We start from the raw sequence: 144,179 nt of genomic DNA on the forward strand, positions 1-144,179 counted from the left end.
ACACGCGATCAGGCACACAGAGAGAGAGACACACACACACACACACACACACACACACACACACACACACACACACACACACACACAGCCACATATAGGCTACAATTACCACAGTTTTCCCCACTCATCCTGTCTCTTTCTATCAGAGAGAGAGAGAGAGAGAGAGAGAGAGAGAGAGAAGTAAAAGTAGAAATACGCGTCCGGTATGAATGGCCAGGCGCTACGCGACACTTACGCGTGCGGTGTGTTCAAGCTGTTACAGTGCAGTGTAGCCAAAGCGTCAGTCTGGAACCTCTCAGTTCATGTTCAAGGAGTGTTATTACCGGCCGTAGACTAAAATTCCTCTGGACTTACAACTAGTGATGGCCAAATGAAGCTTCATGAATCTTTGTGAACCATTGTTCTTTATTTCTGAGCCCACTAGATGGCGCTCTCAGTTTAAAGAAAAACGTTCAAGGAATGGCATGTGCTTTCAACCCTTTGTTAAACAGAAAACGCCATCAATTGGGTTCAGAAAATAAAGAAAATTGTTCACAAAGCTTCATGAAGCTTCATTTGGCCATCACTACCCACAATCAATCAGAGCAATGCAACGTGGCGTAGCACTGAGCAACGGATACAGACTACAGTATGCAGAGATGAGCTGTGATGGTGTAGCATCATGTCTGTGAACAAGTGTTGCCGTTTTTTCCATCAGAATATGAAAATAATACTTCAACAGCAAGTTCCATATCAGCTGCAGCCATCTTGGTTTTTTTTATTTTTTCAAAAATCCCTCAAAGGCGCTCCTCTTTACTAAGCTAGGTTTATGCTTGCCTCGCAGTCATCATCTAAAATCAATCCCATATGAGATAAAGCGTTGTGATTGGCCATCCAGTGTCTGGTCGGCTGGAAACCTGTCTGAACGGTAGGGGGGCCAGACATATCTGCAAGAGCAAATAAAACCGGAGCTTGCAGATTTCACAGGTTCTCAGGCTACCACTATGACATATTAGAAAAATACATTTTAAAATATTTTCATTATTATATTCGCTAGACTGTGATTACCAACTGTATATAAATACAAGTGATTCCTCTGTGAATTGGCCATCATATCATGTTAATATATGAGTAGGATATAAAGGGGAAATTTTGTGAGTTAAGACATTCAGAAATAAAATGAGAAAACGGGGGGGTCACACACATTTTTAAGATTAGTTTTTGGGCATTAAAGCCTGTAAGTGACAGGACAGCTGAAGACGTCAAAGGGGAGAGAGAGGGGGGAATGACATGCAGCAAAGGGCCGCAGAACCCGGGCCCGCTGTGTTGAGGAGTAAACCCTCTATACTTGGGCGCCCACTCTACCAACTGAGCTATCTGGGCGCCCAGGTATTAATAAAGTTAATGGGTATGTTGGAACCAGTCAGGCTTTAGCTAAATAATAGCGTCTGAAACCATTTTGTCAAACTTACTGAGAGCACTGAATCAGCAAAATCACAAGTCTAAATTCCTTATATACTGCTTGGACTTAAAAGCAAACACTGACCTTTGTGGACAATACAACAGTAAATTCACAATGGTCTACCACCTGATATCATAGCTGTTATTTTAAAATTCTAGCAGTTCAGGATTATTTTCTAAGAGTTGAACAAACTCTCAGATGACAATAACAACATAAGAAAAAGAATTCTGGATGCTGGGCTTCTCCCCTGTGATACGCACTGCTCCACTACTTTTAACTGCCATGTTTTATGCATGAGAGTCTGGATAACAAACAAGAACTGGAGTGAAAATAAAGCAGAAAAAAGAAAGAATGGGAGAACGAGAGGGGATCGGAGAAACCTACCAGTTGGCAGAAATCAACACAGTGAGTCTCCCAGTCTGAGAGAGAGTGAGAACACTTATTTAAACATTTTCCCAGTAGTAGAAAGGATCCCTAGAAAGACAGCAGACTTGATTTAGTCTGCACTCCTCCGTCTCTCTTTCTCCTCCCATCTGTCTCTCACTCCTCCTTTCTGTCTCGTTTTGCCTCCTCCCTCCCTGTTAGGAGTAAACGTGTTGATGTACCAATAATACCTGATTGTAATTTGTAAACAAAGTATTCCTGTTGGAGGAATGAACTTAAATCACTAAGCCATATAATCTACCAAGCAAAAGCCGAAAGACGAGAATAATTAGTTTTGTTGGAGCGTTGAGGTAGAGGGATGGAACCAGACAACCACTTATTATGAGTTTTCTAATTTCTGGATTGCTTCACAAAAGTATATTGTTATATATTTCACATGCGCTGTAACATGGCATACCAGATGAAAATATCTGTACTCCTGTTAATCCATTCTGCCAAAAGCAATAGCCATATCTGCTACAATAAAGTTGAACTGAGATTTAATAACAAATTTCAAACAGTTTTTGCCAACACTCCCAGCACGTCAAAAGGCGACGCTTGGTCAGGTGACTTTGGCTTTTGTTACTGACGCAAAAAGTCTCCTTTAGCGTCTAGCCCTTTTGGTGTAATATTTAGACGCACTTGGTCGGGACTCTTGGCGTCACTTTTTGACGCTCTGGGTCGGGACGTACGTTTAACTGTACGTTAGGTTTAGGAAAAGATTGTGGGTGGGGTTAAAAAATTTACATTTCAGTGACACTTGGGACATGAACCCTGGTCTCCTGGGTGAAAGTCCTGTGTTGTTTGAACCATCCACTACCCCAACCTCCTTATGTGGATTTCGGTCTTTCATACTACTCAATACCGTTGTTGCTCTTAACACCACATAATCTTACAGCGCTGTGGTCGAGCTGCTGCTATGCCCGGTGCATTCCGTACAGACACTAAAGGGTGATTTTTGCGTCGGTATCTGGCGCTGAGAGCCACTGACCAAGCGTCAGTATTTGACGAGTTGAGAGTGAGAAAGGGTTGTTTCTGCAGCTTAGAATAAGTCTTAAATTTTCATTATGCAACTTGGCAACTTGATGTTCATCTCTGGTTCACATGCACTCAACAAGAGTCTTGTTCAGTCATAGCTGACCAGGTTTGTGGTAACTTGTAGCCCATTTCCAGTGTATGGACTTTTCTAGGAGCTCAGGAACCATTTTAGGAACTTAGGAGCTTTACATATACTTGCGATGGACAGGACAGGTTTGTATTTGACTAGCAATGTAATATAATATGTGGTGGATAAGCTTGCTAAAAGTGGCAAGTGTATTTGCTTATAGTAGCTAGTTAGTAGAGCTGATCTAATAGGTGATTATTCTTCTTCGTACTTTCTTTTAAATTTACAGAAGCCCTGGTAGGCAAGTGAGAAAAACAAAACAATTCTGGTGATCCATTTTCTAAGTCTGATCTTAATAGTTTTCTCTCCTGTGCAAGGATCATTTTTCTAAGTTACTTTTTGTCATCTGTGAAAAAAGGTAAAAGAGTTTTGGCAGGTGAAATTTTGTTGTTGTTGCAATACTCATTTCGACCACAAGAGGCTGAAGTGCACCACTACCCTAGGTTGTAGCGCCGATTGCTTTTAGTCCTATCAATAGTGATGGCAAAATGAAGCTTCGTGAACAATTGTCTTTATTTTCTGAGCCCACTAGATGGCACTCTCTGTTCCAGAAAATGATTAAAAGCACACTTGAGCCATTTTCTTTAAACCAAGAGCGTCATCTAGTGGGCTCAGAAAATAAAGAAAATGATTCATGAAGCTTCATGAAGCTTTATTTGGCCATCACTACATTACTGTGCAAATGATCGGACTAGCTCTCTCTAGTGATGATCTTAAAGCCCATCTTCACCCTATAGGGTTCACTTCAGTTTTTCAAAAATAATGGAATGACACTTATGATGACGGTGAGGATTCCCCCGAAGGCAAGTGCCGAGGGAAAGTGAACGAGGGCATGTAGAACGATAAATGAAACGCAGCAAGCGTTAACTTTTCTTTTTCAAACATCAGGAAAGCTAATTCCACTGCAAACGTTCTTCTCACCTCATTAAATGAATGAAACAACGTCGGCAATTACAGCAACTGCATGAAATAAAGTCTCATAGTCAAATGAATTAACCTTCTTGCCGTCACTCATAAATTAAAGAATGTAGCCTAAAACACAGTTACTGTGGGGAGTATGATGATAAACAATTGATAAGGAAAGCCGTGTGGTGCTGATATTAACCGAGGGAATCTGATGCTGAGCTATGAATCAAAACCTACGCCACAGGTGTCTACGGCGGGATTACTGTAAGTTGGTTCTGCAGGTTTTGGTGAAGCATCAGGGTAGCCATGAAGTGAAAATATGATGCATATGATACCTGACTGGATACCTGTGCGGATTTACATTTTATGTTAGATAATTATAATAATTCATTATTATTTATTTAATTTTTGCTTCACACTGCTTTATGCCAGTGTCACATCCTACACTAATGTATACTGTTCCATCACTTGGAAGCAACAGGATGCTTACAAGTCAAACATTCAAACTCAATTACATATTGCACACAAAATCAAGCACAAATATTTTACATATGCATCTTTTGAAACACATTTGAAAGAAAAAAAAATCTGCCCGACCAATTGGGTATCTTTGAAATGATAACATCTGCTTAGCTAAAGGCTAAAGCTACCCTTGGCTCATTGAACGGCAAAATACAGCTTCTAAAGGCTAACCTAGCTCGTAACATTCATTATTTTGTCTCCTCTACCTGCGTGTTGAGTTTAATGTAAGAATGAGACTACATCTGGCCTGGATGAGGGCATATCTTTCTTACTTCTAGAGGGGTTTGTGCTGTGTTAAACTGACTCAACCAGGCTCTGTTTCAGTTTGGGTTTCGGAGCCAGGCCTGCTAGCTTTTATTGTGTCTCACTCGTCGAGACGGGCAGCACCGTCTGAATGTTGCTGCTGTTGGGCCTCCACTTGCCTTCTCTTCTGTGTCGTAGTTCAGGTTTTAAAAAGGTGTATTTTACAAAAGTTGTGTTAAGGGAAACAAGAAAACAGTCTTTCTTTCCAATAGTGTTTTCCGTGTGGAGCGTGGCTTTCCAGCGTCAGCCTGCAGTGGGCTCGCTCCAATCTTCCTCCTTCCGGAATTAATCTCAATCTGAATTGCATCTTTCCCACCTGCCGGTTAGGCTGGGTTAAATCTGCGTCACACAAACACGCCCCCTCATGTGTCACATGTCAGTACTGACCCTATTGGCACTAACTACATTCACTGAAAGACCTGTCCTAACAAGGATGTGGCTAGGCAGAATTAAAGAGGTTATACTGTTGTGTGGTGAATCTAAAAGCAAGTAAGGAAACCACACGTGGCACTCACACATGAGGTCTGTAACGAGCATGATTACTGCGATTCATTTAGCTTAAACTCTACTGACATTACACAATTTTCCTTCTAAACTCCTGTGGTCAACAATTATAAGACAGACACACTTGACCTTTTTCATTTTCTCATTTCAAGCTGTATAGAGAATGTGTAGTTATTCTGGACTGATACACTTGGGGACTTCCACAATTGCTCTCTAGTCTGAACAGATTTTGTTATGGGAAAAGGTTTTCAGTTTTTTCTCCAATTTTATCAAAAATTAATTGAAAATCCTTAATATTTTTGGAAAGTTTGCCATATTTTCGATGCTTCTTTGTAGTGCCTGTTTTTGTAAAGCAACAAGTCACAGTAATTAATTTACCCTTCCTCAAGAGTTTGAGCTACTTCTTCCCTGGGTCATAAAAGAAACTAATGGTTCATGCACATGTAAGAGTGTAATAATTATATCCAAAGTACACTTAAGACCTTCGTCAATGGCTCTACAATTAGTGTCTGGCACACAGGTTACACATCCATGTGATATTAAAGTGATTTCATGCTTTAAGTGTGACAAATTGTAAGAAATTTCCCATTCGCACACGTGCACACACACACACACACACACACACACACACACACACACACACACACACACACACACTTATTTGGTTTAATTCCAAAGGCAGAATGAATGCATGTATGTGCATAATTTAAGAATTTTACATAAGAGCCTTATTCTCTAAGTGGATTGGCTTGTGTGTGTGTGTGTGTGTGTGTGTGTGTGTGTGTGTGTGTGTGTGTGTGTGTGTGTGTGTGTGTAATGTAAATGTGTATCGGTGTGTCTGGAGGTGGTACTTGGTTGGAATACATCTCTATCAGTGTTTAGCCCCATAACAAATGGGATTTGGCAAATCTGAAGGTCAAATCGAATAGCAAACAGTGCCTCTCAGCCCTGCTCCCATCTCCCATGAATCCTTAACAAGCCACTCCGGGTACAATAACCAAGCCCAGTTTTTGGAAGACAGCCTGTTTCTCATCTTGTGGCATCTCTCTAATAATGCAATCTATTCGCCATCATAAATAATGTAGGCGGAAGACTTATGATTCCATTGTAGTTTTGCAGCACCAACCTGATTTCAAAGCCATTCCTCAGCTGAATAAAGAGGAGATAATACTGAATTTTTTTTTTTTAGACAGATAACATTTCATATTTCTGCCATTGAGGGGCTTTTGTCTGAGAGCCACCTCTGCAGAGTTAGGGTAATAACAGCTCAACTTTGTTTTTGTCATGCCCATGTATTTTTGAAACTTTACAATGTTTTATCAAAGGATTGGGCTCTTTCCAGGATCATCAAACTTGTTTTGCATGTGGGCAACAAAGCCTGCATTCAGTGGACAGATGGTAGAACATAAAAGGGTAATGGTACCAGAAACAGGGCCAAAGTTTTCTATCAAATTATCAAATATATCATAGTGGTTGTTTAGCAACTTACTGTAGAAGATTCTGCTACTGATACTAAACCATGCTTTAGTATCATTTAGGGCTGTCAGCATTAACGCGTTAATTTTTTTTAATCGAATGCTGGCTATTATTAATTTATTTTACAATTCACTCTGCTTTGCGTCGTGCCTTACAGGCTACTATTTTGACCCTTTGCAGCACCTTTACTTATCATCAAGCTGCCATATTATTGCCTAATTTTGGCAATGTTACGAAGATGAAAAAAGTCTGTTCTTGAGGTTTGTTTTAAGTGGGCGTTGAAGGATATATCTTGATCAAAAATAATAATTAATAATTTCTGACAGTAGTGCTGGAGGCCAGGGCAATACCATCCAGAGTAACTATATCTTTGGATAATGAGGTTCGGATGTGTTTAGGGCCCAGCACGATAACTTCAGTTTTGTTTGAGTTTAACATCAGAAAATTGTAGGTCATCCAGGATTTTATATCTTTAATGCATGCGTGAAGTTTAGCTAACTGACTTGTTTTGTCCGGCTTGATTGATTAGTATAGTTGGGTGTCATCCGCATAACAGTGAAAGTTAATTGAGTGTTTCCTAATAATATTGCCTAGAGGAAGCATATATAAGGAGAATAGAATTGGTCCAAGCACTGAGCCTTGTGGAACGCCATGGCTAACTTTAGCGTACCTGGAGGAATTATCGTTAACATTAACAATTTGAGATCGATCAGAGAAATAGGACTTAAACCAGCTTAGTGCGATTCCTTTAATGGAAACTAAATATTCCAATCTCTGTAACAGGATGGTATGGTCGATAGTGTTGAATGCAGCACTAAGATCTAATAAGACAAGTAGTCTTTTTGTCTGAAGCAATTAGAAGGTCGTTAGTAATTTTCACCAGTGCCGTCTCTGTGCTATGATGCATTCTAAATCCTGACTGAAAGTCCTCAAATAGACTATTGCTGTGTAGAAAAGCACATAACTGATTAGTGACTACCTTCTCAAGGATCTTGGCGAGAAAGGGAAGGTTAGATATAGGTCTATAGTTGGCTAAGACCTCAGGATCGAGGGTGGATTTTTTCAGAAAAGGTTTTATCGCAGCTACTTTAAATGACTGCGGTACATAACCTGTTAATAAAGACATATTGATCATATCTAGTAATGAAGTGTTAACCATGGGTAACGCTTCTTTAAGTAGCCTCGTTGGGATGGGGTCTAAGAGACAGGTGGATGGCTTAGCGGAAGAGACCTTTAACATTAGTTGTTGAAGGTCTATAGGATAAAAGCAGTCTAAGTATGTCAGGTCTTGTCGTTCTTTCTAGCAGTCCTGCGTTTAAAGGTGAACCGTTAGAAGTTGAGGGCAAAAGGTGATGAATTTTATCTCTAATTGTTATAATCTTATCATTGAAGAAGCTCATGAAGTCATCACTACTCAGAGCTACAGGAATAGATGGCTCAATAGAGCTGTGACTATATGTCAGCCTGGCTACAGTGCTGAAAAGAAACCTTGGGTTGTTCTTTTCTTCTTTTAATGATGAGTAATAGTCTGATCTGGCATTTCTGTAATATAAGCTTACTTTACAAGAACACACAAACTCCTGTAGCACAGTTAATGTGGGAGGAGGGAATTTCCAATGCTACAGATAAAAGAACACATTGTAAATATCAAAAAGCTCAAACTCAATAAAATACACAGTTGCATGTATATTGTTTACCCATATTTTCCAGAGCTCAACAGCCACAGGATCTCATTGGTAGTCATGTCAGTGGTAAACTGAAACATACAAAGAAACTTCACTACTACAACTACAGGTTGAAGAACAGACTATAAAAGTAGCACACAGGCGTGCGGTCGCATAAGCGACACAGAAGGATAACATTTAGCCAAAACATTAATTTCTACCACATATGGCTGGAACAGCTGATAGGCATTACTGTCAGTTTGCTGGCTATCACCCTAGTGGGACCAAAATAATAAATCAACCTCAAGCTGTACTTGTGAATGCTGCCCAAATAACCGTAGCCAAACATGTTTGCGTACCTGCACGACAGGAGAATCCACACAACGCGGTGGGCTCACTGAGAGGTAAGAGACTAATGACTGAATCATTGACATATAAATAATGGATGGACCAACAGATCCCGTTGCTCTGGACGGAGACCAGTGAAGGATATTAGAAGCACTTTTCCGGTGATGGCTGAGTGTTACTGCGCAGTCTCCAACTGAGAGAGACGACGTAAATGTGCCGTGAGCAACCTGTCTGAAAGTTGTAAGTCTTCTGGTAGCTGTGCCAAGAGAAATCTCAATTATTCCCAATCTTGCAGAGACGGAGAGCGTAGGTATATGTAAGGAGATAACATAGGCACAGGCTAATTATTGCTAACTAAAATACTAGTTAACATAAGTTAGTAATTACACTTAAACAGCTAATGTGAGACAAAACTGTGTTTCTTTAGAAATAAACAATGGACAAAGAGAGTCTTTAAACGCTTCAGATGTAAAGTTATTCGCTGTCAAAGTGGCGCCAAAATGAATGGCAGTCAATGGAATGCTAACGGGAGGTGATGGCTTGGTAGCATCAAAATGGCGCCATAGAAACTACGCGGTCCGAGGAGAAGCTTACCTTCTTGGACTGAACCTGGTAAGCTTTTTATCACTTCCTGATTGGCAACAGTTCACATGACCATATGATGCGACTACGTGCACAAATCTATCTGGATTCCCATATATTGATGCGCATTGCATTCACAAAAGAAAAAAAAATAGACACCTTATAATAATAATAATAATAATAATAAATTGAATTTATATAGCGCTTTTCACGAACTCAAAGTCACTTTACAGGGTACAGATAATAGAGACAAACAAACAAAACAAAACAAAACAAGATTCAGGCACAGATGAAAAGGGGAGGGGCGTGGGGCTAGGGATAGGCAGTGGTGAAGAGATGGGTCTTAAGGCGAGACTGGAAGATGGTGAGGGACTCAGAGGTGCGGATCTCTTGGGGGAGGGAGTTCCAGAGCCTGGGAGCTGCCCTGGAGAATGCTCTGTCCCCAAAACTGTGGAGGTTGGACTTTTGGATGCAGAGGAGACCAGCTGAGGTGGATCTGAGGGACCGTGAGGGTTGGTACAGGGAGAGGAGGTCAGTGAGGTATGAGGGGGCCAGATGGTGGAGGGCTTTGTAGGTGAGGACCAGGATTTTGTAGGTGATCCGGTGGGAGATAGGAAGCCAGTGGAGTTGTTGTAGGACTGGAGTGATGTGGTGCCAGGATTTGGAACGGGTGATGAGTCGGGCGGCTGAGTTCTGGACCAGTTGGAGTCGGATGATGTTGGTGGAGCTGATGCCGAGTAGCAGTGAGTTGCAGTACTCCAGTCGGGAGGAGATGAAGGTGTGAATGAGTCTTTCAGCAGCGGGGGGTGTGAGAGAGGGTCTGATTTTGGCGATGTTGCAGAGGTGAAAGGAGGAGGTTTTAATGACATGACGGATGTGGGGCTCAAGGGAGAGGGTGGAGTCAAAGATCACACCAAGGTTACGGGCCTGGGGAGATGGGGAGACAATGGTGCCGTCGATGGTGAGAGTGGGGTTATTGATTTTGCTGAGTGTGGATTTGGAGCCTATGAGGAGGAATTCTGTTTTATCGCTGTTGAGTTTGAGGAAGTTGTGTTGCATCCAGGTTTTAATAGCTGACAGACAGGAGTTGATGTGGGACAGGGGAGGATTGTGAGGGGATTTGGTGCTGAGGTAGATCTGGGTGTCATCGGCGTACCAGTGGAAGTCCAGGTTGAAGTGGCGGAATATCTGACCAAGAGGGAGGATGTAGATGATGAAGAGGAGGGGGCAGAGTACGGAGCCTTGGGGAACACTTTGTGTGACTGTGGCTGTGGCAGAGGTGTGATTATGGAGAGAGATGAAGTGGGATCTGTTGATAAGGTAGGAGTGGAGCCAGCTGAGTACAGTACCTTCGATACCGAGGTCTTTTAGTCTGGTGAGCAGGATGTTATGGCTCACGGTATCGAAGGCTGCACTCAGGTCGAGGAGGATAAGGATGTTGAGGGAACCGGTGTCAGCAGAGGTGAGGAGGTCGTTGAGGACTTTGAGGAGAGCGGTTTCTGTGCTGTGGAGGGGGCGAAAACCAGATTGGAGAGGTTCAAATTGATTATTGGCATGAAGATGGGTTTGTAGTTGTGAGGTGACTATGCGTTTCAGGGTTTTAGACAGAAAGGGGAGGTTGGATATTGGGCGGTAGTTGTTGAGGGAGGAGGAATCCAGACCAGGTTTTTTAAGGATTGGGGTGACAGTGGCAGTTTTAAAGGGGACAGTTCCAAGGGACAATGAGGAGTTGAAAAGGTTAGTGAGGTAGGGGCATAGGACGGGGAGGCAGGACTTCAGGAGTGGAGTTGGGAGGGTGTCAAGGGAGCAGGTAGTGGGTTTGGAGGAGCTGATGAGTTTAGAGATTTCAGGAGGGGTGACCAGGTCAAACTGGGAGAGGAGGCAGTGTGGAGGAGGGGTCGGGAGGTCAGGAGGGATGGGGAGAAGAGGGGTCGTGGTAGGTGCTGGAGTAGATCCTGGGAGGTCAGATACAGGGGATAGAGATTTGTAAATGATGTTGATTTTGTCAGCGAAGAAGTGGAGGAATGAGTTGCAGAGATCCGGAGTAGAGGTAGGGAGGGTGTTGGTCCGAGGCTTGATGAGGTTGTTCATTGTAGAGAAGAGGGTTCTGGGGTTTTGACAGGGGTTGGTGAGGATGGTGGAGAGGTAGGCAGATTTAGCAGCAATGAGGGCGTCTTTGTAGGCAGTGAGGTGGAATTTGTAGGCTTCATGGTGGACTGTGAGAGATGATTTTATTGTCAGACGTTCAAGTTGGCGGCCAGTTTGTTTCATTTTCCGGAGTGCAGGTGTGTACCAGGGTGAAGAGGTGTTAAAATTGATGTTTTTTGTTTTGATGGGGGCCAGGGTGTTGAGGGAGGTAGACAGGGTGGAGTTGAGGTGGTTTGAGTCCAGGTGGAGTGTGGTGGAGAGCAGCTCAGAGAGATGGTGGGGATCGATAGATTTGAGGTTGCAGAAGAGTGATCAGAGAGGGGAAAGAGGCATGGATGGAGGTCAAGCACCGGTTGGTTTGTGGAGCAGACCAGGTCGAGGATGTGTCCTTTTTCATGGGTGGGGAATGTGACATGTTGGGTGAGAGAGAAGTTATCCAGTAAAATGGTGAATTCTGATGAGAGCTTGCAGGTGGGGGAGTCCATGTGGATGTTTAAATCACCGAGTAGCAGCAGACGTGGAGAGAGAGATGAGGCTAGTGTGAGGAGTTCAGTAAAATCAGAGAGGAAGGAGGGATTTGGTTTAGGTGGCCGATAAATGAGGATGACTGTGATGGAGGAAAGAGCTTTGAAGGCGAGATATTCAAACGATTCTGTTTCCGAAAGTTCTGATTGAAGATAACAGCGAAGCCACCTCCACGGCGGGAGGGGCGGGGTTTGCAGATGTAGTTGTAGCCAGGGGGGGATGCTTGGTTGAGGGAGAAGAAGTCGTTGGGTTGTTGCCAGGTTTCGGTGAGCAGGAGGAAGTCCATAGTGTTGTCGAGGATTAGTTCATGGAGGGCAGGGGCTTTATTGTTGAGCGATCGGGTGTTGAGGAGGGCAAAGTTGGCATGGTGAGAGGGTGGTGGGATGAGGGCAGACTGGAGAGATCTGAGGTTGTCCCGGTTAGCAGTGCGTGTGGTCGGTGGGGTGTGGGGGTATTGCAGTTGAGGGGAGACAGTGAGCGGATTTGCAAATGATTGGAGAGTATGATTAAATGTATGTGAAGTGCAGAAAGCACTGTAGTCCAGTCCAGGTTTTCTGTGCAGCCTGACGGTGCGTTGAGCCCTATGTGATCCAGTGGGTGAAGCATTCTGATGACGTGGGACAGGTGCGACAGAGCGTGCAGGTGACCAGATGGATGGAATGGATTGTCCGTGGTGGAAGAAAACAAACTTGTGGCGAGAGCTTCTGTGGATGTACCTAGGTTGACGTAAAAGTCCAAGCTGTTTGATGACTGGGATGCAGGATGGAATGGAGTAGTTGACGAGTTCGACCAGTTGCAGAGTTGAATATTTGAACATGATGCCGAGCGGAGGGACTGAGGGCTCCGTGATAACGGTTAGCTGTGGACTAGGGGCACAGAGGTGGATGACTGATGTGAGTGCCAAAATGATCCACGGCAGGAGGAGATGAAAGTCCAGTCTCGGTCACAGCTCGCATCTGGTCGAGGTTTCCTGTGAGAAGGAGGTCAGCAATCGGGTTAGCCACTGTTGCAGCTAGGATTAGCCGCCACGCGTTGGGTGAACGGGGGCAGCCAGCTAGCGGCTAACCGACGAGGCAACAGTCCGGTCGAGGAGCCCAGGCAGCTTCGAGAACCAGCTGAGAGGCTGTCCAGAAGTACAGAGGCTGTCCAGAGGTAGGGGTACAGCGAACACAAACAAACAGGAACACAAGAGAATAGCAGACGGAGAAGCGGCGAATAAACAGCGCCAGCGTCCTCTCACGTCGTTGCCATAGTGGTCTACATCCTCCTGTTAGGAATGCTGGCTGATGAATGAAAATGCTCGTGAAATGCCATCTGCTTTGCCCACTGTTTAATCCTGCAGCCTAGGTTAGCAATGATTGATAACTAGGCCTATACCTTAACTCATAATTACGAGGTCCTTTCTCATTATTACGAGATCCTGATCTAAAGTGCTCAGAAAAATTTAAAGTTTATAGACATCTACAAATCCAGCAGACCCCATCTGCTGATCCATCTGTTTTGTCAGCTGCCATCTCCAAAGGTCAAGAATAAACTGTCATGTTCAAATTTTCTCACATACCCCTAGTGCATGCCCAGCAGATGGTGGAAGTGGACTATCCGGCGGGACAGGTGGGTGTTGGAAAAATTGAGATTTATATTCTACTGTCTTTGTTAAATATATATATTCTACTGTTTTGGTAAATATATATAAATATATGTATAAATATTTGTTTGCATAAAATACCATATTATACCGATTACTCTAACAAGATACCATGGAGCCATTGAATGTCCTTGTCTGAGCACGGTGTGATGCTGAGGAAAGAACATGTCCTCCCCGAATGAGATAAACTGGCAACATCGACTTATGTTTGACTATAGACTTTGTATGACATTCCACGTTGTATTACAAAAGCTGTACAAAAGAGTGTTTCGTTAGACATTTCTGTACTATGCTGTAGTGCTGCAACTGTCTCCTTGTTGTTTGCAAGTAAAAATGAACGTTGATACAACTTCAGTGGTTCTGTCTATCCTTTGATAATGTAAATTTTCTTAACAGCAGGCCTCAGGGGGCCTGGCCCTGCCGGATAGTCCACTTCCGATATCGATTGTTTCATACACACACACATACACCAAATTAGTCAATCATTCAATCATTCAGTGATTGTACTTTGCATTTAAATAAGGTGCCAGGGTGCATGAAAAGCATCATTTCAGGTCGGCCCCAATGTTTATGTCATGTTTACGTGTATCGGTCTGCCACTCCGAAATCACGTCCACATAGTGTTCCATTTCAGAGGCTGCAGGTCAGGTGGGCTGCATTTCCACTGACTTTCTAAATAGATGTTAATGACTTACTTCACTGTTCAGTAAAAATTCAGCCTACCTAGGCTGCACATGGGGAAGTTAGCCTTCAGGGCTTTCTGCCAGAAAGGGTCTATCTTAACCCAAACCATGATCTTTTCCTTAACTTAGCCAAGTTTTTGTTGCCTTAACCTAAGAAGATTTCTGGTAGAAAACCCTGAAGGCTAACTTCTCCCAATTTCTCAATTTGGAGGACTTGTTAGCCAAGTGCTAGTATAACCTACACATAAACTGTAAGACTTGTATCCACAGGGACTCTTTTGTCATTGCACACAGTCAAGCCTGGGCAGCATCAATTGTTGTTCTGATGGACCTTAAAACAGGGATCTTCAACAGGGGGTCCGGGACTCCTAGGGGTTCATCAGAGTCAATTCAGTGGGGCCTCCAAATTGATGTTAATTTTTGAAAGTTTTTTCCAAAATTAAAAAGCCTTAACATGAATCTAACATATTATTAGCAAATATATATCCCCACTGATGATTGGCTTACTGGCCAATAGGTAAGGTAGTCACTAATGGCGCTTTTCCATTACATGGTACCTGCTCGACTCGCCTCAACTCTACTCGCCTTTTTTGGTTTCCATTACGAAGTACCTGGTACCTGCTAACAGGTACTTTTTTTAGAACCACCTCAGTCGAGGTTCCAAGCGAGCTGAGCCAATACCAAAAGGTGACGTGAAAGCGACAGACGGGTGTCCTGAACAAACCCGCTATTTTTAAACAGTTTAACCAGCTGTTGTTTTTTTTTGCTGCCTCCAGCTTCATTTGAAACTAAATGTGTCTTCTGGCTGTGGCAACAACAACAACACACCTTCCACGTTCTGTGTGTGTGTCGCGTTAGGTCACGGCAGTTTACTGTGGCACCGCTTGTTTTACAGTTCTGCGGAGGCTCCAGGCAGAGTTTTTGCCGTAGCCTACGCACACACACACATGCTGGCTCAACGCACACACCAGCGCACAAGTATAAACATCAGGCCACTTTTACATAGGCTACAGCGAAAGCTCTGCGTGGAGCCTCCACTGAACTGTAAAACAAGCTCAAGTGGCCTGATGTTTATACTTGTGCGCTGGTGTGTGCGTCAAGCCGGCATATAAGACGACCAGCCACGCTGAGGCGGTACTAAAATCTGCAATGGAAAACGGATGCACAGTGTGTCGAGTCGAGGCGAGTCAAGGCGAGTCGAGCAGGTACCATGTAATGGAAAAACGCCATAAGGTAGCCATCCACAGATGCAGTTCATCCTAAGGATTCACTGTGCCACATGTATGTTTACCATTAAAACATGATTTATAAAATCATGCCAACAATTATTAGACTATTTCAATAGCTTAGTATTACATGGAAAAAAGGTATGTATAAAGGCTTTAGGCCGCCCTACACGTTACTGTAGGCCCAGTTTAATATGCAAAGATTCAAAGATTCAAAAAGCTTTATTGTCTAATATGTTACCATGTTAGAAAATGTTCTTTTGATTGAAGGCAGAGTGTGTGTGATGTGTCAGTAGCATGAGTTTTGTATATGTATTGCATTGGGAATGAAGGATTTGTTGTATAATGACTAAAAAGTCATTATACAACACCCTGAGAAGGCACCCTGAACCTTCTTCCTGATAATAATAGCTCCTTTGTTGGAGGGGGTGGGAGGCATCCTGGACGATGAAGTTGGATTTTCTTTCCACTGCTTGTATATAAAGATCAGATGGCTGTTTTTGTGGAATGCCTATGATCTTAACGGCTTGCCTGGCTATCCTAGCCAGCTTTCTCTTGCATTTGTTTGGTAGGAAGCTGTACCAAGATGTGATGTTGAAAGCGATGACAGACTCTATCAGTGACTGGTATACTCTGGATAGAATGTCCTGTCTCACTTCAAATCCTTTAAGCCTTCTGATGAGACACATGCGCTGTTGGGCCTTTTTGTAAATTGTGTCAACATGCAGGGTGACGGTGGTCAATCAAAGTATCAAGGTACTTGAAACTTTCAACCTGTTCTACTACTTGCCCTTCCAGTCTCAATGGTGTGGCTAGTGGATGAGGAGTATCAAGCAGTCGGCCCCTATGGCAACACAGTTCCTTGGTCTTGGTGATGTTAAGCTCCAGTGAGCTTCTCTTTAACCAAAGTGCCATTGTGTTGACATACTGCTTGTATGTGGACAGGGAGTCGTCATCAGTGAGGTTGGCCATCAAGGCGATGTCATCCACATACTTAAATAGCTTGAGTCTGTTGCTGCTGTAGGTGATCTCATTTGTATAGATGGAGAATAGGACAGGTGACAACACACAGCCCTGAGGCACTCCAGTGTTTAAAATAGTGTTGGTGGACTTAAACCCATTTACCCTCACATGCTGTGGTCTGTCCTTTTAAAAACTCCTTAATCCAAGTGTCAGAGAGGCGGTGCAGAAGAGTGTTGATGTTCACTGTATTGAATGCAGATGAGAAATCCATAAATAAGATCCTGACAAAGGAGTTGGGAAGGTCAAGGTGTCTTGTTACCGTGTCCAGAAGAGTCAGGCTGGCATCCTCTACACCTCGCTTTGATTTATAAGCAAACTGTAGTGGGTCCAAGCTCTCTCCGACCATGGTGATGAGTTCATCTGCAATAACTCTCTCCATGCATTTGCAGAGGATGGAGGTAAGCGCCACAGGTCTGAAGTCATTCATCACTTTGACATTGGGTCGTTTGGGAACAGGTATGATTATAGTTTATTTCCACACCCTGGGTACAAAGCTGGCATCAAGGAACAGCTGGAAAAATTGTGTCATTACACCAGCTAGCTGAGGTGCACACTCCTTTAATATGCATCCCTTCATTCCATACAGGCCAGGAGCTTTGGTAGAATGGAGACGGGTAAAGATGGAGGCAACCCTCTTCTCCTCCACACACATGGATTCAGAGCAATGGCTCATGTTGTGTGGGATCCAACCCTCAGCAGGATCTGCACGTCCTCCGCCCCCCGTGCAGGACCACCACCCCGACCCTGTCTCCTGACAGCAGAGGGGCTGGAAAAACAAGCCAAAATATGTCGGTCAATGGCAGAAATTGTTCACTTGTGGCCATTAACGACACAGAGAAACGAAAACCTGAAGAATAATGTTTCCTGTATTGAGTAGGCTAGCATTGCATAACACTATACCTTTTAAAAGCGAGGAATAATATCCTGTCTCATTCATATAGCCCCAGTTGGGGCTGTGCTGGACACTGCTCTCTGGGCATCGGGTCATCTGGCTCCAGAACCCTACAGGCTAAAACAATGTTGCAGAATTTTTCTGCCGTGTATAGTAGGGTCCCCCCGCTGAGGCAAGATCATGAGCCATCTGCCCTTAATCAATCCGACGGAGCGCTCCACCGTGGCCCGTGCGCGTACATGTGCACTGTTGTACCGGCAAATAGAGGTCTTTTAAAAGAGCCAGATCTGCCATTGCTGATAAGTGATCAACTGATGACTTCTCCTTCTCCTGTTAAACTTGTTATATGCTGCACCGCAAGTCCACACTGACTCGAAAACTTATGTACACGAGTTCAGACCAGACATGAGATTTTATCGCAGCCTACGCTCATGTTCAAATTGACAATTCCCTTGCTTTGTGTAAGAATCGGCGTACGCCCGTCCTACGCCTGTTTTTGTTCCTACGCACGTTTCATAAATGAGAGCCATTAAGTGTGTTCAAGTCACCATTGCAGACCTCAAAGAACATTTCCCAGTCTGTGAGCTCAAAGCATCCCCTCAGCCTTTCTGCAGATTCAGTATTCCAGAATTGGATGGCTTTTGTCTGAATCTTCTGTGTTTTTAATTTCTGTCTGTATTTAGGCAGTAGTAATATCACATTATGATCTGACAGACCAAGGGCAGGACAGAGCTTGGATACATATGCACCTGAAATGTTTCCAAATCATAAATCCAGCGTCCTATCCAATCGCGTTGCTGATGTGATTGCTGCTCTAATTGGGGGAGTAATGGGGTGACATCACAGCTGTTGAAATCCCCAAGCAAAAACACGGGTTGATCAGATGCCCTGGAGACGGCATTGTTGTAGCATTCTGAAATGCGCTCTGATGCAAGTTCGTTGTCGGGGCCAGGTACATATACAAGGATCACAGTTATTTGTTGGAATTCACGGGGTAGATAGTGGGGACGAAACGACACCACCATAATTTCATAGTGGCGAGAGCAGTGCCTCTCACGAACAGTGTAGTTCGTTGCCCACCTGTCATTAACAGCCATGCAAAGACCGCCCCCAACTGATTTCTCTGTTCTCTCCGTGTCCCGATCATAGCGAATTAATGTGAACCCATTAAGGCTTAATGCAATGTCCACAGACAACTACGTTTCAGTGAAACAAAATAAACTTGTGTTTCGATAGTCTGAATCAAGCTTAACCAGTGCGGAAAGTTCATCAATGTTATCGCGCAGGGGTCGCACATTTGACAGAGTGAAAGCAGGTAATGGTAGCTTACTTCCTTGTCTTCTTAACCTGTTCCTAATTCCTCCTCTCAACCCTCGTTTCCTCCGTATCCTTTTCCTCAACAGGATTTTTGGTGTAAGATCCAGTTGGCCTGTTATTGACTGGCAAGCTTGTAGCTTCAGAAGGTCCGCTCTGGCATAGATGCGTCTCGGTGATTTTTCGATTGAGATGGTCCCATCAAAACTCTAATAACTTGATGCAGATTGGGTCTGCAAATGCAGATTAGCAATTGTCCATATCTCCTACACCCATTGCCACTGTTGGTAGTGTCAGTAAATGATGTATAATATAATTAAATATTTTCTATTTTTCTATTTTTGAAGGCTATTATCTATAGCCTTCAATCACGAGTCGCTCAAACAGAGGAGCACCCCGCGTCTCGTTGCCATGGTTAACTTAAATTTTATAATTTTATACAGTATACATAGTAGGGGGTCCCTACTCTGTCTCTCTCAATTAAGGGGTCCTTGGCTTAAAAAACGTTGAAGATCCCTGCCTTAAAGAGCAAAAGTTTTAAATTAAAGCAACACTATGTAACTTTTCCCGCTTCGGTCCCCCTACAGGTTGTCTCATTGGAACCACAGCTCGCGCTACCCGTCACTTCGGTCCCCCTACAGGTTGTCTCATTGGAACTACAGCTCGCGCTACCCGTCGCTTTGGTCCCCCTACAGGTTGTCTCATTGGAACTACAGCTTGCGCAAAAAATGACATAGTGTTGCTTTAACACTAGGATTAATATTTAGTTTTTATGTTCCAGCTAATTTAGATTTTAAGGACATGCTGATACAACAATACCCCTAAATATCTTTATTTTTGGTGGCATTTTTGCCTTCATTTTAAAGTATATTATAAAGAAGCACACAAACATATGGGGAGGAGGGTCACATGCAATAAATGTCCCCAGCCGGATTCAAACTGGGGGCATTGTGGTTTCAACCAAGGCCCAAGACTCTTCAGTTGCTAAATGTTCCACTGTGTTCACCAGCTAGTTGCTAACTCTATCTGTCTGCTCTTTGGTGCTCGTTGTTTTATCAGAGCAGAACACTGTGAAAATAGTGGAAGTGGAATAAAACAGTAAAATTGTGGGCTGGAAAACCAAAACAATGAGATTAAAGACGCTATAAATCTCTGTAGAGCAACTGCAAAACAGGGTGTTTAACTACTTATTCATTTTTGTTTGTTGGATTTTATCTGGTTGTTATTGTCACAATCAAAATAAATTCTCATAAATTCCAATATTTTAGGAGTTAGTGTAATTATTGAGAGCGTGGAGCCTTGAAAAAGTAGCAGAAGTTCCAAGAGGTTTCAATCTATCAACCTCTGGGTTATTGGCCTAGCAACCTTCTGCTGCACCACTCTGCTCTCAACTACACATATTAATCACTTGTAAAGATACTTGGACTAAAAGCTTAGTTGTGGAGATATACAGGTAAGGATCACATTGCCAACTCCTCATTTTAGCTAAAATGTGTGCGAACTAATGGGATGATGTGGAACATTATGTGGAGTTTATCATGAAGGGAGACTCCCTTATATATCGTTATGTATTCAAATCCAAACATTCACATTTTGGTCGATGAAAGCATGCTTTAGCGTCAAAATGCTGCCGTCAAACAACCTATTCTGACAGGAAACTGAAGCCACCAGAATCCCTTTTTTATGATTTGTTTTTGGCATTTTAGGCCTTTATTTCATAGGACAGCTTAGACATGAAAGGGGAGAGAGAGAGGGAATGACATGCAGCAAAGGGCCGCAGGATATGACCTTTGGCCATCATTGATATCCCGTCCTGGAAACATGTTGCTGCTCCATTTTTGGTCAGACAGCAGCATCAACAGTCAACCAACTCTAATAGGAAAGCCCTAAAAGGCTCAGTGCAATCACCTTTGCCTTTTATTAAGGTCACAGAGACACATCTGATTGGCAGCAGTGGGATTAGAACCCACTCCTCCTAAGAGACCGCCAGCACCTTGGACCACTCGGCCACACTGCCAGAGAGCAGCCAACCTTTATCTGCTGTGGTCACGGTTCTGTCAAATCTTTACCCATAAAAAATGTCACAGCTATGATGAAGACAGTCTTTAAATGAAGGAGAATAGGCAGAATAACAAAAGGAAATATGTGGGTTACACTATATTTGAAGAGGTGTGCATAACCTGTCAATGTCTTTTTTATGACAACTTCACATTAACCTGGACAACACAACCTGTCAGAAATATGTCAGAAATATGTCATGACGGGCTTAAATATGAAACCTAAATAAGCTTTATTATAGCTAAATTTGATAATTAGGCCTGCTAGGACATACTGTATGTATGACAGGTTCTATTGTGTTTGTGTGTGTCAAGTTGTCATAACAAAAACATCTTAAACTATGCTAACTTTGCATTAAATGACACTTTCACGTTCATGACAGGTGTCATGTCATTGTTGTGATAGTGTCATGTCAGTCTTATGCACACCCCTTCAAATGAAGTGTTACCCCAAAGTGTAGTCAAAGGCTGCTACAGCACAGCTACAGTGTCCACTACAGCAGCAACTTGGAAAAACGTCTCAGTTGAGACATTTAGGGCAATGGGTGCCTAATTGTCTGTAAACTTGGCAATGTGGATTTGGATGAATGAGAAGGAGAGCCTGTAGTTTGACAAAATGATTCATTAGCAGATGATGGTTTCAATCCATTGACCTCTCGGTTATGGGTCCATAATGCTTTCGCTGTGTCACTCCATTTCAAAAGCTTCTGCTTGGCATTGCAACCAGAATACATAGTTCACATAGTCAATTATGGCAATATAGCAGTAGTCTATGTCAGACATTTAATGACTTGCAGCTGAAGGAAGTAAAACTGTTTCAATATATTGTAACTTGAGATATGTTTTCATTACAAATAATTTCATGCCAGAGGTCACCACTTCTGGCCACTAGCTTCTGCACTTTTTTGCCAAGTGCCCAACTTGTGTGTCTCTCAACAATTGTAAACAGGTATGAATCAATGTATTTTACACCTTAGACATTTTTAAGCAAATCTCTGTCTGTGGATTACATACAATGAAAACATAATCACAGTTTCTGCAAAAAGAAATGTTCTCTCCATATAAAATTTAAGTTCTAGAGAGAGCAGAGAAGCCACATGCAGAAAGCAAGAGATAATTTACACGACATTCAAATAAAAAGCTTTACTCCTTTGGTGTTATTACCCAGTATGACTCTAAATATGGCAACGTCAGGTCCAACAGAGACATTATAATTTTTTCTCACTCCAAGAAAATCTAATAAAGTCAAATTATGCTTTATTTAAAAAAGGAAAACTGTGAGCTTAATTAATTCCTCTCCTCTTGTTTAATCTATGCACATATACACTAAACTGATGTATGTCCTTTTCCAAAAGTATCAGTAATAGGGAATACATTAAATATAATTAGCTTTATGGCTGTGGATGTTTTGGCATGAATGGTTGTCAAATCCCCTTTTACAGCATGTCATGAGCTTCTAAATGTCCATTGACACAGTGCACAGGGAACTAAATCAGTGTCCGAGTTTTCTTCACAAAGTGAGTTATTCGACCAGTGAGCCAATGTACCAAAACTCTCTTAACCATTCAGGCTGCTGCTGTGAGTCAGTGGCTCACTGATGTATTCCATATACCCGAGAACACACTCCTTGTACCTTACCCATGAATAAATGGAAGGAAGCCCAAAGAGACTGATAACTCTCTTCCTGTACCTATATATTTGTGTGTGTGTGTGTGTGTGTGTGTGTGTGTGTGTGTGTACATGTGCGAGTGAGTGAGTGAGAAATTGAATGGTTGGTGGGGCTGAACTAAAGATTTTGCTGGGTGCCACCCACACCCACACACACACACACACACACACACACACACACACACCCTGGAACCCCTTCAATGATCCCTGTGGGTCCCTGTACCCCACCACTGGTTTAGCTATTCCTTAAGATTGGAAGATAAAATAAACAAAGTCAGACAAATAAATACCTGTGCACTGATATGCTTATCAGTCCCTCCAGGATTTCGTGGCCTTTTTTTTAGATTGTTGCGGCCCAAAATGCCTGATTTCGCAGGAGCTTTTGTAAAAAATTGCGATAAAAGTTGCGATGTCTTTTGTATGTTTGTTGCAATGAAGTTGCGGGAGACAGTGAAAGTTGCAAAAAAGTTGCGATTTCTTTTTTGTATAGTTCTTTAAAAATAAAAAGGAAACTTGTTTTGGGGAGAATAAAACTACTCTGAGCTGAGATTTCCTAGTAACCTTACCAAAAAGGCTCAGGATGCTGCAAATGTTGTTATACTATGAAAATGGCTGGTGGATTTAAGACAAAAAATAATAATTTATTGAATGAATCAAACTTGAACATATGTGTCAGTGACTTGTTGATCTTGACATTGTTAGTTAATTTCCTATCCTGGCCTGGGACACACATTCATACGGTTTGATAAAGTACTGACTTTAACTTATCATTGCACTTACAATAGCAAGCGCAGCTGTCCTCAATTTAGGTCATCGTGTCATCTCATCTCTTTTTTTTCCTGCATCCACTGTGTGTGTTGTTTGTGTTTGTGTTTGTGTGTGTGTGTGTGTGTGTGTGTGTGTGTGTGTGTGTGTGTGTGTGCAAGCGTCAGTCGCGGGGGGAACAGAGCAGCAGCCCCGGATTGAAACGGCAGCAACTTCAGCGGCTTTTACATCGTTAGTCTACATTGATGTTAAAATGTATTCAGGTTGGCAGGACGGTCTTTTGCTGTACGTTTTGTTGGTAAATGTGAGATGTTCGAGTCACACACACGTCTCGTCTTTATATCACAAACAAGGAAATTATCAACCCGCTTGGTCATTGGCTCTCAGAGTGCACGTGGGACTGCGGTGATTGGTTGAAGTCGCGGGAAACTTCAGGTTATTGGTCAAATTTGCGGAAAAGTTGCGGTGATTGGTCAAAATTGCGAGTTGCACCAAATTTGCGGTGATTGGTTGAATTTGCGTGAATTGGCGCGATCGCGACATCGCTAAATCCTGGCGGGACTGGCTTATGGCTCAAATACAGTGGGTTAGGTTCTGTCATTTGGACTGTTGGATTGTCACAGGTAAGTAAGTAAGTAAGTAAACTTTATTTATATAGCACCTTTCGCAGACAAAAGGGGTCACAAAGTCCTTTACAGTAAAAACAAAAACACAACAACACATAAAATGCTATTATGCAATTAAATGCTTGTCTAAAAAGCTATGTCTTTAGGTGTTTTCTAAAAGTTTCTACAGAATCCAAGGCTCTCAAGGCTAAAGGGAGAGAGTTCCAGAGCCTTGGAGCCACCACAGAAAAGGCACGATCACCTCTTGTTTTAAAACTAGTTCTGGGAACAGTTAAAAGGTCTTGGCTTGAAGATCTCAGAGAGCGTCCAGAAGTGTGTGCGTGCAGTAGATCCTGGATGTAAGAGGGAGCTTGGCCATGTAAGGCTCTATAGATAATAATTTAAATTTTAAAATGCACTCTAAAACCAATTGGTAGTCAATGAAGTGCCTTAAGCACATGAGTAATATGCGATCTCCTGCTGTTCTTAGATAAAAGTCTTGCTGCTGCCTTCTGTACAACTTGCAATTTGTCCATGGATGATTTGTTTAAGCAAGTGTACAGTACATTGCAGTAGTCCAAACGTGAAGAAATAAAAGCATGAACAAGCATCTCCATCTCTTTTTTAGAAACCACAGATCTAATCTTAGCAATGTTCCTGAGATGGAAAAAACAGTAATGAACCACAGATTTTACATGACTGTTAAAAGACAGAATTGTCAAAAATGACCTCCAGATTTCGCACAACCGTACAGTCAGAGAATGTGAGAGCCCCAATGGCCTGCCTAATCTTAGGGGTAATGTTGTCTGGAGCAAAGATCATCACCTCAGTTTTGTCAGAATTTAGTTGCAAAAAAATTGGTGAACAAATTGTGATAAAACAAACAAGAAACTAAATTGTTTAGATTCTATTTCTGAGTGCATTATCAAAGTATTTTAGGGGTCATTGTATTTTCTTTAGTTTCCCTATTTCTTTTTCAAGTTGTATTTTGTAAGATGAAGATTACAGCCCTGCTTTCATTTATTATAAAAATGAAAATGTATTGTATCTATTACACACTGCTCAGAGAGGTCAGGATCAGTGACAGAACAGCAGCCCTCCAGCTGGTAGGGGTTAATGTTTAACTAGCTGAAACTCAGGTAGTGTATGTGCTTTTCATTTTGTCATGGTACTAAATTGTACTCTCCCTAGCCGAAACAATGTAACGCATCGTTTTCAGTCTCAGACTGAGTGTGCGTGTGTGTGTGTGTGTGTGTGTGTGTGTGTGTGTGTGTGTGGGGTTGTACATTAGTATACCAGTCATGGTTTTTGATGAATAGACAGATGACAGTTAGACGTGTACTGTGTGTGTCAGTCATGCTTTCACTTGAGAGCAATGATTGACAGCTCAGTTTAACTCAGGACGGCTCACAAGCTTTAAGCACATTACTGAATTAGGATGAAGAGGTTTTAATAAGATTGCCACTAAGCCAATCTACTCATTTTCAATACGACTTAAAGGGCCTGCCAGTGCACCATAAAATTAGACACTGAAAGAGAAGCTAGCCAGGAAGCTAGAATAATGCTTGTAAAAGGCAATAGCTTTATGTAATAGGCATACATATTGCAAAATAACTGCTGTATGATGTATTCATTGTTGATGGCTTAGTCATTGTGTTAATTTTTGGCTTTTCGAGATTAAATTCCATGGTGTTTGTTTTTGCCTGTAACTCAGAGACCATACAATATAATCATGATGGCCAAATGAATCTTTGGGAACCATTTTCTTTATTTTTTGAGCCCACCAAATGGCACTCTCTGTTCAACAAAGGGTTGAAAGCACACTGAATTGCCATTCATTGAGGCTTTTTCTTTAAACCAAGAGTGCCATATAGTGGGCTAAAAAAAAAGAAAATGGATCATGAAGCTTCATGAAGCTACAAGTTCTAGATATTCAAACCTACTAGCTGCCAGCTGTAACGAACCCACCTAAATAGCTAGCTTGCAAGCATATCATCTGGTTAGACTGAAGAGGTAATAATGGAACAGGTTGACTGAACAATTATATTTCTGTTTAATAATAATGTAAGTTAAACTGGGAAGACTTTAAAGGTATATATGTAGACTAATATGTAAACATGTGGGTCCATAAAAGTTGCTGAGGGGCAAAGCGGCGGTTGGAAATGAGAATGGGCTACACAACCTTCACATTGAAAAAAACACGATAGGGGTGTGGGTAGCTCACCCGGTATAGCGTGTGCCTCAAATACAATGGCTCAGTCCTTGTCGCAGCCACAGGTTGCTGTAGGTCGTTCCCCCTTTCTCTCCCGATTTCATATCTACAGCTGTCCTATCTAATAAAGGCCTAAAAAAATCTTTAAAAAAAAAGCATTACCCGCATAACATGTGAACGCCAAATAATTTAGTTATTTATTTAAATAAAAGTTATTTATTAGAATAAAATACTATAAATTTAAGAACAAACTCAGTTGTGGGATGTGTTAGTCAGTGACATCAGTAATGTTCATGTAGATGTGTGTAGATAATGTAAGGTGTTGTGAAGTAATATATAGTAACAAATAAACTAAACTGATTGCAGCTGCTGGCAGGAAGAGAGAGAAAGGGAGAGGCTGCACCCAGGTGCTCCAAATCAGGCTTCATGGACTACCTTGACAACAATCAAGTAAAAAGCAGTTAAGTGATGCAGCACATACATACAAGTAGACTAAGCGGTGGCCATCACATGGTGCTAGATGTTTACTAGCAAACAATTCACACTTTACTAAGGTTTTTACTTTGTAAAGGGGAAGTACTCAATATTTGGGGGGAAAATTGTCTGGGATTGCTTCCACACGGCTCTCACAGACCGTTCCCCAACACTTTGTCACGGCCCTCTGCATCAGATACCGAATAGTCCCACATTTCAAGACCTTAATCCACAGCACTGTGAAGGAGGGGGTTCACACAGCATTCCAAGATGGGAGAAAAACATGCTCTGATTTATTGCCATTTCTTTAAACCAATCACAATCATCATGGATGGCGCTAAGCACTGTACACAGTCACGTTGCCGCTGCAAAATAGCTTCAGGAAGGAACTTGTTTTGGTGGAACGTGTGTACGTTCAAAAGTTGTTTTAGGCGTAAAACAGAAAACTCAGATTGGACAGATAGTCTAGCTAGCTGACTGGATTTACTCTGCAGAGATCTGAGGAGCAGTTAACCATAGTCCTCATAAATTGACCTGAGTTTAAAATTCCAACACAAAGAAAGCAGAAGGTACCGGACATACTACAGAAAAGAGTGAAATCCCGCGGAATTTCTGTCAGCAATGGAACAATCCCAGAAGTGGAACGTCGTGGATGTAGACTAGATACCGACGCACAAGGCACGCACATGCACGTGCAGCCGGACTGGCTATGAAAACAATGAACGGCGAAGTTAAGATCACTTCGAAGGTAGAGTGGTTTCCCCATAACCACAAGGTTGGCAGTTCAATCCCAGGCTCCTCCGAGACACTGAACCATAAATTGCTCCACGGATGCTATTAGCTGTCCACTGCTCCTGATACTTGGATGGTTTAAAATGCAAAAATAGAATTTCACTACATTGTACTGTGTGTATGTGACGAGTAAGAATAAAGTTTGTTGTTTACTGCTATTATTACTGTTCTGAATATCGTGTACAGCCCATTTAAGAACAACACCATTAACAATCCAATCAGAGATTAAAGATTTAGAATATGTACTTCCATATTTCTTAGCAAAATTTATTTTATTAAAATTTTTTTGACTTTCACGCAAAACATATTTTTATCCTTCTGCTGCAATGAGTATTACTCAAGAGTTTTAAACATTTCCAAACACTTGTTTCTAAGCAACTAAACTTCAGACCCGTGGAACCTTGCAGATAAGAATTTAATGACAATGTTAGAACAAGACTCAGTAAGGAAACTTTCAGCCATCCAACTAGGACAAGCCGTCCCTCTGGGACATTAAAATCCCAGACTGGTTTGAATTCAGAACAGAAGAATCCTGTCTCTCTGATCACAGAGCGCTTCTCTGACCTCTGAGTTCACTCAGCTCTTTTTTCATGATGACAGAGAGGGTGGAAAAAATCCAGATAGAGAATATCTTTGTACAATTGCATTTTTATTTACGCTTAAGTGTACAACACGTAACCAGAGGAAGAAGGAACAGCTGCATATTAAAACAAAAACAGACAAATAACAATATTTTTGCTGCAATAAAAATGCTTTAACTAAAGCACCATACACGAGAGCCTAATTTAACCTGGGGATGGGGGGGGGGGCATTGGGGTTGAAATTTACTGTCCAGCCAACATAATAAGATAGCCAAAGATTAAGAGAAGATCTGATCAAAGAGCCAGGATACATTTTTGACTGACTATACTGAGTTTTTGAGGCACCCCTTAAAGGTCCAGGTTTTCTATTCATTAGTCTATCTCCACGACCTTCCACTTCCGGGATTGCTTCGTTGCCGCCTTAAATTCTGCCGGATGTCCTTCTTCTCAGCCGGATGTCCGTTACTTTACCATTTCTTTGTGTTGGAATTTTATACTCCAGTCGATTAATGAGGACTATGGTTAACTGCTCCTCAGATCTCTGCAGGGTAAATCCAGACAGCTAGCTAGACTATCTGTCCAATCTGAGTTTTCTGTTGCACGACTAAAACAACTTTTGAACGTACACGTTCCACCAAAACAACCTAGCGGTGGCAGGAAATTATACCTTATATCTAAACCAGAGAATGTAACAGTTGCATTTTGGTTAGGTTTAGGTACAAAAACTATTTGGTTATGTTTAGGCACCAACATTAATTAGTTTCGAAAAAGATCTTGGTTTGGGTTAAAATCAGACGCTACTTCACTTCAGGTTACGCATTTGACACAGAACGTGACGTAATTTCTTTTGTTGCATAAAGTTTTTTTTTTAAAAACTCGTCGTTTACTTTTATTTTAAACAGGACTTAAACCCTGGTCTCCTGGGTGGAAGTCCTGTGGCACTCCCTAGGCAGAAATTTGGCGCTTTTACACTTTGTTTCTGTACTTTCTGCTTAGCTCCCGTCGTAACTTCTACGGCCACTAGAGGGCGCCATCACTATAAACAACAACAACGTTTGAACAAATGACAATGTGGGCATTTTTCAGGGGAAGGCAGTATTCATCAACTGGTTTGTGCTAATTTATTAAAAAAATTCAGTGAAATATGAAAATCAAAACACAACATTGCATGATAGGGCCTTAAAAGTGCCCTGTTGAGAATTCTTGCAAACAAACATTTTTGCTTGCTTGCATTCTCTATTGTTTGTGTATCACATCATCCAAATCCTCACATGCATACAGTGTAGTACATGTGCGTCCTCGTGCACCATCAAAAACTCCACAAGGCACCTTTTAAGGTGAATCTCTTTATTTCCTAATCTTGAAGCTCGGTCTTGAATAGAGTCCTATTGACAAAATCTAATACTACTATTTTAAATGTGTGTCTAATCAAATTACCACACAGCCAGGTAGTATTACAGCATTAATAAACACTGTACACATTATGCAGAGAGGAACTGGGGGTTTAATAAGATGTCTGTGTTTTGTGACACAGTGGTAGTGTTGGTCTGAAAGCAGTCTAATGCAGGTTTATGTAGCAATGTGTATGCTCATTGAAGAGAAAACTCACTCCATCTGAAGAGGCAGGGTTTCTATTTCTATTGTTCCTATCTATTTGTAATAGAGTGTATATATTATCCCAGTCCACTCCAGAGAGTGGAATATATATTTTGGTGACTGAATGTAATATTCATATTAAAGACTAACAGCTTCTGTGGCCTCTCTAATAAACAGTGATCCTGATGTAGTTTTTAATATAGAAGTGATATTATTTCAATAGCCGGAAAAGAGACACTGCCACAGTGACAGCAGAACAAACACTTACATCATACTCGTAGTTCTCGAACTTTTTACCCCACATACCACTTCAGAAAATATTAGGCTCTCTGAGTACCTACTGTTATGACCTACGTTAAAACTGACTAACATAGGCCTACCTTATTCAGTTACGGACAGTTCACGCAGGAGGTAGATTTATTCCTAAAAACAATATTTACTGTTGACAGCCACAGTCACGCTGTACTTCCTCCATATTTGAGGCGACTCAAGTCATATCTCTTAATGTTTTGTGTTTAATGCAGCACACAGTTAGTGACGCTTTTTACGTCAGTCAGCAGGGGTTGGTCTCCCGTCTGCCCAGGTGGAGTTTGACAGTGCCGATTATGCTGCATTCCATTGTACTCTGAAGTTGGGAACTTCGGACAAGGAAAGATGCAAAGAAACGGTATGTTAATCGGGCACATACATTTAATTACTGCTGACTCACAATACCGGACCAACAAACAGTGAAAGCAATCGCTTTTCGGGACGAACATTCAGGAAATGATAGCCCTGCTGGAAGCCACCCGTACTGCTAGCTAGAATTACTCACGAGGGGGTCGGAAGGCACATGGCTTTCGATAAGCCACGTTAGCTAGCTGCTGCCTTCCCTGGCTCTCGTCTTCATGGATGTATTCGCTCTTAGCTCATCTTAGACTAAACTGCTATCAGTGTGGACTGGAGCACACTATACTATGACTGTTTTCAAAACAGTTTAGTCAGTGGTATGGTGGCTCAGTGGTTAGCACTGCTGTGACTTGCACCAGCAAGTAGGAACTGTAGACTTTGACCTTTGGATTGATTCCCAGCCAATGCAGGCTTTTTTTGTGTCGAGTTTAAATGTTCTTCCAGGCATTTTTTTTGGCATACTATACTATGACTTTTTATCACTTTTTTTCAACATAATATAATAATAACATACATTTGGCTTGTAGCACTAGCTAGAAAAACCTAAACTGAAAGCATTTGTCTCAAGTCTCATTTATATTTTGAAACTTCTGAAAGACAAATGGTCCTGGGAATACAGGGTACAGCAGAGGAATGTCTGAGCACAGTGTGTTTCAGAAAAAATGATTAAGTGAAGGACCAGAGAAAGATTAATGTCTTCTTATTGGTTATCTTGGCTGTGCTGTTAACACAGTTACAGATTCAGAGGCGTTCTTTAATCACACGGAGCAGAAGGCAGCAGCAGACCATGGTCCACTGTTAGATACAGCAGAATTAAACACACATATGCATGCATACTCATAGTGTTTGTTCACACTGACATACACATTCATCATATTCATACTCTCTTTGTGTGTGTGTGTTCCCCAGAATTCCACAGCATGTGTTTGTACAAGAACACAGAAGGACACAGATCAGTATGCTTAAACACACACGCTTTTGTGGTGTGTGACGTGTGTGTGTGTGTGTGTGTGTGTGTGTGTGTGTGTGTGTGTGTGTGTGTGTGTGTCAGAAGGGAGAGGGGCTTGAGAAGCTTATCCCCTCGACTTGGCTGCTTCAGTTATAGAAACTCTTTACAACAATAGGATGGCTGGCATCCGAAAGGCGAAAATCTGTTGCAGAATGACACAGTGTACCAGAATACCCTTGATTACCACAGCAAGTGAAATAAAAGAGCTGCTTAAGATATTAAATCTGAATCAATCATGTGAACGTAATCATATTAGCAATGAAAGGTTGGTCATAAATATTATACATATCATGAATATTTTATAATTGTACACTCGGCTAGTTATGTTCTGAATTTCATAGATTTAGAAATTATCTCTTTTTAACCCAGTGCATGGGAGCTTCTTTTTTGGCTTGGGGGTCCAAAAAAAGACTCATATTCATATATGTATATTAATCTCCCCCTCAAAATAAATTTCAATCAGGGCGACCTCTATCTCATCCAGTAGAGTGCGCGCCCCATGTAGGCTGAGTCCTTGGCAGTGGCTCGGGTTTGAATCCGACCCGCGGCCCCTTGCAGCATGTCGCCCCCCCTTCCTGTCTTCAAAAGTATCCTATAAATTTATTGGGGCTTTTCCCTTTATTATACAGTGACAGTGGACAGGCTAGAAAGGGGGAGAGAGATGGGGGACAACACGCAGCAAAGGGCAGCAGGTCGGGTTCGAACCCGCTCGAACGCTCCTACTGGTTGAGCTAGATGCTGCCCCAACTAGCCTATCAATTAAAGGCCATAAAAGCCCAAAAACTAGCCTGTTTGCATGCTGACAGACTTGGTCCTGTTTAAAAGTGTACAATATGTTGGTATTTTGTAATAAAATGTACCATTGGGTTAGATTTTCTGCATTATTATTCATATTATGGATTTGGATCAACACCCGGCTGTATCGTTCCAGGTGAGGGATCAGCTCCTCTGTTTGTTTTGGCTCGCCCACAAAGCTTAAAGTGACACAGTCAGAGGATCAGCCCAAACACAAGTGCAAAACCTAAATTGAAGGATCTGGTTCTAAATTAAAAGATGCACACGTTAACAAGGTGAACCACGAGGTGAAATTAATTCTGATAAAAGCTTAATTGTTATGCGTCTTTAGCTGTGAAATTCTATTTGCATAATATCCAAAACAGTCAAAACACCAAAGAGAGGAGAGCTCTATTCAAGTAGAACAGCACTGTACAAACCAATCATTTATCTTGTTTATGTGTAGCTTTGATTTGCATTTATGGAAGTATGTACTGTAAGCGGAATAAAATATAAAGAAAGAAATACAGCCAAACTTAGTAGTGTGTGTGTGTGTGTGTGTGTGTGTGTGTGTGTGTGTGTGTGTGTGTGTGTGTGTGTGCGTGCGTGTACCAGATGCTTGTATGATTACATGTTATTTGTTTTATTTGTTATCTGTGTCCTCATCATATGTAAAACAGAGCTGTAATCATAGAAATAAAATGGATGGAAAGGCCATTTCCATTCAAATCACCGCAGAATGGCCAGAGTGGCAGCCATTTTTATGTGTGCTGTTGCCATGGCAATGGACTAACATAACAAAATAGGAGAGGAGAATGAGAGGATGGGGCTGGGAGTTGAGAGAGTTAGTTTTGATGTGATGCTTTTGTAATGCATGCATGAGAAGAGCTAACTCACAACAAACAGTCAAGGACATGATTCAAAGTAATGACAGAGCATTAGATTGCATCTGATAAATAAATAGATCCCTGTGGGGAAATTGGATTTCTGCAGGATCAAATATAAAAGATACATCAGTTACTAGGATGGAAACAAAAACAAAGCAATAAAGGTTATGGAACTATTCTCTAACTATTATTACACGGCTTGGGTGAATACTTAACGGCATTCCAACGCCCAAAATGTTTTTCAGAAAATGAAAAAAGGCAAATCTTTAAAGTGCTCATATTATGCTTTTTGGCTTTTTCCCCTTTCCTTTATTGTGTTATATATCTTTTTGTGCACGTTATAGGTTTACAAAGTGAAAAAGCCATGAACTGCGCATGTGCGACTCCCAACAAAGATGGACTAGAAGTGTGATGCCTCATTCTGTAGCTAAAACAGAGAGCTCAACACACAGGGTGAAAAGAGGAGCTGCAGCAATGTGCAGTACAACAAAAATATGGTGTTTTTTGAAAATTAAACCATGTAAACCTATTCTAACCTCTAAATATAATTATGAACCTGAAAATGAGCATAATATGAGCACTTTAATACATTTTATTGACCTATTATTCAAAGTCAGACGAAATTGCTTGTTTTAAATATTTGTAAAACCCACAGACATAAAGGGTGACCAATAGCATTGATTTATGAAAAAAAAAAAAAAACGAAATATGGAGATATAGAACAGGGACCTCCAAAGACAGAATGGGGAACTCTGTAAAAACATTGAGGGCCAGATGTACTAACGCTTTTGTGCCCACTTTAGGCGTATTTGTTTCGCAACGTGTGCGTAAAAGCATGGCTAGGTGTGTAAAAGCGCAGACTGCCTGTCGCGGGGACTTTTCCGTGTCATGCATATGCATTCATGGGAGGGTGAAGGGGAAAGTGGGAGTTTCCCATAAAGAGATGGGAGGAGAAGCGTAAAGTGCGCCTAATTACGTATTCCGCGGTATGTACAAAAACCACCCGTGAAAGTGCGCCACTATTTTGCGGTGAAAATTCCCCGCTTCTTAAAAGCAGGTGTAAACCACCCGCAAGCGGGTTTCCTCGTATATACCTCCTGGTGAAATGGCAGGTTGAGTGAACACAAAATTCCAGATTAAGCAGCCATGCAATATTACAGTTACTGGAAGAAATAAAAGATATCATTGAATCTCCGACTCAGCGTTCACATTCCATTCCAGCAGTTGTTAAACTCCTTGGTACATTACAAATATTAGCATCAGGATCATTTCAAACAGTCATAGCATCAGCAGTGGGAATATCACTCAGCTGTATCACAGCAGTAGTACTTAACGCTTTGCTACAGCGCACTAGTCAATACATAGATTTCCCCACCACTAATGCCGAAATAACACACATCAAGCTGATACCTCATGAACAAGAAAAATCAACTTTGTTATCGCTAAATCTTAGTTTTCGCTGTTTTGACTGACTTGGTGGCTGATCCATGATAGAAAGATGCGTGCAATTTACGGTAAACTGGGTGGAGAAAGACACTGATTACCTGATGAACTGCAGGTTTGCTAAATATGACGTGAGCTGAAGTATCCCGGCGTGCGCTTTCTGCGGATTGGTCATGGCGCTGGTAACGCTACATTCGCAAATGTACGTACATCTGGCCCTGAGGGCCTTCGAGAGAATTCCAGTACTCCAGAAACACGAATAAAAGGGCTCTCCTCAAATACAGAATGACGTGTTATGCAATGAAAATGCCACCCTCTGCAAAGACACTGACATCCTGCGCAGTGAAAAGAAGGCTCTGTGCAATGAAATTGAGGATGTTAGCAAACTGAACAAAACGTTGCAGACTAAGTTAAAGGACTTGGAAATTGAGAACAAAAATGAACTGACCCTGAACAACACTCTGCAAAAATAAGTTCAACGGATAAATAGAAGTCTGAAAGAACAGGAAGCCATTGAATACAAGTCTCATCTATTGGAGCAAGAAAACCAATCTTTTGGACAAAAAATTAATACCTTGCAACAGGACATTCAAGAGATAAACGGAAGGTTTCAACATGAAAAGGAAAACATGGCACAACAAAACCAGGCTTTGCAAAGAGACCTTCAGAAGGCCAAAGAATTTTAGCTCAATTGTGAAGAGGGACAATTTGTGTATTAACCAACAAAATCAAGCCCTGACACAGGGAGTCAGGAAGCTGAAAACAAAGTTGGGTAATGGAGAAGAGGCCATATTTAAAAAGAATAAGACCATTCAAGAACAAGCTCAGAAGCTCTAAATTGTTCAACAAGAACTCAAAGGCTTAGAACACAACTATAATGTGATTAGCCAAGAAAACAAGTCTATGTGACAAAAAACAAGACCCTGAAAGAAGAAATCCAGGAGCTTACCAACAAGTTGCATGACTGAGAAGAGGCCATGAAGCGTGATCATAAGACTCGTGAGTTAAAAAACAAATAGCAAGAACTAACGTTTTTGAGCACAAAATATTGCACATTGAAACAGGAAAATTGGTCCACAAGCAAACAAAAGCAGCCTGGAACAAGAACTTGAGGAGGCGAAGAACAAGCTCAGACTAGAGAAAGACTTTTGTGCTCAGGAGCAGCTCAAAGCTTGTCAGAGGGAGAAAGTGCTTTGTGATGTGCAGATGCTACAGACTCATATGAAGTTAAAGATGGAGGAAAAGGAGTACTTTCAGAGCGAAATCCAGTCCCTGACTAAGAGTCCCGAGGTGCAAGCCTTTAAAGTCAAGACTGCTGCTGATCAGTTAAATGCAGAGCATGTGGAAAAAAATGCCCCCTCAGAGCGTGATACCCTGCTCTTAAGAATATAACCTCTTTTGAACTCCTATATCTACTGTATTTTTGACTCAGTATAAGTGTATTATTGTGCATATTAATGTAGATTTTATGTAGGTTTATGGGAGTTTTACCTAGCCTTCTTATAGAGGTTGGGCTGGGTCGGGAGCTGTGGCTGAGATGGGCCTTAAAGTCTATCGACGTCTTACTCTTAAGTATAACAAAAACAGTTCAGAGTTTGTTAGGGCTAAACCCACCAGACTCCATTTAAATAATACCTTTTATAGGACCAGCATCTTTCTACATGTAAATTGGTAAAGTGTGTGTTAATTTTAACCAAACCAGAGGTGAATGTTGAAAAAATTAAAAGACGAACCAAGACAGCTTTTCATAGTTTTGTGTTGTCTGTCGATTTTGAATGTGTGTATTTTACGATACTAAAATTACTGTTTATTTACATGGAGTCTGGTGGGTTTAGCGCTAGCAATTTGAGAGACAACAATTTACACTAATCACAAGCTATAAAGAGTGTGAATTGTTTAATTTTTTCCCTTTCAGTTGGGGGCCCCTTGGAGGGCAGGGCGTGTTTCAATTGAAACAGTTGAAACATAGGTAAGGCCGCCTATGATGCTGGATTATTATCACAGTATTTATGATTGATGCAGTTATTGGCCCAATTTTTCAACAAAAAAAAATTAGCACAGCCAGAAATGCAACTTCCCCAATGATAGTGCATTTGGATGCAAATCTGCCTATGACTATTGGCAGGCACTGTGCCTTAATGTGGTGTGTTAATGTGTATAAAAGATATATATAAAGATGATATCTTTACAAGGTTCCTTGTTGCAGTCCAAGGATTATTATAGGTTCATGCAGTCAAGAAACCGATATTTATATAGTCCTTGGTTGCAGTGTATGTGAATACATCAGCTGACAGGAAGTAAACATGGACCCAATCTGTTGCCTAGCAATGCAATTCCACTGAATTGCATTTCTAGTGATGAATCGGCGAAAACACATTTTATTTCTCTGATTCACTGCTTTGTGACCCCACTGGGCGCTCCCTCTCTTCAGTCACTCTCTATCTTGCTTGACCATATAACGTTACCGTGCTTTCGGGGCGGTTGTTGAGGCTCCTTCTAAAACTCTGCCATTTCGACCAGCTGTTTGTAACATCAAAATAAAATGGATTATGAATCATTTTATAGCTGACTTTACCAGCGGACTTCTCTTTTGGCTGTTGAAACCGGTGAAGTTCCTTAGGTTCTAAAACCAGCCTCTGCGACTTGAACAGCTGAGTCACAGCGAAACCATCAGCTGGTTTGAGTCGAGCCACCATGGACTAAGTCAGACTTCTGCAACTTTTCCCTGCGACGTTCTAAAACGATTTTGTCTCATCACGAATCTTTGGTCTGAACTGGGCTTAAGTCTGTATTGTTACTGAGGTTATCATATATATTTTATTTACATTTATATTTACCAAATCTTTGATGACCTACTACCTACATTATGAGTGGTATAATTCTTTACATACATATTTAGGTTGTTTACTCCCCTGCTTATTTTTGTTGCCCCCCCTAGTTTAAATGGAAATAAATGGACTTTCAAAGGACAATTCCAGCACAAAATGAACCAAGGGGTTTAATAACAGATGTGTGTCAAAGAATTTCTAATAAGGGAAGAAGTTCCACTCTGGTTCCATATAGGGGGCGCACACAGGTGAGTGCAGAATGAATGGTGGACTATGGAGCTATACCCCTCAAAATCCACTTTTCTCAGGATATAATTTTTTGTCTAGTAATTTGAATGTACCGAGTCGACCATTCTCTGGGACATGTTTTCATGATAATCGAATGTGTCTGTAGCTTAAAACAAGCTACCGCAAACCGGTGATTACCTTGTAACGCTAGTAGTCGGGGCAGATGGTAAATCGCTATTTATACACCACTAACAAGGCTCAAAATAGCACCACACTTCAACGGTAGCATATTGAGGGTCCCTACATGTAAACCGAAGCACTGAGAACTTTGTAAGTGTACAGACAGTTTATTAAAAAGATAGATTATAAAGACTGTACCGTTCACTATACAGCCAGGCGCCATCTTGGGAAAAAAGTCACGACCAGTCGAACTATGAACGCCCTGCATGAGCTATGTTACTGGTTACTGTTTGCAGGGCGTCGGTTTACATGTAGGGACCCTCATTATGCTACGGTTGAAGTGTGGTGCTATTAGCCTTGTTAGTGGTGTATAAATAGCGATTTACCCTTTGCCCCGACTACTAGCGTTACAAGGTAATCACCAGTTTGCGGTAGCTTGTTTCAAACTACAGACACATTGGATTAGCTTGAAAACATGTCCCAGAGAACGGTTGACTCATACACATGTATGTTATAAACCCCTAGGTTCATTTTGCGCCGGAATTGTCTGTTAATGGATTTTCGTTTCGGACGTCTCTGTCTTTTTTCTGTTGAAATCATAGCCCTATGTTGGTAAGTGGCTCTGGAAGGACCTTAAGCCACTACATCACCCATGTCTTATACCTTAAGTATTTCTTTGAATATATACCTGTGATGTGAAAGCTGAATATTTCATGTGTTTAAAGGAAAAATTAGACTGACTGTTCTAAACATTCAAGGCAGCTCTTTCCAGAAAAAAGTATTTCATTATGATTTTTATCTGTAACCATTAGTCAGTCTTGACACACAAGGGAAGGAATCACTCAAGTCTCAAAAGACTGGTATCGTGCGGAAAGGGAGTCAGGGCCATAGTCAGGATCTTAGAAATTTTAGTTATCTTTTTATTTTACCTTTACTTAACCAGGAAGAGTGTCCTGGCTTATGTTGGCAGCAACATATGCTACAAATCAGGATTAAACAGAAGCGTGAAGTCATGAATAAAATGTTGAATGCAATCATATTTCATCCAAGGAACACCCTAAATAGCAACCTAAAACCATCCAAGAGCCGTATCATTTACTGAGACTAACACGTCAAGATCAATATTGAAGTAATGTCAAATTTGGGCCAAACATGAAAGAGTCTGTAAATATCATTTGGATTTGCTAAGGCAGCTAAGGCCTTGCACAAAACAAAGCCGCCGGCTAGACATGTAAAGTGGTTTATAGATAGGCGTGTTGGTAAGCAGTATGCTGAAGGGCACTTCAGCCTCACTAAAAACCATGACAACACTCTCTAGTCCCACAGGTGCACAAAGCACATCTGGATCCCACCGCACACACACCCTCACACACAGTAACATGGTGCCACTCAGTCATTTTGGCAATTTTATGTCGACCTATTTAAAAGCAAGGTTGGTGTTTTCCAATATCCACTTATTTATATATTGTTTGTGGGCATGTGATTACAGTATATTATAGTGTGTTTCTGCATGATTGTATGTGTATGCATGCTTCTTACGCACGCCAACATTTACACATATGCTTTGTGATTCTGTGTGTGGTGTGTGTGTGTGTGTGTGTGTGTGTGTGTGTGTGTGTGTGTGTGTGTGTGTCAGTATAGGTGTGAGGCAGCAGACTGAATCCATGGAGTCTCATTAATGGCTTCATTAAGGCCAGGAAGATCTCATTTGGACTGAGTGAATTATTCAACCCGTGAGCCAGTCAGACCCCTGTAGACACCGCCCAGGTAGAGACAGAGAGAGACAGAGAGAGAGACAGAGAGAGAGAGAGAGAGAGAGAGAGAGAGAGAGAGAGAGAGAGACAGAAGGTGGAATAGAGATAGAGAGGAGAAACTGACTGAAATATTTACTCCGTCAAAAACCAAGTGAGAGACTGGCACAGAGAGAAGTAAAGAGACAGAGGCTACTAAATATGCTCATTTGATATTTTTGTTTGACTGTGTGGTGCTGCAGGTTGATAACGGACACAGAGGGTAGAGAGAGATTCAGGATGTAGACATGTAGTACAAGAACAAAATGCCCTTTTCACAGTAGACTGGTGTTACTAATAACATAACGATGGCTCTGTTCTATTCAAGCGTCCCAGTAACCTGTTACAATGGGTGGATCCCAAGTCTCTTATTTGATAGTGTCTCGCTCCTCGCTTGAACAGGAATCCCCTCTGGTCCACCTTCTTGAAGGCTGTCTCTCATTTTAACAGGTCCATTTTCGGTTTTAACTTTGACCCTTTTACTGAACGCATGTCAAAACACTCGCTCAAGATCCGCTTACTAAATTATTAGGAACTCTAAACTGGATCTCACAGCCAGTGAAACTGGCTCAGGTGTCGTGATCTAATTGTGGAATATGAGGACAATGATTTCTCCCTTTTGAGGTCGGAACACTGTCTAATGTGAGGTACACAACACACAAGAACCAAGACGATTTTGAGCCTGATTCCCCCCTCCCAACAATGATCAGCAAAGCCATAGTCTATATCGACGTTGTTTCATTTCTGGGATTGCTTAGGTGCTGCTGGAAATTCCACCGGATGTTCCTGATTTCGGCCAGATTCACAGATTTTGGCATTCTTAACTCCAGTGGATTTATGAGGACTATGGTTAACTGCTCCTCCGATCTCTGAAGGGTAAATCCAGACAGCTAGCTAGACTATCAGTCCAATCTGAGATTTCTGTTGAACGACTAAAACAACCTTTTAACACGTTCCACCAAAACAATTTCCTTCCCGAGGCTACTTTGCATCGGCAACGTTGCTCCATCTGGTGCTTAGCACCGCCCCAAGACGATTGCGATTGGTTTGAAGAAATGCCAATAAACCAGAGCACATTTTTCTCCCATCCCGGAATGCTGTGTGGACTAGCCAGACCTTCCTCGCAGTGCAAGGTCTGGCAATGCAAGACTAGCAAAGCCCCGATTTTTGGATGCTTCTAAAGATTATCTTGCCATATTTTCCTTTTTGCAAGTGTATGTATTTGCCCGGAAGTCCATCCTGGCCGCAACGATTTTAAATCGCAAATATTTAACATTTTCCATATTTATGATCTGATATCCTGTTGTATGTGAGGACAGCCGAGGACGCAGTCTACTCTTGTTTACCTGCAGGGTTTCTGCAGGTTTCAACAAGTCAAATTTTAGACTTTTTAAAGACCTTTATGAATGACATTTAAGACCTATATCACGACATTAAAGTACAACAAAATGCAGAGCCACAAAAGTACTTGCAAAGTAAATAAATGTATTCAAATTGAATAAAAGCACCACAGCGTAATAATAATAATCTGTACAGCAAATTTTGGACTAGTGGAAGAAAGGACAAAAAATTCACAACTTCTCAGTCCGTCCCCCCTTTCTGCTAAAGCCCAAACGGTCTCCTAAGCCCCTCCCCCCCACAAGGGAGAGCTGTGCACGATAGAGCGCGTGTGAAAAGGGGGGAAGGGGAGGAAACCTATCTGCAGATCGTGCGCGGGAAAGGGGGAGGAGAGGACGCTATGAAATGCGCGTCCATGAGCAGTAATTGACACGCAGTTAGACACCCCCCCCTGGCCCTGATTGGAGCATCTGAACAGGGAGCTGTGGCTTTTTGCACATCGCACTACCGGCTGTAGGTGGTGACAGAGGAGCCAGATTTTTATTTATTTTTTAATTACCTGCTTCATGTAGTTCTACTGGAACATAGGGTCAGTTTCAGCAAATATGACAGAAGGTTAGTTTTATAAGTCTTACCTACTGCACCTTTAAGGTCTAAAAGTTTGATTTAGAATTTTTTGACTTTTTAAGACCGCGCGCAAACCCTGACCTGGGCCGGGCTTCTGTCGGAGAGCGGTGCTCATACGGAGCTCGTACCGCTGATCAGCGGATCACGAAGGGAGAGAGAGGGCGGAGGGAACGGGGAGTACACCACGGTTAGAGCTGTAACAATTCCAAATGTTGTTGTACAAGTAATTGTCTCAGATATCATGGCAACTGACAATATAATTGTCTCTTTCAGTCAAATTTAAAAAGTATTCATTTATTTGTTTTTCAAACAAATTAAAGTTTGGAATGAATCACATATTTTGGTTAAATCACCGTGTGTGACCTGGATAATGCAATAACAGATAGAACCTGTATCCTCATCAATAAAAAAACAAAGCATTAATCATTAAGAAAAAAAACTAAATTAAACTAGAAGAACAAAAAATAGCTATCACTATTGGCAAAAGTACGTGGCAATCACTACGCGGTCATCACTGCTTCTTTACAGCTTCACAACAATGTGAGGGAGGTGTTGGTTTGCAACCTAATCATGTGACCGCTCATTTCTTGCCATGTCAGACCTTGTTCTAGCTGTTTTCCCACATCTCAGCAATTACTATAGTGAGTACAATGTTATAATAACTGATATGAAATGATGAAATGACCACTAGCCAAATGACCCCCATGTAGGCTGAGTCCTTTGCAGCGGTGCAGGTTCGAATCCGACCTGCGGCCCTTTGCCGCAGGTAACCATCAGTAACCATCTCTCTCCCCCTTTACTGTCTATCCACTGTCACTATCACAATAAAGGGAAAAGCCCCAAAAAATTATCTGTGAAATGTGTGAAATTTGAGGCCATGACTTCACACACTAAAGTGGTGAAAATTGCCATTTTATATCTGATCTTTGTTGCTTGAACTCTCTTCCACTCGCTCCAATGATTGCCGTATGCTTCACGTACTTCATGCCAGAACTGATTTAGGAAAAAACACTTTTAGACAAAACATTTCTCTCTTCGCTGTGTTACTTTGACACCATTCTAAATGATCACCCTGTGCCTGCCTGCTTCAGCTGAAACTGCATTGTTTATCAGTTTGTCTGTTGTTACATTATTTTTATTTTTTTTATTTTAACTGTAAACAGGGTGTAATGCGCAGCCTGTCTACTCTGAATAATAAGTAAAGCTTTAAATACAATAAAAAAAACTATATGTATATTAATATGGTATTACTATTGAATCTCTTTTGCTATCATCCTAGAATGAAAATATAAAACATGGCCAACATTAACAGACACTGAGAAAATGTAACAGCCTACCCAATAACCTCAGTCCTTGAGATTTCAAAGATTTCTAATGTGTTACTGTGACATCCAGGATGCTGTTAAATTCTCATTTCATTTTTAAAAGTACATTGTCAAACAGATGGAAATATAAACAAACCCTTCTCATTATTTCTATCATTCTTTGTTCCCCCTCTCCTCCCTCCCTCCCTCCCTCTGTCTCATTTCTCTTCTTTCATCTCGCTGCCATCCGCTGTTCTCTCTCAGTATTATCTCAGGTGGCTGGGAGATGGTAACAATTTCTTTAAGTGTGTGTGTGTGTGTGTGTGTGTGTGTGTGCACTCTGTGACTTTGTGCACACCCTAAAGTCACAGAGTAGCACAAGTCATCATTCAAATGTGACATTGCAACTTTAACCGTAAAGTATTGTTTGAGTCCCAAAGAAGCACAAATGTGTTCTCATACACTCACACACACACATACACACACATACAATGCACATGCACGTTTGAAACACTTTTCAACCTTGTGCACAGTCCTAAAAATAAACATTCGACTTATTTAACAAACAAAATGCACACCTCCCTTTCTGCAGTAGCCATTAGAAAAAACCTGCATGGAACAAATGCACACAAACACGTATGCACACACACGCACACACACACACACACGCACACACACACACACACACACACACACACACACACACACACATGCTGCGCAATCAGTATGACTAAACAGACTGTGTGGAGCAGTGAAAGCTCTATCAATCATTTCTGAAGTTGAGAGCAGGTATGGACCCCTAATAGCTGTTGTGTGTGTGTGTGTGTGTGTGTGTGTGTGTGTGTGTGTGTGTGTGTGTGTGTGTGTGTGTGTGTGTGCGTAGCAGTGTAGCGTATGTGTGTGTGGGAGTAAGTGACTTATGTATGTTTGGGACAGAGTGCAGGAAGGTAGAGGGATTACTCATAGTCTGCAATTGTGTGTGTGTGTGTGTGTGTATGTGGGGTGACTGAGTGTATTGTGGTCACTTACAGCCTTCTTCACTCTGACTCTCTAGACCCTCCCATCTGGCCATTGGTCATATCACATAGGATGGCAAAATAGTCGCCAATACCTGATTTTGGCTGCCATAACTGTGTTCTCACTTTAAAACACAAACAGAAAAAATACTTTTGTGTTCAACTTTTCCTTATTTTAATGTAGTTTGATTATTTTCTGCTTTTGTATTGCATGATTCTTTTGTTTCTTCTGCACCTTTTTCTTGACTTAATTGGAAATAAGAAGAAGGAGATCACCAAGAGTCTGCAATTTGAGAAATATGGCCAACTAGAGTAGCAGTGCGATGGATCAACACTCAAAGAGATATTTTGCTTATTTGAATCCAGCTCTGTGTCAACTTTGTGTGGGCATTGTGTTTAATTGAAGTGTTTTACTTCCTTCCGAGGTCTGGGAAGCTAAACACTGTTCATCTAAACACACTGCCCACAAAAATATAACACAGAGCTGGATTCAAATCGGCAAAGTATCCCTTTAACAGCTGACTGGAACCAGAGCAACCTGAGGAGATCACCGACCAGCATGGTGCGCAACTTTTCCTGGTCCGCCAGGAGACATGTGGAGTCATCGCTAGCAATAACGTTAGCCATCCTAACTTTGGTAGCCGCCGTCATCTTTCCTGGTGGGGTGGTCGCTCGCTCTTCTTGCTTTGTCCACAAGTTATGGCTCATGGTTTCCCAGATTTACAGATAAATGTAGTCACTGTAGCTGTGCTTTTTTTTAATGGTGTATAAAATTTACAAAGCAGGGGGGCCTCCCTCAAACATGTCCAAGCATTGCCTGACCCAGGAGGGTCTGGCTAGTCCACACAACATTCCAGGATGGGAGAAAAACGTGCTCTGGTTTATTGGCATTTCTTTAAACCAATCACAATCGTCTTGGGCAGCGCTAAGCGGCGCACGGAGCAACAGCACCTCTGCAAAATATCCTCGGGAAGGAACTTGTTTGGGTAGGTTGTTTTTTGTCGTGCAACAGAAAACTCAGATACGATAGATAGCCTAGCTAGCTGTCTGGATTTACTCTGCAGAGATCCAAGAAGCAGTTAAAGGACAACTCTGGGCAATTTTTACATTAATCTTGATCGCTATAAGTATGTTAGTACTGTCGATAGCAAAAATAACCAGCCAAATCGGTGCTAGCAGTATGGAGCTGCTGCAGCTAATGCCGAGAGCTCCCACTTAGCTAAAACAGCAGTTTTGGGGGCATATCATAAAGAGTGCCTTTGTGCCTCTTTAACAGACACAAAATGCAATTAAAATGTCTGCGCAACATGAACAGGGCCCTTACATGACAACATGATGCGTTTTCAACTCAGACATTGTTTAAATTCACGTACCCTGCTGCTAGCTACCGTCTGGGATGAGTGAGTGTGTTCAGCCAGGCTTCGGTAATAATTCGCTCCGTGGATTGTTGTTAGCAGCGGGAGTCGGCAGCATGAGGCGATGAAGGTGTCGAAAGCAGAAGCGAGAGGTCGGGTCTGCTGTCTGAGTTGAAAATGCATCTTGTTGTCACGTAAGGGCCCTGTTCATGTTGCACAGACATTTTAATTGCATTTGTGTCTGTTAAGTGTCTGTGTCTGTTTGTGTCTGTTAAGAGGCACAAAGGCACTCTTTATAAGATGCCCCGACAACTGGCATTTTAGCTAACTGGGAGCTCTGGACGTAGCTACAGCAACTCCAGTTTGCTAGCACCGATTTTGCTCGTTTTTTTTTCCTATCGACAGTACTCTGAGATATACAGCGATCAAGATTCAGGTAAAAATCGGCCATTATTCTCCTTTAAAGAGTGCTAAAGGGAGAAATACCTGTGAAAACATCACTCACAATACATGCCTATCCACCAGCTCAACCTCCTAACTTTTCCTCTTTACTACTTCCTGCATTGGTGCCAGACATTGGCAGACGTTGGAAGAATCGTCCAATATAATTGTAGTTTCTTGGAATATTTGTCTAAGTATATTTGCAATATAAAAATCTAAGAATTGCTTCCATAACAACCTCCACACAAATGTGACACAAATACAATTATGGAACATACTTCTTAATTGTAGGTGTTTGTAATTGTAATTACAATCCTTCCGTCTGCAACAGCTTTTGCTGCATTTTGCGAAACTCCTCATCAACTGTATTGTTTCATTTTCACTCTTAAAGCCCACAATGTTCACTACAAATCCTCCTGCTCTCAGGCTGTATTTGAAATATAGAAAACATCTTGGCCTTTGAGGGAAATAACAAGAGAAGGGAACCTGAATATAAATGACAAGATGAGCTGAAGAAAATTTGATGTGCGCAGGTGGGGGGCATGATATCACGTCTTAATAACTGTTGGAACAAGTTTAAGGACAAAATGTCTTTCCAGAACTTCCCTGGGAGACATTTTTTTGAAGGCATATTTTCAATGAGCCAGTTGCTGTTTACCCAATGTCTGATGCATCGCCTTTTGCCTTTCAAAAACTCGTTCAGGCAACAAATATTGTGTGTGTGTGCGTTTGTGTGTCTAAGGCTTGGCAAAACATGCTTAAAAGCCGTACATATCTGGTTTGTATTCTGTCTGTTTTCCTAAAATTACACAGGAAACAGCCGTATTAGGAATGTGCATTTCATCGTGTTGTATACGTGTGTGTTTTTTCCCACCATTCAACACATTTTAACAGCATTAAGCATCATGCAATAAGAGCAATATACAGATAGACAGTTCTGCTTTAACGTTTTCTTGGTTAAAGCTGCATTAGGTTGAGAAGCTACTGTTCGTCTCATTTTTTAAAAAAAAATCTTCAAAATGTTGCTTATTAGCAACACGTCCAATGCACCAAGAATGAAGTCAGTCAGTCAGTTATTGAAAATCTGCACTAGCATTATTTCATACACAGTTACACATGCAGTAACAGCCATGGAAGCGTGACGAAAGACAATCATTTGATCATAGAAGCAGATACAAGCATTATAGGAGGCGAGAGCAGGAAATCAGAAAGGGTTAGTGAAAGATAAAGAAAAAGGAATTTGTAAATCATGGATTCACACAGTTGACACACATTGAATTGACAAATTATAGAAATGGAGACCAACAGAGAGAATGTAAAAATAATGTATTCATGCAGACATCTCAAAGAACGCATAGACACACACTTGAGAAAGAATGAGATGGATTGGAGGAAATTCCAGTTTCTCTCTTTTTCAAGACTAAGAGAAGCTTAATTAACTTGTCGGTAGTGATAAAACTTCATGAAGCTTTGTGAACCATTTTCTTTATTTTCTGAGCCCACTAGATGACGCTCTGGGTTTTAACGTAAAAGGCTCAAGGAATGGCAATTCAGTGTGCTGTCAACCCTTTATTGAACAGAGATAAAGAATATGGTTCAAGAAGCTTCATGAAGCTTCATTTGGACCTTTTTCACTAGAAGAAACCCTTAATTCACAGAGTTAGATGTGATATTTTTTCCCACTACCTCCCTCTGCCACTGCTGCTTGTAACCTGGGATACAGAGGATACAACACTGGGGCCAAGAGAGGGCATTTAATGACTGTAGGCACTGGCTATAAATACTAGCTAAAACACTGTTAGTAAAACTTTATTCTTCAAAATACATCTCTATTTAAATCCACAATAAACTTCTCCAGCTGGGTGGAAATTGTTGTTTTAAAGATTCCACTATATCAAAGAACCATCAAAAAGGTTATTTACAGTGAGGGAGCGCTAAATGAACTTTGAACTTTATTCAGTCATGATAGATTATATCACCAAGGAGATGGAAATTAAAACAGGGGGAAAACACATTGATCACAATTATACTAGCCAGGCGCCCGCTGACTGCTGCTCAGAATATCTCTGTGAGGTCAACGAGAGTCCGTGGGCTCAAAAAGGAAAAGATAATGATCGCCAAACATGATCCTGTGACGCAACAAAGATGCATATGAATGCATGTGAGCAAGTACACAGAGAGTGGGATCGAAATACAGACACTGTCTGAAATAATTATAAATCAAAGAGTGCATCATATCAAGTGGAACCACAGATTTGAAGGAATACAGAACAGCAGTCTCTAGTATAAAGACAACATTACAAAGGGTCAGTACAAAGAAGGGATGTTTTATCATTCGCTAATAGTTTTGGTACTGCAGGTCATATTATTATGATAATAGAGTGCCTGAAAAAGATGGTCACGAACATTGAACCACTCTTGGTTGCTAAGGCTGTGATGTCATGGCTGGTATGAATGGCATACCAGCGATTTCTACAAGCAAAAAGGTTAGTGTTTTGTATACTGACATGTCTAAACCTTGAAGTTGTACAGTAGTTAGTGTCAAGCTTGTCCTTGAGGGTATCACATACATCATCAGAAACTTACACCTTCAATTTATAGATAATCTTAGTCTTAATCTTAGGTCATGCTTTATAGCTGGGTGATTACTCTCTGAGGGTTCATAACTAGAAGCTTTTCACTATTGTGTATATTGGAAGACAGCTTTAAATGCTAACTTAGTTTTTTTTATGTTCCTAATTTTCTGTGTGTCTAGTGACTGATGGGAACAACAATCTTTGAAAGAGGTCGAATATTATGCAAGACCGCTGCAGTCGGCAGCGGCGAAACAAGCTACAATGTAACGTTAATAGGCAATTATTGCGCTCCTTCAATTTACGTTTACAAAAAGTGGTTATTTTGCCACGGACATGCTCAGATTATTATTCTAAGTCTCTGACAACATTAAGGAAAGCATCCTACATATTTCTGTAGGGATCCTTTCCATAATGTTGCCAGACACTTATAATAAAAACTTGAGCCTGTCAATGGCAAAATCAACACTTTTAGTGGATGAAATTGTGGATGCTGGTTACAACCAATGCAGCGTTCTTGCTCATTACTGGACCAATTTCAAAGATTTGTGTTCACATTAATCACTTAGACAACAATGCATGGGGAAATAGAGGTTGAAAAAAAGACCCTTTAAAGTAATAATCTCAAAACTACATCTAAAGCCATACCTTTGCACAATAGATCAATAGCTGCTTTCCTTTATAAAGTATAACTGACATTTAAACAGCTAGACCCTTTTCCCCATAGTCATGCAGACCTTAAACATTGAAATGTTACATTCCAGATTAAGATGCAAAGATATGTGCAGCATTTCCAAAGGCTCCACATGATATGTGACCTTCACCTTTTCTCTGGGGGTGCATCAAATTGACAAAAAGAGGAAGAAAAGTAGCTGTTAATGAGAAAGAAAATCTGTCTGGATCATATGGTGGCCATCATGGACTTAGAACATGGACAATTAGCACTGTGTGATTACATGGGAACAAAAAGTGTCAGCCCCCTTCATTTCTGAGCAACAGACTCCCGATGACGTAAATTCCATGTTGTTCCAAGAAGTTTCATCACACTCCTAGGAACCTTCAGCAGAGGTACCCATTTCTCGTCTGCCCAGGTTTTGGTCTGCAATATGCTACCTCAGTGCAAAGCTTAACAACATGACGTCTCGTAGTATTTACTTTGGGCATTGCAGTGATGTAATGTAAGTAGAAAAAGAGCAGAATGATATATAGGTCCATAATCTCTCTCTGTTGGTGAGGACATAGTTTTCTAAAACATATTAAAGGTCCTGAAGGCCTATTTTCTCAACTTCTCAGCTTCTTACATAGGTTAGGGCAGTGTTTCTCAAATAGGGGTACTGCAGGGGGTACGTGACATTTTTTTGCAAAATGTTTTTCAGTTGCAAGGTTGTAGTTACTTCTACTGTCTTTTTTCTCTCCAAGTTTCTCAGTTTTTTCAAAGTTTTTGTCACTTTTTTCGAAGTTTGTCGCTTATTTGAATTTTTTCACTTTTGTCGCCCTAGTGTTGCCTTCCTTCTTTCTACTGTGTTTTTAATACTATTTTCGACCTATTCTTGCCTTACTTCCTTCTTTCTACCGTTTTTTTTCAAGGTTTTATCGCTTTTAAAAAAAAAGTTTTGTCACCTTTTTTCATCAGCATTTCAATGTTTTCCAGGTACAAGGCTGTTGTTTAGAAAATCTATCGCTGACATCGCTGTATTGTTCCTCTTTATATAGACTTTTTTTTTCTACCAAAAATTATCGCGCTGGTTAGGGGGTACATGGCTTAAAAAATACTGTTCAAAGGGGGTACATTATTGAAAAAAGCTTGAGAACCACTGGGTTAGGGGATTCTATAATAAAAACAGTTTGTTATTATAGTATGTTATTTCACATGCTAAGTTTTTGTATGTGTTTTTGTTCACGCACCAATCTGGATTAGCAAAATTTGAATCAAAATCAGACAGCTGTGTGGTTGTATGCTTATGTTGCGAGGCCACTGTCAATAGAATCTGATCAAGCCACACACACACAGTCCTGATGAGGCAGATTAGCTTTAGTTTTTAGCCCTACTAGCAGCATGGCTCCATAGAGAGGCAAAGTCCGCCTCTTTCCAGTGGACCCCATGGGACCTTATACCTTAAAACACATATATGGTAGTGAACTTGGATTGACAAATAAAGACATTAGTGATTTGTGCCATGAATTACACATATGATGTTTGCAACCTGATCTCACAGAATTCCGTGAAATGAACATGGCCCCTTAACTCAAAATCTGTGGCAGTTTCACGGAATCGCCGAAGATTCCGTGATGGGCCCACGGAAGAATTCCGTGAAATGCACAAAGCCCCTTTTAAGGAAAAGGTCGTGGGTGGGCTTACGTTTCCATGACACGCGGGACAACAACGGGACGGTTGGGGTTAGGAAAAGAAGAACGGGATGGTTGGGTTTAGTAAAAGAAGAAAGCGACGGTTGGGTTTAGGAAAGATGACACGTGGGACACGATCCCTGGTCTACGTCATCTTCTCATTGACTTTACATTGGCATTGTTTTCCGTGGTGGCCACACGGAATTTTCACACATTCCGTGCCACCACCACGTAATACAGTTATACAGTAATACAGTTTGTGATCATTTCACGGAATTCTGTGAGACCAGGTTGGTTTGTGAAGTCAGAGTTTTTTTTGTTGGTTTGTCGTAGCACTTAGTTTTGTATGAAACTCAGTGAACTACTTATCTCTTCTCGAACAATATACTGTATGTCATCTTGCTTTGCTGGTTGGCTTGCTCGCTAGCTAGCTAATTTAGCTATGTTCCACAACACATGTAACGTTATCTTACCTGATGTGTTTTATCCAGTGTTTTTTTGACAGTTGGGAGGTGAAAGACTGAGCAAGACCCGCTGCTTGTGTGAGTAAGGTTACATCCCAGTACGAAAAAGACAGGCATCCTAGCTTCAGCGAGACGTCACTTACTTTGGTTGAGTAGTCTTTCTAATTACGTATTTTCACAGTCTTATACTTCAGCAGTTTTACGACAAACTGGGGCTTTCTTGACTTGCAACATCATATCTGTAATTCATGGCTTAATTCAAACTGGATCAAAAAATATTTGTCTCTCACCATTCACTACTGTACATATTTTTTTCCGAAATATAGGGTACCATGATAGTCCACTGCCTACTTGGAGCAGATTACCAATCATAGCGGCTGGCTTTGAGCTGCGTAAGATTTAGCCGAGAGTAGAAAAAACTGTTGAAACCGGAGTGTTCAAAATAGTCGGGAATCTGAACGTTTCAGCTCACAGGGATTTGTCTAAAATATGTTTACCTCATTATTTTAAGTTTTGGCCACGTTTAACATGAAAATCCAACATTATAACATGTGACAGAAAACACAGAAAAGCATATTATGTCTCCTTTAACAGTTCCTGTTTGCAATGTACCCATGATGTACAGACAACTATCACTGGATTACTTACTAGAAAACCTAAAAACATAATGATTCTTAAGCAAGTTCTGGAGTTTTAAGGAGTTTCTATGACTTCCTAGGTGGATTTATGGCTTTTCATCTAAAGCCACCATCAGCATACAATTCTACTTTGTTGTTTATAACCAAATACCTAGAAAATAATTACATTGCCATCAGCCTTTGTACTTTATGTTTGAAGCTAATTAACAAAGGTTAGCATGCTAACACATAACTACAGTAAGATGATGACCATGGTAGACATACTTGCTAAAGAATTAGCATGTTAGCATTGACATTGTGAGTATGTATGAGTATTTAGCTCAAAGCACCACTGAAACCAGGTTTTCAGGGACTTTATTCAATAGAGCTATTGCTCCCTAGCCTGTCAAGCCAGACCCACATCAAGATGTTGGGTCTGGGAACTCACCATTGACGGAGCTCAATCCGAGGGGCGGGATAAACGGTTGTCTTTCAAATTCCCTCTGCACGCAATAGGATAGCGCTACAACCAGGCAGAGCAACGAAGAAGGTAGCAAAGCTAGATTAAACTTTTTCCGTATCCAGTCGGCAAAACTCTGAACACATCTTCCTTTTTTAAGAATGATCAGTGCCGTTCTTTGTTCTTTTCTCAAAGAAAAGCTTAACTCCAAGTCTTCCAGAAGACTGCTGTTCCCAGCAGCAGCAGCCATAAGCCCGCCTATCGACTCTATACACGATATGATTGGCCTGACCAGAGTTTGTTTTCTCCAGCTCGCGAGCCAACGGAGAGTGCCTAGACTGCAAATTAAATTTGCTGCTGCTAGGGTGCGTCTAGATTTCTAGGGTAATTTCTCCCTTAACTTGAGCCACTAAAATGAGACTCAATCACCTCACCATTAAGGCTGTTGAGTCAGTCTGAGGTGACCAATAAATTAAATATGTGTCAACCAAAGAACACACACACACACACACACACACACACACACACACACATTTAAAGAGTCAGACCTCTTTTCTCAACATAACTCATTCTGCAGTGCTTTAACATTCAACTATGTCAATTATAGTTTTTGAGAGAAATCCTATGCACCATATTCTCCCTTTTCAGCATTTGTAAAGCCTAACCTTGTCGCTGTGGGTAAAACTAATGGCAAAGAAGAAAACTGACTTTTACAAAGAGACAGAAATAGGCTAGAGGCTGAGGGAACAGGAATGAACTATGGAAATTAATTTAATTCCCTGGTGAGTTATATTGCTATAGTCTCTTCAGTCATCCTTGGTCATTGTCTATTTCCATGTCTCTTCCATCACTCTGCCAATGAGAAGGCAATTACATAGGGGCATACATGTACATTTCAAAGAACATTAGCGAGTGATTTCAAATGAAGTAGTCTTGCATTGCCAGACCTACGTCCACAGCGCTGCGGAGGAGGGTCTGGCTAGTCCACACAGCATCCGGGGATAGGAGAGAAACTTGCTCTGGACCAGAGATTCTGATGATTGCAAATAAATAAACCAATCACAATCATCTTGGCCGGCGCTAAGCACTGGACGAACGGAGCAAAGTTGCCTCTGCAAGGAACTTGTTTTGGTGAAACGTGCTTGTTCAAAAGTTGTTTTAGTCGTGCAACAGAATTGGAAATTGGACAGATAGTCCAACTAGCTGGATTTACCCTGTAGAAATCTGAGGAGCAGTTAACCATAGTCCTCATAAATCTCCCGGAGTTTAGAATACCAACAAAGAAAGTGGAGGGTGACGGACATCCAGCCGAAAATTAAGGACATCCGGCGGAATTTCTGGCAGCACCTGAGCAATCCTGTAAATGAAACGTTGCACATATCTACAGTGTGCAGGACACAAGCAATTATTAAACTGTGAAGGATGAATTCCTTTAAGGGCAGACGACTTATCCATTTAATAATCATCGTCAAATTCTATATGTTGTTTTTCACCATAAATATGTCTCCAGGTACTGTGTGTACTGGCACTTCTGATTTTTGTCCACATGAGTACCCTTACTTCCTATTGCGTACCGTCACCTCTTATGGTGAGTAGGTACGCAACAATTAACATCTGCGTAACTGTGTCTCTGTGTAAACAGTGCTGAAAATGTCCTTGTTAACATGGATAATTATTAAGTATTGGTTAAACATATTGTAACTCTGGTCGCTGGAGTAGGCTACTGTGCTTCTGTGCCACAAAATCCCGCACTCCAGACCAGCAAGCTGCAGCGAGCATATGGTGGGTGCCGCCGAGGCACCGGTTGCGTCTGTGGCAGAACATTTTGACAAGTGGATTGTAATAGAAGTAGAGAGATAGCTCTGTGTGCTCTGTTAATGTCAATGGCCTGAATGTATCTAATGTAATAAAATGCATATAAAAATACATTTGAAGTGATATATTACCAAGATATGCGTATAAATATAAATATATCGGGCGCCTGGGTAGCTCACCTGGTAGAGTGTGCACCCCACGTACATGTATATTTCAAGTGTGTTCTTTCTGAAATTTAGTCTCTGAGGCAGATTTAAAGCCGCAGTGGGTATCAAGCAAAAAACAACGCCAACACGTTCTCACTACCAACTCGTAAAATACTGACGCTCGGTCAGTGGCTCTCAGCGTCAGATACTGACGAAAAAGCACCCTTTAACATCTGTATGGGACGCACCTCGAGCACAGCGCTGTAAGATGACAGTATTTAGAGCAACAATGGTAGCGAGTAGTATGAAAGACCGAAATTTTGACTAAGGAGGTTGGATGGGTCAAACAACACTTTCACCCAGGAGACCGGGGTTCGTGTCCTTTTCTTGTCTCGCGTGTCACTAAAATGTACATTTTGTAACCCCACTCACGATCTTTTCCTAAACCTCACTGTCGCGTTTTTGTCTCGCATGTAAGTAAAACGTAAATACTTTAACCCCTTCTGTAATGTCCAGATTAAATCCAATAGCAGTTCAGTATCATTATTTGCAGATGATATTTTGTTGTACATCTCTGATCTTGAGGACTGTTACAATACCAACCCAAAGCAAAATTACATATTTGGGCATCACCATACACGCATACTATGAAACTATATTAAGTAGTGTTCAAAGGGATCTAGCCAATTAGTCTGTGCTGCCGGCATCACTACGGTCCCAACCCGGTCTCACGGCAGTTCGTGTAAATGTCACGTTATTTTTAATCTATTGATACGTGTTCACGGGGACGTTTTTCTCGTGGTGGCCAGCACGAAATACACTACGTCCGCCTGCTGGTGGAAAAAGAAAGAAAAAAAAAGTAAAACAATCAAATGAGTAAAAATGAAAAAGTACATAAAAAGGGTTTTTCAAAAATCAACTTCCCTGACCCAAAGGGCTACCCAGTGTCAAATACAGATTACACTGGAATAAGTTGAAAGCCTTGTGTCTGATTGAAATGCTAAAGGAGACTTTTTGCGTCAGTAACTAATGCCAAAAGCCCGTGACCAATCATTGGTTTTTGATGCGCTGGGAGTGAGAATGTGTTGTGAAAACAGAGCCAAGATGAGATGCAGAAGCCTAGTTTCCTCTCGGACCACTTGAATTACGGTATTAGAGTATTTTATCCAACAGCTAGAAATGTTAAGGCACCAATGCCTTTGGAGCAAATCTGCCCAGGTGGAGGCAGATAAAGGCTGCTGGTGTCCAGTGGAGGACTTAAGAGGATTGTTTGTGCACAGCTGGAAAGGTCCAGAAGAGAGACCAAAGCTGTTTTGATTGTGATGAGGTAGATGGAGACTGTAGGCTGCACTGACCTGGAATGTTGAGTAAATATCCCACAACCCCGGTGTGAGGGCCATTGAGTTTTGGCCTAGAGGTGGTATCATGCCTGGAAGGGCTAGCTATAGGAGGTGAAATAGTGCTGTGTTCTGAAAATGAACCTTAAAGCTGCAAGTTGCCCTTTTGACATTTTTCAGAAAATATACTATTCTGTTGGCTGGAATCGGTGTTAAATATGGTCCTTACAGCAAAAATGGAGGGTAGTTGGCATCATTGCCTTTAGGTGATAGTGGAAAGACATGAGAAAGGAGAGGTCATGCACCAATGATGCCGAGCTGAATTGAAACTCAAACTCCTGCAGTTGTGGACTGTTTGTGAATTTACTATTTAAACTGCCCCAAAATGTCCCTCTTGTTGCTTTGTTATTCTGCAGTATCATTGCATAAATAAGGTTGTAGGTTCTGTTGGGGCTATTATTTAAAGCATCTAACTAAAATGGAAGGTGTCTTTGTATGTCTGCCCTTCGATTTTCTCTGTTCAACAACCGTTCATCCAATCGACTTAACACTTGTGTGTGTTGCTGAGGGCCCACGGAAGTGCAGTGTCGAGTGTGAGCTACTACAAATGTATTAGTAGTGTGTTATATGAAAAACGTGCTCTCGTTTCTTGGCATTTCTTTAAAGCTTTAGTGCGTAACTTTTTGATATTAATGAACGTCCATTACATTCAAGCCATTGCCAAATGAGTTGCTACAAAGCTAACTAAGACTTATCAGCTACACACAACTCTCTGTATTTCTCAGTATGACTATGTTCAGAGGATTGTGTCGTCCGGTGACTTTCCCGCGCAGAAACTCAAGTGAAGCAAATTACCTCTTCTGAAGAGTCCATCATGTTTTTTTAATCCTCCGTGTCCTCCTTGCATACTAGCAACTGCGTGGAGGATGGGTGGGGGCGCGTGCACGATCACAGAAGGCTGTATCATGTGGACACGCCGAGAGTGTTGTTGTCATTACTTAGAATTCCTTATGGGGGAGACAGAAACTACGCACTATAGCTTTAAACCAATCACAATTGTCTTGGGTGGTGCTAAGCGCCGAGCGGAGCCACGGTGCCGCTGCAAAATAGCCTTGGGAAGGAAGTTGTTTTGGTGGAACATGTGTAGTACGTTCAAAGGTTGTTTTAGTTGTGCAACAGAACACTCAGACTGAGCCATGAGCATATACTAGCCTTGCCCAGCATATCAACAAATAGGGGGAGAGGGATGCTTATTTTTTGATTCACAATGTTTTAGATTTAACAGCAATTATAAAACAAAGTTTTGTTCAGCCTTAACTCCAAGTTACACACGTGACATCCCCTCATAGGTTATGGGGCACAAACTTTAAATTGGCACAACCTGGAACTATTTTTTTTTTAATGAGCTCCAGTGTGCACTAACTTCCACACTGGAAGTTCAGTTTGTGCTGGTGAAGTCTCCCTCAGAAAATGAAAATGAAATAAATTTCATTTAGTGAAGCCTAGAATTGTGAGTTTGACCTCCTTAGTCAGGACCCCTTGGCATCACATTTGTAACGCTCTGGGTTCCCCTTAAGCTTTTTTTTGTTTTTATCTGCAGGGTAGGAATAGGTTTAGGCACAAAAAAAAAGAAATTGGTTAGGTTAAGGAAAATATTGTGGTTTGGGTTAAATTAAGTATGTATGTTTCGTAACTTATGAGTGTGAAGTCAAGTTAAATACGTTACGTAAGTAAGTTAAAATAAGTCAACATTGACTTTTGGTTTCACATGGTACATGAAGAGTGGTCCCCTGGGTGAAAGTCCTGTGTTTGTTTGACTCATCCATCCACCCGGACCTGCTTGTCCCCCTTTTTATACTATGTCTCACAGCACCACAGTAGAAGTCTGTGCGTCTTATTAAGACGCTAAAGGGTCCCTTGGGCATCTGTTTCAGACACCGAGGGCCATTGACTAAGCTGCTGTATTTGAGTTGGGAGTGAGGACGGTTGAATGTACAGTAATGGTCAGTTTGGGGGGTATGTGACCAAACTGAGTCTGCTTTAAAAGGTCCCCTCCAGACATGTTTAAAGACATAAAAAAGTATCTGCTTTGAATAATTGGAACACATGACTAAAACACTGATATGGGTTTAAGGGTTGTTCTCCTTTACTTGATGAAGTTATTTAAAACAAGTTCATTAATTTAATTCTACTTCAAATGACATCCTTGTCAAATAGCATCTGGCCTTGTAGACACGGTCCTGGATGCAGTGCAGTCTTGAGAATAACTGGTCTAAATAACTGCCAGGAAAAGTGATATACATCTCCCACTTTATTCATTAGTGCATTCATTTTATGCGTGGGCTGGTGTTTGAAAACAGAAATACTTTAATGACATGCAGCTGTGAAAACAGCTGCAACATTTCAGCAAATAGGGCCTCAAGCTAATTAAAAACTGACTGGCGCTCAGGTGTATCAGTTACAGTAAAGCTAGTGATGCATTATACTGCTGCTGATGAGAACTGGGCACTGCAAAAAAGCTCTCAGCTTTTGACAGAAAAGCTACAGCACTGGTCATTTGATGAAACGGTAAAATTATTTTCATGTTTTTCTTAAAGGCGTCCTCATAAAATAAGGCATTGACCTCAATGATGCAATAACATATGACTCATTTTGTCAGCAAGGGCTTATAAGAAAAAAAGCAAGAAGGTAGTTCCTTGAAGATATCAGGTAGCCTGACATCACCAAACTGAACCGCAAATGTGAATTAGTCTGGAACCTCTGTTTATTTTCGATTTCCAAGGGGCGTTATCTACAGCTGTAGACCAAAATGCTTCTGGATACAGTTTGATAGACCTACAACCACTTAGAGCAACAACACGTGATTAATGTAAACAGACTACAGTGTGCAGAGATGAACTGTGATGGTGTAGCGTCAATATGTCTATGGACGAGTGTTGCCGTTTTTGCCATCAGAATTTGAATATAGCTGCAGCCATCTTATTTGTTTTTGCGAAAATTCATCAATGGCGCTCCCTGTTTACTAAGCCAGGTTTATGCTTACTGTAGTGTCCCCGGCACGAGGGTGTGCAAGCCAGGGATAATTGAAGGGCCATAGAGAGCCGAAGTCACGCCCTTCCATGGGACCTATCTTTCGAAAAAATATGGCAGTCAATGGAGAGATAATAATTATTTTTTGGTCCGGTTTGAATTGAGCCATGGATTACAAATATGATGTTCATCAATCTAAAATTTAATTTTTCAACTGAAGAAAGTCTCAGTTAGCCGTAGGTTTGTCATATGACCACTTAGTTTTATGTGAAACCGCTCAGTGAACTACATCTCTCCTCTGACACAATTTACGTCACCTAGCTTGATGCTCAACTTGCTCGCTAGCTAGCTAGCTTAACTCTGTTCCACAACACGTGTCACGTTATCTTACCTGATGTGTTTAATCCAGTGAAGTGTTTTCAGCAGATAAGCAAAAGAACAAGCAAGATCCTCTGCTCATTTGAGTAACGTTACAGCGAGACGTCATCCATGCGACTTTGAAGTGTGTAGTCTTTCTAATTACGTATTTTCACAGTCTCATACTTCAACAGATTAACAATAAACTGAGACTTTCTTGACTTGCGAAATTATCTATTAAACTGATGAACATATGTGTAATTCATGGCTCAATTAAAAAGGGATCAAAAAATAATTTGTCTTTCCCCATTCACTACCGTTCATATTTTTTCCGAGTTAAGGTCTCATGGCGGTCCACCGGAAGGGGAGGGACTTCGCCTCTCTATACAGTACATTCAACAAGTGGTCCAATCATTAGGTATGTGTCAGTCTCACATTGCCAGACCTTCCTCCACTGTGCTGTGGAGGAGGGTCTGGCTAGTACACACAGCATTCCCAGGGAGTTCACAATTCAATTTTTTCACATTTGTTTTAACAGAATTAAATTATGGATATTCCTTTATTTATATAAACTGTGCAAAACAGTAGATGTTGTCCTCTTATCAAAAGTGCAAATGAAATAGTATTTTATCTTAAATAACAACAACAACAAAAAAATTAAGATTAAAGAAAGACTTGTTTATAGCTAAGGCCACATGGTTAAATTTAAATAATTTATTTATTTAAAATGTAATAATACTTATAACAACAACAACTTTTCTTTTTCAAGCAGTCATTTGCTGTTAAACAACAAAAACAGTCGCTGGATGGCAGAAGGGTATTTTACAACAACATTAAATGCAACACAAGCTTACGGAGCCGTACCTAAACACAACACGCTGTTGTTTGTCTGACAGCGGCTGTGTCCACGCTGTCTCAAAGTGCAGCTAGTCTCGTCTGTGTCTTCTTCTGCAGACTGTTGTACGTTCTGGTGCCGGAATCCTTTCCAGTGAAATACAGTCACACATTACACCGTTTAGCTGTCAGCATTTTAACTGTGTTTAAGCCAGCTAACGTTACTAGCTAACGGTAGGCTAACGTTACCTGCTGTATGTTTTAAAATTGCATCGTTACATCCCTATTGATCAATGATGTGATGTCTTGTCTTGTCAAATCAGCTTCAGAATGTCTGAGATGCCGTCTTATTTTTCCTCCAACTTTTCATCATTTCACTTCGATTGCCGATACTGAATATTTTTAATGTAAGAACAATAAACACCTCTTTAGTTTTGAGGTAAGTCTCGTTTGCTGGCAACGATGTAATATGCTGTTTAACTAACTAACCTAACGTTAACCTGCCAAATAATGTTGTGTGTCGTAATATTTTTGTCCTCACGTTACTCTATCAAATCTTTCCTAACCTGTTTAATGGTATAATGGAAACCTTGTCAACTTAATAGCACCTTAGCCAACGTAGTTGGATTGTGTAACATTATTGGCGGTCAAGTTAAGGCTATGTAACGTAAAGATCAGACAGAATAATTTTTTTGGGATAAGGCTAACGTCCGCTGCATTTGAAACGTTGTCCAATGTTAACGTTTGTCATTATCGCAAGTTTGAAACAGGGGTTAAGGTGGGCCAACACCAGAATGATCCAGAACGTGTTCTAGCACCTTCGATTAATAGGTAAATTAATTGGCAGTTTCATACATAATCCTTATTACTATTTTCCATAGGGCACATCTGCGCTGTGTCCCGGAGGTGCATCAACCCCCTCAAGCAATCACAGCCATTCAAGTCAATGCTAGATATTGCACCATAGACATAAAAGGCCTACCAAAAAATACGAAGGCCATTTCCATTCAAATCAACATAGCAGAGTGGTCAGAGCAGCATCCATTTTTATGTGTACCATTGCCGTGGTAACATATAAACTTTGGTAGAAACGGACTTCTGGCAAGTCGCTGAGGTGATGTTTTGCAGTAAAGGAATTCCGAGCAGTGGAGTACTAACGTTACAAGCAGCCAGCTGCCAGCTGCTAAACGAGTCAAATTTAACATCTTAATGCTTCATCCACACAAAGCACATTGCTATCTCCAGCTAAGGTTTCCAGTCAATTAACCAAAATAAACCCCCCAATATCGTATATGTCTCCTCTACAACACCATGGACGACGAGAGATTTATCTTGGTGGTGGAAAAACATGATAGACATCACAGATCCTTATCCTTATAAGGACAACGCCAGAAAAGAGAAGACATGGAGTTTAAATGCAGGAGTGCTTAGTGTGGAAGGTAGTGAAGGATATATTTTTGTGAGAATAAGGTGAGAGGCTTTAGAGTTCATGAGCTGACCTTGCCATCTCTGCTTCTCTTGGTTATGAGAGGCCATCTGTTTTTTTTAAATTATAAGATATTATAAAGGGAGTACGGGATATTGGCACCCAGGGAATGATTGGAAAACTGAGAAAAAAGGTCTCCTCTGACCACGGCAGGCAGAGATAACAAGGAGCAGTGTTTCGCAAGCGGAGAAGTGTAGCGCAGGTTATGAAAATGTCCTTGGCTCTCACGCAACTCCCTAGAAGATTAAGACACAGATATTCAGTAATATGAACATCATAAAACATTTTGTAACAGATGTATACTTTTGGTAAACGAAATGCAACGTAGCAAATCCCAAACAATAACAGCTTGTCTCTTTTGACCTGGGAATGGGAGAAGCCAGGGTAACATTTTCATACACTGCTACATCGTAGGAGCCGGCTGGAGCTGAGAAGATCTGGACTGTATCCAAACTGATGACAGCACCACCAGAAGATGAGACAGAAATGGATAAAAAGGTTTTTAACTGGACGACATCAGATACTGGCGAGACTCTTGTCAGTTTGTTAGGAGAGATAGACTTGTCTTACAATATCTGATCCGTGTACACGTACTTGTATTATTTATATATATTTTATTATATAATTTTAACAGAACGAATCCTGAGTATTATTTCTGATCTACCAGTCAACGAACACAAGAAATTTGAGGGTGTAAGGTATAGTGATCTAAGTGGAGTCAGATTTCGGCCTTTTTGGCACCGGTCACAAATTCTAAACTCGCTCCTCAGTAGATACTATCTTAATAAACGTGATTATTCTTTCAAGTGCGTGTAGAGACAATTAAATCTGCAAGTCGGGTAGGCAAGACTCCCCTTCTGAGATGCCGGTGGGGTATGGTGCAGGGCAGAGGATGGAACAAAACCGCAGCACAGCCGGAACGCAGCACAGACATGCCTGGTGGAAAATCCGGTTAATTCCCATGTCTGTAATAACAGCAGGACAGTCGCATACTATCTGGTCAGTAGAACGGGTGAAGATCACTTTGTCGAGTTACTAACAGCTCGCTACGGTAACCCAGTCGGCTGAACTACAATATTCGGTTAAAACAGATCGGTAATGCTGTTTTGCCCTCATATTTATGTACTGTGCTGTTTCTTATATACTGTGTATATATATATATATATATATATATATATATATATATATATTTATTGCGATACATTTTTTATTAGCACTTTCAGACATACAAGAAAACTTCCACAATATGTGACAGGTAATGCCAGATGGCGCACAGACCCCCAACCCTCTGCGGTCTCAAGGAAAACAAAACAAACAAACAGAAACCACACCTTGCCTAATCACTCTCCTCTAGTTATTGTGGGGCTGAGGTCATTAAGTCTGATATTTGCGCTGCTGCGCTTTCCCATAGGCTGATAGTTGACGATTTGGCTTTGTTAATCCTTGCTGTAGAGAGCTCAAGCATAACTATGTCCAGAAAATACACCAACCGCTATTTTATACAAAGCGAGTGAGGTGGGAGCCAGCGCTGAGCTATCATTTTCTTGGTTGCAGTTGAGCCGGCTAGCCAAATTTTCCTCTCCCAAGCAGGTGTAATTTAGAGTCATCATTAAGTAACAAAACAATCGGGTCAGTAGGAACTCGACATCCTATCACATCAGATATTATTGATGTTGTTTTATTCCAAAACTCATGCACCTGTTCACACTCCCAGACCATATGCAGGAAATTCCAGTTTGTTCAGGTTGACAGAAAGTACAACAGGGAGTGGGACTGACTTTAGAGACAATTCTCTTCTGAGGAGTCCAATATGTCCTATGACATATGTTGAAGTGGATATACTGGTTATTTGGGTTTTTGGAACATTGGAAAATGTTGTCCCAAACTGTCTCCCAATTAATTGCGTTCCCCTCAGGGCTCAGGGCTCGTTCCCATTTCTTTATATTGGGAGTTCTCCTATGGATACTTGCATCAGTTTAGCATAAATCTTGGACACTAATCCTCTCACAGGAAAATCAACAAACCATTTAATTAATTAAAGTTTCCCCATGGCACTCCATAACATTTTAGGGTTGATCTTAAGCGCAGATAAAAGTAGAAGGATGTCTTGGGGACCTCAAAACTAGCTCTCAGGTCTTCAAAACTCAACATACCTTTCTCATTGAATAGCTGATCTAAAGTATAAAAACCTCTGTCACTCCACTGCTTACAAGCAAAGGGTTTGTTACCAGACATTAAGTGTGCATTGTGCCATATTGGGGTATTCAAATGCCACTTATTGGTGTAGCGTAGTTGCTCCTCCACCTGTTTAAAGTTGGTCAATGTGTTGGTGATAATAGGGCTATAGGCTAGCAAACACATTTTTGGACACACACCTGCAAAGGCAAGGTCTTGCAGTCTTAGACTTCCAGTGAGGTTTTGCTCTATTTCTCTCCATGGAACTGTAGATGAGGGGTCCATCCACACTCTGAGGGCCCGTAGCTGAAAGGCTCTGTGATACACTTTAAGGTTGGGGAGGGCCAAGCCTCCCGTGTTTCTGGTACGTTGCAGGGTAGAGTATTTTAGCCTAGGTTGTTTATTATTCCAAATATACTGCCGAATTAAGGTATCAAGTTTCTTCCAGAAATTGGTGGGGGTAAGGGGATCATTGTACTTAAGAAATTCACACGAGGAACTATGTTCATTTTAACAACAAGCAATCCTGGACCGTCAGCCCAGTCTCATGGCAGTTCGTGAAATGGTCATGTTATTTAATCTATTGATACGTGTTCACGGGGACGTTTTTCTCATTTTTTTCGTGGTGTCCACCACAAAAATAATGTATTTCAATGGGAAGCATATTTCGTGGTCACAGCACGAAAATGGTAGGGAGTAGTATGAAAAGCCGAAAATGGCGTAGGGAGGTTGGTTGGAGTGGTGTATGGGTCAAACAATACAGGACTTTCACCCGGGCGACCGGGGATCGCGTCCCGCATGTGGCATTTTGTTTCCCGTAGTCTTCCTAATCAAAAACGTCCCGTTATTGTTGTGCGTTCCCAGCGGCCGTCTCCCGGCGTGTGAGGCGTCCTTTCCCCGTAGTGTTTTTCCTAAACCCAACCTCCGCCATCCCGTTATTGTGGCGCGTCCCCAGCGGCCGTCCCCTGCGGCCGTCTCCCGGCGTGTGAGGCGTCCTTTCCCCGTAGTCGTGTCCCCAGCGGCCATCTTGCGGCCGCCTCCCAGCATATGAGGCGTCCTTTTTGGCCGTCCGTAGTGTATTTCGTGCTGGCCACCACGAGAAAAACGTCCCCGTGAACACGTATCAATAGATTAAAAATAACGTGACATTTACACGAACTGCCGTGAGACCGGGTTGGGACCGTAGTGATGCCGGCAGCACAGACTAATTGGCTAGATCCCTTTGAACACTACTTAATATAGTTTTATAGTATGCGTGTATGGTGATGCCCAAATATGTAATTTTGCTTTGGCTTGGTATTGTAACAGTCCTCAAGATCAGAGATGTACAACAAAATATAATCTGCAAATAATGATATTGAACTGCTATTGGATTTAATCTGGACATTACGGATTTTTATTTTGCCTTATGGCTTGGGCTAACGGTTCAAGAGCGATAGCAAACAGCATGGGGGAAAGCGGGCATCCCTCTTGCTAGCCCCGCTCAATGGGAAATGGCTGAGAATGCAAGCCATTGGTTGAGACTATGGCCGTGGGATTCACATATAAAGTACGCACCATGTCAATGAATTTAGCCCCCAAACCAAGCCTCTCCATTACTTGCCACAAGTAGTTCCACTCTAGGTGGTCGAAAGCCTTTTCCACGTCCACTGATAAAACTGTTGCCGTTGTTGGAAGGTTTTTGGCTTCTTCTATTACATGAAATAGTCTGCGTACATTGTCTGCAGCATGACGCTTTGGTATGAAATCTGATTGGTCTGGTGGGACTAGCTTCTCGATAAAGCGCTCTAGGCGGAGAGCCAAGACTTTGGAATAAAGCTTAATATCAGCCAGGCTGATAGGCCTGAAATTTGAGCAATCCGTAACATCTTTGCCATTTTTGGGCATAACGGAAATTAGCGCAGTGTTGGTTTGTTGGTGGAAAGTAACCTTCTCTATGGCTGAAGTTAATGCTTGTAAAATGGTAGGTCCGATCTGTCCTCGGACAGAATTGCTGGTTCTATTGCTATTGTGTGGAACATTGCCTTAAGTTCACTGGAGCACAAAATATAATCAATGCGGGAGTTGGTGAAGTGATGTGTGGAAAAGAAGGTGTAATCCTTGCTAGTAGGGTTGTGCAACCTCCATATATCTGTAAGATGGTGGGATTCCACAACTACTCTAAACATGTCTGATATATGTTTTTGGGCTTTTGTGTGATTGACCCCTGATCTATCCTGATTTAAATATAGTACTGCATTCATTTCTCCCCCTATAATTTGTAAATATTTATTGAGTGAAAGCAATTAATTGGTTAGACGCGGGGAAAAACGTTCATCATATGTAGATGGTGCATATACCAAAACAAAGGCTATTTTCCTACTCCTTATCGTGGTACATATATAAGATATCCTGCCTGATAGGTCTTTACTACTTTTGTCTACGGTGAGTGCGCATTTCCGCGACAGCAACACATTGGAGCCCTTGGTTTTGGTGTCATCACTAGATGAGGCAGCAACCTTGAAGTATTTATTTTGTAGACGATTTACATCTCTTTTACATAAATGTGACTCTTGTATAAGCACCACATCTATGTTCTTCCTTCTTAAATAGTCCAGGAATTTAGCTTGTTTAGGCCCACTGATGTTAACAGAAATGATTGAAAGCTCAGCCATACATACATAAATTTACACGCATACATCTCTCAAGTACCCTACTGACTCGCTAATAAATTTGTAGCAAAGGGTGAACTTAAAGCAAAGTGTGGTAAAAACATAAAAAATAACCCTCTGAGACCGCAGACCCCAACACCTATCTGCAAGATACGTGGCCACATCAAACGCAGCTCGCGCAAACTCCAGCCCACAATTACAATTATTACAATTACCCCGCCACGTAGACCACTTACAAGACAAGACATCTCCATACAGATGGACACTGATGGACAACTAGAGATGAAAGGTGAAGCGGAAGCAGACACTTAAAGCCATTTGCCGCTGGGGCGTCTGTGCCATACCACACCTATAGCGTCTCAGAAGCGAAGCGTCTTGCTGCCCAACTCGCAGATTTTATTGCCTCTTGTTGTGTTTACTTACCATGTATATTCCACATTACACCACTAGGTGGTGCTGTGAGTAATTTGACCGTAGTCGTTAGACAGAAAGTATTGTAGTCGTTAGACAGGAAGTACTGTTGTTGCTGTTGTTCTTACTACCTGCATGTTGATGTAGATTGTGCCATGCTGCTCGGATAAAACATCTATAACCATCCTACTTGATATTTGATTCTTGGACATCCAAACCTTACACCTCTACAAGTACTTTACAGAACAATCACGTGTTTATTAAGCTAGTATCTACCTTCCACTCCAAGCACTCTCTTTTCTGGTGTTGTCCTGATAAAAAGGATCTGTGATGTCATATTATGTTTTTATGAGAGCCGCTTCACACATGCTTCTGGGACACTTGCTTGCGGGGCCCGCGTTGCCTCCGGAACACAGCGCAGACGCGCCTGATGGAAAATATTGGTTATCGCTGCCAGTCAGCAGCCAGATCTGTGCAATCAAAAAATCCTGGCCTCAACAGTATTAGAGGTCAACTTTGTGACTGCAACAACTATAGCTGTCAAAGAAATAATTATAATGGAGGTCAGTGGACTCACAGAACCTCTTCTGGATGATATGACTGACTCTGAGCGTGCGCAGCTGCAATCTTAAGCCGGCTTCACACTGGCTCGTGAGCATGAGCGTGTCAGCTGCGTGGCGTGTCCGTTTTTATTTCAGCTTCCATGTTATGAGATTAGAGCTTGGGCTGAAAAGGCGTGCATGCTAAAAATAGGACCGACGCCTATTTTTCACACGTTTCCAGGCAAAATAGAATACAAAAAGATGTTTATATGTCATTTTGACACAAATACATATCAATAAATGACATTTTGATGTTTGAAAGTCTCTAGGTTTTGACATAAAAGCAGATATAAATGTAATTTAAAAAAAAAAAATAATTATCGATTTTCAAATTTTGCACCTGTCAATACAGAACGAAATATTCTGTAGCCTATTTTGCCGTCAATACTGCCGACGTTGTCTTTGCTGTAATCAAATCAGTATAAACATATATGAAACGTGTACAGACAAGGCTAGCAGTAGCAGCGCCGCATCAGACACATTTCTGGTGTGAAAAGACAGAAAAATCCACGCAACTGACACGCAACAGACACGCCACGCTCACGCCACGCAGGCAGTGTGTGGCCGGCCTTACACCTCCCAGGAGATCAAAATGATTGCAGATGACATTGCTCAGTTAATTGTTCAGGAGGTTATAGGTAGGTGTCCATATATATTGTTTTCACGGAAGGGATCGCCCCGCTTCCCAGCATTGCACGCTTGGTGGGCGTGTCACTAGGCAGGTGATCGACAGGTACTCTCTTTCCCTGAAACAGGAAACAGAAACCAATGCGCTAGAACGTTTTCCTGGGTTATTTGATAACATTGGAGGGAACACCGTCTTTTTGCCAAATGCTCATTGTCATCTGCCATCATGGATAAAAATTGAGAGTGAATCTTCGCCCTTGCCCTGCTGTACTTTCGGTACAACAGGCAGCGACTACGCTGCCATAGGTTGTAAGTTTGCCAGACCCTCCGGACTTGCAAAGAACACATCGAGTACCATCGTTGGTGGCGGAGCTTCGCCTGGATGAGCCGATGTTCCAGTTGTACTTCAGACCCACCAGAGGCCAGTTTGACAAGGTGCTCAGTAAAGTTGGAGACCGAATCAGGAGGCAGGAAACCATTTGCTTATGGTAAACTGCATTCAATGTTGTCATATAAAATTATAATGCATCATTCCCATGATAACGTTAATGTTCCAATTTCAACATTAGTTTGGAAAAAATTGTCAACAGAAAGCAGTCCTAGAAAAACCATTGATTTAATTGATAGAAATTGTGAATTATAAAATAAAAGATATACAGTGGTATTGATCTGTAAAATAGATTTAATATCTATAAGACATTGAACAACTTAACATAACATAAAATGGAACACAAGGGTAAAATGGGAGGGGAGCGTCCTGGAGGGAGGAGAGGGTGTTGCTGGGAGGGAAGAGTGCTGCAGGGAGGGGTGCGTGCTGGAGGGAGAAAAGGTTGCAGGCTGCTCTCCAGGGAGGGGGTAGCTGGATGTTGCTAGTTCCCTCTGATCAACATTCTAAGCACAGGGTTCATACACATTTTTACCAATACATTTCCATGACTATTCCATGCCTTACATTCTCTGAAACGTCTGTGTATACATGAAAAATAAGAATAACTAGAACTGCAAGCATCCAAGCCTCCCGGCGCCAGTCGCCCCCGACGACCCGGGGAGCGCGCCAAAGCGGGACCCCAAGCGTGACAGTGGGGAGGCAAACGTCAGGAAATATAATATATCGAGGGTGTGAGCCGCAAGGTCTGTGGTACATTGCTGTTGCAAATATCCCATTAACATTGATTGAGTGAAAGGGCCAAAACTGGTCTACGTTGACTATAGCGCTTCTACCTCAATTATGGCACCCCCTAAAGGCCGATCATTACGACGACTGGAAGACTTTAGAAGAGCGGTCATCGGAGACTCTTGAAGAGCGGTCATCAAAGACTCTTGAAGAGCTGTCATCGGAGACTCTGGACGGCTGGACATCAGCTGAGACTCTCGACGGCTGGACGTCAGCGGCGGTTCTGGGAGACTGTACGTAGACGGTGGGCCGAGGGTCCGCATCTGCTTTACTTTTCGAAATGGATGATCCCCATGGAGGGAGAACCTGGATTTGTAAAGTTGGGACGATTGTTTTATTCTCAACAATATGAAAAGTGTTGCCACTCCCATTTGTTGCACATTTTTCCCCGAAAATCATAGTGCACGACCCGTAAATATGCAGGCAAACGCGGTTGCCTACTATATTAGTCGAGCCAATAGCGCGGTAAGATACTGAGAGTAGAATTATTATTAACCAATCAGATGTAGCGTATTTCGAACCGTTGTTACACTGACGATTCAGCTGTCAGACACAAGCAGCAGCTACAGCGGCAGCGCATTTACCTACACCAAGGACATTATTTGTGTGATTTACTGTAAGTATTCATTTAATTATAATATGATTATATATATATATATATATATATATATATATATAAATAAAACGTTTGTTTTGTACACTGTTGTTCAAACGTATGTAAGCGTCTTGTTAGTGTCGTTTTAAGTAGGGTAGTTTCAGCTGGCTAGCTAACTAGCAGTAGCTAGCATCATGCACCGTACCTAACGTTAGCACCTTCGACTCTCATCTAACGTTATTTAACGTAAGCTAAGGTGCGTTCAAATTTGGCAAACAATGGCGAACGATCATGGCGAACATGATTTCTTTGAACACTTAAATTTTAACGATTTGGTGTAAACATTTCATTGTAACGGTAACACTTCATCCAACTCACATAGGCTACAGTTCCACTGTATGTTCGCGGATAATTACTTCAGACTGTTTGCAAACGTTTGCCAAAAACTCAAGGTAAACATGAACCTGTTGATGTTGAAGACATATTTAATTATCAGATACATCTGACATAACGTTAAAGGGTCAGTAAGCAGCCAATATTCTAACCGGAGAGCTAAGAGCTCAAAGAAACTACAATCTTCCAAACAAGTTAGATTATAAGAAGATTATAAGTACAACTATCAAAGAACATATGCTATCAGGATATCAAAACAGAGCAGAGTTATAATGTACATAAACATGTCATACAGATTTACTTCTGCAAGAGTAGCCAACACACACACACACACACACACACACACACACACACACACACACACACACGTACGTACGTGATGGTATGTCAAAACCAGCAAGGGGTCATTATTTACAGGCTACCGCACGTCCTTAAGGTCTGCTTCAGCAGCAGTGGTGAGAGAGTGCATGCATGTGTGTGAGGATGAGACCAGACACCACCAGATTAAATTCAGAGCATTACAATCAGAGCGTCGTAGTCAATGTTAAATCTGACATTCAGGATTCAGCATGTACCACCTTTAGAGCCGTCTGCTCTTCTTCCTCTTCTGTTCACTAACCAACCGCTAAGTCAACGTCATGCTGTTATGCACACGCATCCTTTTTACACACACACCATTCCCCAAAGAGCAGGATCAAGCCATGTGCCCTAGTCATCTTCAAGAAGCTTATTGTCACAGTTTACACACTGACAGAGGTTTGTACATGGCAGCTCATGCAATTTACATGTGCATCTACCCTTAACACAATTTGTTTTTTTACACGAGCAGTGTTCTGGAAGGCTGCACGTCAGCTGGAACTCTGGAAAGCTGCACATCAGCGGAGGTTCTGGAAGGCTGCAGGTCAGCGGAGGTTCTGGAAGGCTGCACGTCAGCTCAGGAACACTGGTCCGCTCTGGAACACTGGTAACACCGGTCAGCTCTGGACCACTGCTAACACTGGTCAGCTCAGGAACTGGCTCGCTGGACAGCACGGGCTCAGGGCCGCTGGACAGCATGGGCTCGAGGCCGCTGGACAGCGAGGACTCTGGGCTGAAGAGAAGGTGAAGCAGGGCATGGCGTCGGGAGCCATGTTGTCTTCTTCCCCGTCTCCGGCCTCCACGGTTCCCAGGGAATATGGCTAGGCGAGTACCCTCAAAAGATAGCTTGCAGTCGGGGGTATCTGCTGAACAGACAGCTGCTGAGCTGACAGACAGGAGTTCAGGGGAGCTGGTAGAAAGCGTACTGGACCCTTGTTTTCCAGCTTGAAGCCTGGCTGCTTTGGCCTCCTCAGTCCGTCTAGCACACTTAGCAATATATTGAAAAACAGTCAAAAAAGTCTCTGGCTCTCCTCCAGGTGGAGAACCGACAGGACTAGGAGTACTAGGAACAGGAGCAGGCCGGGTGACTGACAAGTCAAAGTCCTAGTGGGCTGAGCAACAGGCAGACCTTCTGCCAACCTAAGAATACCTTACCAACCTTCTGCCAACTTAAAAACCACTAAATCAACGTTGGGCCAACCATGTCATTAGACTGTCAGCAGATCTTCTAACAAATTAAAAAATATAGCCTATTTTAACCATCCGCCAACTTAATAAATAGTAAACCAACCTTCTGCAAACTTAAATAGGCTTTACCAACCTTACCCTCAAATTTTGAGATTGTGACATGGCCTATTAATTGTTGAATTGCATTAAGAGACGGCACAACAGACAAACTGAATTGGTTATAAAAATGAACCTATTTATTGGTAACAAAATGAACTTATTTATTGCAATTCAATGCAGTTAGTTAACAACGTGTTGTGGTGCTGTTGTAGTCGTCAAAAGCATTGTATTCTCCTGTAAAAAAACAACAACAACAACAACAACCATAATGGAACTTTTAAGAACATTTAAGACATGTCGTTCTATTTAATTACACAACCCAAAACAGAAAAGAGGAAGTTGGCAGAATTTGCGAAAAGGACACAGTCAACATATCAAATGTTGAAAATTACACTTTTGACTATTTCATGGTATATGTTGATGTCCATCTTGAATTTGATGCTAGCAAGACATTTAAAAAAAAGTTTGGACAAGTTGGGGTAGCAATTTTTTTATACATCTTCATGCAGTGAAGATAAGGCTATAGGCCTAGTGAAGATGAAATACACCTGTGTTTAATGGTGGGTTAGATAGAGGAAGAAAAAACAATCATTGGAAGACACATTCACTTTCACAGCTGCTGGAATCTGCAGGAGGGGGAGGCAATGTCATCTGCTTTTCTGTGTTAAAGAAAAAAATATAAGTAGTAATTATCATGTAAATGAATCAATGTAAATTAATTAAAACTACATCCACTTGCATTGTATTCAAATTGTATTTGATCAGCCTTGAAAAACATAACCATTACTTGTTAAAGGCCTTGTGTACCTTTTTTCTATTTTTTTTTCCTTCCTCCATTTCGGTCTCCACTATACTTTAGCCAGGTTTTTATTTTTTCCTTGGCTTCCACCACTTTTGCTCCTTGTTTTTTGGCTGCATCTGTCAGCATGAAATTAAAGAAAATTAAACAGAGAAAGGGTTAGCCAACAGATCATCTGAGGTGTATTTTGTGGAGTTCTGTATTATTAGTTGATTAGCTGGCATTCTATCATTGACTTGCATTGTATTTTATTCAATGACACATGATGTGAGACTGTAAGGGGTTGTTTTCTCCAATTCTGTTGCTATTTCTAAGTTATGTCTAAGTTTTGAATGTTTGAATGTTTTTTAAACAGACGTGTTGCTTGCATTAAATTCAAAATGTGCTTACATTTCCCATAAAAATAGTAAAATGCGACATTTTCATTTTTCACAACATTTGATATTCAAGATTAACTTTATTGTCCCACAACGTGGGAAATTTGTCTTGGGCACTCAACCCATGCTGCAGCCATAGTAAAAACAAATAAATACAGACAGCATGTGCAAACAACAAATACTGCACAATACTATACCACAGACCGTACTATGGTCCTGATTGTGTATAAAAACCCAACACGGTGTCATGCAATACACTGGTTAAACGTACTCAAAATAAATAAATTAAATCAAAATAAAAATAAATAAATACATACATAAATAAAAAAAATAAAAAAAAGAGAGCTCACAAATATAACAATTACATATCTTCATCGTCATTCAGGCCTGTTCTGCCTATTACTTGCGGCTATTTAGAAGCTTAATAGACACTGGGATGAATGAGTTTTTGAAACGGTTAAGTCTGCAGCGAGGAACTCTAAACCTCCTACCGGAGGGCAGCAGCTCATATTCTGCGTGCAGGACATAAATACTCTGCATGGATAAGTGCTCTTTAACACCAATGATCTTCCATGCAGTATGACTCAATCGTAACAGTTTAGTTTTCAACTGCACAGGGAGGTTGCCAAACCAAGCTGTAATACCGTACCTGACCAGGCTCTCCAGGACTGCTTGATAAAATATCAACATAATTTTTCTATCTACGCCATGAATTCGCAAACGACGTAAGAAATGCAACCGCTGCTGCAATCTTCAGCAGAGACTGTCGACATGTGTGCTCCAGGTTAGTGACTCGTTAATATAAAAACACCCAAGATATTTATGAGTGGGCCTGAGTGATGGTTTGGTTGTGGATGACCACAAGGCCTGTGGTCACCGACTCTTCAGTCTTGGAAACGTTTAGAACAAGATGGTTATCGTTGCACCAATTCACAAACCTTTCAATTTCCATAAAATAATCAGATGGGTCACAGTTCTTTTTCAGCAGAGATAAAATTGCAGTGTCATCAGAAAATTTAATGACATGATTATTTGGATAAAAACTTCTACACTCATCTGTGTATAAAGTGAAAAGGACAGGTGAGCTGACACAGCCCTGAGGGGCTCCGGTGCTCAACATTTTTGATTCAGATAGAGTCCCATTAACGCTGACCTGCTGTCTACGATTGGTTAAGAATGAGTGATACCATTTGATAATAAGGGGGTGTACTTTAAAATCATTCAGCCTCTTACTTAACAAATGTGGCTGCAGCGTATTGAAAGCTGAGCTAAAATCAACGAATAGGAGGCGTGCGTATGAGGTAGAATCCTCTAAATGTCTGTTAATACTATGTGTCACAGCGATGATGGCGTCATCAGTGCTTCTGTTACTCTTATATGCAAACTGAAAGGGATCTAAAAGACAACTGACCTCTGTTTTCAAGAACTGTATGATAATTTTCTCAAAACACTTCATCACCAGTGACGTAAGTGCTACAGGACGGTAGTCATTATTCTCTTTACAGCTTGCTTTTTTAGGTACGGGAATAATAGTAGAGTTTTTCCAGATAGAGGGAACAGAGTGAATGTCTAGAGACTTCTGGAAGATGGGGCACCATGCCTCTGCCAGCTCTTTGCTGCAAGATTTCAATAGGCGCCCAGAGATGCCATCCGGTCCAGAGGCCTTCCTGGGGCAGATGCATGAAAAAAGTCTCTCCACAACATGCTCGTCAATGGAGATTTTCACAGAGTTCAATGCAGATACACCATCCAGAGCTGCTTTTTGCTCTTGAGAGAAGTCTCTTGTTTCGAATCTACAGAAAAAATTATTCAACTCATTTGCTTTATCCCTCTCATTTATCACATTAATACACCTCTTAGTTGGTGCCATGTTTGTCATGTCTGGAGTCCCAGAGTTTCTGATATGTTGTCTATGTCCTTTTTGAAGATAAATATGGGTTTACAACATTTGGAAATTATTACATACAGTTTTTATTTTGCATTTTACATAACGTCCCAAGTTTTTTTTTTTTAAATTGTGGTTGTAAATCAAAGCACATTAGATATTGAAGTTAATTAGTTAAAAGTTAAAAGCAGGGCTTAAAGGGTTTATCATTTAAAAAATACACACCAAGCGAAGTTGGTTTTGATTCTCCTTGTTCCTTGAACAGTTTGTAATCCTTGTTATAGACTAAAAAGGTAATTACTAAAAAGTCCATGTAAACTATTGTAAAAGGTTTGGAATAGTTTTACATACCATCACCATTAGTTCAGGAGCTGTCACAGCAGGTGTTGATGGTGCAAATGGTGGTATCAGGCAAGGTCAGGCTTTTGGCTCCATTACTGCAGATTTTTTATTTTGGTCTTCCATTGTCTCTGCATATGGAATAGTAAGACAATACAATACATTTCCAACACAACATTTACTTCCATCCAGAGTTTCGCTGCAATCAACAGGAAAGTGACCATTGCTCAAAGTCCCTTCCAACATATCGTACCCTTGTAACTATAAGGTTCTATCTACATTCTGAATAGTTCTGAAATATTGAGCTTCGAAGTCTTAAGGAGCTTGCACACTGCTCCAACAAATGCCAACAAACTCCAAAAGCAAAATGGGCAAAATTCGCAAAAGCTGGAGTATCTTCTGAGCGAAGTTCTTGACACAAGTTAAGATAGACACCCTGTTTTGCATGTCGCAATATCCAAGGTTTACACCACAGTCTCCTCCTGGCTCGTCTTGATTGCCGTCTCTCCTGTACACGGCTAGCAGCTTTACAGGCCAGGTAGACCGTAACTACTTTGGCCACATTCAACAAGGTCTCCACTTCATCCATGTTATATTAAACCAAAACTCAAATAAGAAAAGGTAGGACTAGGTGACAAAAGTCAGTCTTGTCTGTTACTGTCTGGGCAGTGTGGACTGGCAGTTGGTTTTATGAACATTCTAAAGACATACCAAAAGAGATACCAACTGACAATTGCCAACAGCTGCCAACTTTAGAATGTTGGAGTTTGTTGGTATTTGTTGGAGCAGTGTGCAAGCTCCTTTTAGAATTATACTGATAAGCGGAACAAACCTCTTTAGATATAATGTCCAAAAATGCATACACTACAAGAAACACTTCACCTCAGCTTCTTAAGGTGTCACAAAATAAGAATGGCAATAACTCAATTTTGACAGAAATATCAGATAGAACCTCATACTGTAATTTCCCAACTATTAGCCACAGTTTATACATTTTTATACGTTTTTTTTAGATCCAAGATATATTGCTTACAAAAGCTACAATGCCCATTGTTTACCTATGGCTATAGATAGCTAACGTTAACTGTTAGAAGCTAGCAGGATAAAGGTATATGCTAGCTGTCGCTACATGGCTATATATAGCTAATGTTAACTGTTAGAAGCTAGCAGGCTAAAGGTATAGATGCTAGCTGTCGCTACATTGAATTTAAATTATGCTGGCTAAATGATAAGGCTAAATTTACATCAGATTGCTAACGTGAAGCCATATAACAATGCCTTACTAGATAACAGATTGATTTATAAGAAAAAAAATGTAATCGAGCAGATTACCTTTGGACTGGCTGGGCTAACGTTAACTGGCTGGGCTAACGTTAACGGCTGAAGAAGGCTAACGGTTAGAAGATAACAGTACAATTACAATTCTATATCACACACTCACCGTTCTCTTGGAAGAATAAGCTCGCTCTTCTTTAGGTCCATGCTCCGATGCATCCATACGTTCAGATAGTCCTCATGTATAAGTAATATAGCGAGGACAGGGTATGCTACCCATAAAATACGGTGTTTACTATAGCATGTTAAATGGACCTGCTGCTGGGAGAGGTTTGTTTAGATGACTTGTTAGACATCTAAAACAATGATTAACAATTAAATGTTTCTGAAATGTATTAGTTGTATGAAACACGAAGTAAGCTATAACAGGCCGACAAACACACATAAACAAATTTATAACGTATTTCTGTCGTTTAGGTTGGGCCATTGCAGCTGACCATACCAACGTTGGCCCAACATTGTATTTCTGTCGTATAGGTTGGGCCAACGTAGCCAACCAAAACAGACGTTGGGAGGGGTGGGTGGCACTGTGTTTGCCAAATGGAACTTGTTACTTTGATTGGAATCCCCAGTGTGGGAATCCCAAACTACTAACTAACTACTCAATCTCAATTTTAAGTTAACAATTTTGACACGGGGTGACCGGCTGGACAAGATGGCAGCTTAGGATGTTCGCTCCCGCCCGACTCTACCTTCTTGACTAATTTATCCCATTAAGTTTGACTCCTTCAGTCGCCTCAACAGTGTTCAGCTTTTAGGAGAAGGAATGGCCGACTCTGTGAGGAGAAACAATGCAAGTGGAGCCTCTGCGAAGACAAATAAAGGGCAACGCGGTGGCGAGCTCGGCGCCATTACAGGCGCACTGATAGAGAAACAGATGGAATTTTTTGAATCTCGCTTCATGCAGTTGAATGAGTTGGCCAAGGGCACAGATAGTAAGCTGGATGTTATCTGAACTGAACTGGCAGCGCTCTCAGTGAGTATTGGCTTAATTAAAGCTGAAATGTTGACCATAAAAGTTGCCGTTGAAGGCAAATCAAAGGCCGTAGTGGACCACGCGGCAACCTTAAGTAGCCTTGAACTTAAAATGGCGGACATGGAAGACAGGAGCCGGCATTGCAACTTACGCATTATCGGTTTGAAAGAGGGGACCGAGGGCTCGAACGCTGTACAGTTTCTAACACGATCTCTGCCTGAGTGGTTCCCGTCCCTACAGACAGCAGCTGGAAATCATGCGGGCTCATCGGATTTACAGTGGCCATTCAACCGGGGACAGACCTCGTACTCTCATTTTCAACACCCTTCATTATTCGTCCCGCCAGGCTGTTCTCCGAGCCGCAAAGAAGGACCCGGTCATTGTTGACGACAAAACTGTGAGGTTATGAATACTTTTTTTTAATTTATTCTGTATTTCGGTTTTATCGTTGTGTGGTTTCTCTTTTTTTTTTCTTGGAGGGGGGGGGGGGGACCCTGGTGGGCTGGGATGGTTACCTTTACTGGTTATGTCTGTTGGTCGCGGGTGCTGTTCTCAAATGTCCAAACTCTGGTTGGGACCAAAGGTCTAAATTATGTCAGAACTTAACATTTTAAGTTGGAACGCTAGTGGTCTGAATGCCCCCCGCACATTAAGGTTGTTACGGCAGAAGAAAGTTGACATCGTATTATTACAAGAAACATCTCTTGAGTGGGGATGTCAGGCGCCTGGCCATTAAGTTTTATCACGTTATAGCATCTTCCTCATCTCTCACAAAGACCAAGGGTGTAGCTATAGTAGCCAGAAGAAATCTTAAATTCAGACTGCAGGACACATGGTCTGATACAACAGGCTGACTTTGACCAAAGCGGAACATAATGGCAAGAAAACCGCTTTCTTATCTGCATACGCACCAAATTGTTTTGATAGGAGTTTTTACAGTGACATGACTAATATTATGCTGGAGTTATCTGAATACTTATTCATAGTTGGGGGGGATTTTAATGCAGTTTGTAATCCAGCTGAAGACAGATCTGGCGGTTCGGAGACTAGGGACCAGGAATTAGCGTCCTCTGCGTTACGGGCTTGGGCAAATAGCCTTGGGCTCACAGATTTGTGGCGAGTAACCAACCCATCTGTGAAAGCCCACCTTTTTCTCTGCTCGTCACAAGTCCTCCTCTAGAATTGACTATTTATTTGCGTCCCCGAAGCTCTTCCAAGAGTTACAATATGTTAATTTACTACCTATAGCCCTCTCTGATCATAAAGCCGTATTCTGTACGGTGGCGTTTAGCTGTATGTCTTCTCGGGCTCTGCGATGGCGTTTCAACACCACTCTACTGAAGCAGGAGGAATTTAAGAAGCAGTTTCTGGAGAAACTCGGAGAGGTTTTACATTTTAATGTCGGCTCGGGTGACGACCCTAGGATACTGTGGGATTCGATCAAGGGTTTCATTAGGAGTAATGCTACATTATTTGCCTCTAATCAATGTAAAGCTCGACAATCTAAATCACAAGAACTGGAAAATACCTATGCCAATTTAGAAAACACTTTATCGGCCAATTATTCAGAAGACATAGCTCTGCAACATAAAGTGGTCAAGAAAGAAATTAACAATATTCTTAAGCAGCAATCAGAATTTTTAATCCACAGGACCAGGCAACGATACTACTTTCACGGATCTAGACCCAGCCATCTTTTAGCCATGAAAATTAGATCGAATGAACAATTCTCTGATATTCCCTCTATTAAATTGCAGACCGGAGCTGTCACCACTGATCCTGCACAAATTAATGACACTTTTCGTAGTTTTTACGAAAAAACGAAAAACTTACGAATCTGAGGTATCCTTTGACAAGAGCAAATGTGGACACTTTCTAGCTCATCTGAACATGCCTCATCTTACTGATGATGACGCAAATGATCTGGCCAGGCCGATCTCACTTGAAGAGCTCAAGGCTGCTGTCCATAGCATGCAACAGGGCAAATCCCCTGGTCTTGACAGCATACCACCAGAGCTATACTTAGCCTTCTGGGACCTCCTAGGCCAACTACTTTTCGCTATGATACATTTTTCAGTAGAGAGGGTCACTTTCTCTAGAGACATGAATATTGCAGTCATTTCCCTACTTCTTAAGAAACACAAAGATTCAACTGAATGTGGTAACTATAGGCCCCTTAGTCTTCTGAATGCTGACATTAAAATCTACGCCAAGGTACTCTGCCGTCGCCTGCAGCTTTATATTCCATCGCTGGTGCACTGTGACCAGCCTGGCTTCATTAAGTCGCGCCTAGCCTCTGATAATGTCCGACGGCTGCTACACGTGATTGACACTTTGGTGGACGTTAAAGCTCCATTAGCTGTATTATCACTTGATGCAATGAAGGCGTTCGACCGCCTTGAATGGTCCTTTTTGTGGTCAGTTTTGGAGGTGATGGGCTTTGGAGAGGGCTTCATAAAATTAATTAAGGTGCTATATGCAAACCCCTCAGCGATGGTGCTTACAGGTAATCTCTGCTCCACCTTATTCCCGATATCGAGATCCTCTCGCCAGGGTTGTCCTTTAAGCCCAAGCCTCTTTGCGCTCTCACTTGAACCCTTGGCACAGATGATTCGACTTTCATCAGTTATAAGACCTATCACTGTTAAAAGCACGCAACATCATCTGGAACTTTATGCTGATGATGTCTTGGTCTTCCTTGAAGACCCACTACATTCTACCCCACACCTTTTAATGATATTAGCCGAGTTTGGAGCGCTTTCAGGATATAAAGGATTTAATGCCTCTGAATGAGGCAGCTAAGACAACTGCTTTACCTGCGATTATTCCATCTGTTAAACAGTTTAGATACCTAGGTATTGATATATTCCCCTCGCAGAATCGCATCGTTAAACACAATTATACCAAGATGCTGAATGCGGTTCTGGGTGACTTGGAAAGATGGGTGAGTTTGCCTAATTAAAAAATAAAGCCAGGCTCGAATTTCCCTCGTGAAAATGAATATATTGCGGCGGATAAATTTTGTAGGTTCCATGGTCCCGCTCGCTCCCCCTTCTGGTTACTGGGAGAAGCTGCATGCTGCGGTTTCCAAATTTATTTGGAAGGGAAAATGTCCACGTGTGAAAACTTCCACTGCGCAGTGTGGCAGATTAGACGGGGGCTTAGCAGTTCCCAACTTTAGATGGTTTTACTGGGCTTTCACCCTTCGACCCCTTGTCGCGTGGTTTGATTCTCAGTCGGTGGTCTTTGACAGATGTGCCATTTGCGAACGTGTCAGTTAGGCAGTGTCGACTACGATTTGGTCCGATCATTTTTCATCTTGTTCAGGTTTGGCGCTCGGTGGAAAGGTACCGTAACTCTTCCTGCAGATGGCAACTTTGTTCCCCCATTTTTAATAACACTGGTTTGTTGATAGTGGGTAGGCCAATCACCTTCCCCCAATGGGAAAAGGGGGGCATTCACCTTTTAGGGGACGTTTTTGATCTAAACGGACTGTGCTCCTTTCTAGACCTTAAAAAAGATTTTAACCTACCAGGCACATCCTTCTTTTTTTACCTCCAGCTTAGAGCAGCTCTTAAGGTGAATTCCGGTCGATTCCGACCCGTAACCCGTAACGTTGTTTGTAAATTAGGAGTACTGTCAGTAGCGAGAAAAACGAAAACAATCGGTGCTGCCTACACTGAGTTATCCTCCTGCTAGATTTTGCACCCAACAGGCTTAAACAGGGCTTAAACAGGGCAAGTTTTAAATGTGTTTTTAGCCTCTAAAACATGTTCGAAATGCCATTACAAGTGCTTAGCCATGTGCAGTTATTCCTTCCAATGGAACACAGCGAATTTGACTGCAGTAGATGTGACAGAAAGGCATAAAAGTTGTGTTAATCCATACCTCTGTTGATTTCATGCTGTCCGGTGAAGTCCACACTAGTCAATTGCCGATCTCATACAATCCAATATTCCAAAATGCATTTTTTCCACACAAAAACGATTTGCTGAGGTTCTCTCCATAGCATTGACTATGTATCAACAGGCTGTAACCTGACGCCACAGTGGAGCGAGCAGAGCTGCAGTTCAAGAGTTCAACAGCTAGGTAACCTAGCAACGGCGGAGCCTGTCGGCAAAAGCAGGGAGGAGCTCATAGAGCTAACAGACAGAGCTTGGAGTTAGATCAGGACTAATATGGGAAAATGGTTCGAGTTTGTGCCTTTCCAAACTGTGGCAACCAAATGAAGGGATATTTGAGCTTGAGCTTTCACCGTCTACCCCTCCGCAACCGGGAGATTTTACAGTTTTAGCTGGTTGCACTTCAGCTTGATGTGCAAACTCCCTTGCGAACATTACGTGAGAGAGATTACCGTGTTTGCAGCGAACATTTTGATGAGGACGACTTCACCGAAAAGAGCGTTAAGTCCCGGTATCTGAAGGCAAATGCCATCCAAAAGCGAAAAGACTAGCTGCACACAAATTGGAGGTAACGTCTTTATGATTTATACTTTCCAAGGCTAAAGTAATTCTCACTTTTTTTCCTGTGAAGAAATGTTGGTGAAGACATAGTTTATATGGAACTTTCAACAGCATGTGGATATGTGGCTTTTAATGGCAGAGACATTAAAAGGCCGACTGCGATTACAGCTGCCAGCCCACGGGGTCCTGGGGAGGGTGGGTTGATGTTGTTTTGAGTGTACAGTTCTTGTTTCATTTGAATTCATTAATGTAATTCTTATTTTATTCATTTATGTATTATTGGGGGGGGGGGTTGTTACATGTAAGTTCTGTTACCTGGAGCATACTGCTAGTTGTGTCTATGATGTGTGTTGAATAAAAACATTTGATCACAAAAAAAAAAAACTATTTTGACACTGAACCATATCACATAGGGCCAATTTGCAAGCATTCACTATATTATGGCTTAGGGGACAATTCCGGCGCAAAATGAACCTCTGGTTAATAACAGGTGTACCGAGTCGACCTTTTTCTGGGATATGTTTTCATGGTAATTGTAGTAAACAAGCTAGTGTGAACAGCTGATTAACTTAATGCTAGGCATTCAGGGCACTGGTAGAGTAAAAATAAATCGCTATTTTATACCACTAACAAGGCTCAAAATAGCACCACACTTACACACACTACAGTAGCCTAATGAGGGTCCCTACATTAAAAGCCGAAGCATTGAGAACTTTGTAAGTGTATGGACATGTATGTTTATTAAAAAGATAGTTTATAAAGACATTACCTTCGGGTATACAGGCAATCACCATCTTGGGAAAACAGTCACGATCAGTCGAACCATGAACGCCGTTCAACCAGTAACATAGCTCTAATTTACCTGATGAAGGTCTAAGACCGAAATGTATTTTCTAAATAAATAATTGCTTGCGTAATGGTCAGTGTGCGGGATTCTTTCTAAGCTCCTGATCTGCTACCTTTGGTCACATCCTACGCACCTGCCCGACAAAAGAGGTGTGCAAAAAGCTTTCCTACGTTGCAAATTATAGGAGTAAGAATAGAATGGCGCTCACTGTTTACACACTTCCTCCCATTTGTATCAGTCAAGACCAATACCTGTAACATAAAAGTCAACATGTATTCCCATTTCTGTGTACATATTTGATACTATACACTGACTTCAAATGATGAGGTATTTAAACATTCCACAAAAAAAGTGTGTTTTTTTTTGTTTTTTTTAAATAGGGCAGGTTGTCATGACTTGAGTGCAAACCAATGAGCTGCAGAATCCAGGCAGTTTTCCTAGTAAAAATATTAGTCATGGAAGGGATTAACAGAAAATGTATGGAATCAGTGTGGATTGGGCTCTTTAAAAGAACGTCACTTTACCTTTTATGTTGTGATGCAAATTTTTTATTCATACTGGCTCTCCTTTGTGCATTATTACAGGTGATGTGATTTCTCAACAGTTTGAGAAGGCCCTTTCCAATGAGGCCAAATCGCTGGAATTTGCAAACTTCCAGCCCTCGGTGTCCAGGGTTGACACATTCCTGTCTCAGAATCTCAGTTCCTACACTAATCTGTGGCTTGTTGTTGACCATGTTGGAAGTTTGACGTCTTCATAGCACTGAAAGTAGTAGCTGAACAAAGCACTTTTAAATAAATGTCTGATCCTGATCTTTCCTACAATTGTCTGACTGGATCTTCATTCATTAGGTCTATGCATAGATTATTGAATGTGCTTGCATTTATCTGTGTCTGAAATGACATAGAAAATAGTAATCAGACCCTAAACAACACATAGCCTTGGGAATAGCCTTGAGGGGAGTTTGGGGGTTCTCCCTGCTATTTGGCAGCCACATTTACCCATAATTTAGAGAAAGGATGATGAATACTTTAATTTTTGTGTATTTATGGGCTTTTGTAATGTGCTGGGGCTGTCCTCCATGTCTTTTTTCAAACTGCTATGAGGGGCCAGCACTTGGTATAAAAGTTGTCGTGTCCCTGTGACCTGTCTTGAGCGTGGCTCTGGTGAGCTGCACCATTCTGTGTCGTGTCGCGCTGAACATTTTCCTGTTTCTTTTGTCATGGTAAAGTCTTAAATTTTCCTTTTAGAGGACTTTAAAAAAAAAAAAAGTCTTAAAAGTCATTAAATTTGCTGTTAAAAATGTGCAGTAACCTGATTGTGGAGCGGAGCCAGGTCTTCCAAACGTTGCAGGGCACTGAAACTCCACTCAATTTTAGGGACCACAAGCAACAGCCTAACCAGAGCCTCCACTTGGTGAAACAGCCCTCTCACTTCTGGCACCATGGTCTTCAGGATCTGACTGACCTCCTGACAAGAATGGAACTGGTAGCTTGCTTTCAGCATATCCATTTTCACTTGCAGCAGCTCAGCGTCCAACTCCGGGTACAGCTCCACTGCCTCACTCGACTCTCCTGTAGGGTGTTCCTCCAACTGTAGGCCCTCCTGGTCATCCAGTTGAGTGACAGCTGTATTGGTGGCACAGACAAACTGTACTGGAAGTACTCCTCCGCAGAAAACGGAATGTGACTGTTTGCTGGCCCACCATATCGGTTGGATGGTTTCCTTATATGTGGCAGCTTTATTGGCTCGAGATCAAAAGATGAGGCGAGTTCTACCACTCTTGAGTAAAGACTCATAAATGAATCGCTTGTTCTCTTTGCCACGAAGGCTTTCTTGGTGCAATCCACAGTCTGTAACATCCTGCCAATTGATACTGCTCTCCCTTGCAAGCTTTTATTGAGACCTTCCAGCTTCAGCAGGATATCCTGCCCCAGTACAAGGCCAAGGACAGTGGTGCCTTTGTGAAAATGGTCAAGAAGGCCTCTTGCTTGAGGAGCTGAGACACTCCCTTTATCTGAAGCCATCTCCTCCAGTGCAGCCAGGACCACATCTTGTGGCACACAACGGCTTAATTGTGGTGAACGATATGTTTGAAGATGGTCTTGAACTTCCAAGACTGGCCAAACAAACAACCCAGGTCATGGATCCACATGAGGGCATCACCCTGGCACGGATGAGGAGACTGCCTGAGTGACCAGGTTCACACAATGTGGCCCACAGTGGACGAAAATGGCCACGAAGACCCGAGAATGGGGGTTGAGGTGGAGCAGCACATCGGAGGCAATTTTCCAAAGATGCGCGCCAGTTGTGGAAGAGGCCTCGTACATCCCCACAAAGTCCTCCCTTGGCTCCAGGTCTTTGTCAACATATCGGAGACAGATGGAGATCTGCTCCGTTCCACTGATGTCCTGGGTTCCATCCATTATGAGGGAGTACTGCAGTACAGGTAAGGCAGAAATTTCTTCAGCAACCCCCCTAATTATGGTGTTTCCCATAATGCTTAACATTTCGTTCTGTATTTCAGGGCTGGTGTGATGCTTCTGCAGCCAGCTTGTCAGGTTGGGGTCATCCTCTGCCTTATCCCTTAGATAAGTCTGGAAGTTTCCCTCCTCGTTGGAATGGCCTCTAAGAGCCAAGCCCTGTTTGGAGACATACCTCACGGCACCTACAATTTTGAAGAGAGCAGACCTGGCTGCCTCTTGAGCACTTGGCTGATGGACTGCATAATTACATTCTTACAGAATTTTGTAGATGCGTATGTGTTGACAGCTATAATGTGTGTCTTGCTGATCTCATGCCTACTGAAAGCTTCCCTACCCTTTCTCCAATTTCTGAAGCCTGCCGATATGAAGGTTGGTTCAGCACTTTTGGCCAAGGTGGAGGTTTTCTGCGCAAAGGTATTCATGTAATGGATACACAAAACCCCCTTTATTTGATGGCTGGAGTGTAGCCACGGGACCGCTTCATACCAGCTGTCCTGGAACCTTAGTGTCCGATTTGGTAGTGTTAGTGGCTCAATATCCCTTGCACTGGCCTGGTACGGGCAGTCCAAAGGATGTTCAAGGTGGATCCCCTCATTTTGAGTAGCTGGATGCTCCTGAAATGTAATTAGTTCATTGGATATGAATGAAGGGGTAATTGGGTAGTAGTTTAGTTAATGGCATACTTTTTGTAAATAGTTCGTTGTGTAAGTAAGTGAGTGAGTGGACAAGCTGGACAACTGTCTGCTTAAAAAATTCTGCCTATTCAGCCTTAAATGTGCCAAAGAGTTGTATATGCCTCTCAGATGTTCCAATGAAGGTAATGGCTATTTGCTGTGTGGACAGTGTGTAAATAGTTATTTGTGTAAATAATTGTGAATGATGTAGCAAGTATGTTGTTGTAGCATGCGCCCGCTGACAGTGCTTACTGCAGCTAGGTCATCCGATGCTTAATCTCTCCAGTGATGCTGGGTAACGCGTCACTTACTTGTAACTTGTAACCACTTTTTTCAGTAACGAGTAATCTAACGTGTTACTATTTCCAAACCAGTAATCAGATTAAAGTTACTTATCCAAGTCACTGTGTGTTACTATTTTTCCTGCGTAAAAATATATATCGTTTTTGCTTTCTTCTTGCGTCTCGGGGAGTGAAGTCACTTATGCGACGACAAGTCACGTTTTCCGCATGTGGACAGGTCACGTTTTTAGCATGTGGACAGTTAACGTGTATCACGCAGCGACAAACGTAAACAACAATGGAGGGAGGAGAGAGATGCACGTTTTTTAGCTGGAAATACAGTCACTATTTTGAGTTTGTGTCAGCTAAAGATGGCAATATTAAGGTTTCGTTGTACACTCTTTGCTGGTGGTGACAAAGTGCTATCTAGCTACAAAAATACTACGTCAAATTTGAAGAAACATTTGGAGTCGCAGCACCGCACAGTCAAACTTACGGAGCAAGTCCCACCAGGTGGTGCAAAGCAGAGAGAAGAAGGTCCCCCACCACCCAAACAACAAAAGCTGGACTTCGGTGCAAAACCAGTAAGTGGGGGAGAGTTGAAGAAGTTGGTCGGGCAGTATGTTGTAGAGGAAATGCTGCCCTTCAACACGGTTGACTTGCCTTCGTTTCGTGCCATAATAAACAAGATCCCTACTACTGTCAACGCCGAGTTGCCTCACAGAACAGCTTTTTCTTCTTACATGGAGAAGGAGTATGCAGTGATGGAGAGAAATCTGAAGGCCGTGCTGAATGAGGTCGACTTTGTGTCAACTACCTCGGATATTTGGACTGCTAACAACAGAAGTTATATGGGAGTAACGCTCCACTGGATCAGTAGATCCACATTAGAGCGCAACAAGGCTGTGTTGGCATGTAGGAGAATTCGCGGTAGACACACGTATGATGTTATTGGTGCAGAAATCGAAAACATTCACTCTTCATATGGACTACTCAACAAAGTAGTTGCAACAGTGACTGATAATGGATCCAACTTTGTCAAGGCGTTTAAAGTTTATCAGCCTGTCACAGAGTCTGATGATGAGACGGAGGAGGGAGAGTCCCTCCCTACAGATGATGACGATGTCACTTTTTTTTAGATCTGTCAGAAATCCACTCAGCTGAGGATGAAAGTGATTGCCAGCTGTTTCTTCCCCCGCACCACACGTGTGCTTCACACACCATCAACCTCATTCCCACAAATGGTGTGGAGAAATATTTAACTTCCAATGCAGAGACCAAGGCTGTGTATAGGAACAGCACAGCAAAATGCACAGCTCTTTGGACCAAATCAAGTAGATCTACCCTTGCATCAGAAACAGTGGAGGAAGTCACCAAAAGAAAGCTCCTGGTACCAACATCCACAAGGTGGAATTCCTTTTTTGATGCTGTAAAGAGAATTGCAGAAATCCCCATGAGTGAGCTGAATACTCTGTGCACCAAGCTGGGAGTTAAGTGCTTCAAAGACAAAGAATACCAGTTCCTGCATCAGTATTGCACCGCCATGAAGCCTCTGACTGCAGCACTGGACATTTTACAAGGTGACTGTCCTTATGGGACTTTACTACCCACACTTGAAATTCTGATGCAGAAGACCCTGGCTGTGAAAGATGCCCTCTCCAGGATGACTGAAGGCCTTCCAGATGCCATAGTGCAGGTATGTTCCATCTTTTAAGCTAGTTAAAATGTCTTGTATCACACTATTCATGAACATGGAACAGAATATTCATTATCATTGCAAAAGAAGATTAAAACAAATACAAATGTCAATAAGTAACCTAAAACAAAATTAAATACATAATATTGATTCCACATGAAGCATGGTTTACAAGTAATTAAAGTAAAAAGGCCTTGTAGGCATAAATATATCAATTATATTTTTCAGGCTATTCAGACTTGTTTTGCCGGTGTGCTGGACGACAAAGATGCCCTTCTCGCCGCTGTCAGTTGTCCAAAATTCAAACTCCGATGGCTGAGAGATGCAGGTAGGAGGGAGCGAGTAAAAGAGCTTCTGACAGCAGAGTGCCGCCGCACAACTGCTCCTGCAGCACAGAGCCCTGCCAGTGTGCCCACCACATCTGCCAGCCAAGGTGAGATGGACTTTTTCACTTTTGAGGCAGAGCCAAAGGAGACCTACTCTGCAGAAAATAAAGTCATGGACTACCTGAGGTCAGCCTATGACCTTCAGATTCTGCATCAGTTTTCAAACATAAAGAACATTGTAAGAACAAGTATAACACTCCAACCCCATCAAGTGCTCCTGTGGAGCAGCTTTTCAGTCTGGGAGGTTTGGTGCTCACGCCTAGAAGAAATAAACTTTCTGACAAGAGGTTTGAGAAGCTTCTGTTAATGAGGTACAACCACTGGTTTACTCGCCCCACTCCACTGTTTCACTCATAACATGCGATTACAACATAAGATTAGGCCAAAGTAACAAAAGTAGACATGATATCAGCCTACATGTGGTGTTATACACTTGTTTTGTTTTGTAAAACCACTCCTTGCTGCTCTAATGCTGTGAACAACAGGATCAATGTTCATAAAACATGTTAAAAATAGTACAATAGTTACATTTATAAACAATGTAGATTATAAATAGTATTAACAGTTAAATATGTCAGGTCAAGAAAGACTGTCTTTATTTTATATTTTAGAAAAAAAAGTATTTATGTTAAGTGAAGTCAAGAATTTTTCAGGAAATAGTTTTTAAGTTCAACTTAAAATGTCAGGAGGAGATACATTGTTGACATTACTGTTAAAAATGCACTTCCAATAAAGTGAGTGTTGGCAAAAACGGTCGTCATTTTTATGTTGAGCTGCTGAATGTAACTAATAAAGTAACTTGTAATCTAACAGTTACTTTTAAAATCAAGTAATCTGTAAAGTAACTAAATTACTTTACAAATCAGGTAATCTGTAAAGTAACTACTTTTTCAAAGTAACTGTGGCAACACTGGTGCTCTCTCAAACAGATGCCAAGACCACCAGCTAGGTGGTTAGGTAAGTTATGATGGTCTTTGTAATTCTTGAAGTGTAGTTAGTGGTGTAGACTAGTAGGTTTATGTAGAAGTATCTAGCCTACTCATTTCACATCTTTCAAAGGGTTAATCCATATAGACTTGTTAATAATAATAATGAGCTAATATATTTAATAATAATAATAATGTACATAGAATAAACCTGCATGCCCGTCCTCACAGGTGGTCCCGCTACAGATTCAGGGTTCATACGCATTTTAACCAATACTTTTCCGTGACTTTTTGGCAAATTTCCATGACTATGTATTCCTGAAAATGTCAGTCGACATTATACAATAACAATACAAATCTGTGTTAAAGTTTACCCTCAGAGGTTTAACAATAAAATGAAGGACAATTTATGTGGTTCATAGTGGGATTCGTGATATTGCGCCCCGAATAGAACGGTGAGGTTAAGACAACGTAAAAATACATTTATTAATCCCATATTATTATGCTGTGTTAAAACAAATTCCATAACTTTTCCAGGTTTTTTCAAAACGTATGAACCCTGCCGATTACTTTACGACCCTGTCAGGTGCCAGTGTTGTGATTAGGCCTACGGCTCTGGACCTACTTAACGAACCCAGCTGGGTCTTTATGATGCAACAATGCGAGGGACACACACACACACACACACACACAGATTTTGTACTTTAATAGATATGTTGTTCATGAATCTCACCTGCACTTAATCTGTGCTATGTTCTTGAACACACTCAGCTTCAGCCTGTAGTTGCATGTGCTGTAAAAGTATGCCAAAGTGTTACATTCCAGAGAATGGCAGACCCAAAAGCAGAGGCAGCAGACAGAGTAGAGCTTGAATATGTAACGACTAAATACAAAAACAAAAGGTGTCCAGCAAAACAGCAGGCAAAGAAAAATCCAAAATAAGTGAAAGACAAAACGTGAATAAATAGAGAGGGTAATGAGGTAACACAAGACAGGTGACACAAGGACTGGGAAACAGGTGAAACACATTAGGGCTGGGCAGAACAATCAAAAAAGGCGGGAAAACATAAGACAGGAAGTAAAACCAGACAAGACAAAACAGAAAACCAGACTATCAAAATAAAACAGAAAACCGAGCAAAATACAAAACGGAAAGAAAGAAAGTTTGCGGTTTATGTATGACAAATAGAATGCAGTTTTTAATGTTGCTTGTTTTAAGATTATTGTTGCTGTCTGTTTATTGAATTGTATAGGTTTTTTTCTCCAGATATATGCAGATCTCACCTCGTCATGCTCATCGGTCTGTTCCTGCCCGTCTTTGTTTCTTTCAGATGGACCTGGGACCTGTTCCTGATATAAACCAAATGTAATGAAACTTCTTTCAATGTATTGCTGTTCATTACCTTGTACCTGTCCTCATGCGTATGTGTTCACAGCTATAATGTGTGCCTTGCTACTCTCATGCCTACTGCTTCCCTACCCTTTCTCCAGTTTCTGAAGCCTGCCGATATAGACCCTTTGCAAACACGTGACCACAAACACATGACCACAACCACGTGACGACGCCATGACGGAAGGCAGAATCACCAGAAGCACAAGCTAAACAGTGTAGTAGACGAGCAGAAAGTTTCATTAGTTTCAATCAGTTTAAAATAAATACCACTAAATAAACTGTAATAATAATACTATCTTCTTCTTTATGGCTTCTTCTATTGAACAAGTTGTCGTACCGTTATCGGTCAAGGTAGGGCATCTACAAGGGCTCACAAAGAGCGGTATTTCGAGAAGTTGGAGATAGCGGGATTAGATACTGACCCTTACCTTCTTCCTCCCTCCGTTTTCCTGGACCTCGTTAAATCGCAGAGTCTGCCCAACTTCAGTCCACACGATCTGTACCACTATGTGGTATGGGGATATGGGGTATCCCCATACACTGGGGCTGAGCTCAAAGCTTTTAAAGCCCATGTTGCAGGTTAACCACCACTGTTGATTAATGGGTACATAAAACGCTCAACATATGTATATCATTGTTAAAAATGTCTCCAAATAGTGTTAAAGGCCAGTTTTTGTCGTTTTTGGTATTAGTGGGGTTTTTAACGCAATTCGGTGATAACATCACGTTGGGGAGACTAGCCTCAGCCTAGTACTAGAACTATGGTGACTGACTGGGATGAGGAAGAGATGGAAGAGGTGTTTTTACTGTCAGTGAATAGCACCAAGTGAAAGTCAAGGTTTTCTTTATATCTAGTGACAGTGATCATGTCGTTAGTTCAGATAAGTACCGGTAAACTTATCTAGATCTAGAAATAGAAGGCATCATGCTAGCTATGGGCTAACTTGCCAGTCCCACCTGTGAAATCCCCCGACGTTGTAAACACATTTTCAATTAGCTATCTCACGTTTTGATGGTAGCCTACTAGCTCCAGTAACAACATATTTGCCTAGTGTTTATTTATTACTTGGACGGGGATGCTGTTCGGTTTTTCACAAGTTTAGACAGCTAGCTAACGCTACGCCGTAAAAGGTTATATGTTAAAAGGGTGATAGAATGCAAAACCGATTTTACCTTGTCATAGTTGAATAACGACAGTTTGGTGGGTAAATAGGACATACATAGAAGCTCAAAATCCCATGGATACCCCTTTACTATGCAAATCTCACATTTTGAAACTGCCGCTGAAAACGGGCAAATCTGAACAAAGCTAAAAGTTGACGTAAGCATCTCAACTCCTAGTCTTTGTCACGCCCCAACATTTGCATAGATTTTTGCCAATACATTTGCTACACCACTGACATGAGGTCAGCTTAGTCTTCTGAATCTAGCTAGGTCATGCAGATCTCCAGAGGTCCGCTATTTAATTACTAAAGTCACTTCTGAGACTTTTTTATGCGAGAAATCAACTATGTAGCGGTCAAATATGGGCCGTTTTACGAAAATTGATGGCTAATTTTTGTCCAACTGTGTGTTGCAATTTAGCAGGAGCTCAGCAGACTACGTGACAGCGGCCGGTGCTGCCTCGCCGCCCGAGCTCTGCAGCGCCCCGAGCCCTGGTAGTCCAGTAACCGAGAAACGGTGACTTTCGCTATGGAGGTTGCCGTTTTCTCGTCAGACTGTGTGGAGCTCCTAAAGTCCGACACGTCTTACCAAATTTGCAATTAGCCATCAATTTTCGTAAAACAGCCCATATTTGAGCTTTATATAGTTGATTTCTCGCATAAAAAAAAGTCTCAGAAGTGAATTTAATAACGAAATAGCAAACAATGTATAACTTTGCAGTGTCTGAAATATGAGACCTGCTGTTTAGTCTCCAATGGATGTGTATGTGGTTCGCTCAAACCAATCAGCGTGCAGCTCATCTAAATATTCATGAGCATACCATATTTGGAAAAAAAGCTCTTGTTACAAATAGGGCCATATTCACAGGGTAGTTAAGGACCCATAAAATAGCATTGAGCAATTTTCAGCCCAACCAATGTTACATACCCTAATAGGAGACCTTAAGGAATAGTGTGAAATACCCTATATAATCATTCTATCACCCCTTTAAGCTTCGCTCCTACAAGATGGGTGGGTTTTTGTTACATTACACACAAAGCTAACTGGCTATAGTTAGCCTGTATGTATGCTAGCGGAATTAGCTAACGTTGCGTAGCCAGCCAGCTAACCACGACAGCTAACACATCCACAAGTGTCTCTATTTCAAACATAACTGCAGGTTGACTGCTTTTAGCAGCAGAGGTTGATTGTGGGCGACAATACTATCGTGGTTAGCTCGCCGAAACTACTGCCGATTGCCGAAGTAGCTGGCTGGCTATGCAACGTTAGCTAATTCCGCTAGCATACGTACAGGCTAACTATAGCCAGTTAGCTTTGTGTGTAACGTAACAAAAACCCACCCATCTTGTAGGAGCGAAGCTTAACATTTCATTCAATAAAATTCTGGTACAAAAGGAGCACTAACACCACGTCTTATGTTGACAACGTGGACGCAGATATGGGAAACTCTGAAGACAGTCGTAATATTTACCTAGCTAGCGGTCTAGGCTAACGCTGTTGCTGTGAAAAGCCGAACAGCATCCCCGTCCAAGCTGTGTTTCACTTTCCCTCCAATATTATTATGAACATAATAAAGACACATGGACTCGGTCGAGACCAAAAGCCATAGTTTACAACACCGGTGGCACAGACCGAGACCATAGACAGTGAACCGAGACGGGGCTTTCGTCTGTCGTCTCCCCAATGTGATGTAATGCAATGCATTGTGGGGGAAAAGAGAATCATTGCAAACCGCTGTAAAATAGTAGTACTTTTTCGTATTTTATTCCGTTTTGTGATATCCATTGTATTTGATGTTGTTGGGTAACAGTTTAATTGTTTATTTCCAACAAGCAAATTGCGCAAATTCGTTAGAAAATAAACACTGCAAGATGGACTTTAAACACATCAAGGATTACGCCGTTTCATAACACCGAGCCAGTAAGCTGCCATCTGAGCCAAGCGAACTATAACACAGCTTTGACTCACACAACATATCACGATCAAACTGTAAATGTGAATAACTTGTACTAACATTTGAATTTCCCTTCGTATTAAAGGTAACCTCTGAGCAGGCTAGTGTATTTCAACAGCTGACTTCGGGTATAAATAACACAAGTTATCTTGGAAGCTAACGTTAGCTAGCAATCACCTGTTGAGCTCCATGCAAAGTTTGCAGCCAGCAGCAAAGACAAACTCCCAAAAGAGCCACATAAAGTGAAACTGAAGGGAAGTTGTGCACCATTCAAATACGAAGGCAAACGGAGTCGGTGTGGTCTGTTGTTGTTTTCACTTTAAGATAATTACAGGGCTCTCAAGTTTTGAAGACAGGCAAGAGTGACATTCTACCCCCCTGTCAGGGGGTCAAAGAAGGGGGGCGGGTTGGACGAATCGCGGGAATGGGGGTGTTTATTATTATTAGTGTTTTTGTTCTTAATAATTGCTCAGACTTGCATAAGAAAATATTTGACACATGGCACTGACAATTCAACTAAATACAAAGTATTTATTCCATTTCCGCATGGTGACTACTGATGCGGGGGGTCTGGTGAATTTGTATGCACCTATTTCTACCTTTTTCTGAATCAATTTATGCTGGAAATATCTTTATGTAAAGGGAAACATAGATTATAATCCAAATATAAAAACATAATGGAATATATTTCAATAAGGCTCTCAGGCATTCTGTATTGCTTTCATCTATTTATTCTCCTGTAGATCGGCTTTTCTAATTATATCTGAGTCAGCACACATGTAGCCTATAGGCATCATTTACTCTTCCCTCCTCTTTTGCATCTTTTGTTGAGGAAGTAACGTCCTTAAATGTGCATATGACAAGTATTCACCTCAATGATACATTAATTCATTTTAATTTATTAATAAACCCCTGGACTGTAAGTTTGAGCAAGATTTCTGCTCATGTTCAAAACTTTGTGCACATTCAAAATATATCTGTGTTCTGAGATTTGGAGGAGTCGTGATATTTTGAGAAAAATAAAGTTATAATAGTCACTATATTTCAGAAAATAATCTACCTGCACCATAGTCTGCTGTGCATTACGTGATTGCTCTGCTGATACGGTAGATCTCAGACCTGACAGACAGAGCCCCGTTTGGGTCTCTGAATGAGCGAACGTTTAGGAGAGTATCTGTACGCTGCTCTATGCTTTTTTTTTTTCATTGGTTGTTGCGTTAAATCTTACCCAGATACAATAGTGCCATTTCCTGATTGGCTATTGTGTAGCCCCTCTTTTTTTTGATTGGCTGATAAGTGGTAGGCTCAACTAAGAACTCCAGGGGAGACGCGCTTGATTCCTGTGTGACTGTCACACTCAATGCGTGACACTTGCCCAAGACAAGACAAGATCCCTGTAATTAAAGTTAACTAACCTAACTAAATAGAAGTGGTTTAGGCAGGCTAACACGCTAGCATTACGTGGCTAATAGTTAGTAGCTAGCTCTACATTAAGAGTGATTTAATATGGGCCAGTTTGTGATACATTAAATATCGAAGGAACCTTAGAAGTGTTTTCCTCTTGTTAACACAACTAGTGCAGTGCCCGTTGAAAATGTGCCTGTTTGGAACGGGCCGATTTCTTGGCCTGTGGTATTGCTGCTTGTAGAACAACATCAAATTGTACCCCAAAATTACTTACAGAAGGACCCCAAAACCCTTCATATGCAACTCCCCTGTATACCCTACTACTAACTTACTGATTTACCTGACAGAGAACGTTGCAGATTCAGAATGTAATCACAAAATATCACAATGACAATGTGGAGTAATCAGACATTAGCATCATGGACACATGCAGTGCACTACCCACCCGGCCTGTTATGAGAGCTAATCAGCATCTGCGTTCATCAACCACCAGAACCTGTGTGTGTGTGTGTGTGTGTGTATGTTGTGTGTGTATATTGTGTGTGTTGTGTGTGTGTGTGTGCGCAGAGAGAGAGAGAGAGAGAGAGACGGTGTTGTCTTGTGTCGTATGATCGTTAACGAATTTAACATTTCAGCAGAGGTGTTCATTTCCATTCAGGTTTAGTGGCTTTAAAGGAGAATTCCGGCCAATTTTTACGTTATCTTGATCGCTATAGCTACGCGAGTACTTTCAATAAAAAAAAACCCGACCCAAATCAGTGCAGGAAACACGGAGAAGCTGCAGCTACGTACTACAAGCGTCCCCTGAGCTAAAACGGCAGTGGTCGGGGCAAGTTTTAGAGTGCCTTTGTGCCTCTTAACAGACACAATTAATATGTCTGTGCCACATGAACCGGGCCCTTACGTGTCAACAAGATGCGTTTTCAACTCAGACATTGTTTAAATTCACCTACCCTGGAATTCACCTACCTCCTTGTATCGATTCTGCCGGTAGCTAGCTTGCCCTGCTAGCTGTTAGCCGTTAGCTGCTAGCTGCCGTCCAGTGAGTGTATTCAGACAGGCTTCTGTAATAATCATCCCAATAACAATCCGTTGCGTTTGGAGCATCAAGTTCATCTGCCTGTTTCCCCTCTGTCTGTCTCATTCTTTCCAACTCTTATGAGGCTAGTTCTTCGTCTGTATACTCGGGTTCAAATAAATAAGGACGACCATCAAACTCAAAAGGCTCTTCCGTGTGTTGTATATCTGCTATATTCTCCATAGTTACGTTACTCCAAGCTTCTTCCCTTATAAACAACTCCACTCTTCACACACTACGCTCCAATCTGCACACTACTGTTTACCTTTTCCTGGTACAACTGAATTCCCAGGAGACAGCGCGATGCTACAGCTAAGCTTCAGTAACGCTATTACTGTGCAAACCACAGACATCGTTTATCCCATTTCCATGTAGTTACATAGTCACTGATATGGTCATAATCACTACAGTGCTCAATTTCCTATTTTGAGGGGGAAATAATCTAAACCTTTCGCTGCGAAGGCATGATCTGTCCTATGCAGGACATCCACCAGACCACTGGGCGCTCCGTGGATTTTTATTGGGATGATTATCACAGAAGCCTGGCTGAATACACTCACCGGATGGCAGCTAGCAGGTAACGGCTATCTGGCTGTACACACTCACCGGAGGGCAGCTAGCAGCTAACAGCTACTACCGCACTACTGTTTATTTTAGGGGGGGAATACACTTCAAGACGTGACATGACCTGTCCTCTGGAGGACATATCCACACCACCACCGCTCCATTGATTGTTATTGGGATGATTATTACAGAAGCCTGTCTGAATATCTGAACATGTCCGATTGGGTAAAATATGGTTCAGAAGCCCTGCGATTTTTGATGGCAGAAAGTGCTGCTTCCTTCCATTACAATCTAACGTTAGCATACTGCTAACTATTAAGTAATTTCAGGTCACACTACTGCTGGGACATATCTGGTTGTGTAGTATTTGGTTTAGAAGCCTTTATTTGTGATTTTTCACAGTACAAAATCCTGTTCTTTGCCCCGTACTAGTCGAGATTCCAGGAAACATGCTGGCCAATCAAAGCAGACTGGGCCTTTTTGGGAGGGGGGCTCCAGCAGAGCGTCTCATACAGAGGGTGTATGAGAAAGATTGTGTTTTTTGGACATTAAAACATGTTCATGAAAATGCTATATAATAGTTGCCCTTTAAGAAACACACACAGTGCAACAAAACCTAATTATTTATTGAATTATATTGACTCATTTATATATATTTATAATTACATTTATTAACTTGTGTATTCATTTCAGGATGCAATTTATAGGCATTTTAGGAACTGAGTCCTCCTTTCAAATAAACTGATAATGTGAACGCAAAAAGAACTGATTGCCTTTTCTGTCACCTTTTTGGCAACTTAAGAGTACTGACTTTGGTTCGTTTAAAGAGGACTAATCCGACCATTATTAATTTGATCAATTTCAGCTGTGTTTGCCCTGCTATGACATGTCAAAATGACTGCTGTGAATAGGGCCTATTAGCCCTAAATACAAAGGGACTGCCTCATGCAGACAGTGCTGTTGACTCGGTAGTATGCTGGGGCCAAGATCAGACGATTCACTGTGGCAATAGTTTCTTTCTTCAATGCCAAGTGCTAACAGCCGCCACAGACAGCTGCTGGCTGGGAGTATGAAGACCAGCAGCACATTTCTGATCCCGAGCCAAACAAATCAAACCCAAAACATGGCTCTAAATCAAACAGATCTTTAATTGGCTGCCTGTTATGGTGCTCTCCACAAAGAGGGATCTTTGAACTTTATGCATATAGCTGCTCCTGTTTCCTTGTACTTCTAGATGGATAAATAGCAAATTCACTTTGACTTTGAAGTCTTCATTTCAGTGAGTTCTCATCCTTTTAAGATCTAAAGTGTGTAGAACAATTGTGTGTCTATATGGGCTGGTCCACATGCAGCAGAATGTTCGATTGTCCGCTTACTCTTGCAGTACAAAAACATCTCCTGTGTAGACAATTTTTAAAGGTGCAATATGTAATACTGACCGCTAGTGTTTAAAATAGTTACTGCAGTAAAAATTCAAAATACAAGAGAGAGTCATCTCCCCCGCCCCCAGCATCCACAACATGTTGCTAGACGCTTGTCTCACATAACCAGACATTACTTCACAGCACAGCAGAGTAGCTAACGTTAGATGCTGGCTATATTGACAGTCATAAAAGCCCGTGGTCACGCGGAGCTCTGTACCCAACTGACAGACAGACTTTTACGGCTTAGAATTACTGTAGGAACCACTAAAAATAGCACTACCTTGCTGTCCTCTCCACCGACTGAACACACTTTATTGGCTTAGAATTACGCCAACAATCGCTAAACAGTGCAAACTCACGGTCCTCTCTTCCCGATTTACACCCCCTCTCTCTTGGCTTAAAATAACTCACCGTTGTTGACTACGGCCGCTGAACAGGCTAACGTTACATGTTGTAAACAGCCGTGGCCCACTTGCCTGGGCATCTGGTAAAGTTAGCAGTTAGCAGCGTTGGCATTGCGGCAGTATTCTTGCATATCAAGAGATCACACGAGAATCGCTGGATCATTTATCCAAAACCATCTTGCCAGGCTTCAAGTGAATGCATTTGTGTCTGAACAGCAGCAGACAGAATCAATCAGCGTCCGTTGAGGAGCTACTGGCAGCTACGGGCGTGGTTTACGTGTGTGAGACGGCCGCAACCGTTCGTTCAAAACAACAATGGCGGGCAAGATAGACAGAAGATTTATCCAACCTGCTAGGTATTTTGTCCTGTGTGCCTGCCCTTTCCCAAGCAGATTCCCATGACGGCTTCTCAGACTGTATTAGTCTATATCCTTGACGTTCCATTTCCGGGATTGCTCTGGTGCCGCAGAAAATTTTGCTGGATACATGTATTTTTCGCCGATGTCCGTTTCCTTCCGCTTTCTTTGTGTTGGAATTTTAAACTCTGTTGGCTTTATGAGGACTATGGTTGACTGCTCCTCAGATCTCTGCATGGTAAATTGAGACAGCTAGCTAGAAGAGGACTAGCTCCCTATCAAATTATAAACAGCTCATTCTAAAGTAACGAAAACATAATTCTTCTTCTCTAATTTTTAGGTGATTCTACACTTAAGAAAACATAGTTATTAGGGCCCGAGCACGAAAGTGCAAGCCTTGCACTGAAAGTGCCAAGGAACCTGTTGTTTTTGTAAGGATTATTTTTCCGAGTCCTTTCGTAGCATTTTTGAGGGGGTTAGAATGCACGAAAACTCATAAAAATTGGCGGTCGCATCAAGCCTGGTGAAAATGTGCGTATTTTAAGGGTTTCGGGAATAGGCGCACAAAAATGGCTTGCTAGCACCCCCTACAATATTTTAAAAAATTGAGCACCTGCAGTACATTTAACGTAGACTAACAAAACGTGGTACACATATGTAGCATGTCAAAACGTACAAAAAAGCTCATTGGAGCCATACCCTATACCCAACAGGAAGTCCGCCACTTTGAATTGAAAGTTCGAAATTAGTGCGTTTTTCGCCATTTCCACGTCGTACTTTAATGAACTCCTCCTAGAGATTTCATCCGATTGACTTCATTGTACTTTGGTCTGTACCATCTTAAGACCTTAAAGATGAAAAGTTATTAAAAGAAAAGCTTTTCGTAATAGGGCCTGGCCGTGGCGGGCGGCCATTTTGTGCGTTTTGCCATCAAAACAGGAAGTGGGTGTAACTTGAGTGTACATTGTCCAATTGGCTCGAAACATTTCATGATTCATAAGAGTCCAACCGACGACATCTTCAGGCCGATATTAGCTCAAAGATATAGTGCCCCCTAGTGGCAACAGGAAGTAGGCCTAAAAGTCAAGGTGCTATACTTTGACGAACTCCTCCTAGAGATTTCATCCGATAAACTTCAAATTTGGTCTGTGCCATCTCAAGACCTTAAAGATGAAAAGTTATTAAAAGCAAAACTTTTTGTCAAACGGTGTGGGCGTGGCATGGCGGCCATTTTGGGCATTTATCGATGAACGAAGTGCACATTTTCATATCTGCCTGAAATTTCTCACGATTGACAAGGGTCCAGGCCTGAGGACACCTATAGGCCAAAATTGACTATTAGTCATAGCGCCCCCCCGCTGGCAACAGGAAATCAGCCTTGTATGACAAACATCATCCGATTTACATGAAACGTATGTGTGGTCCACATGGAATACTGAGCCGGCCCCTATACTTTAACCATGCCCACTTAATCAGGCCACGCCTTTTGAACCGTTTAAGGTACAGTCTTGTGTGAGGTATCATTGAACTCAGCAGAGAGTTCCTTTGTCATTGGTCATGGTTTGTCCCGCCCCCTATGCTAAAACCACGCCCCCTTTCATAACTGGTGACCCGTTTAAAGTATACTCTTGTGTGAGGTATCATTGAACTCTGTAGAGAGTTCCCTTTTCATTGGTGACCGTTTGCCCTTCTCCTCTACTTTGTAAATTTGCAATACACCATTTCCAACGGTGCACGGTCCACCGTGTGCGCTGTGTCCAACCGTTGCACAGATGCAGGGTCACGTGGAACGGCGTCCGCCAGTAACCCCAATGCTCACGGAGGAGCGAGGGCCCGTCCAACGCTGCTTGCAGCTTTAATTAATATTATATTCTATTTCTGCCAAAACATTGCCCCAAATCCTACACACTAGACCTTTAATGATAATAATGATAATGATAATAATAATAATGAACTTCATGCATACAGCACATGCAATATAATGTGCTTCACAGAAGAAGAAAAAAAATTAGTGCAGTAAAAATGTATTAACAGCAAAATGTACTTGAAGTGAAAGTACTCATTATGCTGAGTGACTAATACAATACAATATTTGCCTCTGAAATTAATAAAATGGAAATGGTCAAGTAACGTAAAACTGTACTTTATTAAATGTACTTAGTTTCCACCACTGGATCATAGAGCTTTTTCACTAAAAACAGCTGCCTGCTGTGTGAAACAACAGTAAAAGCTGTAAAGCTGAGGGGAGCTGCCGATTCAGGTAATAATTCTTTGTCGGTTCATAACTACAAGTGATCCCATTTTAAAGGGGTTTCACATTGTCATTTGATACATTGATTATAGCCACTTAAAAGAAAAAAGAGGGACCAAAGAGCAAAAATGCAGAGAGTCCCACAGGCAAGAAAGCAAGAGGCAAACAAAAACAGAAGCAAAGAAGTCATCACTGGTCCGGAGCATCTGTTTCATCATTTCTTTGATGTTCTAAACAGGTTAATGTTTTCATTTTGCGTTTAGCCTCATTTGCAGTCATTAGTTTAGCATGAATTTAACATCTGGGTGTGTCTACCACTTATTCTTGTAAATGAGAAGGTAGCATTAACATAGCAGATGGCTTGATACTTGTGTGTGAATACATTTAAGAAGCAATAACCTCTAGTTCCATGTATCTTATGGCTTTTTGCTTTGCCCCACTCTCTCTCATCTCTGTATGCCTCACCCAGTCTACATAATTTACAGTTACAGCTCTTTCTTAGCACATGTTAAAACCTCACAGAGCCAAAAATAATAACTTTACAATTTTTTTCACCCTTCAACCAATGTTTCCCACATCCTGCAACAAGAAGCCCTTTTGTTGGGTTTATATCATAGTTGCAATCAAGCTAGAGCAGTTCAAAGTTCCTCTCTCTGTGTGATTGGCAGAAGAAAAAAAGAGTCATAAAATTAATCCCACCAGATGTCCTTGCCTGATGGTTTGGATGTATTACTCATTTGTATCAGTTGTGTACGTCTCAGTCTAATCATTGACAACGGGTCCCACATGTTATTTGCCGTGTTCCAAATTAATTTTGTATCAGTGTTGGGATTTTGGGATGCTGTTGATTTTCATTCCTGATGTTACTTGCTCTTGTAATAGTTTTATCTTTTAAAATTGAAACGTAAACCTCTCACCTTGTTTGTTCCCCAGTCAGGGGAATCCATTATTGATAAGCATGATCTGATCGAAGCTGCACACTGGTCCTTTTATTTATGTTGGTATGAAGACATATTGCATAATACTGACTTTCATAGGTGGTTGTGTGAGAAGATGTTTGGTGTGTATAATCTTCCAAAACATAAATTCAGGTTCAGTAGAAATGTAGAATGGTTTTTATGCAGTATTCATGTCATATTAGATATTAGATGTGGAAGAATTTTGATGTCATTTCATCTGTACCTGTAAAGGATTTAGAGTTAACGTTTAACTCGTGACAAATAAACCAATATGAACTTCTTCTCAAAGACATTATACGGTATAATGATCACAGAACCTTGGGATCCAACCTCTCATAAGGCAATCACAAAAACACTATAACAGGCAATGATTAAAACAACCTGTTCTCACTCCCAGCTTGTGAAATACTGACACTTGGTCAGTGGCTCTCAGCATCAGATACCGACGTATGGGACGCACTGGGCAGAGCAGCAGCTCGAGAGCAGCAATCTAAGATGACTGATAATCCACATAAGGAGGTTGGATGGGGTGGTGGGTAGTTCAAAGAACACAGGACTTTCACCCAGGAGACCAGGGTTCGTGTCCCGTTCTTGTCCCACGTTTTTTCTAAACCTAACTGTCCCGTTCTTGTGCCGCATGTCAGTTAAACGTACGTCCCGACCAGGAGCGTCAAATAGTGACGCCAAGAGTCCTGACCAAGCATGTCTAAATATGACACCAAAGGGCTAGACGCTAAAGGAGACTTTTTGCGTCAGTAACAAATGTCAAAGACACCTGACCAAGCGCCGCTTTTTGACGTGCTGGGAGTGAGACTGTTGATTAACAACAAGTAACCAGTGTTAAAATAGAAATAAAACACAATATACCCACAACCTGCAGCTTCACTCTCAGCCTAGGAGGACAAGTATTTAAAATCTATAAATGTTTACATCCATGGTTACTAGCTTTCAGTCTTCTTTTCTGCCATTGTTGGTGTTTTGCTGCATATCTTGGCATGCTACCACCACCTATAGTTCAGTGGAATATTGTGAAGTGTATGGTAAACCACTTCAAGGGAGTGGGGAGGGGCAGCTGGAGCATGCGCATACGCTTAAACCATTCATACTCCGTTCAAGGTGTATACATGCAGGAATACCCCAGTCACTGAAGGAGTTCTCTGGGTCTGTTAACTGGGTTATGAGAACTCCAATTTTAACTGGGGTAAGGTGTTTACATGGCGTTTGAGAAATCGGGGTATTGTCTTATCCCGAATATAATCGTTTTTTAAACTGCATGTAAACGCACTGACAGAGTCCGCCTCCCCTTGTCCCACCGATCAGAGTCAAGGTTTCTTTATTTGTCTTCCTTAGGAGACATTTGTGTTTTTCTTTGTTCAACAAAGGGTTGAAAGCACACTGAATGAAGCTTCATTTGGCCATCACTAGGGTAAGGTAAAGATCATGGTTTGGGTTAAAATGATTACTGGTGCGTCAAAATACACTGAAGGGCAAAAAACCTCCAGGGAGAGTGTGTATTTTTCGGAGCAAATGTTTCTTCGGAAACAGTGGGCTTCTGTTTTAGGGAAAACGGACCGTCGGACCAACGGCATGGCAATAGTGCCGCTCAGTCTGGCTGGTCTGAAGATTCCACAGGCAATGATCATCTTAAGGTCCACCACACTTAATCTAACCCTGCACTTACCTTTTCCGATGTTGATGAGTGTATCTCTATCATGGCCCATACATGCTCTATTAACAAAGGCAAGACAACAAATTAAAACGAAATTTTAGCAAGGTTGATTAGGAGCTACTGGTGGTACAAGTGGCAGTGATCAAAAGAGTGGAAGGGCCCCAGCAGCTGCTTACGACCTCCGGGCGCAGAGCATTATAATGAAGGGGTAGTGGAGGCACAAGTAGTACTTTGATTTGTGCAATTGTATTGATTGCGGTGTCTTATTGAATTATTTATAGGAATCTCTATTCATGTAAATATTAATTATTTGCATCAGATTACATTTGGTGTAGATTTATGTAAATATGTATTTTTGTATATGGTCTTAGTTGGTATTTTGGGCATCTATAAAAGAGCTAGTTGCTTTCAGAGGACAATGGTGTCAGTGCACCTTTGTTGGTGTCATGAATGCAAGTTGATAAATGTCACAGCTGGTGCTTTGCATTATAACAGTCTCATACCTAGGACTCTGTGTGTGTGTGTGTGTGTGTGTGTGTGTGTGTGTGTGTGTGTGAGTAAAATATTGCATGCATGTGTTAGGATTATAGCCTTGGGAAGAGGCAACCAGCCACCTAGCAAACTTCAAGTTCACACACACAAAGGACCTGCATGACCAGTTGAGCAAATATCACACATGAGTGCGCACATGGCACTCACACATAAATATGACGGCCGCAGCCAGCCAAATGAGTAAATATCACAAGCATGTACACAGCAACACACACCTCTGCATTCACTTACACAGAGCCAGCCATGCCAGATGAGTAAATATCAGCTGTGAACAAAATATTTCTGATAGGCAGGAGGACGCAAACAGCCAACAGGCTACATCAGTAGCGAATTCCAGAGGGTGCAAATAGGCCTCCAGCACTCACCAAGATGCTACAAACCTTTGTTGGCATAAATAAAGGGATGAGCAAACATATCAGACCCCTAAATACTATAGCAACAGTAACCTTAGCTACTGATAGGCATTTCACAACAGATACATGGAAAAACACAGGTGTTGGCAATAACTTTACCGATGGTTCTGTCTTTATAAGTGTCCCAGTAACTAAATGGAATTTTGTCATTGTTAATTGTATTATTTACACCTGTGATTTTCCCACTGTGACATGTCAAAATGTCTTCCCTGGAAATAGCCTATTCTGAGAACAACGACTACATCTATGTTTTGTTGAGTTGTGTAATTACCACATCCCAAATGTTTCCAACAACATCCAAACCCAGAGAAATCTGTAATTTAAGGCTACATCTACACTACTACGTTTTTGTTTTCAACGCATAACTTTTGCTCCGTTTACCCCTTGCGTCCACACTGTTACATAGCCCTTACATTTGGAAACGCTGCTGACCAACTTATTTTTTTGAAATGTCCAGGGTTGCGTTGTAGTCTATAACGGCAGAAACGGAGACCATTGGAAACAATGACTCAGACACCCATGTTCGTTTCCTGATTGGGTCTTATCAGTCCAGACGTGTCATTCCCTGATTCGTCACACTCCTATCACGTGACTCTTTTCTGGGAGAAAACAAACAACATCAGCCTTGACTACTGGTAGTTAATTCAATTCTGACCTAGTTGTCAATGTAAGCAGCTGTTGTGCAGTTAAATTCTGCCGTGGTTGTGCACCAGTGGTTGGACCAATCGCCGTACTGTGAGGAGCTACTGGCAGGTATAGGCGAGATTTAGGTATGTGTGACGACACGGAGAGGCGACTGTTCGTTCAAAACACCAATGGCAGCTCCTAAAGACGTTAGAGATAGATGCTGCAATAGCATCAGTTATATCAGAACTGGAGAGTTTTTATTTATTTATTGAAAGAAGACCAAAGAATGACACTGAAGGCTTTTCTCGATGGAAAATATGTTTTTGGTCTTCTCTTGACAGGCTTCGGCAAGTGTTTTTTTTTTTTAAAGTGCCTGCCCTTTTACAAACAGTTTCCAATGACTGCTTTTCAGATGGGTCTGTGTAACAAACCATCTGGCGCATCAGGTTACCATAGCGCTACTGGTAATCAAAAACTCCACATGATTCTTTTAATTATGAGGTCTCAGCAGTCTAATAGCCTAATCCTGTAAGTATCTAAATCCTGGCAGTTGCTTCTAGATTTATTATCAGTGTTGTGTCCCAGCAGCAAACCCATATGCAACTATCAGGGAATATTTCTTTGCCACAACTCAGCAAGGAAACACCGCCCATGGAAATGCTAACACAAATACTAAAAGAAATGTTTTTTGGAAGATACCCACTTGAGTTTTGCACAAAATGATATACAGCCAGAATACTAACAAAAACATATGTCTGCTGCTATTAGCATGATGGAACTGCACCTGAACCCGTAACATACCTATGTTTGCATATGTTAAACTGTCTTTATGAGTAAATCATTTCTGGTTGAATATATTAAACGAGGTAAATGATCAGTGTCACACACACACACACACACACACACACAGATCTGCACTAAGTCTTTATGACTGTCGTCATGCTTCAGACAAAGTCCTTCAATCCATTGTTAGCCCAGTGGCAAATTCACCAGAGCAGTAGGCAGCATGACTCAGTTTTATTGCTCCTAATTAATAACCAAGATGGCAGGGTAAAGAATATTACCATCAGGCAAAGTCATCTGTTTTCAAATTATGACAATTATGTATTATTACGAAATTAAATAAGTAGGCTGTGTATGTCAGATCGCTGCAGTCAGACAGTGAGTCAGAGAGAACCAGACAAACAGAGGCACAGAGGCAGGCATGTGTTGTTGGCTCACTTTGGGATATTGTTAGGTTAGGTGGTAGTGTTGGGAGTATGCAAAGAAACATGCTGATGTTGCAGCATAGATGCAATCAGTATTACCTGATTATCTATGGATGAATAATCAAAAGGCCATTTAATAAACAAAAGCAAATTTTCAATTTTTTATTTCTCAGTTGTCTTTAAGCACTAAAAATACAATTGTGTATCTTGTTTAATGCCAAATATCTCATATCTTTAGTCGCTGTTTTTGAAAGCTGTTATAAACCAGCTGCATATGTGCACAATCCAAACAGACAAGGGAATCCTGGAGAGGCTGACATGCCGTACACTCCACAAAGAGACCACCCTCCTCCCTCGAGTGTGCCACCTAATTGAACTCTAGCTGCATGAGAGGCATGAAGCTGGATTTCATTAAGGCGGCGAGCATGAAGGATAGATCTCTCTCATATCTGTGTTTTAATTGCCAGCTCTCCTTTATAATCAGATTAGCTGGAGAGAGCGGTGAAGAGCCAGATAAGACAAAGTAGTAATTGAATTAGAGGTGAGGCAAGAGGGAGCACGAGGGAGGGATTTTGTGAGAAACAATATTACTGGTTGTGAGTGTTGGAGATTCAGAGACAGAAAAAAAGTCAAGTAGGTGAGAGATGTTCACTAATAGTCTCCCCTCTGATGACGGTCATTGACCGGTATTGGCCAACTTATAGTCGTGCCAGGTTTGCATGACAGCATTGATTGGAGCTTGGGCATCATTATTCTGTTTATTATAGGGTTATCGTTATGGCAACTGCTCTGTTCGCCTCTTGAGAAGATAGTGGTTATCCAACCCACTCATCATCCTGATGAAAGGAAATCAAGATGTCTATGATGGCCTGAGCAAAGTAAAAACTGCTTGTTTGATCTGTATGGATCATAGAGTGTAAAAATGATGGATGTAGCAGCAGTGACGTCACCCATTGGTTTGTGGACTGCTGTTTGAAGCCTCAAGTTTGGCAAACTAGTGTTGTTTATGGTTGCAATGGCGCTGTGCTAAGCTAAACGCTAAAGAGGGAAAGTTGCAGATTTTCAACCCTTCTGAAACAAGTCATCCAGTGGAGATTTACCTGCAGGCAAATGCGGACAGCCGGGTACTGGCAACATTCATCTGAATGTACGGCAGTACAGAAAATCTAACTTTTCCTTTACCAGCTAATGCTAGTGGTAGCTAGCTAGCTTGGTTGGAGGAACGCTGAACAACATTTTTAGGCAACCAAAATGTTAATTAATAAAAGTAATTTTGATGAAGTGAAAACACAGTGAGAGGGTCAGAGTTTAAGATGAAAACATGGAAAATAACCAAAAAACAAGTTCATGGCTATTTTAATGTACACAGTGCCATGGTTAGCATTGCTAGTCTCTGTCATGAGTGACAGGTCGGTGTGTAGCCATGCCACTAAAGTATGCCCTTCCTTATCGTCTATTTTAAAATAAATGGGGCCATAATTTACAAAATGAACATCATTCTGTATTGAAGAAGACTAGAAAGTAGCGATTGAGACCATGAAGTCATTATGAAAATGTTAATTGAGATAATAAATCAAGTGAGATACATTTTTTATTATTTTTTAGCACCATTTATCATTCAGACATACAGAACAAATTCCACAATATGTGGCAGGTAATGTCAGATGGTGCATAGAACATATAAATAAATTGAACAAGAACAAAAACCCTCTCCCACCCTCTGCGGTCTTGGGGAAAACAAAAGAAACAAACAAACAGAAATCACACCTTGCCTAGTCGCTCTCCTCTAATTCTTCTGGCGTTGAGGTCATTAGGACTGATATTTGTACTGCTGTGCTTTTCCATAAGTTCATAGTTGATGATTTGGCTTTGTTAATCCTTGCTGTAGAAAATACTCTAACCACTGTTTTATACAAAGCGAGTGGGGGGGAAGCCAGTGTTGAGCTATCATTTTCTTGGTTGCAGGTGTAATTTAGAGTCATCATTAAGTAACAAAACAATCAGTAGGGATTAGATATCCTATCACGTCAGATTTTATTTATGTTGTTTTATGCCAGAACTCATGCACCTGTTCACACTCCCAGACCATATGCAGGAAAGTTACAGTTTGTTCAGGTTGACAGAATGTACAATAGGGAGTGGGAATGGCTTTCAAGATGTATTTCTTCTGAGGAGTCCAATATGTCCTATGGCATATGTTAAAGTGGCTATACTGGTGATTTGGGTTCTTAGAACAGTGGAAAATGTCCCAAACTGCCTCCAGATTAATCGTGTTCCCCTCAGGGATCAGCTCTTGTTCACATTTTTTTTTACTACTGGGAGTTCTCCTATGGACACTTGCAAACAGCTTAGCATACATCTTGGACACTAATCCTCTCACAGGAAAATCAAAAAAACATTTGAGTGGGTGCACCTCAAGACTGATTCCCCATGGCACTCCATAACATTTTAGAACTCATCTTAAGCAAAGATAGAAGTAAAAGGATGTCCTGGGGACCTCAAAGCTAGCTCTTAGGTCTTCAAAACTCAACATACCTTTCTCATTGAATGGTCTAGAGTATAAATACCTCTGTCCCTCCACTGCTTACAAGCAAAAGGTTTGTTACCAGACATAAAGCGTGTATTGTGCCATTTTGGGGTATTCACATGCCACTTATTGGTGTAGCGCAGGTGCCCCTCCACCTGTTTAAAGTTGGCCAATGTGTTGGTGATAATGGGGCCATAGGTTAGCATACACTTTTTCGGACAAACACCTGCAAAGGCCAGGTCTTGCAGTCTTAGACTTCTAGTGAGATTTTGCTCTATTTCTCTCCATGGAACTGTAGATGAGGGGTCCATCCACACTCTGAGGGCCCGTAGCTAAAAGCCTCTTTGATATACTTTAAGGTTGGGGAGGGCCAAGCCTCCCGTGTTTGTGGTACGTTGCAGGGTAGAGTATTTTAGCCTAAGTTGTTTATTATTCCAAATATACTTCCGAATTAAGGTATCAAGTTTCTTCCAGAAATGTATTGGTGGGGGTAAGGGGATCATTGTACTTAAGAAGTTCACACGAGGAATTATGTTCATTTTAACAACAACAATACTACTTGTTGTCTGGAGTTTGAACCTTCAGGGTTGAAAGCACTTAATTGTAAGTCACTTTGGATAAAAGCGTCAGCTAAATGACATGTAATGGGAAAAAACTTTAATCATATGTAGACGGTGCATATACCGAAACAAAAGATATTTTCCTACTCCATATCGTGGTACATATATTAGATATCCTGCCTGATAGGTCTTTACTATTTTTGTCTACGGTGAGTGCGCATTTCCCGTCAGCAAACAATGGAGCCCTTGGTTTTGGTATCGTCACTAGATGAGGCAGCAACCTTGAAGTATTTAGTTTGTAGACGATTTACATCTTTTTTACGTAAATGTGACTCTTGTATAAGCGCCACGTCTATGTTCTTCCTTCTTAAATAGTCCAGTCTCGAGTAACCTACCAGAATTCACTGATAAATTTGTAGCAAAGGGTGAACTGTTAACTCTGCGCAAAGTGTGGTAAAAACATATATATATATATATATATATATAAAAAAAAAAACTCTGAGACCGCAGACCCCAACCCCTATCTGCGTGATACGTGGCCACATCAAATGCAGCTCGCGCAAACTCCAGCCCACAATTACCCCTCCTGTCTGAAGTCACAGGTACGTTGAAACAGGTCTAGTGAACTTCTTATGCTAAACATGAACAAACATGAACAAAAACCCTAGAACTAGGTCTCAACCAGCTATCAAATTCTGAAATAAACTATGCGAAAAACACACCAACCTGGTTGGAATAATAAACAGATTATAAACTGGACAGTCAGCATCCATCATGTTTTTCCAGTCTAGTTACATGTTCCTTTAAAGCTCGGCTCCAAAACTAACAGTCCCCCGGCCGTCCTCTGGCACCGTTGTCGGCAATAGGCCCCGGGGCGGAGCGGCCCGTGTTGATGTCGCATCGTCCTCCACATCCAGCTCCCGACAGAAAATGTCCGCATCTGTGGTTGCAGTGAAGGTGAACTCTCTCCCTCCGTGGGTCACTCTCAGGGTGGCCTGGTGGATGAGCAGGTCTGGGGGGCCCCTAGCATGTATCTCATGTTGTGCTCCTTCAAGCTCCTAATGCCGCTGGATCACGAATGTTCTGCAGTCAGGTTACATCAGATCACACACTGCAGTTCCCTTCGTCTCAAGCTTTACCCTGATGTGCTGCAGCGAGGCATTCATTTCCGTCAACGCTCCCTTTATTGCGTTGTAAACCACTGATTCAAGCGGTGTTGCTTTTCCAAGACCTGAGTGAGCTAGCATTAGAACGCTATATTAGCCACCGCTCTGCTAGCCGCCGCCATGTTTGCAGATTTTGTGTCGGAGTATGTAGCTTAGACGATAACGGGACCTGTTTTCTTGCACTTGCAGGCAATTCACTGAGATAGCAGATAAAACAAATTGGCGTCGAAGAAAAAGTGTTAGACCTGGTTATTCAATGAAATGCGGAGGTGGGTATGATAGCCTTAGTCTTCTGCGACCTTTGCGGGTGCTGGTCACGTGATCTCCCCAGTATAGATATTTTTTTAACACAAACCGATACATAAACAGCATCACATTGCTTCTGATAGTCTGGAGCTGCTAGTTTGTGTCAGTATGCTTCGAATAGTGTGCTTGTTGGATCATCAAATAGTGTTTAAAACTTCTCCACAAAACATTCTGGTGGTATGATGTTGTGTCCCAACAACTTTTGTAACTTTCTAAAACCTACACACCGACTTTGCACAGTGACTGGCCAGGTGTGTGAAGGTAACTTTCATCATTAAACTACTCTGCATGAAAGTGTGAACCCTTATCCTTATTCATAAGATTCATTGTATAACATTGACATATTATCACCTTTTAAAGTTATGGTTAAAGTCTTAGCAAGCAATTGCTTATTTACACAACAAGTGGTCATGTAGCAACATTATTGTATCATTCAACTGGAATGATACTGGAAGTGTACAGTGGGTTTATCAGAGGTTTGTTGCTGCAAACAAGGTTGATGAGAGCAGAGTGTTGGGCCAGAAAACCAATTAGCTAAAAGATGCTAAAATGCTAAAACGATGGGAACTGCAGAGTCAGGCAATAATTATCTGTGGGTTCGTCAGTACAAAGGACCCCTTTCACATTATACAGTCATTTGAGCCATTGTTTATAATAAATATTAATTAGTGCATCTTTAAGTTTCACATTCACTTATTAATAAACAATGAAATATAGACAAACATAATCCATTTGTATTTGTACATTTACAGCGGCATATTAACAGAATCCACGCATTCTTCAGAGCATATTAAAAGCAGGAAAGTAGACAGCGAGTTATAGACAGGATAGAAAAAAAAACAGAAAAAGTATAGAAGGCATAACACAGGTCAAACTCAGCACAGTGCACTTAACCTATGGCACACTCCTTCACCCGCTGAGCCTCAGGGGAGACCCCATCATTGTCAAGAGCTGCTTCAAAGAGAGCAGTCAGCCGGCAAGCCCCGGCATAAGAAATCAAACGCACCCCAGCAGTGTGAGTAATCTCACGGCTAATGTCTAATATCTAATGGCCTTAATCAAAAGCCCCCGCTACGATGCTCTCATAACTGTTTTGATAAACCGCAGTGTTAATGAAAAATGGGCCGTATCACAGTACAGTGCTGGTAGGCTGCGGCACAGCCCCATTTGTTAAAGCAGCTTCCTGTGGTTTCTGTGTCAGTTCAGTTTCCCCTTCACCTCTCTCTTTGCTCTTTCCCTCTCCATCTCCCATTTTTTATAAGCGTCTCCATCTCCATGTACTGAATGTGGATACTGTCGATGTGTTACGCCAGGAACACACTGCACGCTTGAAGGGCCACGAGTAGCCGTGAAGCGTAGATTTGTGCCGATCACTGCTCTGCACCTGATCGCAGCCGGTGTTAGCCGGACAGATTGTATAACATGGGCCCCGAAATGAAAATTGCTCTGCTTCACGGCTATTCGCGGTGCTTCAGCATGCGGTGTGTTTCTAGCCTTACTGTACTTATGTCTTGCTTCTTCCTGTCGCTCTGCATGGCTTCTTAAGAAAGCTTTTTTTGTTAATCTAGCTGTCTTCATGATGTTTTATTGACTTCTGTCTGTACGTTTTAATCTGTAATCTATGTCTTGCGGTTTCCTGTTGCTCTGATCTCAAAACATCTGGCCAAAGGACTACAGTTGAAAACTAGCCAGGTGTCTGGCTAGCACCAGACCAAGCTCAATCTTTTAAGATTGAACAGTAGTCTGTAGAGTCTGCTCTTCTCTGCACAAGAGGGGTGATCAACAGGCATAGTTCAAATGACTCTGTACGCAATTGGATAGTCCTTCAACCAATCAGACCAACAATCTGGGTGACGTTGCAGCGACAGCGGCATCAACGGGTTTTTGCACTTCGGTGGCCGTCATGTTGAATGTAAACAAAAAGCTGCTTGGTTGCTTCTCTATCGTCATCGTGTTAAAGGAACACGCCGACTTTTTGGGACTTTGGCTTATTCACCGTAACCCCCAGAGTTAGATAAGTCCATACATACCCTTCTCATCTCCGTGTGTGTTGTAACTCTGTCCAATGGTTCCACTGGTAGCTTAGCCTAGCATGGATCCTGAAGGTAATCGGTTCCAACTAGCCTACTGCTCCGAACAAGTGAGAAAATAACGCTAACATGTTCCTATTTACATGTTGTGATTTGTATAGTCACAGCTTGTACAAATAACAAGGTCACATGAGACACAGCCATCTTCTAACCGTATATAAACTGGGAACTATATTCTCAGGAAGGCGAAGCAGTGCTACTTCTGCTACTTGGGCGGAGTGATATGATTGCAGCACCTGAGAAGCCCCGAGCAGATCAGCAATGCTTTGCCTTTCTGAGAATATAGTTCTCAGTTTATATACGGTTAGAAGATGGCTGTGTCTCATGTGACCTTGTTATTTGTACACGCTGTGACTATACAAATCACAACATGTAAATAGGAACATGTTGGCATTATTTTGTCACTTATTGGGAGCAGTAGGCTAATTGGAACCGATTACCTTCAGGATCCGTGCTAGGCTAAGCTACCGGTCCCAATAAGTTGGTGTGTTCCTTTAAACCCGCCAATAGCAGGCGGATAAGCCAGTTTGTGATTGGTTCCCGCAAATTTGTAACGGAAGCAGAATAGATAAATGTACAGGTTTCCAGCCTGAGCTGCAGGGCAAAATCAAATCGCCGGCAGATCGGACTGGGTTTACCCAGTCTATAACATCGGCACATTTACAGAAATGTTGATCAATGTGCGTTGTCCTTTAAAAAAAATTAAATAAATGAAATGAACCCCCTCTTGCAGCGTCCAGTTCTTTAATCTCATCTCTCCTTTTCCCCGTTTTTTCTTCCTCCCATTTGTTCCCCAACACTGTTCCGTTGTTTCAGCGTCTCTTTGCCTCTCTGTGTAATTTGTTAACCAGAGGTGTCATGTTGTGTTCTGTTCTGTGGTCTTGGTGGGTAGGCTGGATGGCGAACAGAGCTGCTGTAAAGAGGTAATTAACCGCTCCTCATTTAGACAACAGGCTCAATCAGCGAGACAGAATGACTACATGTGGGCTGGAATGCCAATTACAGAGGCTCCATGCACACACACACACACACACACACACACACACACACACACACACACACACACACAGACTCAAATACCCTTCACCAAAAAAAGGAACAGCTAATGTAGTCTACATTGATACTGATGATGCATAGGTTTTTCTTTCTGAATATGAGAAAATTTGCCAACGCTTTATTTTTTTTTTTTTTAACAAATTCAAAAACTACACTTGGCAACTAAGCACATTAGCAGCTCCACATGGCAGCAGCTGGTAAATGTTTGAAATTGAATTACAATTCCCCAAAATCCATATCATGCATACATGTGCTAACAGAGCCCCATTATTATTGAAAATAATGCTGCCAACATCTGTCGGCACACACATTTTGATTTTGGTTTTCGGGTTGTAATATTGTAGCAGTATTGCTTTAATTAATTGGAACAGATCTTTGCCTCTGCCGTATACTGTAAGAGTGAGCATTTGTAGTTCATACTGTATGTATATTTTCATATGGACCACAGGCAGAGTAGTGGTCACTAATGGGAATCCAAATACGCAAATAAGCAGGCACTTGACACACAATCTCTCTCAACTTCGCTCTCAACTTTCTTTTTTTGCACACATACCCAAAATATTATAACATTCAGTTTGCTCTGGTGAGATAACGTGACAGAAATAGAATAATGAGAAATAGGATCAAAGAGAATTACATTTTTGGCAATGACAAAATATAAATCCCAATGAAATTCCAAGTTCCCTTTTTTTGTTAATCCAACCTGGATAATAATTTACTGATTTATTGGACCTGATGGCCAGAACTCAAAATAGGAAAATAGTGTTTGTGATGCTCTGAAAAATACATTTGTGACTTGCAATTCCAACTGTGACCACTACAAAAGAATTGTCCCACAGCCCAGGGTGTCATGTCATTTCTACGACGCTCCATTGTTCCGATTGTTCTCAATAACCCGAAAAATTCCCTTTGGTCCTACAGCGATATTACGAATCCCACTATGGCAACGCCAAGACCCGCCCTTCAATAGCATTTATTGGCCAGGCGTCCATGCTTACGCAAGGTAACGTAACCCCATTTGTACAGGTCCTATCCCCTGACCAATTGGCTATCCTAACCTTAACCACTCAAGGTCAAATGCCTAACCCCAACCAATCGAGCTGCTTCGTAGGGTGGGTCTTGGTGTGGCCATAGTGGGGGACGCAGACTAGTGGGCTGTAGGATCAAATGGGAATTTTTCGGGTTATTGAGAGGTTGGAACAATGGAGCGTCAGAGAAATGGGCAGTCCACCAGCCCAGCACTGTTCCTAGGAGCTTGGGAGACGTAGGCAGCTTTGTCAACTGCAGGTTTTTTGTTTTGTTTTTACATTGTCTATACTATTATTACAGTTATATAGGCTATTATTAAACATACATGGCCATCATCATATCTCATACCTCTATTACCATGACAGTGCAGTTCTGTCCATGGATGTATAATAGAAACTGGATACTGTACTCAAAGATGGCGGCAATTTATCTGAAAGGAAATTCCTCGCTCAGTGTACTGTATACTGCCCTACAAAGCCAAAAGGAAGTAGCCTAACTACAAATTTGGTCAAAATGGAACTAAGACCAGAATCTTCGACTTTTTGACCATATAAAAATCATTATCTAATAAAAAATATGCAATTCAGGTGTGAATGTATTTGCAAGAACTAGAAAACAGAGGTAAAAACCAAAATGCTGTGACTGCTCTCTAGCTAGTCAAGGCTAGCTGGTAAGCTTAAGATAATTTACCCACTATTACTCATACCTGTAAACTCAGAAGTGCTGAAAAAGGTGACACATCTCCTCCCCCCCTTATATATAATTATATATATATATTTATAATTAAATGATTTATTAAAAATGTAATAACAATAACTTATAACAATAACTTATTTCACCAGTAAATTCCTGTTAACGACAACAAAAAACACTGGATGGGAAAAGGGTATTTTACAATTACTTTGAATACAACACGAGGCTGGCGAGGAGAGGCTGAGTCTGTGTTGTTTTTCAGACAGTCTACAGTCTGGTGTTACAGTCCTCTCAAGTGAAATACAGTCACACTTTTACACCGTTTAGCTGTCAGCATTTTAACCGTGTTTACTCCAGCTGCTAGCTAACGGTAGGCTAACGTTACCTGCTGCCAAGTGTAGCGTTAACTAGCGTCCCGTGTCAGAGAATCAGAGAGAAGCGCAGGCATTTAAGAGGCACCTAAATAAGGCACCGAAATCCGCATTGCTATTCGGTCGTTAAGGCACTGGTGCCATATTAGTACCGGGTCTCGGACCCCCCCCAAATAAAAACTCTTTGGATCTACACGATTCACGTGGATGACATTTTCCTATTCAAAACGGCAATTTTCGCCGAAAAGCAACTAGTTTGCAGGTATGATTACTGTTTCCTGTGATTGAAAAATCATTGTTGATGGTCCAACATTGAGTTTGCTATGCCAACTAGATAAGGCAGTAGCTAAATCTAATAATAATGAGAGATAAAAAAGATAAGCTAGTCCTACTAAAAAGTAGCTTAGCAGCTCACTTAGCTTAGCAGTGTAGCAGTAACTGCCTTATCTGTAGCCTCTGTCTGCAGAGGAATTAACCTGATTTGATGTAGTTAAGCTACCTTTAAATCACATGTTGAAATGTATTTAATTAAAAATTATTTTATAAAACTAGGTTTGTTCAAATTGACAAGAAAACTTAAGAACATTTCATGTAAAATCTGTGAAAATTGTTAAAACGGCATACAACCTTTTTCCCTAACTTCACTTTCTGTAATCATACTGCTCTCTGCCTTTGGAAGGCAATAAACTGAAAAATATTCCATGCTTGTTTGCTCTGGTAGGGTGCGGCCCAGACGCAGCTGGAAAAGTTTTACAAATATAAAACATTTATGGTTAAAAAAATAATTGCACAAAGAGGAATAATTAACTCTTTTTTGCAGCTCGAGGTTTCCTGTCAAAAGTTATGTGGAGTCTATATTGGAAAATGTTTTTGTTTGTTTGCAGTAGGGCGCACAGAAGCTATCTGACTGTACAGCTTCTCCACTGACCTTTGACCTAGGCTTCGCTATCCAAGTTAACTAATTTTTAAATCACTCAGCCAGTCACCTGGATGCATGAAAAATAAGGAGTTGTCAAATAGACAATATGAATTCGGTGTTATGCTGTGTTCACACCAAGCGCAAAGCAAATTTTCGCCTCGCGTTACTCACACAAGTTTGACTGTGGGATCATTTGTGTTTGATTACGTGCAAAAAAAAAAGGGCATGTCTTCATTACAGAGGAAAGCAGAATACATAGTACATATGGACAATGGTTGTTGAATTTCCAGAAGAATATATAGTATAGTATTACTCTCCTCAAACATCACTACAATGTGATTCATAGGTCTAATGGGAAAACATGGAATGTGCCATCGACTTTATTCAGGTGGAGCACTGAAGTTGTGTTTGCATCAGTTGATCACTATTTTATTCTATTCATGCTTCAGCGTCAATGGCTCATTGACAGATCGTATAATTGGCTGCCACCGGACTAGTACATATAATTACAGTATCCATCTTTATAGTGGATCTGTATCCAGAAGGCTGTGATAAAGACGTGATATTTCTGTTTAGACAGCAGTAGTACACACACGCACACACATTAATCCATTTACACACACACATGAACACGCTTGCATGCACAAACACACACTACAGGAATATTGCACATCCAATCACCATGAACAAATTATTTATAGAATTTCCACAAATTTAGCCATAGCTTTGTTTTCTAAATAATCCATACCACACACACATGCACGCACACGCACACACACACACACACACACACACACACACACACACACTGTTCCACTAAGTAAATCACTTGAACACATAAACCTTTGAACTTTAGATTGATTTTAAAGATATACAAGCACAACAAAAACAAATATAACAGATAGATAACAGATTGATGATATTATCGCTGTCAAGTCTTTGCAGAGCAGAAAATACAAGTATTTGCCAACAGCTAAGAGGGAAGAAACATATATATATATTTTTTTTTAGATTATTTTTGAGACTTTAATGCCTTTAATTGCCAGGACAGCTTGTAGATAGGAAAGTGGGGAGAGAGAGAGGGGACAACATGCAGCAAAAGGGCCGCAGGTTGGAATCAAAACCCGGGCCGCTGTGGTAAGGACTGAGCACTGGTAGAATAAATAAAACATTGAGACTCTCAACAGAATGTCTGCACTCAAAAACATGCAATATAATTGTATAGTGTGACACCTCGTAGACACTAAAATTATCAGCATAAGACTTAGCACTGCACAATATGAGGAAAATATCTAACTGCGATTATTTTAACTGATATTGCGATTGCGATGATTTACAATATTGGAGAATATGATCATTTTTGTATAATTATTCTCATTTTCATTGAAAGATATTAAAACATTTTTTTTTATTGATTATAGTGTGACTTTTGAGAGGCCAAACAATGTTTTTTTTCTGTCTGTTGGATTTGTAGGCTGGGACATCTCTGCAGCCCTACAATAATTAATTTAGAATGGTATTGCACTAGTCCATATTGCGAATTTTGATAAAATTGCGATTCATTTTGCAGCCCTAATATGACTATTACCCTCCAATTCCAGAGCAATCTTTGGATCAGACCTTTTTTGTTGGCTTCTCTCAAACTGATCGGCCACAGGGCCAAGTGCTGTTTCTCCAGTCTGACCCCTTTAAATGAAATTCCCTGATGTACCGATTAGAGATACACAGCACAATAGAGGGTCACAGGTGTTATAAACCAGCTGATCTGAACTCATTCTGCCCTCCCATAACACCAAGACCTCCAGAGACTGTGGTATATTTCAAACCTGATGCCCTGGAAGGATCAATTCAACTGAAAATAGAAATAAGTTTCATCTGTTTACATCCATGTGAGTTGCTTTTGTGGTTGCTTATAGTAACAGACAAAAAGAGCATTGCATACATTAATCAGCTTCTCCGGCATAATCTTATTTATAAATGTATTTTTTTATCATCTCATGGGCCCACCACCTGTGGGAGGAACCGCTGGGGTCGGGTGCGCTGCCACACGGGTGGTAGTCAAGGTCAGGGGCCTCGACGGACCAGACCCGGGCAGCAGACGCTGGCTCTGGGGACGTGGAATGTCACCTCTCTGTGGGGGAAGGAGCCGGAACTTGTGCGGGAGGTGGAGCGCTACCGGTTAGATCTGATGGGGCTTACCTCTACGCACAGTCTCGGTTCTGGAACCATACTCCTGGATAGGGGTTGGACTCTTTTCTTCTCTGGAGTTGCCCAGGGTGTGAGGCTGTGTGTGGATACTCACAAGCCCCCGGCTGAGCGCCGCTACGTTGGAGTTTAACCCGGTGGATGAGAGGGTCGCCTTCCTACGCCTGAGGGTTGTGGGGGGGAAAACTGCATATGCACCAAACAGGAGTTCGGAGTATTCGGCCTTCTTGGAGACCTTGAGTGGAGTCCTGCATGGGGCTTCAGTGGGGGACTCCATAGTTCTGCTGGGGGACTTCAACGCGCACGTGGGCAATGATGGAGACACATGGAGAGGCGTGATTGGGAGGAACGGCCTCCCTGATCTAAACCAGAGTGGTTGTTTGTTGTTGGACTTCTGTGCTAGTCATGGATTGTCTATAACGAACACCATGTTCGAACATAGGGATGCTCATAAGTGTACTTGGTACCAGAGCACCCTAGGCCAAAGGTCAATGATCGATTTTATAATCGTTTCATCTGATCTGAGGCCGTATGTTTTGGACACTCGGGTGAAGAGAGGGGCGGAGCTGTCAACCGATCACCATCTGGTGGTGAGTTGGGTCAGGGGGTGGGGGGAAGACTCTGGACAGACCTGGTAAGCCCAAACGGGTAGTGCGGGTAAATTGGGAACGTCTGGAGGAGGCCCCTGTCCGACAGACTTTCAACTCACACCTCCGGCGGAGCTTTTTCGTGCATCCCTGTGGAGGCTGGGGGGCATTGAACCCGAGTGGACAATGTTCAAAGTTTCCATTGCTGAAGCTGCGGCGAGGAGCTGTGGTCTTAGGGTCTTAGGTGCCTCAAGGGGCGGTAACCCACGAACACCGTGGTGGACACCGGTGGTCAGGGAAGCCGTCCGACTGAAGAAGGAGTCTTTCTGGGATATGTTATCCCAGAGGACTCCGGAGGCAGTTGCAAGGTACCGAAGGGCCCGAAGGGCTGCAGCCTCTGCCGTGAAAGAGGCAAAGCAGCGGGTGTGGGAGAAGTTCGGAGAAGACATGGAGAAGGACTTTCGGTCGGCACCAAGGTGCTTCTGGAAAACCGTTCGCCACCTCAGGAGGGGGGAAGCGGGGAACCATCCAAGCTGTGTACAGTAAGGATGGGACGCTGTTGACCTCAACTGAGGAGGTAATAGGGCGGTGGAAGGAGCACTTTGAGGAACTCCTAAATCCGACTAATACGCCCTCTATGGTAGAGGCAGAGCTGGAGGATGATGGGGGGGGATTGTCGTCAATTTCCCTGGTGGAAGTTGCTGAGGTAGTTAAACAACTCCACAGTGGCAAAGCCCCAGGGATTGATGAGATCCGTCCAGAAATGCTTAAAGCTCTGGGTGTGGAGGGGTTGTCTTGGTTGACACGCCTCTTCAACATTGCGTGGAAGTCTGGGACGGTGCCTAAGGAGTGGCAGACCGGGGTGGTGGTTCCCCTTTTTAAAAAAGGGGGGACCAGAGGGTGTGTGCCAATTACAGGGGTATCACACTTCTCAGCCTCCCCGGTAAAGTCTACTCCAAGGTGCTGGAAAGGAGGGTTCGGTCGATAGTCGAACCTCAGGTTGAAGAGGAACAATGCGGATTCCGTCCTGGTCGTGGAACAACGGACCAGATCTTTACTCTCGCAAGGATCCTGGAGGGAGCCTGGGAGTATGCCCAACCGGTCTACATGTGTTTTGTGGATCTGGAGAAGGCGTATGACCGGGTGCCCCCGGGAGATACTGTGGGAGGTGCTGCGGGAGTACGGGGTGAGGGGGGGGTCCCTTCTCAGGGCCATCCAATCTCTGTACGACCAAAGCGAGAGCTGTGTCCGGGTTCTCGGCAGTAAGTCGGACTCGTTTCAGGTGAGAGTTGGCCTCCGCCAGGGCTGCGCTTTGTCACCAATCCTGTTTGTAGTATTTATGGACAGGATATCGAGGCGTAGTCGGGGTGGAGAGGGGTTGCAGTTCGGTGGGCTGGGGATCTCATCGCTGCTTTTTGCAGATGATGTGGTCCTGATGGCATCATCGGCCTGTGACCTTCAGCACTCACTGGATCGGTTCGCAGCCGAGTGTGAAGCGGCTGGGATGAGGATCAGCACCTCTAAATCGGAGGCCATGGTTCTCAGCAGGAAACCGATGGAGTGCCTTCTCCAGGTAGGGAATGAGTCCTTACCCCAAGTGAAGGAGTTCAAGTACCTTGGGGTCTTGTTCGCGAGTGAGGGGACAATGGAGCGGGAGATTGGTCGGAGAATCGGCACAGCAGGGTGCGGTATTACATTCAATTTATCGCACCGTTGTGACGAAAAGAGAGCTGAGCCAGAAGGAAAAGCTCTCAATCTACCAGTCAGTTTTTGTTCCTACCCTCACCTATGGTCATGAAGGCTGGGTCATGACCGAAAGAACAAGATCCAGGGTACAAGCAGCCGAAATGGGTTTCCTCAGGAGGGTAGCTGGCATCTCCCTTAGAGATAGGGTGAGAAGCTCAGTTATCCGTGAGGAGCTCGGAGTAGAGCCGCTGCTCCTTCACGTCGAAAGGAGCCAGTTGAGGTGGTTCGGGCATCTGGTAAGGATGCCCCCTGGGCACCTCCCTAGGGAGGTGTTCCAGGCACGTCCAGCTGGGAGGAGGCCTCGGGGAAGACCCAGGACTAGGTGGGGGGATTATATCTCCAACCTGGCCCGGGAACTCCTCGGGATCCCCCAGTTGGAGCTGGTTAATGTGGCTCGGGAAAGGGAAGTTTGGGGTCCCCTGCTGGAGCTGCTACCCCCGTGACCCGATACCGGATAAGCGGACGAAGATGGATGGATGGTATTTTTTTATATATATTTGTGTCAATTACAATTCTCAAAGGGTATTTTAGTTTTTTTTTCCACCTGGACCATATTTTCCTATGTTTTTGTGTCTAACTGACTAATGGGAACAAGCTTTGAAATTGGCCCAGTATTGAGCAAGACCGCTGCAGTTTAAATGGAGTCTGGTGAGTTTGACGACAGCAATTTCGGAGCTGTTTCTGGTTGAACAAAAAGGACTTTTACTCTTTAATAAAAAGGTCTATCTATGTAGGGATCCTTTACAAAATACTGTCAAACACTTAGAATAATAATCTGAGCATGTCCGTGGCAAAAAAACAGCAGTTTTAGTACATTACATTGTAGCCCGGATCACAGCTGTTCTCGCTCAATGCTACCAATTTCATAGATTTTTGTTTACATTAGTCACTTAGACACCAATGCATGGGAAAATAGGGTCCAGGTAAAAAACCAAAATACCCTTTAAAATGACATATTAATGCAGCATTACTTGGAAATGATGACGACAGCAAAAATAAACAACTTTGATTGGCAGCTTACGTATGGCAACAACAGGTTCACATGAGCAGTCACTAACATCTAACCCCTATTTTCCACCAGGCATTTCCGGGCGCGTCGCATGCCCCGCGAGCAGTCACGGCCATTCAAGTCAATGTTTGATCAGTGGTGGAGGAAGTACTGAATCTCAGTACTTAAGTAAAAGTACAAATAACCAGAGATATATTTACTTTAGTAAAAGTAAAAGTACAACAATGAAAACCCTACTTAAGTAAAAGTAAAAAGTACCTGATTTTAAAAGTACTTTAAGTATTAAAAGTAAAAGTACTTGCATAACGATTTATTCTCTTAATGTCTATATTCTAATAATTAAAAAAAACAGTATGGGCTGTGGCATTTTAATTAAGTTAGTTTTAGGTTCATTTAATTGTGCTTACCATCTGTGGCCCAGTTTACATTCTGACATACAATTCTGGTTATCTATCAGGGTGATCTGCTTGAAGCTCGGCTTTGCATTATATATTTCCCACGGGACAGTGAATGTTGCACACATTTATTTATTGGACAACAAGTACGTGGCTTCACAGCTGAGGAGGACCGGGAGTGTTTTTAAGATAGATATACGGGTTGTATATTAACCTTATGTGAACGGATACTTCACATATGACCAAGCGGAGTATCGGGAGCAGCAGCAGTAACGGGAGCAGCGGTAGTACAGGGAGCGGTACGCGCCTGGCCAATAAATGCTATTGAAGGGCGGGTCTTGGCGTGGCCATAGTGGGATTCGTAATATCGCGAGCAGCACCGGGAGCTGGACGGCCGCTGCTGAAGGCTTCCCTGCGGACTGCAAACGTGTGACGGTCAGAAAGATGTTTTGGCAGGGGGAAACAGATACGTGAAAAATTTACTTAAGTACAGTAACGAAGTATTTGTACTTCGTTACATTCCACCACTGTGTTTGATGATCCACCACTGCACCACGACGCGCCCCAGAAGTATCCCCTCTGCGCCGCTAAAGATACGCGTCAGGTGTATTTTCATGCGAGCCACGGGCCGTTCGGACAGCCGGGCAGGAAGTGGAACAGTGAGAGTATCCACTCAATTTACCAAAACACACCCCTCAATATCGTTTATGTCTCCTTTACAACACCACGGACAATGAGAGATTCCTCTTGGAGGTTGAAAAACATAATATGACAACACAACACAGAAAAGAGAAGACATGGAGTTTAAACTGCAGGAGTGCTTGGAGTGCAAGGTAGATACTACGTAGCTTAATAAACACGCGATTGTTCTGTAAAGTACTTACAGTAGAGACAATAAAATATGTCAGTTGGGCAGCAAGACGCTTCGCTTCTGAGATGCTACCGGCGTGGTATGATGCATGGCGCAGGACGAAACGCAGCCGGAACGCGGCACAGACTGTGACAGTGGAGAATCAGAGTAAATGGCAGCAACGGGGATTTGAATCCACACCTAAGACCACTCAGCCACAATACCAGACAGAAAGTGGACCTGTAACAGCTGTGGTCACGGTTCTGTCAAATCTTTACCAATAAAAAAAACACTGCAGCCATAATAAAAACAAGTCTATAAACAAAGTGCATGTAAGGAAGGAGAATAGACAGAATAGCTTGTATCCTGAAAATGCTAATGGAATAGTGAAAGTCAGGAATTCACTGCCTTCCAGATCACAGAATATACAGTTAAGCCATTATGTGAGGTCTTATTTTTTTTGGAACGTTTAATGAGTTGTTCAGATGAGTTAGCCCAGATTTCTGCCATAATCTCGAGCTTGTGGCCAGACACTTCAAGTACCAGGTTAACAGGAGTTAAGTCAGTCATGACAAGGCTGCAGTGCTTAAGGAATTATGTACTCCAAATTGGGAGAAAACTGGTATAAAATATTGAAAAAGTCGAGCCAAGTTTTAAAATGTTCCTCCTAAATGGGTGGGGGCTGAAGTGCACTAACTGCTATGGAGTCTGGCAAACGTCTGAGGGGAGCTGGATGGTTTTCAGCCTGGGCTCAGACCAAAGACACTGATTTCCATCTGTAGCTGCTGGCACATTTATCCTATCTTTTTGGCGTAACAGTGTCATCCTTGTGGCTTTTTTTGTGCGTCGGTTCCAGATTAATTTCTGTCTAAACAATGGCTTCACTGTAGTCCTGTGTAGCACAAGTGTAGAACATTTTACATTGTGTGCTATCATATCAGATTTTACAGGAAATCTTTTGGATTGCTTATGACATTCAAATGTTTTTACTTTGGCAATACCATGCGAATAAAAACATCCTCTGTAACAGAAAGCAGCAGTGTTTGAGCAAAAGGCCACTACACCTTAAGAGGTGTATATCAAACAACTTAAATCTCAAATCCTTCTCCTAACCTACAAAGCTATTAACGGTCAGCTACCATCATATCTTAAAGAGCTCATAGTTCCTTATTGCCCCACTAGAACACTGCTCTCCCAGAATGTTACTTGTGGTTCTCCAAAAGTACAATGGGAGCCAGAGCCTTCAGCTACCAGACTCCTCTTCTGTGTAACCAGCTCACAGTTTCGTTTCGGGAAGCAGACACCGGCTGCACATTGCTCTTCTTTGATAAAGCATATACATGATCCGTGGTAAAACCATGAGGTATGGCGCGGAGCAGAGAGGCAAAGCGCAGAGCAGGTATATGTTCTGGAATTGGTTGCGCCTTGAAAGGTCAGCGGCAACTAGGTCAAAGTTGAAATAATTTGAACTTTGAGCGCCGTGCTCGGCAGCAATTCCAAGTGGGGCGCTCCACGTAGTTGGGTGGCACCACTCTCCCCATAGGAAAACAACGGAACGGCCAGTGCAGATCGTGTTTTACAACGGATCATGTGTTGGCGGCTTTAGACTGGCGGGGGACTTCCTACGACACAGTGAGATCCTCTCTCTCCATCTGTGTGCATTCATGTCCCATTAATGCATGTTACTAATTTAGCTTCTTCCCTGGAGTCCTTGCGTTTTCTTGCCTCACAGATTTCCTGGATTGTGGTGGCACCTGGATCGTGGTTGCAGCTGCTGACCTGGTCTTGCTTGACGCCCACTGCTACTACTATTATTTTTAGTCAGTTATATTTACTCTTGCCACTGTTCATCATGTCATTATATTATACACGCTGCTAGCTGCTATAATTCTCTCTCTCTCTCTGTCTCTCTCTCTCTCTCTCTCTCCCCCCTCTTTCCCCCGACCGGTCATGTCAGATAGCCGCCCACCAAGACCCAGGTTCTGTCTGAGGTTTCTGACTGTTAAAAGGAAGTTTACCTCACCGATGTTGCACTAAATGCATGCTTTTGTGGGAATTTTTGGATCTCTGTAAATTATAGAGTGTGGTCTCGACCTACTCTATCTGTAAAGTGTCCTGAGATAACTTCTGTTATGATTTGACACTATGAATAACATGACATATACACATAACAAATCAGTTTTGGCCTTAGCATAGAACTATCTGATATGCTATGTGAAAGCAATGACATCTTTACCATTATGCTGTGTCGTTCTCAGCCCTGCGATAGACTGGCACACTGTCTATGCTCTACCGTGGCTGCCGCCTGATGCTGTGATCTATCTGCCTGCACCCTTGAAAAGGATCATTGGTTTCAAAAATGGATGGATGGAAGCAGGCACGTGCACACATAGACATCAAAAGGGGCTTGAGCACCTGCCCCTTTTCTTCCTAGAGAGATGCATGTTTATTTTTAATTATTTTTTTATAATAAATATAGCCTATATATTCCTGTTTGCACACAGCTTCCCTGTTAAACAAATGTATTACTTAAATTTAAAAAATTTAAATATCAGTGTCTAATAACGTCATTACAATCGCTACATTGATATGCAAATGAGGCGTTAACTAATTAAAATGCGCTAATATGCTTTCATTTGACAAGTCACTGCAGGTGAACAAGATTAACAAAATAACTAAACATATCAGCACAGAACTTCACTATTTAATGAGTTAAGAGTCTTTCCCCTTAAATGTTAGGTTTAAATATGTAGATTAATTTAGAAGATATCTACAGATGCAGCCTAAAACAAATATGTGTATTTTGGAAGTTTTATTTCCATTAGAGTAAAAGAAGACATGGAAGCAAAATAAACCAAAATCTGTAAATTGACCACAACATGAAAAAACTGTCCTGCATTAAACAGTAACTTCATTATTATTTCAATAATAACCATGTTTTTTTCCTGTAAAATGAACAAAATTGCAGCAACATCCTTTTTCAGTGTCGTGTGAAGTGTTATTTATTACAATGACCCCAAAATAATAAAAATGTTTTATTGCCATTTGCAAAATAAACAAAACTATATCCCTCTCCTTGGTGCATTTAAAGCCATGGTATACTTACACTGCAGAGAGATGGACATAAGATAAAGTAGGAGTCTTGTGGAATCTCTGTGGAGATAGATTTTCATTGACAATTTTGGAAAGAGATATCCACTTCTTCTAAAGCTCAGCTCACATTGCTCTGCTAAACTCTACATAGGCTATGGAAGCTGCAAAGGGCACTCCAGGGAGGAGATTAGTCATTGTCAAAGATATGTGATTCAAAACCCTGAAGTGAAATATTTTCCAGAATATAAAGCAGTGGCCATCCTACTCAAAACAATACTATTAATATTGGTTCCAAAGGTGAGTGGTCTTTATATACTTTCATAGGCTTTTCCACCACAACGTGAGCAGTACAGTATATGGGGAAAACACTGTAGGCATTTTATTTGTTTTAAAGCTGCTGCCTGAAAAGGCTGTCCATGTTAAACTGATAATGCAGATTCACAGAAAAGAGGTGCGAGCATCATTGCTGAATGAATGCCCTTAACCACATCTACAGTAGTGCCAGTAAAGCCCTTTTTCTCATTTCCATTTGGCATATATGTCCATGTGAATCGTGTGCATTTCTGACAAACTATAATTACAAACTACTATTGAGGACTTGGTTTATTTTACTGATTTTTGTTTCAACATCTGCTAAGCTAATCTACATTTCATGTGGCACGTTTATGCTAACGCTAGGAGAAACAAACGCTTATGTGTCTATATCCATAACGTCTATATCACATCCGGCGCATGGGATGTCAGGCAATTGTCCTGCGCCTAAAAAGACTACTCTAATGTGAGACTTTTTGGATTGGACAACTGGAAGCAATAAAATACCCTGGTCTCAATGATGCCATAGTCTTCTTCCTTTTCTGTGAAATATCACTTCAGCAATAATGTGAAAAGAATTGTATTTTAATATAAAAAACTATTGAGGGATAACCCCTTCCCCCATCTCCTCTATCTCTCTCTCCTATACTACCTAGTCTTCTCTGCTCCTTCTTTCTCCCTTGTGTGGGTGTTCAGAGGCTTTAAAACCAGATTCTACCCATAAGAGGAGCTCTTCACAAGACGGAATAAGCACAGTACACCTGAAGTGTCCAAAGAGCACCTGCATGTGATCCCCACAAAGACCCAGCAGCACTTCTACTCCATTGTCTTCACGTGTTCTAACTGACTCCCCAAAGCGAACATTAAACATTACTTTCTGAACATTACTAACACATATTCAGTCCTGTGTGAATTAGAGGATGGCTATCCGACCCGAGCCCGACAGGACCCGATGGGCCGGGCCGGGTTCGGACAGATAAGGCATTCAGCGCGATAAGGCATTGAAAATTTTAAATTTAAAACCGCTTATTATGTAGCCAATGGGCCTGTTTCACTTGATGCAAAGGTTTGTTTTTGTGACACACACACACAGACACACACACATGTGCGCCCCTGTGTTAACGTGCGCTTGTTGCCCCGTGTGCGCTGATGCGCTCATCTGTTGACATTTCCGAAAGCCTTCCTACAGTTGCTTAATAAAAGTGGGCTTTCCACACAAACAAACGTACGTGTCATTAGTATGAGAAAATGAGATTTTAACTGTGTCGGGCTCAGGTCGGGCTCGGACATAAATATCTTAATGCCTGTCGGCCTCGGGTCGGGGTCGGTTACTGCTCTGTCGGCCGCCGGCCGGGCTCGGACAGAAAAATGCAGCCCAATCCGCACTCTAGTGTGAATATCCATTCAACATTATGCCAAGATTATTATTGTCCCAGCTCTTAAAATGATTAAGTTATTATTAAGTTGTTTAATTTCCACTTAAGTCCAACTGTTTCCTCGCTCACCTCCAGAAGCCGAAATTAATACCTGGGGTTTATACGTGCACAAATAAACAGTTATGCACTGAATATAATTTAATTGTCTATAATAACTCCAACACTCTTCTTGTTTATATGAATATCAGACACATAATCCATCCACAATGTTTTAAGATCCTTGTTGAAAGTAATAAAATCAGTCATGGCTTTGCATAATAAATAAAAAAAAAAACGTGCCTCCTCATTATTATTCTACAAAAATCAACATGAAATCAAAGAGCCCTCATTTAAAGAAAACCATAATTAAGCCACCTCACCAGCCTCATTACTTTGCATTTATGGACTTTGTGTTCACTTTGGAAGATTGTTGTCACAACAGTGTCACATTTACAATATGGCAAATCAGCCAGTGATCACAAAAAAAGGACACTAATCAATGTCGGTAGCTGCTGGGCAGTGTTGGGGAAGTTACTTTTAAAAAGTAGTGTTTGCTCGTTACTCGTTACTTCTTAAAAAAGTAACCCTTTACTTTACTTAGTTACCCCCAATGGAATGTAACTTTTTACGTTACTCGTTACTTTTACGTTACTTTTAAAAGTGGGCGTCTGTGGCAGAGACTTAATTATACAAAAACTATTTTTGACCATTGAACCAATCTATGGTTTATCAGTGTCTGAACTGCACTGCAGACTGGATTTTCTCGCCTACTCACAGAGTGACGGCTGATTCATTATGAACGAGTCCAGCGCAGGTTGAATGCACATCGGCAGGTCATCGGCGTTGCACCCTCTTTTCTGGAAATCCTTGCGTGTCTGTGCGACCGACACAAGTCCACAGCGGTCCGCTGCGTCTAGCCTATGTATGAGCCCATCTCCACCGCATCCATCTGTGAGGTTGTCAGCTTTGTGTCTGTCTGGCATGCTCTGTTTGTAGGACGGCCGATTTAACCTCCTCAGCTTTTGGCATATGTCACGTAGCTCTCCGCTCAGAGCGCCATCCAGCAAAAAGCCACGAAGCTTAAAACGCTTTCAAAAGTTAACGTTAGCTGCTTCTTGCTTGCCATGATTGCTCTGCTACCAGCCTCTGTCATGTCCCGTGTGGAGCTTCTGAGCACGCAGCTGAGAAGGCAGTGTCGCTGTCAAATCTGTCCCTGGGAAAAGTAACGTTGCGCTGAATTGAAAAAGGAACTACGTTTCGTTACCAAATTTTCAGTAGGCTTAGTAGTATTTACACTACTTTTTACCTGAAAAAGTAGTTACGTTACTGTTACAGTAACACTGCTGCTGGGGCAAGCATTGATGACCTGTTGACCTGCCAACAGATTAAAAATGTTTAATCGTGATTAATTGCTGAAGTTCTATAGTTAATCGCGATTAATTGCATGTTTTATCACAATTAAAATTCTATTATTTTGCATTTCAGAACTGTTTTTAAGTACATAATAACAATGGAAAGCAATTCTTAGCAGTGTATCTTGATTGGGAATCAAATGAATGCAAAGAAAGTGACTTTATGAACTTGACTATTATTTATTTACTGTAAACAAATGTGTGAATCTGTCATTATTGCACAATTCCTACAAGTACCTAACCTAACTGAGATGTAACACTAACACTTTGCTTATACAGTACAAACAAAATGGTCCAAAAACCAGATGCCACAGCAGGACATTTAACCTTTACATTTTTAACAAGGATTGAGAACAATTGACTGAGATGTAACACTAACAACCACCGTTAAGGCAAACGAGTGCAAAGTCCAGCCAGAGTCAACATAGTGTTTAGTAACTCCTAAATAATTGTGATTACTCACTGACGTCCAGTGATCACCGGTTAATGAGACAGCGTTTGCACTTGGCAGCAGTTCCAATTTAGCTGTTTCTCCGTGTCATACAGGCTGTGTATGGTGAAACTACTGTCCCCCTCGATGGCAGTGTATAAGACGGGTCAGAACATGCCAACCGTAGCACTTCTTTAAGACCCGAGTCCTCTACGATGCTGACAGGTCTGCAGTTAGTTGCCACCCATTTTGCAAGAGCTGTAGTCATTTTTTTGGATTTGGTTTCATCCACAGGTCGGCAAGTAGTACTCTCCAAAATACTGCTTTGCCTGAGCCCGCTAGCATCAAACTGCGTCACGTTAATATGCTTAGCTCGTAGGTGGTAGCTCAAGCTTGACGTGCTTCGGTGATATTTTAATTCGGCTTTACACAATGTGCATATGGCTTTCGACTTGTCTACTGAGCCATCCGGGAGTTTGTTTTAAAAGAAAAGCGCCATTCAGAAGTGTGTTGCTGCTGTCTTTCTTCATGCCGGCATGCGATTAAAAAAAATTAATCGTATTGCGTCGGCCCTTAATCGCATCGCGATTAACGCGTTAACGCTGACAGCCCTAGTTAAACATTTTAAATAACCAGTTACTAAGCAAAAGCACTGAGCAAGACAGCATAATTAACATGGCAGCCACAGAAAACTGCACTGACCAGACTCAATCAATGGCTCTGACTCAAAAAAAAATAAAAGAAAGAAGAGACATGTATTCCCATCTGTAGACCTTGGCACTGGTTTCTTTTCTCTGGCCTGACCAGAATTATTCCTCTGTATGACTTTGTTGTCTTGTCCAAATGGGAAATATCTCCCTCTTCTTTCTCTCTTACTCTCTCTCTCTCTCACTATCTCTGTAGAAGTGTCCAGTAAGTTTTCTCTTTAGACAATCGTGCATTAGCAAGCGCCAGCACCAAAATAAATCTAAGACAGATTTTCAGTGCATCATTAACCTCAAATAAGCATCAATATGGTATAATTATGGAAACATGCAAAAGCTAAAATTAAACATTGGAAGCTGGAATATATTCCCATAAACATCTTTCAGACTGAACCCTAATATTAGCTTTAACTGAGCTTTAAAATGCATTTTTGCAAAAAACAAAGGCTGTGGATTCACACACAGTATGGGCAAGAGAAATGAGTATAGCATCCAATAAAACTTTCGACCTACATGTAGGTAAGTATTAATATTTTCTTGTCTGAACATAAATAATATATATTAATATACTAATTAAAATTAGGGCTGGTAATCGATTAAAAAAAAAATCTAATTAATTACATACTCTGTGATTAATTAATCTAAATTAATCGCATACAGAATTTTTGCCCGGTGCCTTTTTAAGAAAGTTAAAAAGAATAAAAAAGAAGGGTACTAAACAACAGTCGGCAACATTAAAGAAGGCTTGTTTATTGCTAAGGCCATATGGTCAAAATTAAATGATTCAATAATAATGTAATAACTATAACAATAACTTATTTCATTAGTAAATTGCTGTTGAATGAGAAAAACAACCACCAGATGGGAAAAGGGCATTTAACAACAACTTTGAATGCACCACAAGGCTGTAGGTTACCTGTTTCATTGAACGCACCGTCTGTGTTTTTCCGACAACGGCAGCTGCAGATTGTTAGCTACATCCTGGTGTTGAATCCTCTACAGTGAAATACGGTCACACTTTACACCTTTAACGTTAGCTGTCAGCATCATAACCGTGTTTAATCCAGCTACTAGCTAACGTTAGCTGTCAGCATTGTAACCGTGTTTAATCCAGCTACTAGCTAACGGTAGGCTAACGTTAGCTGCTGTTGAGTATAGTGTTAATTAGCATCATGTGCAGCGATGTTTCTGTTGCCTGTAACGTCTGTTTCAGAGCATCCGAGAGAAGCACAGACATATCAGTGGCACCGAAATGAGGCGCCGAAATCCGCGTTGCTATTCAGTCTGGTAGATACCGGTCGTTAAGGCACCGGTGCCGTATTAGCACTGGATTTCGGTACCCAACCCTATTCAGAAAGAAGATTTTTATAAGTAAATGTTCCAATCAATGATCCAGGCAGCGCATTCTCGTCTCCCTCCTTCATTTTACAGTCGAATGGTGGCTAGAACGGCTCTGGGCCAAAGTTCAATATGGAATGGATTAATCTGCATTATTTTTTTTAACGTGTTATTTTTTCTCTGATTAATTAATTGAAATCGCGTTATTTTGACAGCCCTAATAAAAATGCTTTCTTGTTTCAGTGCAGTTAGTATTAGAGGCAATCACGGAAATCAAAACTAGAAGTAGGCTTTAGCTGTGCTAGCATTTCTGGGGAGGGCAATGTTGGTCTTAACTATTGAATGGATTGCTTTGAAATTTAAATACCGACATTTGTGGTTTTCAGAGGATGAAGCCAGGGCTGGACTGGGACAAAAAATTGGCCCTGGCATTTTTGGCCCAGGCGGCCCACACCCACCGTGATTGGTCAGACACATTCCCTGCAGACAGTCCTCTTAAAATATGCATGCATTCTATGATATGAGTTGCCTAGTGTTTTGCATTCATGTGATCGTTTTGGATCCTTCAAGAGGGGTCCCAAGACTTATCTGTTGATCTTACCCTTAAATAATTACAGTCAGGTCCATAAATATTGGGACATCGACACAATTCTAATCTTTTTGGCTCTATACACCAACACAATGGAGTTGAAATGAAACGAACAAGATGTGCTTTAACTGCAGACTTTCAGCTTTAATTTGAGGGTATTTACATCCAAATCAGGTGAACGGTGTAGGAATTACAACAGTTTGTATATGTGCCTCCCACTTTTTAAGGGACCAAAAGTAATGGGACAGATTAACAATCATAAATCAAACTTTCACTTTTTAATACTTGGTTGCAAATCCTTTGCATTCAATTCCAGCCTGAAGTCTGGAACGCATAGACATCACCAGACGCTGGGTTTCATCCCTGGTGATGCTCTGCCAGGCCTCTACTGCAACTGTCTTCAGTTCCTGCTTGTTCTTGGGGCATTTTCCCTTCAGTTTTGTCTTCAGCAAGTGAAATGCATGCTCAATCGGATTCATGTCAGGTGATTGACTTGGCCATTGCATAACATTCCACTTCTTTCCCTTAAAAAACTCTTTGGTTGCTTTCGCAGTATGCTTCGGTCATTGTCCATCTGCACTGTGAGCGCCGTCCAATGAGTTCTGAAGCATTTGGCTGAATATGAGCAGATAATATTGCCCGAAACACTTCAGAATTCATCCTGCTGCTTTTGTCAGCAGTCACATCATTAATAAATACAAGAGAACCAGTTCCATTGGCAGCCATACATGCCCACGCCATGACACTACCACCACCATACTTCACTGATGAGGTGGTATGCTTTGGATCATGAGCAGTTCCTTTCCTTCTCCATACTCTTCTCTTCCCATCACTCTGGTACAAGTTGATCTTTGTCTCATCTCTCCATAGGATGTTGTTCCAGAAATGTGAAGGCTTTTTTTTAGATGTTGTTTGGCAAACTCTAATCTGGCCTTCCTGTTTTTTAGAGGCTCACCAATGGTTTACATCTTGTAGTGAATAAATATTGGGACATCGACACAATTCTAATCTTTTTGGCTCTATACACCACCACAATGGAGTTGAAATGAAACGAACAAGATGTGCTTTACAAGGAGCTTACAAGGAGCAGATAAAAGGTCCAGAGTTCATTTCAAGTGTGCTATTTGCATTTGGAATCTGTTGCTGTCAATTCTCAATATCAGATCCAAAGAGCTGTCACTATCAGTGAAGCAAGCCATCATTAGGCTGAAAAAATCTAAACAAACCCATCAGAGAGATAGCAAAAACATTAGGTGTGGCCAAATCAACTGTTTGGAACATTCTTAAAAACAAAGAACGCACCGGTGAGCTCAGCAACACCAAAAGACCCGGAAGACCACGGAAAACAACTGTGGTGGATGACCGAAGAATACTTTCCCTGGTGAAGAAAACACCCTTCACAACAGTTGGCCAGATCAAGAACACTCTCCAGGAGGTAGGTGTATGTGTGTCAAAGTCAACAATCAAGAGAAGACTTCACCAGAGTGAATACAGAGGGTTCACTACAAGATGTAAACCATTGGTGAGCCTCAAAAACAGGAAGGCCAGATTAGAGTTTGCCAAACAACATCTAAAAAAGCCTTCACATTTCTGGAACAACATCCTATGGAGAGATGAGACAAAGATCAACTTGTACCAGAGTGATGGGAAGAGAAGAGTATGGAGAAGGAAAGGAACTGCTCATGATCCAAAGCATACCACCTCATCAGTGAAGTATGGTGGTGGTAGTGTCATGGCGTGGGCATGTATGGCTGCCAATGGAACTGGTTCTCTTGTATTTATTAATGATGTGACTGCTGACAAAAGCAGCAGGATGAATTCTGAAGTGTTTCGGGCAATATTATCTGCTCATATTCAGCCAAATGCTTCAGAACTCATTGGACGGCGCTTCACAGTGCAGATGGACAATGACCCAAGCATACTGCGAAAGCAACCAAAGAGTTTTTTAAGGGAAAGAAGTGGAATGTTATGCAATGGCCAAGTCAATCACCTGACATGAATCCGATTGAGCATGCATTTCACTTGCTGAAGACAAAACTGAAGGGAAAATGCCCCAAGAACAAGCAGGAACTGAAGACAGTTGCAGTAGAGGCCTGGCAGAGCATCACCAGGGATGAAACCCAGCGTCTGGTGATGTCTATGCGTTCCAGACTTCAGGCTGGAATTGAATGCAAAGGATTTGCAACCAAGTATTAAAAAGTGAAAGTTTGATTTATGATTGTTAATCTGTCCCATTACTTTTGGTCCCTTAAAAAGTGGGAGGCACATATACAAACTGTTGTAATTCCTACACCGTTCACCTGATTTGGATGTAAATACCCTCAAATTAAAGCTGAAAGTCTGCAGTTAAAGCACATCTTGTTCGTTTCATTTCAACTCCATTGTGGTGGTGTATAGAGCCAAAAAGATTAGAATTGTGTCGATGTCCCAATATTTATGGACCTGACTGTAGATCACACAGACTTTTCAGCTACCCAACAGGCCAACCGCTAACATTTTCACTGTAAGCTTAAACAGTTAGGTTACCTGACAGCTGCTAACTTTAACTGCTTATAGTCGTTATGACGTGAGGCGCACATAACGCGCACACACACACACACACACACACAGCCTCCCTCTCTTCCTGTATGGGGTTTTGATTCCTGAGAGTTCCTGTTAATTTGCCTACTCCTTACCACGTCGTTAATTTGCCTACTCTCTCTTCCATCTTTTCCTCACTCACTCCCATGGCCCTGTCATGGTCACTCTCTTCCTCCTCGGCTTTTTCCCTGTCATGATGTTGTTTCTGCTTCTCTGTATAGCCAGCCACCTCTCCTCCTCCTCGGCTTCAGGTAATGCTGATGTTGAAGCAGCTACTACAGCCCCAAACATGTCCGACATTTTGGCACATTTTGAGGAATCCGCCTGTAGATTCTTAATCTTTTTCTCCCATAATTTCTCTGCACATCCCTTGCGCTTTGGTGGTCGTGGATGCTAAACTTCCAGCATAACTATTATAGCTTGTGTCTCAAGTGGGAAGGGGGTTCCTGGATTTGATTGGGTCAGGCCAGTGCCAATAAAGAAAATTAACCAATGGGCCGCTGTGAGTTCTTTATGGGCCGGTGCGGCCCAAAAAAAAAGGCCTATTTATATCTGCGATTCGGCCCAAAAGTGCGTCGGCCCACCGGGAAAATGCCCGGTATGCCAGATGGCCAGTCCAGCCCTGGATAAAGCCTATTGACGTTGCCGATCCTGTGACCTTTCCTCTAGCGCTACCAGTAGGACAAACTTTTAATTTGTGCTATACTATCCCCAAAAAAACTAATTTATAGTCTCCCCATGAAGTGTGAAATCTGATTATCCATCTACTACTATTGTCACTCAATTCAACTCATGTTAACTGTTAATTGCAACATGAGACATTTTAATTTGGTCATATGGATATGCTAATACAACCCGTTCTCACTCCCAACATGTCAAATATGGCAGCTTGGTCAGTGACCCTATGCGTCAAACTATGACGCTTCACGCACCCTCCCTAGCATTATTTTTGCAGGTGCAGGGCTACCTTTAGTGGCCATAGTAATTAGGACAGAAGTACAGAAGGGAGTTAGGTGACATAGTACAAAGCGCGACAGTGGGGGGGGATGGATGGGTCAAACAAACACAGGACTTTGACCCAGGAGACCACTGTGTCCCATGTGAAACCAAAAGTTTAATTATTTTACCATCCATATTTAACTTATTTACGTAATTTAGGTTACATAACACACAGACTTATTTTAACCCAAACTGTGATCTTTTCCTAAACCTAACCAAGTAGTTTTGTAGCCTTAAAGGACAATACCGGCGCAAAATTAACCTAGGGGTTAATAACGCCGTTATTCGTCGTTCGACTGGTCATGACTGTTTTCCCAAGATGGCGCCTGCCTGTATACCGAACGGTATTGTCTTTATAAACTATGTTTTTAATAAACAGTCTGTACACTTACAAAGTTCTCAATGCTTCGGCTTATATGTAGGGACCCTCATTATGCTACCATGGAAGTGTGGTGCTATTTTGAGCCTTGTTAGTGGTATAGAAATAGCGATTTCTTTTTACTGTCACATTCGAATAGCATGAAAACATATCCCAGAGAACGGTCGACTCTGTACCCATGTGTTATTAACCCCTAGGTTCATTTTGCACCGAAATTGTCCTTTAACCTAACCTAAGTTGTTTTATTTGAATTTGCGTTAACCACATGTTAAAGTCAGACTACCCTGCATGTTGAAAAATTATGCTAAAGCGGTACCCAGTGTGTTACAAAGTGACGCCAAGGGATCCTGACCAAGCATCTGTATGTGACGAGTCGGGAGTGAGAATGTGTTGGCTAATATGATGCTCTGGAACAGATCTGAGCAAGTTTGCTACTGACTGGCCCTGAACTTACAAACTCTCCAGCAGAGCCTGAGATACACAACATTGAATGAACACGTAGAGAGAAATCTCCTGAAACCACACTTAAATGCTGATGCTTGAGAAGGATGAGGTTGAATTTCAAACCTCAGTAGTGCAGAAGTCCGAAGAGCAATGTAAGCATGGTGGTATGTAGAGTGAGCACAAAATGTGTTTATATGGACCAACCGGCTGTATGACATAGATCATGGTCATATATAATTGGGTTGTATATGAAACATGTAATTAAGACAACTTCCATGGCTGCTTTGGTCAATTTAAGTCATGTCTCAAATCAGAATACAAGTGAGACACCTAGCCAACTTTTCAGTTCTAAATTTGAAAACTCACAATGTATAACAATACATCAATCCCACTCTTTATTACACACACACATAAGTGCACTAACGAACACTTTACTCCCCTTAAATAACTCTTCTTTATTATCGTCTACTCTGTTTTTCTCTTAACTTTTAAAACCCTTCATTAACTTGAGATGGTCTTCTAAATCCTCCATGATGGAAGGGAATATATTCTCTGCTTTCAGCTTATCCTCAGGGATAAGATAAAGAGAATGGTTGGACAGTTGGATAGAGGGATCGGGTGAATTAGTAGAGACCACAAAGTTTTATTTCTCTTTTGTGGACAAGAGTATGAGTGAAGGGATTGATTGACGCATATGTAGATGATGAGAGATATGTCATGAAGTGAGAGGGTGGGAGTCCTCTGAACAGTTGGCCAATAGAAGCCGGCAAAAAAAGAGGCGGAAGAGTAAAGTCCTTAATGTTAATTTTCATCTTTATTTCTGTACTATGCTGTAGGATGTGATAATGAAAGCCAATGAACAAAAAGTACATTCTTTCTCGTGGGCATGACCACTCTCTAGATGTGCCAGCTGACCGTCATATCTGTGTTCCCAAGCAACAAGGTGTAAGCATATATTCTGGGGGAAAGCAAATGACTATTTTTCATTTTTATTTCATAGCAGTAGTAGGCGGTGGTGTGTCACTTCATTGTTTGCCAAGCACCAAAAAGAGCAAGAAGGAAGGTGACCAAAACAAACATGTCGGATAAAATGCAAAAGCCAGCATCCACCAGAGGGTTCCAACTAAAAACAAGGATCCCCAGAGTGTCAGCAGGTCAAAAAATAAAAGTAAAAAATAACAAATTAAGACAACAATAACCCCTTGGTCCAACGATAAAATGATAGAAAGACGTGAAGCAACAGCTGGGTTTCCAAACAGACTTGGAGATGGCGTCGTAACCGCTAATGTAACTTCTACCATTGGCTTCTGTGAGGCATTATTATGTTGAAGGGGCAGTTTGATGTAGGGATTTCATTTTTTGTAATTAGGGCGCTGGGAGCCCGCATATGCAAGGCATATTTTCTGAAGCTTTATTTGGACATCAATAGGCAGCAGAGGCCGCGTTTGCGCCTGCTCATTGAAAGTTAGATAGTCTTGTTTTAAATGAAAGCTTGGTGAAACTTCATAAACCATTGTCTTCATTTTCTGAGCCCACTAGATGGCGCTCTCTGTTCAACAAAGGGTTGAAAGCAAACTGTATGCCATTCGTTGAGCCGTTTTCTTTAAACCAAGAGCCCAACAAATTGTTGGGTCAACAAATACAACCAATGGTTCATGAAGTTTCATTTTGACATCAGTAGTTTCATTTAAAGCAAGAATCTAACTTTCGCTGAGCAGCGCTCACCAGCGTTCTTAAACATGAGGTTACACAAAAACAGTTCACACATTCATTCCACTCATACCCAGTAATAAAACGGCATCATAATGCAGACAAGCAATATCACACTTTAACTCAGTCACACACATCTCATATGAGAGGTTTAACAAGTCAGTGTAGGAGGAACAAACAGTCAATATAACATAGTTTTGGATAAGCAGGCATCATATCGAGCGGATCCATGAATCAACATCTGACCTTCACCAACTCTGCAATCAGCAAGTATAGCCTGTTTTTTGCTTCGGGCAGTCGACCGTTCTCGACGAAGCAATGAGGGAAATGGGTAACATAAACAAGATAATCATAGCTGAGGGCTTTCACTAAAAGCACTCCCTGTGTTAAGGATTGGAAAAAAGCTTTTGAAAAATTGGCAGAGTGGTCTATTTTAGAGGTAGAGGAACATTAAACCATAATATACAAAGTAATACATCAATCACTAATGTTCAATGCACTTCAATAAGGATTTTTGTGAAGAATTGGTGCAATGTACCTTTTTGTAGCACCCACTTCTCCCTCAACATTACTTCCTAACTTGAACCGACATATCCTGTTGTTGCATTGAATTCTAGTCTGCTTAGAGTTAGGGCTGCTCGATTATGGAAAAAAATATGATCACGATTATTTCGGTCAATATTGAAATCACGATAATTTAACACAATTACTCTATGACTTCTGGAAAGATGTTGCAATTATTGAACTTAAAAAACAGTGGAAAAAGTTAGATAAATAAACAGTAAAAAAAACACATACAACTGTGAAATTTGCCTTAATACTTTTCCTATTTAAACTTTATTTTTTCATTCAGAACACAATAGAAAATAAGAGTTTACTTGCAAAACGTAATGAGCTAAATACCGGTAATTGTTTTTTGCAATTATTCTGTTTTTGTGATTATTGGGAGCCAAAATCATAATCCCGATTAAATTTAGATTAATTGCACAGCCCTACTTAGAGTCCTTTTGGAAGAGGTTAGTTTAGAATTAGTATTGTTACCTCTTCTTTAACGGATAACTCCCTGTGTTATCTGTAGCAGTGATTCTCAACTGGTGGGTTTGGGTCGCGGACAGCTGGTCAATAAATAAATAAATAATATTTAATGCGCATCTGATTTTAGACTTGTCTTTTATTTTGGAAAAAAATATCCAAAAAATATTGACGGACATGCATCAGAGCCACGCAGCAGTCTAGTGCTGTAGCCATGGTAACCATCATTTGATTAACGTTCACTTTAAGTTTGTGTTGATGTTCGGAGGCAAGGTAGCGAAGCGCAAATATGACCCAGAGTATTTAAAATTTTATACATGCATTTGTCATGGTCCTCAGTTTCTTACTAATGTTCGCTAAATGCAGAGATATGCATAGAAGTTTAAATATCTAATTTTGTGGCCTTATTTATTTTGTGCAGTTTTGATATTTAATTTATTTTAGTCACTTCTGTCCATGCAGTTGTCATGTTCCTCCTCAGTTTCTTATTAATCTGCTCTGAAATGCACTTTGCACATGTAAATATGTGTATTTATGTTTAAAAAAAATACGTGTGTTTTAGAAGGCTATTTATGAAACAAATTTGCTTGGTTTGAATTCTATAAAAGTGGGTCGCAACTTAATGACCAAGGGAAAATGTGGGTCACAGGGGAGTAGTATGAAAAGCAGAAAATCCGCATAAGGAGGTTGGTCGGGGTGGTGGATGGGCCAAACAACACAGGACTTTCACCCCAGAGACCGGGGATCGCGTCCGGCGTGTTGCAGATCCTTTCCGTGTTATTCTCTTCCTAACCACAACCGTCCCGTTGTTGTCGGTGTGTCCTGCGTGTGATGGTACCTTTCCCAGTTCTTCTTTTCCTAACCTCAACCTTTCCCGTTGTTGTGGCGTTTCATGTCCCCGTTGTTGCGTGCCACAGAGATCACGGATTGTGTCCCTGCGCCCGGGGATCGTATCCCCGTGTGGCGGTCCGTCCCGTTGTTGTCGCCGGTGTGTGAATTTCCCCGTTGTGGCGTTTAATTTCCCCATTGTTGCGTCCCCCAGAGCAGCCCAGTGTCATGGCAGTTCGTGAAATGGTAACGTTCGAAAATCGTGACCTGTACACGAAATAAACGAGAAAATCGTGACCTGTACACAAATTAATAAATCTAAATAACGTGACTATTTACGAACTGGCGTGAGACCGGGTTGAAACTTCTCAATCCACTCATGCATTTTTAATCTGTTGTTAAAGTTATACTAGGCCTGCAATTAAAGACTATTGTCATTACGGAATAATCTGCCAATTATTTTTGATCGAATCATAACAAAAGTTATCCCAGGACATTTTACAGATAGTGTTGGTCTAGAACCCACTCTATTATTTACAGAGTGCCAACAATTCCCCCAAGAGCATGTATTGGGTGCAAAATAATCTATTTACAATTACTCTATATAAGACAGAGAAAACGTTTTATGGACAGTAGTAGCATATTAAAGATATCTATTGTAAACGTCCATACATATACGTCCATACATATACGTCCATACATATACGTCTTTTGGAAACCATTATTAAAAGACACAATACCTAATATAATCTATATCCTATACAATTGGGATGCTAGGAGTGTAGTAAAATAAACACTTGAATATGTGTCTTGATTTTTTTATTTCCAACAGTCTGAAAGAAGACATGTTATGGAAGTAAAATAGCCCAACATCTCAAAATTGACCAGTGCATGAAAAATCTATGTTTTTGCCTGCAGTGCCTGGCATTAAATGAGAGGTCATGCTGCATGTAGTCTCTGCTCCTCTTCATCGAAGTGAGGCTGTGTTGATAGAGTAGTTCATTCAATGATGAAGAGACCACCACCAACAGCAGCCTCATAAATTAACCAATTCCTCTAATACTCTTTCAACAAATACTTTTCCAAGACAGGAAAATAAACAGCATACACACCTCACATAGTATATTTCATTAACTCAAATCGTCATGCACATTTAATACAATTATACAAGACAATTGGGAGATCATCACAGCTTAGTGTGCCAATAATTACATTTTTGCAGACAAAAAAGAAAGGTTGCCTTACACGGCGCCTTTCAGCTTACATATTATCTTCTCTGCACACATGCCTCACAGATCCAAGTGTGCACACACACACAGACACACACAGACACACACACAGTTCTGTGCGCTCATTTCACAGCTCCATGTACTCAGTTATAATCAGCATGCTCTATTTACTTTTGAAACAAAGTAGTTGTTGTAATTATGCTCACATTGTGCTCGGGGCCAGTAAAATCCTTATCTTCCATTCAATTTACCAAGTTGCAGATATGTGCTCCCTTCACTCCACAGTGAGACACACACACACACACACACACACACACACACACACACACACACACACACACACACACACATTCACTAATGTTGTCCCTAGAAAGTTAGGAATGAAAACATGAAACTTTTAAATTATAGCAAAAAGACCAAAAGGGTTTTATGGTCATTTTGGCCTTAAAGGCCTTGTCCCTGAACACGACTTGACTTGTTTCATCTGAAAACTCGCCTCCTCTCCCGTTAGCCTGGCTGCACAGCATTAACTCTGCAAAGCACAAAATGGCACTCGTGTTTGTGTCCCAGTTGAAAACGTGAGCAGACACCTGTTTAGCTCCATTAAACCAACTCCCTGCGAAAATCCTGCTGGGTCACCTTTAAGCTGCTATTAGTGCTTGACAGATTTTATGGCTAATCTATGTGATTCTGTTTCCTCCTTCCCTCTCTGGGATTTTCTAACAGGACATGTACAGATTTGTTTTGTACTAATCTAACACAGATTTCATGGCTAATGAACCTCCTCTCTCCCCCTTCCTTTCTGCTTACTTCCCAATCCATCTATGTTTGTTTTGGGGTATTGTTGGATCTCACAGACTTATTATTGCATCGGTTTGTGTCTCATAGGTTTATAACAAAGCTTGTTCAGTATTTTCCTCAGTAATAATCCACTAGACACCATTATTGTTTATGGCGTGGACGCCAGTGTACTAGGCCGCTCTTGTCACTACATTCAGGAGCATTAAGGCTGTGCTTTGATTTTGTTTGACAGTGATGCAGCAAAAAGTAGCCAAGAACACAAAGAACACAGCCATAAGTAACAGGATCACACTGATTCAGCAAAATAGGATAACATCAAAAATAGCCTAAAGTAGCGAGGGGAATACAGCAGGAAAATGGTCCAACGAGGCAGAATGTTAAACCAGCTTGTAGTCTGGAAGTTCCCGCTGGTTCAACAAACAAATAAATAAAAACGGTATATGTACCTCGTAAAGAATTAACCGCTAAGACAGGGGTTATCAACTACATTTGTCCAACGGCCAGCATTTTACTAAGCAGACACTGGCTGGACTTTTAAAAGAAAAAGAAAAAAATATTTTGGCCTTATTCATTGTTTAATATTTAAACATTGGTTTTAGAAAATGATTGTTCTTTTTATTAGCCTATATCAGTGTGGACATAATGATAACTAGATATTTAACTAGAAAAAGCTGCACCTCCGTAAAGTAAGCAGTTCACTGAGGTTTGATGGTTAAAATCATAATATGTTACATAAAAGCATGTGATAAAAAATGAAAACAGAATGTTAAATGAGAGTCATCAGGTGGACACAAACGTGACTCCAAAAGAATGATCATGTTTCCACTTTAACTGCTGGCTGTGTATATAAGCAACTACTATCTAACACTAACATGTCTAACGTGAACCAATATCAACTTAAAAGGGCCAATGTTGTGTTCGCAACTTGTTTCCGCTGCCCCCAAGTGGCAAAAGAAATTGGTCAAATGCTATCTAGCTACAACATACGATGCTGGAGAATAATGTACGCTGTCTTATTGACCGACAGATAGTGATGGCCAAATGAAGATTCATGAAGCTTCATGAACTGTTTTCTTTATTTTCTGAGCCCACTAGATGGCAATCTCTGTTCAACAAAGGGTTGAAAGCACACTGAACTGCCATTACTTTTTCTTTAAACAAAGAGTGCCATCTAGTGGGCTCAGAAGTAAATAAAATGGTTCACAAAGCATCATGAAGTTTCATTTGACCATGACTAGGATTTACCATAGAAGTCTTGAAAACTGGGGGAATTAAGGCTCTGGAAGCAGGATTTAACCCTTGTGTTGTCCTTCGGG

Source organism: Sander vitreus, chromosome 10, assembly GCF_031162955.1.
Source record: "Sander vitreus isolate 19-12246 chromosome 10, sanVit1, whole genome shotgun sequence".
NCBI lineage: Eukaryota > Metazoa > Chordata > Actinopteri > Perciformes > Percidae > Sander > Sander vitreus.